This window comes from Phycodurus eques, chromosome 1 (assembly GCF_024500275.1).
Source record: "Phycodurus eques isolate BA_2022a chromosome 1, UOR_Pequ_1.1, whole genome shotgun sequence".
NCBI lineage: Eukaryota > Metazoa > Chordata > Actinopteri > Syngnathiformes > Syngnathidae > Phycodurus > Phycodurus eques.
In genome coordinates this window covers 17290446-17434624 of record NC_084525.1, presented here as the reverse complement: position 1 = coordinate 17434624, position 144179 = coordinate 17290446, and the positions used below count along the sequence as shown (strand labels likewise).

Here is a 144179-nt window from a genome sequence, read left to right as displayed (position 1 = left end):
GTATATGCAGTGTTGAGACGATTACTCTGGAAATGTAGTTTGTTAAAATAAAAAGGTAATAGTCCTGTAACTATTTCAATTACTTTCCCAAAGTAATACAACAAATTATATTTGATTACATTTGGATTACTTTTCATTTTGAAAGAATGCTTCAACAGGACCCCTGGAATTTTCCTCTAAAAAAGTGCATTATTATTGTGAAATTAATCACATATTTTTGTTGTTTACACAAAAATAAACTGATAAAACAAGATAAAATCTGAATACATTATAGAAAATGTGTTTGTTGAGTTATGTGTGTACAGCATATGGAAAACCACCATACCATGTTGACCTCATGACAAATGTGCACAATTTAGACAATATCGCTTCAAATGACAAACCAGATAAGTAACTGTTCCATAAAAAGCCCAAAATTATCAAGATGAAACTGTTCAAAAGTCAATGTTATTTTATGTGTTCACATGTCTAGCTATAGTCTAATCTTTTCTAAAAAATCCCAGAAAAAAACCAATAGATAACAACACAACACAAGTTGGAGCTTTGAGGTCGTATTTGGATATATATTTCATGTTTGAGACTACAGCAAAATGGCACATGACCAGCAAGAGCCAATAGAATAGAAGGAGGAAATGATATGGAAAAAAATCTGTGCTTTGTCTTTTTTCATGGAAATTTGTAAAAGCAACTATGATTCAATAACACATTTTCTCTAAAAAATGTAATGGATTATGATGTCTACATGGGGGTATCCGATAAGTCATAAACCCCTTTCAGACTGAAAGTCATTTTGAGATGATCGAAGAGGCACAACATCGAATGTACTACTACTATCCATCCATCCATTTTCTGAGCCGCTTCTCCTCACTAGGGTCGCGGGCGTGCTGGAGCCTATCCCAACTGTCATCAGGCAGGAGGCGGGGTACACCCTGAACTGGTTGCCAGCCAATCGCAGGGCACATACAAACAAACAACCATTCACACTCACAGTCACGCCTACGGGCAATTTAGAGTCTCCAATTAATGCATGTTTTTGGGATGTGGGAGGAAACCGGAGTGCCCGGAGAAAACCCACACAGGCACGGGGAGAACATGCAAACTCCACACAGGCGGGGCCGGGGATTGAACCCGGGTCCTCAGAACTGTGAGGCTGACGCTCTAACCAGTCGTCCACCGTGCCGCCTGTACTACAACTAGTGTATTTTATTTGAAAACATTAATTTATGCAATAATTGCAGTGGGGTCACATAACATGCTTGATGAGCGGAAAGGCATGCTTTAATGTTTTTCGGTTAGTCATTGGAGTACTTTGAGAGGTTGTAATAGTCACAACAGTGTGCAGTTGGAGGTGTGCTAGGTGACATTCATTTATTTGTTTTTACATCAAAATTATGTCCAGAACTTAATGGTGACCTTTGCCAACTATATATAGGTCACAGCCAGGCTGTTCTCAAATCTTGATTCTCAACCGGCATTCACCTCAGTGCAGGGCAAATGGGTTCAGTTCCCATTCAGTGACAGTGTAAATTTGAACAGTTGTGTCAGGTCTGCTGTCTCAGGAGCCTGAGCTCCACCCCATTGTGTATATATATATGTGTGTATGTGTGTGTGCGTGTGGGTGTGCGTGTGCGTGTGTTTGTGACTCCTTGCAGGTTGAAGTCACTCAGCAGCTGTACTCCATCTCCAATCAGCTGCCAGCTGAAGCTGGCCTTGGACTCCAGCATGCCGCCACATTGTCAACTCTCCATGATGAGTTCGTACATCCCGCCACTGAGTCCATTCGTAAAAGAAATATTTTTTTTGAATACCTAGCCTGATTTAATTTTGCTCTTTTGCTCAGCCTGATGCCTTGTCCAGGCTCCCTACAAGCCTGCTTCCCTTCCACCCGGAATCAGATCTCAGATCTTTTCCCCGACCAGCATCTACTCTTCCACCACCTGTGCAACAAACCTCTGTCATCTTAATTGTACTGTTCGCTATTGTTGAGCTGCTGTATTCCAGCTATCACATATAACATTTACACCAAGTCCTCCAGAAGCTTCTAGAAAACAATCTTTTTGTGAAAGCATAGAAGGGAGAGTTCCATGTTGCAAATACCACCTTTTTGGGTTACGCTGTTGCCGGGGGTCAGCGCCAGATGGACCCAACTAAGGAAACGGCGGTCACAGAATGGCCAAAACCGTACTCTAGAAGAGAGCTGAAACACTTCCTTGGCTTTGCCAACTTTTACAGATGGTTCATTAGGAACTTCAGTCAGGCCACCCTTACGTCAATGTTGAATCCTTCCATTGGTCAGAAAAGGCTGAACGGGCTTTCAGCACACTCAAGAGACTGTTCACCTCAGCTCCCATCCTTGTCCACCCAGACCCACAAAGACAATTTATTGTCGAGGTGGATGGATCTGAGGTGAGAGTTGGCGCAGTGCTTTCCCAGTGGTTCCTGGGGGATGGTAAGGTCCACCCTTGTGCTTCCCCCCCCCACACACACACAAGCTGTCCCAGGCAGAGAGGCATTATAGCATTGGAGACAGAGAACTCCTGGCGGTGAAGATTGCTTTTGAGGAATGGCGGCATTTTCTGGGAGGAGCTGAACACCCATTCGTTGTCTGGACTGATCACAAAAACTTGCAATACATATGCTCTGCCAAGAGAGTAGGCCCACCTAGCTAGACTCCCGTCAATGGACAATTTGTTCCCGGTGGGACCCAGTGCAATTGTTTTGTACCTGACCAGCATCAAACCTTCCACCACCTGTAATGCAATAAACTACCGTCATCTTAATCTTACTGTTTGTTATCGTCTTGGGTCCTTCCTGACACATTGTCTGTCACTATATGTGCCCTGTGTTTTATTATTGACCAATCCGCGGTGGTGTTGGAACACATGAAACCGATCTCGAGGCCAAATTTTGAAGCCCTTGGTCTCTCTCGGACTCGACACTCAAAGGTCTTGGTCTTGTTTCGGCCTCAGACTGGTGGGTCTCAGGATTTTCCATCAAAGACCAGTCAGGATCAGCAATGATCTGTGATTCTTCAACTTCATTAATTGGATAATAAGGACACACAATTGGGTCACAAAATGCACAGCTCATGACAGGAATCTCAGAGATTGAAACTCAGATAAGCAAATACTTTGATGCCATTCAGGATTCTGACATTGACAATGCACTTGTCTTTTGAGAGAAAAACTATGACAGATTCCCACAACTCCACAAGTTGGCACTGACATTACTCTCAGTGGCACTGACATTACCCTCAGTTCCTCGCTCCTCTATACCAATTGAGGGTCTCGATACACAACAGTCTCGGTCTTGTCTTGGTCTCGGTGTGTTCTGGTCTCAGACAGTCTTGGTCTCGAACAGTGTGCTCTTGAGCACAACACTATAGTCCACTCAATATTCTGCCTTGTGCCCAAAGTCAACTGGGATAGACTCCAGCTCCCCGTGACCCTGAACATGATAGGAAATTGATGGCTCTTTTGTATTGCGGCCCATTTTTTTAGACATAAAGACATTGAGAAAAACATTGAGCAATAAAAGGTTGCTAGTAATATGGTAATGCCGGTACATTTTTAGTTTGACAATTGTGCAAAAAGATTCATAGTCCTCTAGAAATTAGAGCGGTTTGAATGACTAATAGAGCAATAGTCCGGCACCATTGTGCAAAGGGCGCCGAGACGTCAAGGAATGTATGCAGTTTAAAGTGACTAATAGTACGATAATCTGGGACAATGTCGATTGTGCAAATGTTGCAGATACTCCTCAGTCAGTGTGTAAGTGGTGCAGATGCTATTCTGGCATGAGTGGCCAGTATTGGTCAACAACATAAATGCAAAAGTGCAGCTTGGTGAGACTACCACAGTGAGTGCACGAGTAATGTATAATTGGCCCGACAGAAATGTGACAACAAACTCAAGACAAAGAATTGGCAGCATGTTGCAATGGAATTGTAGGTTAGCTGTTTAAGAAGTTGATGGCAAGAAGGAAGAAGCTCTTCGAATGTCTGCTAGTTTTAGTTTGCATTGTTCGATAGTGCCTACCTGAGGGAAGGAGCTGAAAGAGGTGGTGACCAAGATGTGGAGGGTCCAAGAGGATTTTGCACGCTCTTGTCTTAGTTCTGGCAGCGTGCAAGTCCTCAAAGGTGGGTAGGGGGGTACTCACAATCTTTTCAGCAGTTTTGATTGTCCGTTGCAGTTTGTCCTTTTTTGTAGCAGCACCAAACCAGACTATGATGGAAGAACACAGGACTGGTTCGATGACTGCTGTGTACAACTGCTGCAACAGCTCCTGTGGCAGGGTGTGTTTCCTCAGAAGCCGCAGGAAGTACATCCTCTGCTGGGCCTTTTTGAGAACGGAGTTGATGTTGATGGCCCACTTCAGGTCCTGAGAGACAGTAATTCCCAATACTCCAAAGCAATCATCCTGACACAAACGACTTATAAATGTAAAAATATTAATTCCATTCGGACACAAAATAAATAAATAAAATAAGGCCCTGATTTACTAAAGGTTTAGGTGGAGTCCATGCAAATTAACGGAATAATTTAGCATGTGCAATGTGAATTATCAAACCTGAGATTTTGTATCCTTAAATAGCATGTCTGAAAGGCTAGTGCAAACGGGACCGCTGTGTGTAATCATGATGAGGGGGTGCAGGTAAAATGGGAGGCACCAAAGAGAATGGGTCTTTTTAATGTAAATGTTTTTGAAATGGCAGAAACAGAACTTATCACAACATATTATCTATTCAGCAATGAAATTCTGAAGGTTCGTAATGAGCTAATGACTCTCTTCGAGCCAGTCACAAGAAGTAGTCATGTCATATCACCTACTGTGTGACTTACAACTCTGAATTTCCTTGGATCTGGGTCATTCGAATGTACTGTGACAATTTGCGCTGGCCTGTCTCAGAGCAGTTTTTCTCACGTTTTTCTCACGTGCTCACATGTCTAGGATGGGCACTTGGGATGAGTTAAAGCAAACAAAACATGGCTTTTATGCAGTTGCTAGCTTTCCCCAAATTATCGGACCAAAACATTTATTTTATGCAACCCATTAATGTTTATTTGTCTTTGACTTGCAATACCAATTCCATCACATCAAAATTCATTTGATGCCTGCAGGTCCTCTCTCAAAATGTCCATGGTGAAAACCATCAGCACTACCTAAAGTGGAAAACAATCTTTCAAATAAGGCCGTCCCCACCATTTTTACACCTAATGCGTGCTGTTGGCAATATCTGTTAGAGTGAGTGAACGCGCAATATAACACCCACTATTGGGGATTTTACTCACAGTCTTAGTAAAACACGCCCACCACCAGCATGTGGTCTGTTAGAGTGAACATGCAATTTATGCCCGCTATTTGGGATCTTAATAAATCAGGCCCAAAGAAGTAGATGATATTTCTAGATTCCTAAATCACCCGGAACAAAGGCAAAATGTCTCTGAGCAATCATCATGTTTTAATGAGCATTGTTCAAGCATTTGTCAGTGATGATTTATGAACACAATCTTGAGTGAGCTATTTTTTCAATGTGTTGCATACAAATGGAATATAAATTTGAAATACTACGTAGTAAATATTATGTATGTATGTAAGTGCCAGCTGTGTGTACTCTTCAAACTGTGTGTCAATGTATTGGAGGAAGAAGCAGACAGTGTACACAAGTTGAAGGTCAGAGTCAAGTTAGACTATTGCAAACTAAACCTGTGTGCTGATTTGACATCTGGGATCAGATGATACAGTAACTGTTACGTAATAACCCTTAGCCTCGAAAATAACTCAGTGGGAGCGCTTCTTTGCGGCTTGGGAGAGAAAAGAATGGCGCTAAAGAAAACACGCAATATCTGGAACAAGTATGATGCAATGGCCAATTCAGGAATTGTATATGTATTCATAGGTTTATTTGAGACCATTAAAGGACGCAAAATAAAGGGTTTTATAATTGTCCAATTCATTACTAAGAATAAACACTAATTGGTAATAGGTAAACTATAACATTGGTACAAATATGAACAAAATATAAAATGAAATAATTAATTTTGTGTTTCTATTTGCCACTTAACCCTGAATCTTTTGTCTTCGGTTTGATTATACTTATACAGTATACAGAATTAAAAACTTAAATGTATAAATAAACTTCTAAAATTATGACTAGCGCATTCCAAAATATTTTTCTTATTTTTGATGAAAAATGTAGCAATGGTCTTGTTTTTTGTTTTGTTTGTTTTTCCACAAATAGTGGCCTCGGCTCAAATAAATAGATTTTTAATTTAATACATTTATTTGGTGTGGATACAGCAGTGCTATTGGAAGTACTCTGCACTACAACATGTTAAGCTATGTAGCGAAAAACAGCTGTCCACAGGAGGCTTTTAAAATCAAATCAATACACATAACACATTAGAAACTGAAACTACAATAATACAAAGTTCACGTGTTGGATGAATGCACTGTTTTCCCATTAGCTATACAGTAGTTACAGTATTGTAGTCCATTCAGTCATTACTTGGCATCTGTCTTAAAAATATACCAGCTTTGTATCTTCAGCTCAGTCAGTAGAGATTTCCATAATTTCCTTCTAAAAGATGTTTTACACATACATACTGTACATGCATACATGCTGTACATGCATACATACTTATATACATACATACACACATACATACACGTACATACAAATCCAATACAAAACTAAAGACAATTAAGCATTACACAATGTGCCTGCGTACATATGCAAGTGATTTGACACTGTTTTACATGCACAAAGACTGACAGAAGTGTCCTGTAATTGATGTGCCCGCACAGCGGGGGCTGAGGACCCCACCCAATCAATCGAGGCGCGGGATCGGGCCCAGGGGTCCATCCGAGAGCCTCCCGGTGGACGGGACACGTCCCACACCGAGGGACCCAGGATGGTCAGCCAGCCCCACCGAGGCGCCCCAACAACTGGCCACTCGGCGGGGGCCGCAGGGACCCAATGCCAGCCCATTCATGCAGGTCTTAGGAGCAGCTCAGTTCCAGATGTGTTGCATTAAATCCTCCTGTTCAAGACTGCACTTTACCATAAATCAACAAGCTCTATAGGAAGAGCAGACATCACAGAGGCGCGCACACAATCTTCTTTTGCAGCTGCTTCTCTTTCAGCTTGACACAATGACTCAGAAAAACAGGCATCATAGCAAAAAAAAAAAAAAAACAAAGAATATTTTCTCCCGTTCTTGCTTCTTTTTTAAAATTAATTTATTTATTTCTAACAACTTCTGCCACACCCACTGTGGATAACCGGCTCAAGGGCGTGAAACCACTTAAGCGGCGTGACTCATTGAAGTCTGAGGCTTGCTGCAATTCTCGGAACGTGGAGTTTTCCTGAGGCGTGAAAATATGTCAAACATCCATAAGAGATGTGGAAGTTATACTAATCGTCGCCAGTGAGACTTATGCGCCGCCCATCTAACAGGTTACTTTGAAGGAACGTGTTTTTGTATTCTGTATTAAATAAACTAAAAAAAAAAGTAATTTCATCACAATATTGTGCTCATGACTAAAAGATTGAAGTTGACGGGAGAATGGGCGCAGCCAGAAAAGCATGCTGATGCACACCTTTTCTGACTTAAGCACATACTGTAGGATAAAATGCCCCTTAACACATGAAAAGAGTGTCAAAGTACCGGTATGTGGAACTTGCTCTCCCAGAATGTAAGATCTTGTTCAAAAACAGTGTACTTGAATTGGTAAAAAATCTTTGGAGAATGCGTCATTTTTGAATGAATGCCACAAGACAAAAAAACAAAAACAAAATGCTTTGAAGTTAAAGCAAAAAATAAGTAGTTTCTGCTTTATGCAGCCCACAAACAGAGAAACAAACATTTAGTTAACGGCGTTTAAGAATGGCAAATTCCACAATTCCACACCATCATCAGATTTGTCAGAAGATGCAGCAATACTATTGTACTGTAGCTTACAAATAGCGGAGCATAATCGCAATAAAGTGCTTCTTTATATTCTTTATACAAAAGGGTGCATGATAATATACTTGTTATGCCTCACAGAACTCAGGAAGAAAGAAAAAGGACATTGGCCCCAAAGTGACACAAACGCACCTTTTAGTCTCTTCATACACACATATGCGCATTTTCCGACAATACTTTATTCTGATCACTGCACATGCAAGCCTAAACAGGGGAAAATGTATTGTAAAGCTTACCGTTCCCCCCTGTTTTCAGACAGAACTGATGTCAAATGGATGTTATACTCCTTGGTCCTTTTTACTGTGTTGCATAATTGTTTTTCAACCATAAATAAGGCATGAGACAATACTGAATACACTTTTGTCAAGATTGGGATAGAATTGCCCTCACAAATGCAGGCAAGCTGCTATTTACCTTCCCACAATTACAGGAAAATGACATGTGCATTTTACACCGCTGCACTGCTGAGTTAACGGCTTATGGTCAGAATATATCTGGCACACATACAGTATTCCCAAGGAAACAACCACTTTTTTGGGTCGTTCTTTTTTCTCTTCTTTTTTTTCTTTTTCTTTTTCTTTTTTTTTTTTTTTTACATCTGCCGCTACTACTTAATCAGAACAGACATTTTACAGATGTGTGACATGCAGATCAATGTAAACCACTTGATTTTATCAAGATGGAGGTCAGTCATCCATTTGGCACAGTAGTTATGATTTATTTATTTATTTTGTACACTGATGGAAGCAACAGCTTGATGAAAAGAAGTTGCAAGCAGTAAAAACCAAGCATTCCATCGCAGACCAGCTCAGTTTGAAAGTCGCCATTCTTTCAAGTGCAAAAACGATGACATCACTAAGCATGTCCATCAAGACAGAGAATGCGCAGACAGAACACAGCCTCCCGCTTGAACCGTTTACAATGACTTTTGATCATTTTTTTAGAAAGAAATAATCTACTCCTGTGAAACCGAATGACTTTCCTTTTGGTTTCAGCCTATTTATTTTGATTATCTAGCCATCCATCCATCCATTTTCTCCACCACTTATCCTCACTCGGGTCGCGGGTGTGCTGGCGCCAATCTTAGCTGACTTTGGCCGAGAGCCGGGGTACACCCTAGACTGGTCGCCCGTCAATTGCAGGGCACAACAAACAAGCATTTGCACTCACCTCCACACCTATTGGCAAATTAGTCTTCAATTAACCAACCATGCATGTTTTGGGGATGTGAGAGGAAACCGAAGTACCTGGACTCACTCAAACCAGTCGGCCACCAGGCTGTCCGTTTGTACCGTATAGATTTTATTGGGGTTTAAGCTTCTAAACGCAGCTAGTGTTACCTTCAAACTGGGAAATTTTATTGAGATTTAAAACAATTTTTTTTTGTCAACTCTTTGTTAGTTGAGTTGATTAATTTAGCACTTTTCAAAGTCAGAATCTTTAAATGGGAATGAATTCGAATTTATGTTCAAAAAATCTATGGTGTGAAAGTTATTGAGAATGGAACTTCATTGTTTTGAAAGTTTAATGGAAACCCCTTTGCAACTCTATTTGATTATTCACATGAAAATACATGTGAAATTCTGTTCTGCAGGAACAAACATATTGGAACATCTCCTAAAGCAGGACACTGAATATGACGCAAACACAGAAAGTGAACCAGAAGTGGAAGATCGCTTTCTTTGCTTCTAAATTCAGACACTGGTAAGTCACGTCTTTGCGTCTTTACCAGCTGTGATCTGCCTATCCTCGTTTGGCTGTTGTTGTGTTAATAAAATACCTACCAGAGATTGACTCCTCCTTGCTGATTGAAAACTGTTCTACGTGTTCACATTGGGGTTGCTTGTGGATAAAGTAGGGTAGACATGTCCTTTTACCCAGTTCCACTATTAGGGATGTATAAAAAGTGTCCAGCTGGGATTTCAAAACATTGCGCTTTGGCTGGCACTTCCATTTCGGTTTATGACGAACCTTTTACAATTACTATTATTAGTATTACTATTACAATTTGCATGTTTACAGTTGTTGTTCTAGCACCAATATATTCAGAGGCGGCAGAACCGGGGGGAATTGCGGGGGGCACATGCCCCCCCACTTTTTACCCTTCTTGTCCCTGATTTACCCTATGTTTGTGGCAAAAAGTGCCGCAAAACTACTGTGTCCCCCCACTTTCAAAATTGTTCTGAAGCCCCTGAATACAAGCTCAACATCAGATAAAGGCTTTATCAGTTTTCTACTAAGCAAAAAATATTATTTGAGACTCCATGTCATTGTCTGATCATCAATTTTTACTTGTCCTTTTTTGACGCAGATATTGCCTGCTTGTGCAAGTACATTTTAGTATTATGGCTTCTTTTTTTCTAAATACTGCTAAAAAAATAAAACACAGTTGGCTTTGCCTTTATTTTATTGTAAATGCAATTTGGGTCGAGGAATGAATGCAAAAATATTACATTTTTACTCTGTAAAATTGTTACAAAGCCTTTTTAATAAAGCCATTTGACATGAGCCGCATGTTATAAGTATGTATTTGAATCTATTACACACTTTCTTTACAGAAAATATTTCATGATCACAGAACATTACAGTTTTCTCCTTTCAAATGTATATACAACATACATTCATGAGTTTACATTATAAAAAACAATTGACAAAAATGACGGTCCATTTTCACATGCTTCACCTCAAACACTAAAAGTTACACAATTTAGAATTCAGCAATCTATAAGCTTAGTCTCAAACCGATGAGAGAATTTGTTGGCCTTCCCACAATACCTTAACTAATACAACACAGACACACACAAAAAAGAAAATAATATGAATGGAAGCAAAAGCTGCTGTTTCCTCAGAATCCAAGAACAAAGGCACATTTTGAGGCAGGAAAATGTCATATTTTCAAGTTTTTCAGTTGACTATAAACCCAAAGATGTGATTTCAGGCCAGGCTGAACCAGGAATTTACTATAAATGACTCAGTGTCATTGCTGATTACCAGACAATAAAGCAAACAGCGCAAAGATAAATAGATCCAGATTTGTAGATAAATGCGCATCGAACGCAGTCAGTTAGCAAGAATCAGTAAATATTTGTAGAAAACTGTTTAAATCATTGCCAAAGTGACCCTAGATTCCCTAATTTAGTGGACTATAGCTATTGCTAGATCAGCCAAGATCCCTCCAATGTTCTGTAGTCAGTGCTAAAGTTCCAGTGCCCGGGTGCATTGTTTTTCGAACAAACTTTATCTGCTCATTTTAGTGTATTTGAAGGTATGATGTTGTTATGTCATACGTTTAATTACCAGCGGCTTTGCGTCTTTAGCTCTTGACCAAATTTTTGTCACTTTTAAATGCATTATTGACCACAGTCCATTCGTATTTACCGCAGTGGCTTAAAAGGAAATCACTCTTCACAGATGTAGGCAGGGCTGAAGTTTTAGGAAATGGCTCACTTCTAACAAAAACAATTACAAAGTGTTTCCTGAATGGTAAAAAGATAAACCAGCACCAGCTTTTGATTTCATTTGCCATGTGACAAAATGTCAGATGCTAGACATTTTGACCAGATGTGGCAAACGAGGGATTGCTGAGATTCTGAGTCAAGATTGACCACAATACAACAACACGGCAACTCTCAAAATATTCAGTGAGGGCAAACAAACAGAAATGTCTTGCATGCCGGTGCAAATTACACAATGTCATGATTTTGGCAGCAAACGTTATTCTTCTACAATGTTCTTTTTTTTTATTTTTTTTTTTGGTTTCCTGCCATTCAACTGAGAAACGTATTCAAAGCTCAAAGGAATGTCGATGCAGCATTTACTCTTCCATGTATGGAAGAAGAAGCAGAAAAGAAGCAGTGCAAAACCTCTGATTAGAAAAGAGCAGAACTGCAGCATCTTGGATCTTATCGGGGTTATTGCCCTGGTGGATGAAGACACAATCTATTGAAAGTGCTAAAACGGAACATGTTTGGAAGTGACTGATTAAGGCACGGTTATTATACCTTGGACAGTTGTCTGATAGATATAATTGAATATCAATAGTGTTCTTTCTCTGATATTGACTAATAATTAGTTCTGGTCAAAAGCTGTGACTAGTACATTGCCGAAAAAGAAATATAGCTTAGCTACCTCTGGCACTTTTTGTAACATATCATTCAAAATCAATTGGTTTCTTGCTATGAAATAGACCAAGGATTCCAGTTGGAGGACAATAGGGTGGACGTTTTGACAGGTACGCTTCCAGAAATCTGAAGACAACTGGTAGGAAGATGAGATTGGTGCATTGCTGAAAACAAACACATTTCAGCAACCTGGGAAGCTGTCTGTCAAATATCTTTGAATAACGTTGGGGTGCTAGCTTTGACACTGACCTAGAATTCCAGTTTGAGGATGATTGGTTGAGAGTTGTGGCTGGTAAAAGTGTAAAAATTATGCAGATTCTGGCTCAAACATAAACACTAATTTCCTAAAGACCCTGTAAAGTCAATTCAGAGATCTGTTTCTGAATACACGACACATGTGTGAAGATAATTGCTGAAAACTTGCAAAGACTGCGAACTATGTAGTACATGCTCAATTGTGGAGCTATCGTGTTAAACTGTTTTTCACCATTGCAGTATTCCTGATATTTTACAGCGGTTATCCGGTGCAATTGTGGCGGTGTGGAAAAAGTCACCACCAACAGCTTTAAGCGGATATATTTTCACAGCTCAAAGATGTAGTTATGTAAAGGCAAGTTGGTATTTGATGGACAGTTGATGGTTTCAGCGCACTGAGTGGACACGCCCACAGTATTTGAGAGCGGCGACAACGACTTGATTCTTTATTACTCTGAAGCTCTATTTTATACGCTTGTCGAATATTTTAATCATTCCAATTTGGATGGGTTGTTAAAGACACTTCTCTGTGGCGTGTCAATGTAGAAAACCTTTTCGTTTTCACTTTACAGGGACTTTAAAGATGACAAGTCAAAAGTTGTATCCGTTTTAATATGTTTTGGGTTCTCGCTTTGATATACACCAGCAATTCCGGTTTGAAGACAATTGGTTCACAGCTGACTCTTTGCAGCAGTGACTTGCAGGAGTAATGGCGGGAAAAAAAAATTATAATTCAAAACCAATTGCGTACTTGTTTGAACTTGAAAGTTAGAAGCTCAGTTAAGAAGCACCGACTCGTAGTCCCTTTACTTGGCAGGGGACTCATTAAACGAAGGCCACAATTATTCACAAAGCGCGTCAATAAAATGTCCGGCATATTAAATTAATATCATAACAAATGTGTTTCTTGATCCTGTGTGGCAACATTTGGCTCCGTAAAGGCAAAAAAAAAAAAGAATCACTTGGGTTTTTTGAGTACCAGAAACCTCAGTGATACAACTTTTATAGAAGGCTTTTTAGACATAAACAATATACACGCCTGCAAGTGTAAAAAATACTCTGAACAGCAAATTGATCTTCAATTATAATTAGTCCCAAGATTGAGCGAGACAAAAATAAAGTTGTTCTGTACAAGAAGCTTATTCCACTTCCACACGAGGGTTGCGTGTCAAGTAATTTTTTTTTTTTTTTTTTTTTTTACCTTATACAGTCATTTCATTGCCACCCATTAAATGATCACAGTACGAACGTCACACGTGCGTTTGAACACTCAAGTCCGGCGCAAACTACTTGAATCCTCCCCATGTCCTCCTCTCTCCTTCGTCACATGCGCCCGCCCCTCGCTTCGCGTCAGTCTTTCAGAGCGGGGGTCGAAGGGGTCAGTTTGCAGAGCGCCCTGTCCTGCTGCTTCGTGGAAAGCGGTGGACTTTGAGGTGTTTTGACAGGTGATCGCTGCGGGCAAACTTCTTCTCACAGACGATGCACTGGTATGGTTTTACTCCGGAGTGAGAGCGCCGGTGTCGGGACAGCTCATCGGATCGAGAGAACCTGCCAGAATGGGATTTAGGACATTTTAGTGCATTTCGTAATGAGCCTTACTGGACACTTTCCACAATATTTAGCCTGCCTCCTTTGGTGCTCAATCATTACATTCATATTTCAATCACGAAGAGGAAATGTTTTACTTCTCTGCTAGCATGACTTTCTGACACACAGGATGAAGTAAACCGAGTAGCCTCTGCTTTAAATTATGGAGTGCTTCCCAACCTTTATTGAGCCAAGGCTCATATTTTGACTTTGAAAAGTCTCACAAAACGCCACCAAACTAAAATGTCACAAAAATACTGAAATAATGATGATCTTGTCTCAATTTACTCCTAAATTTATGCACTCAGTGTAAAATCTGAGCTCGTTTTGTTGAACACAAAGCTATTATTCTTGTATGAATGGCAACTGGGGATTACACAGGTTAATTGTACCCTCTGTCATTTAGTGCAAGAGCATTTCATTGTTACGCCTGTGACTGTACATCGCTGCCATAAATAGATGAACAAAGACACATTATTTGCAGTTATTAAATCATTTTCAGACCAATTAAAGGGGGAATTTTGCTATTTTCATTTTTTTGTCAAATTTTGTTAAAACAATCATTATGACTTGACAGTACATGATTAATATGATTTGTGGAAAAAAAATATCAGCCCTCTCTGGCCCTACCCTGCGCCTCTAATTCGATACACAAGAAACAACAAGAAAAACAATCAATCGGCGACAGAAGGCGTGACTTACGAGATGTCAATCTTCCGCTTCTCTGGGGCGTAAAGGGATTTATTTTTTCAACGTGCAAGTGAAATTTAATAATTTACAGCGACACACCTTTCACAGCACACTAGTGTGGTTAGGAATCACTGAAATATGCTGTAAGGTGCCAAATAACATAAGAGCAAAGCTACTCGAGCTACTTTATACGACGGTAAGCTGAGCAGCGTGATGCTATGCATATGAATTGGCCTGCATCCTTTCTGCGAAGCTGAGGAGATGGCCCATATTTAGCTCCAACACATCAGCGCCGCAAATCCTCGTCTATTCCTGGCCCGCCTGGCCTCTGGTCTCCATGGGCTCGCCACAGCATGGATATCATGACAGGGGAGGTTTAAGTGGATGATAGAGTAGCGTCTGCACATTTCAACACACGATTTCTGTGCGCGTCCCGGTATTAGTAAAGCTGTTAAGATCAGACTAATCTGTAACATTGGGTTGATCCCTGACACGTCCCTATTTTTCTCCCAGGGCGATAATTTGGAGTGATGTGAAGCGGTCACTCTCAGTTATTTCAAGTCATTTCCACTTTCGACACAGATTACATAACCAGTCTATTCATCATTTTAATGGCCCCGCAATAAAGAGTGGATAACTAGCAGTGGACATAATGTGCAACTATTAAAAAGGAAAATGCAAGATCAGAAAGTCAGACAATTTATTGGTGCAATCACTGCAATGATTAATGTTTATTGGTATTGTATTACTACTGATGCATCCAAGTTGAATTTATAGTTGGTGCCAATACGGGTTCCTTTGACAATTTTAAAGCCAGGGAAGTAGTGTAATACAGCAGACCCTCCGGAGTTAAAAGACAGTTTGGATTTCAACCAAAATAGGCCTGCAAAGTCGACTGTCAAGATTTCAGTAAAGCAAGCATTGTTTTTGTTTTACAGTGTTTAACTTCATTTTTCACATAACCCTTAGTTTAGTGGTCCTATACTGGTTGACTGCTTGCCTCAACGCTAAAGTTTCTGTTCAGAGCTGCGGTGCGTGCAAAATGACCAGTTTTGGTCATTGCTTGATTGCTCATTGAGATATCAATGATGCAGTGATCAAAATTGATGCTTGAGAGCGCAATTTTCATCGATGATGATGTCATAGGTAAAATTGCCAATCGGGATTCAGTTTGTGTCATATGAATCAGGCTTTTGTAATAATGCTCTATTTGTATTGTTGTGGCGTGAAAAATGTTCAGTTATGTTTTGGGGAAATGTTATGGTTTAGAATTGTGCAAAAAATGGATATTTGTGAGATTTTTTTTAAGGCAAAAAAAAATTGGAGAACTGACAAATGTTAGGTGAAAAAAAACAAGCTACTGTTGACCTATCAAAGGACTGATTGAAGGTATTTATTTGACTGTGTAATAAATTCTTTTATTGTCATGTCGTAAAGTTTTTATATGATGTTACTTGTTTTAGTGTCAGTATTATATTTATCTTGGTGGCCTAACAACATCACATTTTAACTCTATCTTAATTATAATCTACACTGTACTTTTTACAAATATACATTAATTAAATTGTAATTGTTTTGTAATTACGTGCTATGATATTCATAATCTTAAAAATACAGTATTATTTTTAGAGAGGATTCGCTAGTTTTATCTGGTCTTGCTGCATGTAGTTCTTGAGCATAAAATGAGTATTATTAGGAAATATTATTTCACAGTGGATTGGAGTAGTTGTGACTCATGCATACCAAACTACTTCAGCATTTAGCTTTTAATCATGCCTATTAGTAAACCACATAACCACTAAAAATAACTAGTGAAGCTGTCAGAGTGGAACCTAATCTAAAATCAGGTGATGATCATCGGGTTTCGTGATTACAATCTCAGTCATGCAGCGAAAATATTTTCCCCCATTTTCTCCATTATTGACACAACATTTGTGAATGGAGAAGCTTGGACCTAAAAAAGGGTGAAAAAACCTTTCAGGCTTTCATTTTGTGTTGGTTTGCTTGAAGTGTGACAGCTCCCACTTATGCTCAGTGGATCATATGCCATTCATAATACTCCTCCTCCTCCACCAACTCCTCCTCCTCTTCCTCCTACTACTACTACTGCTACTACTGATGATAATAATATAATAATAATAATTATAATAATAATAATGGCCGGTGTGAATGTGAGTGCAAATGGTTGTTTGTTTCGATCTGCCCTGCGATTGGCTGGCGACTGGTTCAGGGTGTACCCCGCCTCCCGCCCAAAATAGCTGGGATCGGCTCCAGCAGCCTGCGACTCGAGTGAGGATAAGCGATAAAGAAAATGGATGGATGGATAATAAGGTTCTGCGATTGGCTGGCGACCAGTTCAGGGTGTACCCCGCCTCTCGTCCGAAGATAGCTGGGATAGGCTCCAGCAGCCCGCGACCCTAGTGAGGAGAAGCGGTACAGAAAATAGATGGATGGATGGATTTTCACAATGATACCACATATATCAGCTCCATGTACAGTATCTGTGCTTCAAGCTGGGTCATGCCTCAATCATAAAGAACAGATACCCTCCATGACGCGACATGCGTTTGGTAAAAGATAGTCTGATATTCTTAACATTATATGTGCCCTGCCTGCGACTGACTGGCGACCAGTCTGGGTTGTGGTCTGCTTTTTGCAAGTCAGCTAGGATAGACCCCAGCTCCCCATCAACCTGAACAGGCTAAGCAGTATAGAAAATGGATGGATGGATATTCTTAACTCACAATTTTGTTAGGACAGATCATGTGCCCATCTGTCTCCATCCCATCGCTTTTGAACAGCCCCACCACGACTGGTGTGAAGTTTGACCACCTCTAATTGTATGTTGCAGGTGCAGCATGCAAGGTAACAGAGTTCAAAACTGAGGGTTACTGGAGGGCACTTGACTCCATTCGCCCTTGGGCCAGCTTGGCGTAACTGCAGCCGTGCACATACCTGGTAGTATACATATCAGTGTGTGGGGAAACGTGCACACCTCGAGGCATGGATAACAGCCTAGAATGGTGGGACCATCTTTGTACACGCCCACCTTAAAAATGACAGTTAAGCAAATACTGGATTGAGGCGTGTACTACTGCACTGCATGCCTCCATGTACACTCAGGACGCATTCAAAGAAGGACCACATTAATGGATGCGATCCACTAATTAATGATCATAGCGTTTTTCACACTGGCCATGTAAACTGGAATTTTTCCTGGTTCTCTGTCCTGTGTGTAAGGTGCGCATGTGGGATGGGGGTTTGAGGTCGACAGGTGAATTGGCCAGCTTCCGACATGGCGTTATCGGTGGAACAGTTGTGACCATCAATGTGTTTTACATAACAAAGCGCTGTAGAGCTAGTAAGCCTCAGGGCTATGTCATAGCCTACCGTCCACAGTAATACCCATATTATTTTTTTCCACAAAATGTAATGTTGCTAGTATACTGATGTGTTGCAAGTGACAAGTACCGAGCCAATGTAAGTACATGCATTCTCGATTGCACGAAGCATGCTTGTCAACCTCTGCTTATGATGAGCTTGTAACAAAAGGAGAGGAATTAAACAGCCCATGTTGTCCACAAAATTATTTGCAATACATATCGTATAATTACACAAGTGTGGGAAGCTGGAACCACTGCACCGACATAACAAGCTATATGAGTGCATAACTTTGACTTATATTGGGCATAGAAAAACTCTGGTATGGTTGAGATATATCACGTACATCTCTCCTGAGTCTCTTGCGGTGCAGCCAGAGGTGAAAGCAGCTCCGTGTAAGCTTCCCTAGCGAGCACCATAATCACACCCATCCCCTAGTTCGTACCCTGCATGCATAAAACAACACCTCTTGAGAATTTGTCTTTCAACAAGGTTTAGAGGTCAAAGGAAGACTCTCACGTGGATCACTGTCATGTCAACAAAGTTGTTCTCGTTTCTAGTTTGCATTGATCTAAAGGTGAAAAAATCTAAAGGTGTCACAATCTAAAGATAAATCAGATGGCGTGACTGCCTGGCAACAGCGCTGTTCTTTGCCGAAACAAAGAATGTATCAGCTGACAATCTGCTGATTGGGTGACGTGTTGTCAAGTACACGTGTTATGACAGTCAACTGTTTAGGTTTGAGCATTGCTGTCGAACACCGACCTCAAATAAGAGTCTTTATGCAGGTCGGAGCTGAACACACTTGCAGTTATGTATGTATACCCTGCATGTGTTCAGTGTTAACATGTGACTGGTCCTCCCCTACCACAGCTTTGCACGATTATAACTTGTACGTAAAGCATGAAGGAAGCAGAGAGATGAAACGAGAAGAACTATTTGACTCTCTTCAAGTTATATGTACAGCCCTGCCAATGAAATATGACTCTTCCCTACCCCTCACACATGGATCTATTCTGAAGTTACTCTTCCGAGGACGTCCCAGTTCACCTCTAGCTCCTGGCAGGGGGTGAGGCGCAGGAAGGGAGGACTATATATTACGTTGTAATGCTGATGTCATATCAAGGCTCTAAAAGTGAAGTTGTTGCCAGGATTAATACTAAACTGGAAAGTTAGTAAAGCTGGAGCTTTCTGCTTCTTAAAGCATGAATGAAGCTGATCCTAAATTAAAATACAGAATGTCCCTCAATTTGGATTTGAATCAACATTTTTGTGACGAATGGGTCTTTAAAGTCATACAAAACTGCGATGGGTGCCTTGTGGTTTTGACATTTTAAAGTAGTTAACATGTATAAGAGATAATGTTGACCTCTGAAGCCCTTGATGTTGAGTGATTTAGGTCTTAATATTAATGGTGGATTACTTATTTTTACAGTGGCAGTGGTACGTACAAATTGCTGTACAGTTAATGCATCCTTTACGATTGTTCAACTATTGTTTATGATTGTTCTACAGGCATTATTTGCTGGACAAAATGACTTTGACATTCAAACAAATTGGACCAGTGTTCCGGAAATGTTCCACAGTATAATGGATAAATTATCTAATAACCTCCTGTTTGCCTGTCAATGCCACAGAAGACGAGACAAGAAGAGGATGGCTTGGTACAGTACATTCTAATATAAGCAGTAAGAAAATTCAGTTCTTATGAGTATGCACCAGTCATGTGAATGTTCCAAAACGAAAAGTTTACATAGCCTTTACGCATATGTTCAGGCCTCATGAGACCTCAGAAGACCTCATATATTTGCTCCAGATTAACCCTATGTTACATAACGTCTTTTTACATGAGGCAACTAAACATAGTCATATTGGGGGGAAAAAAAACATTTTAATAGCTGAAAGTGCTTGCTAGTCTCAACTCTGGTTAAATCGGGCAAACTTATTGCACACATGCATGACGCTACATGCACTTTGACCATCAAGTGTATGTAGAGGAGGTCTGTTCTGATCTGAAGGTCAAAAGTTGTCATTTGTATCTTGGAACGATAGCTTGCTTTTATTTGATTGCAGTCTAATTGTTAAAGAGAAGATGAACCTTATTGCTGCCTCAAAAACTTCATGGCTGACTAGAAATTGCATATGTACGTCATGAGCAAAAAACTTTGAACTTGATGCCGTAATAACGTGTGTTTGTGTGTGTAAAGTGCTCACAGACAGTGAGCAAACAAGTGCAATAAGGAACGGGGGCAAAGTCTGTATTCAGTCAACTTCAAAAGAAACTCTAATCTAATCTGAAAATTTTACCGTGGTACAAAAACACATAGATAGTGGCGACACCGAGCCAGCAATTGCCCTGCACATATCAAAACAATTTAGAACCTGAGCTTTTAAACTGTGTTTTATGATAGACTTGTCGTATAAATATGAGTTACTATTAGATATACTGTATGTGTATATATATATATATATATATATATATATATATATATATATATATATATAGAGAGAGAGAGAGAGAGAGAGAGAGAGAGAGAGATACACACACACACACATATACTATATGTAATCGTTAATGCATATGATTAATGGCAAAACAAATTGCTTTAACTCAGATTCCTCACAATTTATTTTGATTGCACATACACCTTTACCTTAACAGTGGATGGATATCTGAAAGGCGGTGCATGTTGCTATACAGTCAGTGATGAGGTCAATGCTTATGGCAGTGCAAAGATGAGTGCGGAGACTCCGACTGGTGTGCTTGGCAGCAAGTTTTGCTTCAAGTCACCCCAATGGGACTTAAAAACAATAAAACAAAAGGTAATTTGCATATAGTGCAGTGCTGAACTCTTTTTATCGAAGCACAACAAATTTAAAATACCATCTCAAAGCAAAATGTAGTATTATGTGTGGTATATTTGGCGCCTGTGATTAATTACAATTAATCAAAATTCAAAAGTATGATTAACATGATAAAAAAAAACCATAAATCGATTGACAGCCTTGATATGTGTGTGTGTGTGTGTGTGTGTGGAGATACTGAAAGTATTCAGACCCCCTGAAATTTTTCACTCTTTGTTATATTGCAGCAATTTGCTAAAATCATTTTAGTTCATTTTCTTCCCTCATTAATGCACACACAGCACCCCATATTGACAGAAAAAAACGGAATTGTTATATATCGTAGTAAAATATGACATCACCACACAGCACGGTGTGCTTTGTTATACTTTAGATATACAGTACTTCACTTTTATTTTGTGTATATGAGTGTTTTAAATTCTTCATATTGACTCCAGATTTGTTTCTTAATGAATTATTATCCAGCACGAAACCGATCGCATGGCCGTGTTTTGAGCTATACTGTATACATCCATCCATCCATTTTCTGTACCGCTTCTCCTCACTTGGGTTGCAGGCCTGCTGGCGCCTATCTCACCTGACATCTGGGCAAGACACCTGAACTGGTCGCCAGCCAATCGCAGGGCATACTGTATAGATTTTCTGAAAACACATTAAAATGCTTTCCAATGATATGTAGATTGTTGTAATCAGGTAACATTTGGTGAAGACAGCGTTAGCCTAGCAACAAGAATGTTTTGTTTACACTACGAGGGACTCTATTATGGTCTCTTGTTGGTTCTTCTTGTTGTTCTCTTGTTGCGTGATGACGTACATTTGAATTCCATCCATGGCTACAGAGAACCCCAAGCATTCTGTTGATACCAGACATGATGTGTTTTTTCTTGTATTGAGCAGCAATAGCAGCAGCAGCAGCAGCCAATTAGTGTTGATGTGATTTGCCATTGTCTGAATTTTCTCTACCCTCCCAATAAATGCATGTTTTTTTCAAGGCATAAATGTAAGAAATTCATATCAATTGCAACTGGGAAGTCATCTTTACTTATTTTTCTGGTGTTTGAATCAGATCTGAAAATCAATCTTTTTCAAGTACTCAATGCTTTTTGGGCTCGAGCTCAAAACATAGCCACGTGACAGCGCTTGAAAAGACATATTGTATATATTTTTGATTTCCAGGGATTTTGCTTTGACGTAGCGTATTACTAAATATTTTAAAAAATTGCCTGTACTGTTCATAAACATTTTATGAGGGCAAAGGTTTCACCCTGGAATGAATGACTTGTATAAAGATTATTTCCTAGGGAAAGTACACTTTTATATACACTGAGGTATGTTATGTTATGTTGAATCTTTATTGTAGGTAGTTTGAGTATCCAGACTTAATAAAGACAAAAGAAAAAGTAAATATATGGAAAAATCTATTGTTGTTCATGTTGTATTGCTAAACCGTTTGGGTTAGAATGTTTTTGTACTGTAAACACCAGTTTGGGATCCAATACTCCATCTATCCCTATTCTTGGTCCTGGACCAATGATTAGCCTTATAATGTACCTTGAAGGCCAGAAACTGCAACTACTGTGCCAATATTTAGAACCCCATGTACATGATAATGGCTTTGCTCACCTCCATCCACAACCGGGCCATGTGCATGCGAAAGGCTTTTCTCCAGTGTGCCTCCTCAGATGAGCTTTAAGGTGGCTGCTTTTGGTGTACATCTTATTACAGCCCGGAAAAGAGCACTTGTGCATTTTAATAAGGTCTGCCACTGCGCTCTTCTGGTACCTCTGCCCTCCAGCGAGGACCCCTGTGGTTGCTCCACTACCTTCCCCAAGCCCGGTGGGTTTGGCAGCAATGGGCACTGGCGCAATCCGTACAAATTTAGATGAATTTTTGTTCCCAAATGCAATGTTCGCTGGGGAAAGCAGCTGAGGCACTAGGGCAAAGGTTTGGCCCTGGATGTTGACCAGAAGCTGGGCAATCTTGATATCCAATGGACCCTGCGTCGATTGAGACTTCTGGAATTGAGCTTCTTGGGTCTGAGTGTCTGAGACAGTGCATGGGTAAGGCTCCTGTTTGATCTGGATGGGTTGGATTTGTAAGATGACCGGCACACTGGAAGCACCACTGTTGTTTTTTCCTGAGGCTGATGGAGAACCACAGTCTTCCTGTTTGATTCCATTGACTTCATTGCAAGAGGAACTCAAACTTATACAGCTCACATCGACTGTTGATGAACTCTCCAAGTTAGATGCATTTAGTGTCTGTTTGGTCTCCGTGTGGGCGGACAGTGGCGAATGGGACACAGGTACAGTCTGATCTGTGTTCTGCAAGACCTCTATGGCTATCGTCTTTACGCTTTCAGCCTCTGAGTCCTCTGGTGTTGGTGACATTGCCTCGTCGCTCCCCTCGTCTTCCTTCTCCATCGCCACCACCATGTTCTCCTCCAAGAACTCCTCAATCTCTTCCAGAGTGGGCTGAAAAAGAATCGCCGCAGGATCCTGTAGCTCATCCAGGAGAATCGGGAACTCGGAATAGTCCTCTTTGGCTTGGTGCTGCACGAGGCCCAGCCTCTGGTCCCTCTTGGACTCCCAAGTGAGGCCCATAGGTAAAAGAGGGGCAGTGGAAGATGAGGGAGGTGGTATGGAGAGCAAGCTGCTGCTGCTGATGCTGGAGCTCATTGAGGTGGTCATTCCCTGCGAGAGGAGGAGATCTAGCAGGCTGTCTTGACTCTCACCTCCAGAAGAGCTCCTCGCCTCATAGCCGGAGTTTACGTGGGCGTGGGATTTGGGCGAGAGCGATTCCGGGCTGGAGCAGAGGGAGGATCGAGGACTGGAGGAGAAGCTGAGGTCATCCTCAGAGAGCCCGGGCGAAGAGGACACCCCTTGGTAGGGGTGGTAGATGCACGCGTCGGTCACCATGACACGTCGGGACACCACCTCGCTGGCATTGCGACAGAGGCTGCTGTGGTCACACACCGATGAGCTAGTATAGTACAGGAAGGTCTCCTCACCAAGCGGTAAGTGATCCACCATTCCTGTTAGGGTGAATGGCAGCTGGACTCTGCTCTGCTCTCAAGATGTTTTGATGCAAGTTTGGAGACTTGGCTAAATATTAATGAAAATGTCTCTCATCCTCCTGCGGAAGACAAAACAATTGGAAGCATCTGTTAGAGCAAGAATATCCTGTTTGGAAACACATCTTTGTAAGAAAACAAGTTGAAACCTACTTCAAAGTTGAATCGTAGTTACTCTAAATGATTATTGATTACTTCCAGCGGAGCCAGTCGAGCATCATTCTCTTTGGCAACATGAACATTGAGGTTAATATTCTACAAGGGTCCGTAAGCTTCACAGAAATGTGGAAGCGAGCTGACCGAGCGACTGAACATGACGACTTTTTGGCCTCTGCGCACTGCCTGCTGCACATGTATGAAAGAAGTTCTCTGTGTGTGTGTGCGTGTGTGTAGGTTTGTGTGTGTGTGTGTGTGTGTATAGCAGCTGGTGTGGCGTACATATGGCGTACACTGACCATGTGGAAACAGGAGTTCCCATTTCCCAGCTGCTATAAAGCAGGGGAGCCACATGGCTTGAGGGGGAAAAAATAGCAGATACAGAAGAGATGGCATTTATTCAATATTACTTGCTGCTTTTTTAATGATTCATTCCATAAGACGGTTGCAAATAAGCATGATTTTCTACGTCATAACATTCAAGTGCCCTTTAAAACGAACAATGACTGTTTTGTGAATAGATCACTTAAAGCCATAAAAAGTTGTAAATGTAGGGCAACTTCAAATAAAACGTGAATGCGCCATCTAGTGTTCGGTGAGCAAATCCCGCTTTCCAAAGTGAAGTGTCAGTTCTCTCAAAGTCGGTCTTTTACGCATTTTAATATATTTATCGCTTATAATGCGATATCAAACATACTTGCATTACATAGCTGTCACTCTTTATTAAAGGTGCCATTATTTTGTTTCAAAAAGAAGGCAAAACTTTGACTTATTTGGTTAATTAGTAAAAACGATACAAATGCTTCATCGAGGTAGTTTAAATAAAAAGAGAAGAAAAGAAATAAAGACAAGATCAATACTTGATGCACACTTTGGCTTAGCTGAGTGTGGAGTAATTTGCCCTATAGTAACCTCTGCCTCGCTTCAGCATATGCTGCATCCAAATAACTTCAGATATGCACGACGCAAAACTAAAACTGAACTGTGCATACAGCCACGGCTTTGGCATGTTGACGCAGTGTAAAGAGCCTGCCCGCGTGTGTAAAGTTGTTTTGTGTGCGTGTAATTTGTGCAAGTCGCGAGCGTGCCTTGCACTGCGGCAAATCAACAACAGCGCGTGCACGATGCACTGCACGATGCGCGCGCTTGTGTGTGTGCGTGCGTGTGTGTGTGTGTGTGTTCTCTCACCTGTGCGTGTGAAAAACGAGGTTTTAACTCTCCTGACTGCACCGCGCTCTCCTCGTCCAAGTGTTCCTCCGTGCGTAATGGTGAAAACACTCCGCGGGTGGGTGCATAGCGCATTTCTCTCTCTCTCTTTCTCTCTCTCTCTCTCTCTCTCTCTCAAATGTACACGCAAGCACACACACATCCTCAGTCCCTCTCTTGCTTTCTCATTGGGCTGTGCAGTTCAGTCACATGATCTATTCTGGCCGTGTTGTGGGTTCGGTTTATGAGGGCTCGCCTGCTCCGTGCGTCGCCATTGGTTCTTTGGTTGTAAAAGGAGGCCGGCGTGAGGGAATGCGTCAATGGAGAAAGTGAGAGAGGCTGGATCATGTGCAGAACACAAACAATGAACCTGACCCATTTTGTTGTTGTTTTTGTCCCCATTTTCTTTTAGATGTACGATTCCCGTTATGCAAGTGACAGCCTTATAGAGGAACAGAATAGAAGGAATTGCAATTTTTCTCAAATTGTTAGCCTAAAACACAAAACCCTACTGTCTGAACCAAATGCTCAGTGCACTGAAGCCACTTAGTGGTCACTGTTTTGGTAGAACCTTAAGCACTTTTCATCTACTGTAGTTAGACACAACTTGCAAAAATGTTGACCGACTTTGATGCACTTGTGTTGCATAATGTAAGCACAGGTAGCAAAAGTGAAACTCAATTCAAGCACAAGTGTCTCAACATAAACACAGCAACTCAAAACTGACCACACCACAAACTGGCTAATAATGTGAAGAAACCAATCTTAGCCAGTTCAGTGAGCACTAATTGTTTCACTGGAGAGAGACAAGAAGTTAGGCGGTCGAGGAGGAAGAGAAGATAGAGGAGGAGGACCAAGTGCAATTAAATATTTCAGATGAAATACGGGTAACTTTCGTAACTTTCATGTTCTTGTTCAAGGTTGGACAATGAGGGAAGCGGGAACGCAGCGAGTGCGGCCAAACCTAAGCAGATTCATTGTGTCCACCGTAGTCCGAATAACTTTTCATTATGTACTGTATATGTTTACAGTATGACTCTATACATAGCTGTACACAAACAAAGGTGTTTCATTTTCCATTATACTTTTAGGCCTTGTACTTTTTACATTTTTATTTGTTTTATTACTTGTGCTTAGCAGGATTTAGGGTTTTTCTGTTTTGCAAAATGCATTTCTATTGTGAATTATACAGATGATTTCTACAGCTTTATGTCGCGTATAATGACTGTTCAGTGGGGGGTTTTCATTTCGATTGACTCGAGATCTGTTTTGATGCAATACTTTGGTTTTCCAGGAAGAGTCTGCCGTTTTGTGTCATGTAGTTTTACATTTTTGGATTTGTGTTTAAGGTTTTGGGAAAATGGGAGAGGTTTCAAGAAATGGGTCTGATCAATTGTGAAAATGCCATTTGGCAAGTTGACTGCGGCAAAGAATAACACTGTAATATTCTACTTACAGTTAAGTGTTTTTCGGAAATACTGTAATTTGCCCAGCACTGGATGACAAGCACTCCTTTCACAGGCTTGCTGTTATGTAACCTGAGAAGCACAAGCCGGTTTCCATTCATCATGTTATATGATGAGCCATTGTGTCCTCCTATGAGTTACATTTTTTTAAAAAATAAAATCCCTATAATTGCATCATGTTCATGTCTCTGAATCTTTGGACAATGGCGGCCAGAGTGAATCTACTTAGCACTACACCGCGCTCGCTGCATTTCCGCTTCCCTCATCGTCAAGCCGTGGACAAGAATATTTCATCTGAAATACGTAACTGTTCTTTGACTTTTACTGTACCTCTTCCTCCTCGACCACCTCTTACTCTTACTCTGTCTCTATCCATTGTGAAACTTCAACAACTAGTGCTCCCTGAATTGGCTAATATTGGTTTCTTCACATCATTAGGCACAAGTGATATCAATTTTGAGTTGCTGTGTTTATGTTGAGACCCCTGTGCTTTAAGTGTGTTTCACTTTTGCTACTTATGCTTACTATTATGCAACACAAGTGTGCAAAATGTGCTTTAGCATATTTTCCCATTTTCTGACATTGAATCAAACACTAACCCAGTCATTCCCAAACTTAGAGCGCCGAGGCCCAATTTTAAATCTTAAATCAAATATAGTTTTCATAACCGGAGTGAGTTTATGCGATTGTGATATAAAAATACAAAGTTAAAATATGTTTGCAAGTTCTGTCTACCAATGTGAAAAGTGCTTTAGGTTCTACCAAAAGAGTGACCAATTCAATAAGTGGGTTCAGGGCACTGAGTATTTGTTTCAGACAATAGAGTTTTGTGTTTTAGCAATTGAGAAATACTCTAATTGTCAATGTAAGTGAAAGATGTTTTGTATTGAAAAACCTAAATAAATAAATTCTACCCAAGTTACTGGGTACTGGGACACCTTTAACTGTTTGGAACCAGTAGTCTAATCCCCCAATTTTAAAATAAATATCTTGATCCAGTGCTTTGGTTTGGTGGCTCATGCCCTGGTCTCTGTCATCTCCCAGAGTCTCTCTCTGCTCGTCTCCTCCTTTTATAGGGCCATATTCTCCCGTAGGCTTAAGTCCGAAAAGGCCTGCAGCGCCGCGCTGTTATGACTGCGCCCATTCCGCCGTCCACCTAATTCTATCATTTGCACACCTTCTGGCCATATCTGGGTGGAGTAACCCTGAAGTGTGGGTGCTCCCCCTATTCTCCCAAAGACTTAAGCACATTTCCTTATCTGCACTTCTGAGGCATGTAGGAAGTCTACTGCCCCGGGAAGGTGAAACATCATATTGCATGTTTTGATTCATTTAACTGCTCCGACGGCTGGTGACGGCCCGCTCGGTGCGGCGGCTGACCCGCGCTGATTATACGAGAGACACCCGGCCCACTCACCGACTGCCCAACGGCTGTCATGTGTCCCTACCACAGTAAGCTGACGGTCAAACGGTAAGATAATAATGTATTGTATATCATATTAAATGGTGAAAGAAAATTCTGTCCCAGCTGACTTTTTTTTCACCCACACGAGGAGCATTTCCGCTTCATTGCGCCTGGTGAATAATTTGTTTTATGTTATTTATATCACTGTCGGTCATGAAATCCGTTTAAGTGACGCTTGCATGGTTGCTGTTCAATGCTGATCAACAACTGCTGGTTCACTCGCTTTTCTATTGATGGCTCGGCTCGAAACATTCATTCAGTCATGAGCACAGTAATATGATATCTGATTAAATTACTTTTCTTGGATTTATAAAATATTGAATACAGTAACACTTGCTCCTTTAAAACAGACTCTTACATGAGCGGTGTGCACGTCTCCCTGGCGACGATTAGCTTCTGTATGTGGTACAGAAGTTAATTTCACATTTAAAGTGTGACATATTTCCCAAATGGGCGGCACAGTTGGCAACTGCTTAGCACATCTGCCTCACAGTTCTGAGGACCGGGGTTCAAATCGCGGCCCCGCCTGTGTGGAGTTGGCATGCTCTCCCCGTGCCTGGGTGGGTTTTCTCCGGGTACTCCGGTTTCCTGCCACATCCCCAAAACACGCGGGGTAGGTTAATTGAAGACTCTAAAATGCCCGTAGGTGTGAATGTGAATGCGAATGGTTGTTTGTTTATATGTGCCCTGGGTCTGTACACACATGCACAAGCACACACTCATTCCAATTTAAAAAGGACAGTGGCGTCTGACCACCTGTAACATTTCCTAGCTAGAAAAACGTCAGCTAAGTACCTACCCAACAACATGAGGAGTGACCTCCGGTTAAGGCAGCAAAAATGAGGCCTTGTCATGAGAACAGTGTGTTGGGATTGGTGGGAGGGAGTGTGGATCAAAGCATTATTGAAGCAAAGTGGGGAGGGTAAAATAAAGTTCCCACCAAGTACTGTAAGTATATTTTTATTCATCCAAGTACTGTTGTTTTTTTTTTTTTTTTTAAAGAAAATATACTTTTCTAACTTGTTAAAAAGGACAAACAGTAAAACAACATTCTAAAGATCCGTCAAATTTTGGGGGTTCTTTTAATCACTTTAAGGGTGCTAAGCATTACTCCAGAGTGGTGCCCAATTTGGATTATTAAAAGATAATTACCTTTATGTCACAGACCGCCAAGTTCTACAAATGTTAAGTTTCTCTTGAAGATTGGCTTGGATCCGTCTGAACATGTACAACAAAAGTTAATAAAGTTGGCCAAATAGAACAGCTTGGAAAGATCTAAAGCTTGGCATTTATGGGTTTTAGAATGCTCTTCATCTACTGTGTACAATAAGAAACCTTAGACTAATGTAATTGTTATACCAACATGCTGCAGTTGTTCACAAATTGAGAATAACAATGTTACAATGATGACCAATTTGTACTGTGTACTGTATACTACTGTATAGTCATATTGAGACCCTAACTGGTCTGCACCCAGTTTTATTTTTAATAAACAGGCAAATCATCAGTCTTCCTCTCCCTGTCACCCCAAAAAGGATCTTCTGTATTTAAAAAAGACAAATACAGTCTTTCCGTAAGAGTGGATGGTGTTACAGCGGTCGGTAGCTGCAAACTGTGGGCCGTAAAAAGATTTTAAATGCCTAGCATTAGCAGTAGGACATATAGCCTAAGCACTAAGGTCATCCCATGGTGAACGTGTTGCATATGAACAAGTGACCTATTCACCACATGAGTTAGTTTGTTTACATGTTGCCTAATGACATCACTAATAGAACTTTTGCTTGGACTGCAGGTAAGCAGACCTCATCAAAAACATCTATTCTTAGTTTGATTTGCTGGCACAACTTATGTGACTTTTTTTTTTTTTTTTTTTTTTCTTCAGTGGGCTTGGATAAAAGATCCTCTTTCAGCCTGCTTGTAAATATCAGGAGTGATTTATTGTTTCCGTGTGCACGAAGCGGAGTCAAGGTGGCACATGTGTGCTCACACCATCTCACTTTGACGAGCAGATGCTGCGGTTTGTAAACGTGGCAAAACCTCAGTACCACGGCTACTGTCAGTGGTGGGAAATAACCAAGTCCAACTACTTTGCTACTGTAGTTTTTATTTTTACAAGTATTTATATTGTAATTGAGTACTTATTTTTCTGATGACTTTTTACTTTTCCTCCCCCTATTTATATGTACTTTCTACTCCTTAATGTGTCAAAATAGGTTTAAGAGACGTACTTTGAGAGAGGTAAAGTCAAGAGTAGTTCATGGCCTTATTTCAGAGAGTTGTTTGATGTTGTCGGCTCGAGGAACGAGTCATGGTGTATATGTTGTGTCTTTTGTGAAAACCTGAAAACCCCCAGTTTCTGGCATTCAACAATTATCAGTCTAATCTGAAGAAACACATGCAGAGGTGTCTCTTTTCAGTTGTTATCATTAGCTAGCTTGCCATTTTTTTTTTGTTTTTGTTTTTTTTGTTAGTCACTTCACAACGTCAGCAAAGCTACGGGCAGGATTACAACTACGACAATTAATAAAAGTGGGAAACCTTTGTGTGTGCCACATACTCTTAACTAATTTTGTTATGCGAAATGATCAAAATGGGTATTGAATATTAACAGTAAAAATTCATTTTCACACATTTTTACTTACCGAAGTACATTTCAGAATGTGTACTTTTACTACTTAAGTAAAGGAGTTGAATCAGAACTTCTATTTTTTAGCAGAGTCTTACGTTTAACAAGTATCTGTACTTCTACTTGCGGAGTGTGAGTACTTTTGCTATCGCTGGCTTCTGTTATAAACACTGCACTGTAACTGTTTGTGCCACTGGCTTTGACAGCAAATTTCAAATGGTATACTTTAGTTGGTACCTTTAAAAATCCAGTAGACCATGAGAAGTCAAGTCCAGAAGACAGAAGTCAATTTGTTCAGATTTTCAATCATTTAGGGGCGAATGGAACTAAAATGAATGTGTTTCAGGGGTTGAACTTTTGCCATCTGCAAATCAAAGATAAACAATCGACATTACATGCTGAAGATAGACTCCCTCGGCCTGCATTTGTCTTTACTTTTAAATAGCTTTGTATCATTTATTTGAGATGTGCACAGTGGCTTGTTTAAACACTGCAATGATTGCACCACAGCTGATGTAATCGGTAATACTTCTCCTCTTAATTGAAAAGCGCCAACTTGTCTAAGGCAACCGTGCCAATGACAACATTTGAGGTTCAAATGAGTGTTTATAATTGCTGCTGCAAATCAAACCGACCACGGCTCATTTCTTCTCACATAGAAGCTCTACAAGGAGTTTTTTGCACAAATGCCTCAAAAAGAAGTTGGTGTTTATTAGACCTGAAGCCAACATTTGGTAATAACTTTGTACTTATTACAGTTAATAAGACCTTCTTAATTGTTTGTGGCTTAGTAACACTTCATACTCATTCAGATTTATCTTTTGGTAATCTTATTTTATTCTCAAACTCTAAAGTACTTGCAGCTTGTTTAGAAGTGAGCCTTTTCTGGTTCCTATCACAGAAAAACAACAAAATTGTGGGCAGCTACTTACAAATGCTAACCTCTCTCTACTATTGCATATTTTCCTGTCATCCATGTAGTTTAAAATATTGACTGCTTCTGTCATGAACTCTAAAAACAGGGCACTTTGAGGTGCAGCTCCTGCCATGGTGTTAAAAGCGTCTCCTTTTGGACATTTAATGGCATTCAGTATCCATGTCAAATATAACAGCTGACACTGGAGCTTGCACAGAAAATGTGTTCCAATCGGAGGCCAATCTGAATGTAAAACAAACAAACGAACAAAAAAAACCATCAATTCCTTTGTCCGACTGTTTTTTAAAATTTTTTTATCCATCCATCCACCCAGCCATTTTCTACCGCTTATCCGAGGTCAGGTCGGCAGTAGCTTTAGCAGGGACGCCCAGACTTCCCTCTCCCCAGCCACTTCATCCAGCTCTTCCGGGGGGATCCCGAGGCGTTCACAGACCAGCCGAAGGATGTAGTCTCTCCAGCGTGTCCTGGGTCGTCCCCGGGGTCTCCTCCCGGCGGGACGTGGCCGGAACACCTCACCAGGGAGGCGTCCGGGAGGCATCTGAATCAGATGCCCAAGCCACCTCATCTGGCTCCTCTCGATGTGGAGGAGCAGCGGCTCTAATCTGAGATCCTTCCGAATGACCGAGCTTCTCACTCTATCTCTAAGGGAGAGCCCGGACACCCTGCGGAGGAAACTCATTTCGGCCGGTTGTATCCGGGATCTTGTTCTTTCGGTCACGACCCACAGCGCGTGACCATAGGTGAAGGTAGGAACGTAGATCGACCGGTAAATTGAGAGTTTCGCCTTTCGGCTTAGCTCCTTCTTTACCACAACAGATCGATACAAAGTCCGCATCACTGAAGACGATGCACCGATCCGCCTGTCGATCTCCCGTTCTATTCTTCCCTCACTCGTGAACAAGACCCCAAGATACTTGAACCCTCCACTTGGGGCAGCAACTCATCCCCGAACTGGAGAGGGCATGCCACCCTTTTCCGACTGAGGACCATGGTCTCAGATTTGGAGGTGTTAATTCTCATCCCAGCCGCTTCACACTCAGCTGCAAACTGCTCCAGTGAGACAGAACACCTCTGACAGAACTTTTTATTTTTTTATTTTATTATTAATATTTTTTTTAGAAACTTGTAAGACTTAAGTGGTTACATTTTAAAAGTCCACTTTCAGTTGCACTAATGTCACTAATTATACTGTCAGAAGTCTCACATCAAAATACTGAGTGAGAGACCAGGCATAAGAATGCCTGGACAGACACAAATGTTGAAGAAAAATTAACAAACCAGTCAGAAAGGTCTTATTTTTAAACTGCGTGTTTATTATTTCAGTTGCTGTATGCAGTGTTATAAAACTGCAACTGAACAATTAGCATACTGTTAAATGAATAACTGTCAATAAATCCGCTGGAGATTCAATACAGTGAACTTCCACTATTCATCAGGGACGATTCACAAGTACCGTACTTTCTTGTGTAGAATGCGCATTCCCCCCCCAAATTGTCAAGAGTCAATAGTGCGCATTATAAATGGGTGTATGAGCAAATGGAAAACATTCACATTTTATAAATGTATGCTGCCATCTTATGGTTATGAAAAAGCTGTACACTTTCATTCCAATATGACAGGGGTACGTAGATACGACTGTATATATGTACAGTTGTGCTCATAAGTTTACATACCCTGGCAAAATTTGTGAAATATTGTTTTTTTTAAATATGACTGATGACTGAACAACAACCATCATTAATTTCTTTATGGTTATGTTTTGTTTAAGGATAATGCTTTTCTGAAATGCTTGATCGTTTAATTTGAATCCCATTAAAATAAAATTCAATGTGTTTCACCTGGTCCTTCATGTTTACTTTAAAGAATTGTAACCAGCTTACAAATTCTGCCTGGGTAATCAAACATATGAGCACAACTGTGTGTTTTCTAATTTACTAAATAAAAGTAGGGCTGTGAATTTCGAAATAAGAGCAAGTAAATTAAGGAAAGTATTATCTGTTCAAATAAAGTGCTTATCTTCAGAATAATTCTTTGAAAAAAAACAACAAAATACAGATAATACTTCATGTTTTAATCATATGGGTAGAAGCAAAATCATGCATTGTAAAAATGTAGTATACAGGTACAAGGGTTTCCCAGAATTTTAAGGTCAACTTTGGGAGTGCGTATTATACATGGGTGTGCATTATACACAATAAATTGCGGTAATTGATGCCCCCCCAATAGTGATTGGTATTTGCCTATGGTTGCCACAAAATGGTGGCATAGGACTACTTTTGTCTAAATGAAGCTCCTCAAATCACTTAAAATTGTGTCCTTTGCACCAAGATGCCAGCAGATGACGCCAAAGCAATATAGTTATTGCACAAAAACAGCAATGAGGTGATTTTTTTTTTTTAGCTAAAATTGGCAAATAGGTTTAAAAAAAAAAAAGTCTGTGAATGTGCAAATCTGTGAATGTACAACTGCGAATATCCAAGGTTTACGGTATCTCAGACACCTTATAGCAAATAATGAACCCATTAGTTATTGGTGAGGATATTTAACCATTTTTTTAACCTTTTTTAACATTACAAGGGGGCATTAGTCAACCTAGTTAATCTTATCTTATTTTAATCTTATTTTATGAATATATACTGATACGGATCATAATTTAGAGCCCAATTTAGATACTGATCACAATTTAGACCCCAGTGACGGGTGTGTTCTATTGGATTTCATTACAGATTACAGTCGTAGAACTCTTAATACAACTTTCTTATTGGATCCAATTGGATGGCGTGGATGTATTCAATGAAGTGTCGAGTGAATGCATGTTACTTACTTTCTCAGTAATGTAGTGCCAAGAGGTAAACAAAGGTTCTTGTTCCTGCCCAACAATTGAATTGGTACCAGATGGTGGGTTCACACTCACAAATAGCGACAAATAGGGCATGTTGTGTAAGGCCCACATGGACTTAATGAATCAAAGTGATTTATCCCCTCTGGCGGTGGTTGCAAACTGCCAAATGTTAAATGGGAAAAATGTGGGCAATTTAGATGCATTTTTGTCAAAGCTAAAATTCTGACAAAGAAGTGCTGCGATTAAGGATATTGGCAATGGAAGTATGTGTACAACTTATGACCATAAAAATGACCATAATGACCATAAAAATGAATAATTATAATCTATTAGAGGCAGATGTTTTATTAGACTTGGATTTATTTGAGCCCTGTTTGGCGTCATTTATTGAAACTATAACCAAATACTATACATTCCTGGTTCAGGCAACCTTAAACTTTGTCACATAAACAGTTGACTATGCAATGTTTGGGTTTCTCACTGTATGTTATTGTACTATTACCCCCTGTATGACATGTTTTTCACCTTTCATAAACAATATGTTTTTCATAGCATTGATCAATATACTTTATCTGTGGCACAAGATAATAAATACTAGCACAGCACAGCGATATCTACAGGAATACATTCGAACAATAATTAACCCTGACAAACATTGGCAGGGAACTTTGCCATCGTCAACCAACTACCACTATGTATCCTACCAAACATTTTCAGAATTAAATGGATGAAAACAAGAAAAAAAAGAGATAAAGGTTTTTAATACTCAATTGAGTTGCCCAATGTGATTCCTTGCTATACAGTATAAAATTGCCAATTATTCATTTTAAGGTTTATTATTATTATTATTATTATGTTCTCTTACATCTTCCAAGTGTAAGTAAATTTTGTAATATGAATGAATGAATATAGGTTTATTTCAAACAAGTTAGAATAAAAGTACAAAATATACCAAAATATAAAATAAATAGAATAGCTTAATAATATCACTATTATCAAAAATATTTTAATGCTATAACTGTGCAGGTGCAGGTACGTCAACCTCGGTTTGCACGAGAGCTGAGGTGCGAATGAGTCAGCCTTTTCTACAAACAAGCTAACCCTGTTGTACAAGTGTTGTTTTGACCCCAGGTTGGCAGCAGACTTCAAAATATGAGCAGGTCAGCTGCAGTCCAGTGAAGTAACCAGTAGAGGACGATAGTATTTATGACTCTGGACTTTACGGGGTGGGGGGGGATTGGGGGGGGGGTGGTGGTGGTGGGGGGGGCAAACATCCCATAACACACAAAACCATCATGTGTGAGCGCCTGGGCGTCAACAGCAGCAGGCACCTACAATACACATACAGTACAGTGCATACATGTACAGCAACACTGTGTTTAGTCAGTCTACTATGGCTACTGCTGTAGTACTGAAGAAACCACATAATTATTCCATGAACACATTTCCTTACATCGAGCCAGAGGTGGGCAGAGTAGCCAACATTTTTACTCAAGAAAGAGCACAGTAGTCAGGTGGCTGTTGTCTGACAACGGCATATTGTCACCCAGGTTAATTGCCAAGTCATGGGTGGAGGTCCTCGGTGAGGGAGGTGGTATTATGTACAGTGGGTATGGAAAGTTTTCAAACGCCTTAAATCTTTCTCTCTTTTTTTATATTGCAGCCATTTGTTAAAATCATTTAAGTTAATTTTTTCCTCATTAATGTACACACAGCACTCCATATTGACAGAAAAAAACCGAATTGTTAACATTTTTGCAGATTCATTAAAAAAGAAAACCTGAAATGTCACATTGCCATAACTATTCAGACCCTTTGCTGTGACACTCATATATTTAATTTCTTCTAATCATCCTTAAGATGGTTCTACACCTTCATTGGAGGCCAGATGTGTTTGATTATACTGATTGGACTTGATCAGGAACGCCACACCCCTGGCTATATAAGACCTTACACCTCTCAGTGCATGTCAGCGCAAATGAGAATCATGAGGTCAAAGGAACTGCCTGAAGAGCTTAGAGACTGAATTGTGGCATGGTTCAGATTTGGCCAAGGTTAAAAAAAAATTCTGCTGCACTTAAGGTTCCTAAGAGCACAGTGGCCTCCATAATCCTGAAATGGAAGACGTTTGGGATGATCGGTACTCTTCCGAGAGCTGGCTGCGCGGCCAAACTGAGGAATTGTGGGAGAACAGCCTTGGCGAGAGAGGTAAAGAAGAACCCAAAGATCACTGTGGCTGAGCTCCAGAGATGCAGTCGGTAGATGGGAGAAAGTTCTACAAAGTCAACCACCACTCAGGGCTTTTAAGGTAGAGTGGTGCGACGGAAGCCTCTCCTCAGTGCAAGACACATGAAAGCCCGCATGGAGTTCGCTAAAAAAAACACACCTGAAGGACTCCAAGATGGTGAGAAATAAGATCCTCTGGTCTGATAAGACCAAGATAGAAATTGTTGGCCTTAATTCTAAGTGGCATGTGTGGAAAAAAACAGGCACTGCTCATCACCTGTCCAATACAGTCCCAACAGTGAAGGATCGTGGTGGCAGCTTTGGGGGTGTTTTTCAGCTGCAGGGCCAGGGAGACTGGTTGCAATCGAAGAAAAGATGAATGTGGCCAATTTCAGAGATATCCTGGACGAAAACCTTCTCCAGAGTGCTCAGAACCTCAGACTGGGCCGAAGGTTCACCTTCCAACAAGACAATGACCCTAAGCACACAGCTAAAATACCGAAGGAATGGCTTCAGAACAACTCGGTGACTGTTTTTGAATGCCCCCACCAGAGCCCTGACTTTAACCCAATTGAGCATCTCTGGAAAGACCTGAAAATGGCTGCCCACCAACGTTCACCATCCAACCTGACAGAACTGAAAATGATCTGCAAGGAGGAATGGCAGAGCATCCCCAAATCCAGGTGGGAAAAACCTGTTGCATCATTCCTAAAATGACTCATGGCTGTATTAGCTCAAAAGGGTGCTTCTACTAAATACTGAGCAGAGGGTCTGAATACTTATGAACTTCAATTATTTTCGCAAATGGCTGCAATATAGAAAAGAGTGAACATTTTAAGGGGGCCTGAAAACTTTCCGTACCGACTGTAAATTGTGTAAAAATTCAGAAGCACTATTTCAGACATATTTTTACAAATAGGCAGCTGACATAAGATTTACTTTCATTCCACACTTGATGGGAAGGCACTCCAGAGACTCTACTATTTTAAACAACTAAAGATAAATTTTTCATTATAGAGTATGTCCACTTTTTATTTCTGTTAATGCATGGATTTTATTGACAACATTTAGGCAACTGGGCAGTGGGTGTCTGTGAAGGTCCATTTAAAATGTGGTGCTGATCCAAATTATGATTGTTTGGCCTTGGAAGAGGCGGCACAGTGGGCGACTGGTTAGAGTGTCAACCTCACAGTTCTGAGGACCCAGGTTCAATCCCCAGTTCTGAGGACCCAGGTTCAATCCCCAGCCCCACCTGTGTGGAGTTTGCATGTTCTCCCCATGCCTGCGTGGGTTTTCTCCGGGCACTCCGGTTTCCTCCCACATCTCAAAAACATGCATAAATTGGAGACTCTAAATTGCCCGTAGGTGTGACTGTGAGTGCGACTGGTTGTTTGTTTGTATGTGCCCTGCGATTGGCTGGCAACCAGTTCAGGGTTTACCCCGCCTCCTGCCCGATGACAGCTGGGATAGGCTCCAGCACGCCCGCGACCCTAGTGAGGAGAAGCAGCTCAGAAAATGGATGGATGGATGGATGGCCTTGGAGGAGGTCATTCACTTTTTTAAATAGTGGACTACCCATTCATCCTCCAACTTCAAAACAAAATAGCTCACCCGCCAACACAAACACGCTTGCCTCACTATAGCTTTAAGATCTCAGACAGCTTAGATGGCTTTTACCTACACTCGCACATCTCATCCTATTATATGATTAAGTCTGCTTGCCTTTTGCCTACATACGCAAGCAACTCACTCTCAAGAGTATGTATAGTCATGTAGAGCAGGATCAGGGAAACTTCTGTTCTCAAGAACCATGTTTGATTTTTAAAACACACAAATGGGCTCGGTCATTCTTAGATCAGTTAAAAAAAATTAAAAATGTACAAGTAAAATAAGTAAAATCGTTTATTTTAATATAACAATAATAATTGTGTAATTTTATTAATGACAGTATAATTAATGTAATTATACTTAATTAAACATAATTTAACAAGATGAATACAATATTGCTACATGTCTAAAATTGATTGTACAATTTTTTAAAATGTAATTATTAACAGTAAATCAACTCATCAATTATTTATGTACCCTAATATGTGAAAATGAAATTTACAATTTAAAAATGCATTGAAATTAACCAGTTTTAGGAAAGGAAATTATTATTTTTTTTAATTTAGAATTTTTTGAAAGGTTGAATTCAAGAAAACAACGCCCTCGTCAAGGATCTGCTGGTGTCTTTCAATAGGTTCCCTGTAGAACGTGCAGTATACTGACATACTGCATTCCAGTGTGGTTTAGCAGCTGCACTGCACCAAAAAATACAGCAAACCTGAGGATCATCATCACACAGCACAAAAAAAAAAGAAAAAAAAGAAAATCATCAGTTCTGCCCTCCTCTACTTAGAGGAGCTGTTTAAGTTGCTGCTTTACAAAAGCCGGCAACATCCCGAAGGACTGATCATCACCTTTTTCAACCGCTGCCCTCAGGAAGGCGCACAGGCCTTGTGTGTGGCCCAGAGGCCATACTTTGCCTAAGCCTGATCTAGACTAATAAATACCTATTGATTCTTGCACATTCTTATGCACATTTTATGACACTGGCGAGTAAATAGTTCATGTTTTCACATTTTGGTTTTAAGGGTTTAAAAGAGAGTTGATTCAACTGAAGATCAAAGTAAAGCACAGTATACATACAGTATATTTGTCCTTTCCACAGCTACAGCCGCATGGTGATGTTGTGTTTTAGTATTATGGTCTGGTGCTTGTTGAGAGTTAAAATAACAAATTGAAAAAATAAAGTAAAACACTGAAATACATTCAATGCCAAACACAATCCGCTGACTGACCTCCAATTTGTATTTCCCATTGAAAATACGTGGAATCAATCCATACCGGGGTCAAACTGCCACCTTAATGAAATCTACATGAACTATACATGCATTTTCTTAACACAAATATAAAGACATTTTAACATGCACATGTAAAAATGCAAACGTTAACTAGAGTAAATTTTTAAATGTAAAAAACAAAACAAGTAAAAGGCATACTCACCCTTAACTTCGATGACATAGGACACAAGGAAGGACCTTAGTCTTGTGATTGGGTCTCTTTAATAAAACGTAAACACTGCTCACTCTGGCATACATTCCATGTTTCCTTTTTTTATTTGATTAAATATTTACATGTATATATTTGATCTATTTTTGTTACCAGGGCCATTTTATTGGCGAATTAGCCATATTTCAGTGAGCAACTAAGACAGAGACAGGTGGAATACTTTCTTACGTCACAATTCCATTTCCAGTCTTATAGTCTTTGCCACTTTTTTTCTCTTTGCCATCCTTTTTGTTTTGTATTGATTTACAACTTCAATAACAATAGTGTATTTTAAAAAATTGTACTTTGTTTGTACATAGTCCTGTATTGTACTTATATGCAATGTTAAACCTTCCTAACCTGAGAGTACAGACAGCTTCAAATGTGATCAAACTCATTTACTGATGACGCAGCAGATGGGCCAAGGCCAGAACTGCACCAACCACCTTTCACCTCGCATAACACATGCAACCTAGTTAACCAATGGATTGAACTTGCGCTGTAGTTAGTAGAAAACTAACACGGAAAATTAAAAGTTAATGGTGGCAAATGACCGCTGTGTATCCCACCCGATTTCCACCAATTATTCTTGACATATTATGCACCATAAAACACAAAAGGTTTTATTCAGGCTTCAAAAGTAACTTTACCCAAGGATTGTCTGTCCACAGCAATAATAATAAGAATAAGAAAACAATAAGAAAAAAAAATAAAATTACGAATACGAATAAGAGTAAGAAGAAGAATGAAGGTAAGTATGGAGAATAGTCTTCTGTCATTTTTTTACTTGGAAAATATCATAATTCTTTGCAAGTATGACACAAACATGTATTTTTAATTGACCTAAGCCTCCATACGCTGTGTTTTTAGCACCTTTACGATTCCTCCTTCCCCTGCCTGGTACTTGCGCATGTATGTTGTCATGTGGGTTACAGTAAAAAAAAAATTCTTGGTACATTTTAGCAGCGAAGGAAGAGTGAAGCAACAGTTTTGAAAGTGAATACTGTATAATGAAATGTGGGTGCAGGTTTGTTTCAAGGTTAAAGAGTAAGCGGATGACAGGTTGACGACCCCTGACTACATGACACGATGACGCACATCTTATATGTAACAGAGTCCACTTCTCAACACCATACTCGCTTTGATTTGATTGACAGGATTTTTTTTTTTGTACTGTTATTGTTTTCATTTCAACTGCTTGCCTGTATTCGTCAACAGAAAATAAGACTAATTAACTCACAAATTAAATCATTTAAATCCACCATATATTTTTGGTCTTATTTGCTTTATTCCTGTTCCATTTGTTTAACCTATAAAACCACAGCAAGGGCAAGGTTCAACTGAGCACCTTTCAAAGCTTGCCAATCAAATCTGTTACCAAAAAAAAATCATGTGGTTGTGTGCAAATATTTGCTATGTTCCATGTAGTACACTTGTTTAACCTTTCATTAATATTTACAATTTTTGTTTATTTAATAACACCATCTATAAACACTCCCTCTCATCCATCCATCCATCCATCCATAACCTCAGAACTGTAAGGCAGGTCTGCTTACCACTAGTCTATCGTGCTGTCGAGTGCTGCCAAACAAAAAGCAAAAATTTTTCTAAATTTACAGTAAATATATATCCATCCATTTTCTGAGCCCCTCTCCTCACTAGGGCCACGGGCGTGCTGGAGCCTATCCCAGCTAACATCGGGCAGGAGGCGGGGTACACCCTGAACTGGTTGCCAGCCAATCGCAGGGCACATACAAACAAACAACCATTCACACTCACATTCACACCTACGGGCAATTTAGAGTGTTCAATTAATGCACGTTTTTGGGATGTGGGAGGAAACCGGAGTGCCCGGAGAAAACCCACGCAGGCACGGGGAGAACATGCAAACTCCACACAGGCAAGGCCGGGGATTGAACCCCGCTCCTCAGAATTGTGAGGATGGACTGTCCATCCATCCGTTTTCTACACCTTCACTCTAACCAGTCAGCTACCGTGCCGCATATATCAGAGAAAACCCTAAGAACTATATATATATATATATATATATATATATATATATATATATATATATATATATATATATATATATATATATATATATATATATATATATATATATATATATATATATGTATATATATGTATATATATGTATATATATGTATATATATGTATATATATATATATATATATATATATATATAGGAGATGTATCGCCAAAGCACTTTTGATATATATATATTTGTAGATTTGTATTGTAATTCCTCTTTTCAATAAATTGCATTGTGTGTCGTGAAAAAAAAAAAAGAAAAACTCATCCCAAACAGACATGTTCTACTCGGGAAAATATACAAGTGCTGTTCCCTTAAAAGTATGAGTTGGCTGTTAAATCGGGTTCTTCCACACTTAACTCAGTCAGGCCATCCCATGACTGTTCAAAATCGTCCAAAATGTTGTGGCAGCATGAGGAATGAAATTATTTCATCCACTCTCTTCCTCATTGACCTATCCAAAAGTTGTTTGATACAATACACATGCCATGTGGATGATTTATCATTTAAGTAATGCCTCCTCTTAGAGACACAGTGAGAGCTTACTTGTTAGGCAGGAGATGTATCGCCAAAGCACTTTTGAATTGGGTTGCATCCTCCCTCTGAGATTATAATTTTTTGAGTGGATTTGAGGGCATTGATGTATATGAGGGAAGTAAACAAATCTCATTTATGTATGCTGTTAAAATGATTGTTTTGACACTGGTGGCACAGCATGGCAGCCGTCTGGAGGATGAGTGTATTGGAAAAAAATTACATATATTAAATAAAGCATTTAAAGACACTGTAAAGTCATTTTTTTGTTTTGTTTCTAAATAAATAAGTAAATCAGTTAGAAGATAAGTGCTGAAAAACATGCAAAGACTGAATTGTTAAGCGATAGGATGAAACTCTTATTCATCATCTCAATTTTCAATAATTTTTGGGTGGGGCTAAAACGGGGCCCGGGTACACACTTGGGCTTCTGGCATGAGTTGGTCCTCTCCAACTATATACTGTAAGTGCCGAGCGCCTTCAGTGACTACCCGATGGTTCCGGCGTCGCATGCCAGCCCACCAGTGGCTTGTTAGAAACAGCCCGCCATCCGGCGCAACGCTGTTGGGGCCCGTCCAACTTGCCACAGCTGCGCCACGCGCAGGCCCTCATAAAGGAGACACTTCAAGGAAAGATACATGTTTATGACATACACTAGCTCAGGAGCTAACGAGTTAATTGGCTAGCAAGCTAACGAACCCGGGTGTCAAATCGTCCGCCTCACTTGGTTTCGTGTCACGTGTGAGTCCACATAACAGCGACACATCAAGGAAAGTTAACTTTTCAATAGACACAAAAACAGTAATGGCAACAGACATGTAGCCTACTTGATTGTAAGCTGACAACATTCAGTGGACATGCCCATCTAGTCCTGCAGCTCGATTTTATTTTATTTTATTTTATTTTGGGTTAGGGTTAGGTTTGCCTGTCCTGTTCGGCTGCAAGGTCAAGCAGAATGGAGGATCTGTATCCCTTTCATGCCGGAATAGATTTACTGTACAACAGTGGAGTTTTTTTTTATACTGCCACTGTGTTTTTATTATTATTATGAGAGATATTTATTGAAATTTTCATTCAAACAGAACAAGCTTTTAAAGGGGAATGACAGAAAACAAGAAAGGAGAGGACAGAGAGAAAAAGAAAAAGAAAAGACACTAGCTGTAAGAAAAACAAAAAAGACAGGATTATATGCATACTACTGGTACAATGTCACATTGAATTCCAGTTGTATACAGGACAGTAGTGCTACACCCGGTGAGGAAAGAACAGGACATTGTAGGACAGGACAAGACAGGACAGTAGAAAAGAGCAGGCCGTGCAACTGCAGTGTGGTGGGAGTGGCTACGTACATTCTAAACATCCGTAAAAAAAGGAGTGCAGGTGAAGGGACATCCCAAGAAGTTTCCAAAGTCACAAGAGTTGTTTTGAGCAATTAGGGAGTGGCCCCACACCAAGCAACTGTGTGTGTCTGCGCACATGTGCATGTGTTTGTGTCCTAAAATTGCATGATGGGGACGGATGACCTCAACCCACCCAGCCAAGAGGGGAAGGTGAGCCCAGGGGCCCAACCGAGAATGGCCCAGCTGACAGGACACCACCCACACCAAGAGATCCAGGGCGGTCCATCAGTCCCGCCGAAGCGCCCCAAAACTGGCCACAATTGACAATTTGTTTTGCAATCATTCAAATTTGGCAGACTTATGAACAACACTCTTCTCTATGGTGTGTCACATTTAAAATATTTTTTTTGGTCCTTTTACAGGGTTTTTAATAAATATATTAGGTCACCTGTCTTAGAGACGCCCTCCACCATCATGAAGTGCTTTAATGAGAACTCTTTCAGTTTCAGCAAGCTCTCAACGTTTGCATCATTCTAGCACAACATTCAACCGCTGCATGCAATGCAAGTAAATAACTATAGTTGGAAATCTTAATCAAAGAAAACATACCCTTTACAGTACTGTACATATGAAAAGTCATGGATAACAATAATTATATTTTAGCATTAAAAATAAAATTTTAGTAAAAGTACTTCTACAAGCAATTTTGGAAACAGTTACAGACAATTGTCTAGCAATTATTACATAATAGGAATCATAGCATGTGACCTTTGAGTCCAGCTACATGCATCTCATATTGAAAAGCAACAGGGTATTATGGGTTGGCCAGCCTATAAAATCAAATGTGTTATCACCCTCTTTGAAAACATAGCAACAAGAAATTTCAAAGCTCTACAATGGCATCAATGTGAATGAAACACTTCAAGAATAATGAGCAACAACAACATTATGACCATTTGCGGTTTTGTGCTCCAATACAATGGCTGTATCAAATAATCTGCCTTTATAAAGAAAATAAAGTTCAGTTTTGAGAGATATTAATTAGTAACATGTTTGCAATTGTGGTTGTAGTTTCTGCAATGGTGTAGGACTGTGTCTAATTTTTGGATTCTGCCAGGTAGCAAGATGTATGGTTCTTACAGAAGAAGCAACTTGTACTGCAAAATATCAAACCACTCCTTCATTGAGGTATTCACTCAGGACTCTCAGGAGAGTCTTTTACACAACGTATGTTTGCAGTGAACTTGGCCCGATAACTTTGTCCATAGCGCCTCTCAGCTGTGGCAGCGTAACAACAACAAAAAGCTGTTTTACGAACAACTTGTGAGGTCAGTGGAAAAACAGAGCGCCCAAATTGTTGTTATTGCTAATGCTACTGGTGTTTTTTATTGCATGCTTTTGAACATGACGCCACCTCGATTATTTACTCTGTATTAATGTGCAGCATTGAAAATCTGTCACTTGAAATCAATCAAAATCAGTCTCCCATAGCTTTAACAAATTACTTTATGAACGCTGAGACCAAGCAATTTTTTTTGGTAAATGCTCGCACACAATGTAACGACAGTCTGCCCATGTGTAGTTAAGTTTGTTTGCTCCAAACTTTAAGTCAATCTCTTTTTTTATTCCCTTCCTCTTCCCAAACTTGCAAGCTTCATTGATAGTTGGCCACACTTTCGCTGAGCTAAGCCTCTCTGACCCATTAGCCAAAGTCCCACAAAACCTGTTTTGTCCAAGTTCCCTTTAAAAAACACACCTTTTGGCCAAATGTCGCTCCTCACTCTGCTTTCCAAGCGGCTAGTAATACAGAGTTATGTTCAGAAAATGTGAGTTGTCATGACATCAGAATATGCTTGTTGCTGTGCAGAGCTGTTGCAGAGTAAGTGAGTGATTGATGCGGTAAATCACTTTTGGTAAGTACTTAAGAGGCTATCGTCAAACTGAGCGCACTACATTGCGCTCCTTCACTTTTGGACTCCTCCTGTCTTTTCCTCACTGCTGCACCACTCTGACTTAAGTTGCATGTTTACATCCAGAGGCCTCTTTAGAACGTTCTTTGTCATCGTTTTGAACAGTCTGCCCGTCAGCCAGATTCACCATGCACATGATTCATCACTTTTCCGCATCGCTGCTAGTGTCCACTGCACTTGTATGCAGCATATTATACAATACATACATAATAAACAACCTATACAGTGAGTCCCTGTGCAGATTTCTACTGATCAGAGCTTACACAATGAATATTTCCATACAACAAATAACTTTTTTTTTTTTTTTTAACAACCACTTTCAAGGCATATTAGTGTCACACTTAAAAGAATGAAAAGGGTAAAACAACCAGAAAAAAACCTACTTTTTAAAATACAAACAAGTCAAAATTTTCGGAGAATAAAGTCATAATATTATGGGGAAACAGCCACAATTAGACTGAAGCCGTAAGTTTTGATTTCATGGCAATGAAGTTGCCATATTTTGAGAAATCTGTTGCAATTACTCAACATTTAAAGACCCTGTACAGTAATTTCTGTGTTTTGTTTCTAAATACGAATGTGTATACATTAAATATATTTGAAGATAAGTGCAAAGACTGAGAACAATTTAGTGCTAAATCGTTGCGATGTAGCATTAAATGTTTTTTCAACACCTCAGTAGTCTGGATTTTTTGGGCGGGGCTAAAAACAAGCCCAAGTACGCACTTGGGCTTTCTGGCACGAGTCGACCGTCATTCCATCAGTGGCTATTTGGCGCAATTGCGAGTTGCTTAGTAATAATAATTTGGCCCATTTCTACAAGCTGTGCCTACAACCTGAAAAAATGCATATCCCACACATGGCACACGGAGGGAGGCGACGGTGAATTGGATGGCTTCGCTGCCGGTCTGCGAGCCTGCTAGTGGCTAGCAGCTAGTAGCCAGTAGCCATTAGTGGGCATGCAGAGAGCTGGCGGACCAGCTTTGGGGCCGTCCAACACTCCACAGACTCGCTCCATGTGCTCCATTAGATCCACACGACAGAGACACTTCAGGGAAAGTTAACTGTTAATTACGTTTGCTAGTCTCTGAGCTAAGGAGCTAGGGAGCTAAAGAGGTAGCGAGCTAACAAGCTAGCGAACGCACTAGGGAGATGGTCTTGGAAATAATCACCTGCTAGTGAACACACTAGAGGGATGGTCATGGAAATAATCACCGAAGAGTACATGTCCAACATTTTTAATTACTCAAGGATTAAGGCCCGCTCCACACCAACAGGTGATTGACCCCAACTACACATGTTCCAACCTGCTGCAATGGAAAAACTGTGGCTGCTGGTGTTCTTATATGTTTTGAAGCTCCACATATACTTTATTGTCCATCCATCCGTTTTCTACACCCTCACTAAGGTCTCGGGTATGCTGCAGCCTATCCCAGCTAACTGCGGGTGAGAGGCGAGATCCACCCTGAACTGGTTGCCAGCCAGTTGCAGGGGACATATAAACAAACAATCATTCACACTCATATTCACTCCTACGGGCAATTTAGAGTCTTCAATTAACCTACCATGCATGTTTTTGGGATGTGGGAGGAAACCGGAGTACCTGGAGAAAACCTATGCAGGCACGGGGAGAACATGCAAACCCCACACAGGCGAGGCCGGATTTGAACCACGGTCCTCAGAACTGTGAGGCGGATTGTTGTGAAAGAAGAACAATCACCTTTTATTGTCATGAACATGCATGCATGCACACGAAATTTGTTCTCTGCATTTTATCCATCACAGTGAACACATACACATGTTAGTGGAGCACACTGGAACAGTGGGCAGCCGAAGCCCCAGGGGAGCATTTCGGGGTATCGGTGTCTTGCTCAAGGACACCACAGCCGTGGGTCCGGGGGATGTTAGCGGATGGTCCAGTCGGGGTCTTGAAACTTTTTTGTTGTTGTAGTTTTTGAACAATGCAAAAATATAAAAATAATCTCATTTATTAGATGCCCTTTGTTGTGTTTTCACCAAGGACCTAGGTGCAATACATCACCCCAGTAACAATTAGTGGGTAAAATAAGAGTTTGAGTCACCAGAGATTTCTTGCTGTCATTGCTAAAGGCTTTTTATTTATAAGAGGAGAGGCGACCTTCAGAGAATAATAACTCAAGCTTGCAGTCTTGCCTTGACTTCTCTCATAAGAAGCACCCTTTTCAGAACTTGGCATCTGTTTCCTATGAGAGAACTCCGATAAATCTGTCCTGCATCAAGAGCGAGAGAGCAGTTAGCGAGGGGTTGGAGAACATTCGTGCAGGGGATAGACTTTTCTCTCAGAAGACACTCAAATTGGATAGTCACAACGTTAAAATCTACAGGGTGATAACAATGAGAGCGGAATCACATACATTCACTCTGAACATCCCCAAAACATGCAGCAATTATTTTAAGGAGCTTGACAGTGTTGTGGCAGGGCCATTCTTCTATTCTAAAAATGTAGTGTAATGTAGCTTTACTCGTATTGTACTGAGCAGCCAAGACAGAGCCATGATCCCACTTTCATGATACACAAAACGCGGTCAACCTACACATTAATCCACAGCATCAAATTCAAGGCCAGCGGGCCAGATCCAGCCCTCTGCGTGATTTTATGTAGCCTGCAAAGGTTTGCCACTTGAGTTCTTGACTTCTGTTCAAAACTAGTTATTCATCATAAAAATAATAATGGGGCTTGGGACCAAGCCTTACCGCGAACAGCAAAAATCGACACCCCCGGAAGAGTCTATAATTGACTGTAGGTTGCAAAATCGTGGCAAAGAACTAATTTTGCCTCAATGAAGCGCCTCAACTAATTTTAACAGTTGCTTGGCAACTAGATGGCACTAAAGTACCACTGTGATTGCAAATATGTTTATTAGGGTATGTACACAGAACATAGTAGCTTAGGGACAAGAAGTGTAACTGCCATGAGCTCTAACAGCTTGGTCTCTATTTTCGTGACTGACGTATATCTGCGCAGAGGCGAATTAGACACAGTATTGGTAATTTCGCTGATGAGCCCAAGCCGGCAAATTTCTAAGAATTGGGTCTGAGCCACTGTGCGTGTCTACAGCCGACTTTCTTCGCTGCCAATCAAAGCAGCTCCTCTCATTCCCTTTAAATGTGGTGCAATCATTGTCTCGGATGGAGACATCTCTGTGCGGAACAGGACAATACGTAATTGCAGTGATCCGTGCGTGAATGGAGCATTTGTCACTGCTTTCGGCAAGTGTGGCAACAGACAATGTGAGCGGGTACCCTTATTAAATACAGAATGAGCTGGTGATAACCGCTGACGACTTGAAAAACGTACTCTATGTCCGCGGACTCCAGGTATCTATCCCCGCCCCTGTTCCTTAGCACACGCACACACGCACGCACACACACACACACACACACACACACACACACACAAACGCAACTTCCTGCAGCATTTTATCAGCCTCTATCTCAGGCTCTTCAGATGAAGCTAAAGTAATAACAAACGTCAATGGTGTTTTTATGGCATAATAATTAACACTTATAAAACTGTTACTGTTTTACTTGTCTGCATCCATCCATCCATTTTCTACACCACTTATCCTCACGAGGGTGGCGAGCGTGCTGGAGCCTATCCCAGCTAACTGCAGCAAGGAGGCGGGGTATACCTTGAACTGGTCGCCAGCCAATCGCAGGGCACTTGCCTGCATCCTCCATCCATCCATTTTCTGAGCCGCTTATTGGGTTTTCTTGGGTCGCGGGCATGCTGGAGCCTATCCCAGCTGTCATCGGGCAGGAGGCGGGGTACACCCTGAACTGGTTGCCAGCCAATCGCAGGGCACATACAAACAAACAACCAATCGCACTCACAGTCACGCCTACGGGCAATTTAGAGTCTCTAATTAATGCATGTTTTTGGGATGTGGGAGAAAACCCGCGCAGGCACGGGGAGAACATGCAAACTCCACACAGGCGGGGCCGGGGATTGAACCCGGGTCCTCAGAACTGTGAGGCTGACGCTCTAACCAGTCGTCCACCGTGCTGCCTGCCTGCATCCTTTCATCCTTTATTTCCTAATAAAATGACAAACTATTTGTGCTGCACTTTCCAAAGATGAAAATATTTTATGATTTTTTTATGTTCAATTTTAAATGTCATGAAGTCAAAGTGTAAGCAATTGATTTACCATTTTGTTTCCCTGTACGCAATGTGAACCGAACTGTGACTTTAAAACTACGGTGTGAATTATTATTCTTGGCGTATACCCTGAACGATTATATATTTATAGGGTGCCACTGTTATAACTGCTCCCTTAGGGAAACCATAACTACAACACGACCTCTTGTGTTGAAAGCAAGTTTGACGGCCCCTGCATAAAACCATTGAAAGTCACAATTCAGTGCGCAGCACTTCTTCACACTTCACCATCCATTTGACCAAAAACTTTCATATTTACCACTTTGTGTTTGACCAGCTTAGGCGTTCAAACATTTATTACACCAAAATACAATATAGCCATATAGCCTCACCATTACACAAAATATAAAAGTTGGCTGTATCTCTACCAAGCGTCTACTGTAAAACTAGTGGGGGGTTTTTCAGCGTACCGTATAATGAATTCAAACAAGATTTTCTGCACAGTAAATCTGAGTGCTGTGTATGGACGTTTCTATACATGCATAAACCAATGATGAGAGACAGACAAAAGCATCCTATTGTTAAAGAAGACCACGGGCTTTAACTCTTAGTCAGAATACTTTTGTCAAATGAGCTAGTGCCATTTATTGCTTTACACTACCTACTATTCTATCCATATGACAGGTTTTCTTGGTCTATGCAAGACAATGCACACAGTACATGATCGTCAAGTTAAATTTAAATATTCAGACATACGCCAAAAGCCACAATACTAGGTACACAGGCACTGTTTGTAATATTTTGTTAAATGGGTATCCTAAGCAAAATATTAGAAAGAGTTCTCACTATGATGCGGTGAAGCTCTACACCATTGCAAACCACCATACAACATTATTGTCATTGTAATATATATATTTTTTAAAATCTTATATTGGAGAGCTGTGACGGTGTACCTAATGTCGTGGCTGCTTCGTGTATATCACGAATCTATTCATTCAGACTATTTTGAGCACTTGGACATTTATTCCCCAACATGCAAGGGACTCAAGGACAACGTTATCTAATATTACCATAATAACAAGGTTATAAAATTGATCCACATACTTGCACAAATGTTTACAGCATCCCATTAAGCCACAATCGTCACAATGAAAAACATGTTAAAAAATACACCATATGGATAAATTAGACTCGATTATTAAGTCATTTCATAACTATCATTATAAGTACGGTGTATGAAGATGATAGCTTTTCATGCATAATACAGATAGTTGTCTGTACAAATGACGGTCACAAGAGGGCGACCTTCGATCACAGCTCGGTTTCTCGCAGCCAATGGAGTCGTGGCGGGGGCGCGGGGCATGCATAGGGCAAACATTACACTCAGGATCAAGTCTATTGCTTTTCAAAGAATGTACGCTTATCCATCAGGGAGGGTCCCCTCTCAAAAAATGCATACAATGAGAGAGAGAGAGAGAGAGTAACGTGTGACTTTTGTGATCCTCCTGTATTTACGTCACCCTCCATCCTCCATGTTCATTTCAGGCATCAAGCTAAAGTCTCCGGATCTTCCTTTTGTCCTCTTCACTTCCTTCCTTGCCCTCTTGCACCGGCCTCACTTTTCCTTTCTTCACTCCCTCCTCCTCATCCTCCTCTCCGCAGGGCAGCCAGCGAGGGAGACTGGCATTTCTCAAACAGCAGGAGGGCAAATCTGCACCCTGCATCACTTCATGCTGTGAAAAGATGGGCGGGTGTGGCAAAATGAACCTGTGTGTGTAAAAGTGTTCTCCATTAAGAATGAAGATACAAGTGGATCTTCCTACACGCCCAGCAACAAGTTATTCATTTCTTTTGATTCAACTGAAGTAATATTGCCAAATTAGGAATTGAAATCCCCGCCGAAATTGAATAGACCAAAGAAATAAGTGAATTGAGGACGCTAACATGTTGCAGCATAACATACTAAACCAGAGAAATATGTCCCTCTAGTGGACGGAAGCATCTGGGACCAAGTGCTTTGAGGCAATGCCAAGACGTCATTACCACATCAGTGCTTTTATTGTGTGTCTCGAATTTGACTCATGATTAGGAATCATTACAATGCAAAATTGTAGTTGATTTTAGCTTCGAAATACAAATTTGCAAGTGGAGGGCGGACTTGGCTTCAGTATTTTGCTGATGTTGCACTTGACTGGTGAGAAGAGAGGATGTGTCTTTTCCCTTTTAAAAGCCAAAGTGAATTCACTGTTTGCGGTGAAGATGAGTCAAAAAGGAGGACAGAGTTTTAGGTGGACAGAGGCGGAGACGAGCGAAATCGCTTGGTGCGGTTACGGAAGCGGCGAGGATGAGATGCCCGGCCGTGGTTCAATTCCTCGACTTTTCATGAAGGACAACAGCTGGTCGGGGATCTCGGCGAGGACGTCCTTAGCCAACCGTGCCATACTGAGGACTTGGTTTCCAGATCTGTCCACGTAGTCTCGGAATGGAACAAACTGGAGTGGCAGATGAAGACGAAGTTAGATTACTTGTTTGGACTAATTAAGATGCGACAATGCTGCTGCAGCCATTTGTCTTGACAAGTGGGCCAATTTAAGTGGAAAGAGATTCACTCAATCAATGATATCACAAATTTATAACATTTCATCCAATCGCTTTCATTCTTCGTTTACACAAACAACAGCAAAAAAAAAACAACAAAAAAAAACAACTAACTATAAGATCTACAGATGCATTATTTATCCAACGGTTCAATTGCTTGCTAAGGAATCCTCTTCTCCATGGACTTTCCCATAGAAGCAGGTCTTTTTTTTTTTTTTTTTTTTTAAGTCACCCTCATTGGTCTACCACCAATACCTGAGTTCCAGAGTAAAGTGACACTTGAAAATCTCATCAAAAACTTAAAGCCGGTTCGATTCATGGCTCAAGGCTGCCTTTCGTGATTGCGCATACGAAATCATGATTAAGTGATAATCGGGCCTTTAAATGAACATAAATATGAATTAATTAAGGACTGATTAAATTAAGATCTACCCAGAGGTATCCAGATGCCTATCAAAACTGTCGCACTATTTTTGTCTGGATTGTAATACAAATTCAAATTGAAGCTATTTGATAGACCTATCACTATGTCTTTCATAGTGCAAGTGCAAGTGGATAAAACATTGCTTGTGGATGAAGGATTGTTGTATGCTGGACCCCCTCCAACAGATGGTAATGTGCAATGCAAATGGATTTAAAGGTTACAACCAGTGTAACCGTGGATCTTGGATTGGGTACTATACTAGTCTCAATACAAAGGCATAAGACAAGGTCTACTTTCTGTCAACGTATTTTGCAACCAAACCTACAATGTTTTGTTGTTCCTGTAAACAAAATACTTCCCACTGGTGCCAGGTAGGAGAACACTGGCCACAACATGACTACTCTTCTAATGGCAACCACGTGACTTAAGGTGGGCGGGAAAGTCAGTGTTGCTGCCATGCAAAATAAACAACATTTTGGATCAATAACAAGTAGGCTGCAGTGAAGGTGCAGTGATAGATTGATTTTTGTTGTTGATTTTATTTCCCCCTTCCCTCCACAAAGTGTTTAAACCTCCTTACAGAATGATTGTCATTAAAAGGGCAAAGGTAATCAGAAGCGGTAGAAAATGGATGGATGGAGATAAGCAGAAGTTTACAGCATACATACAAATGTGATTGTTATTGTGAAAGAAATGGCAGGCTGACGCTGAAACATGATGGCAATATCAATACAGCTTAGGCCTAAGAGCAGAACTCATGCAGTGAATAGCAGTTATATATATATATATATATATATATATATATATATATATATATATATATATGACACATAGAGGAGTTAAGTTAAAAAGGAAGAAAGCAACCAATTTAAAAGCCAATTGAAGCCTCCTTTTACTATGCACTTCTGTGTTTCGCTAAAATCTACCCAGCCAAGTTCAATGGAGTGGTGTTGAGTACCTGTACAATGTCTCGTTCAGCGAGGCGCCCTCTGGAGGATACTCTCACCTCATCTCCATCCAGCTCTTCCATTGCTAAAAGCAGCAGAGAGAGAGAGTCAAAGAATGACTCAATAACAGAGTCACCGAGGGGGGAAATGAAAATGATTATTGTAATTACTGAAGTGGAATGACATGGGGAGGAAGGTATCGAGTGAATCTTGGATAGAACATTTTATGCAACAAAAAATGTCATGGCTCAAGCCAAGATGGTACAAATTTAAAAGACAGGTCGGAAAATTGAGAAGCCGAGTAGTTTACAGTGAGCATGTGAAGCTGCCGGAGGGTTACGGATTGCTTGAGAAGGCATTTTTGCTAACAATAAGTAGGCACTTGTCGGGGAAACGTGTTTACAAGTCCTCAATTGCAGCACCTCTTATTCATAGCCAAACCACATCTGGATATGAAACACTGCAATGGAAACCTGTCAAAGGTCATATATGGTCACTGGTCACATTAGGTGTGCCCCAAATAGCCACTTATTGCCTCTTTTTTCATGTTTTGTGTACAGTATGTACACGACCAGTCAAAGGGTTGTACAGGGTTTTGCATTCAATAGCATGAAAAAAAAATTTGGAAAATCTTTTGACTGGTATTGTATACTGTATGTATTAAGTCCAGCTCTCAATAGACACACACACATTGTACGCCTGCACAGTCTAATAAGATCCAATAGTCATTACAGAAGAGTAACGCTCAATTTTGTATACACTGACTTTAACACTACTTTGTATCATAATGATTGTAGTTTGCAGTCATGTAGAAAAAGCATTTTTAACAACATATTAGAAACAACTCTTTTACACCACTGCAAAACTACAACCACAATCATTAGGGTCATTTTCCACATAATTTGATCAATAACGGTAAAGACACTTGTACAAAAGAAAAAGAAAAAAATCAAATTTAGCATTTTTTTGAATGCTTCCTTTTTCTATGGTTAAATATCTGACACGCTGAAAGAGCCACGCTTAAAGTCCTATTTTCAAAAAGTTAGTGATGATTTAAATTTTTAAGCATTCATAGTTAAGGCAATCCTTATTGACAGAGAAAATGGTGGTGGCCCACTGAAATACACTTTTTGCATAACGGTAAAGACGGAAATGCATAATGGTAAAGCTATAAACCACTTCATAAAAATCATGTGAGTTGTGCAATTTACGTGTTGCCCTTCAAACTCTCCGGATATACTTCAAGTGCATGAATGGTCCTAACTACTCATTAAACCTGTTACACACATGATAAAGATATGCAAAAGTTCAGACACTTTTACAAATTCATAAATATGTATTCATATCTTATAAATAACACCATTTATTATGCTATCCGCTATTGTGTGAATGCAAAATGGCTGCCTCAGCCTGCCATTTCAGCTCCCAGAACCCGCTGGTGTGTTGCCAACAACATAATGAGGCCCTCTGAACGTTTGATGGGTAACAACTGCCAATAATTCAAATGCTCATATCGGTGAAGTTAATTGATTTTCAAAAAGGAAATTCAGTGGGTCACTTCTTTACCGTTATTGATCAAACTAAATGAAAATGACCCCGAAACACATTCTCATTTTGGCATTTGTTAGGATTTGTATTCTTGAAGTAGGCATGTTTTTTTTTTTTTTAGTATGACTGTATGTTGTATTTCACTGGAAGGAGTTAACTGTGTGTTAGCAGGACAGAGATGTCTTGTTTCCATCTATTGCCTTGTTCTTGTCAGAACACATGCCACTGGTTGCAGAAACAGCTGCTCGCTTGGATTGCCGAATTGGTAGAAAATAAAGGACAATCCAGGCCAGGGTGAGGTTTAAATCGTCACGCATCACTGAACCACAGCATCAGCTAAAGGTTCAGAGCTGTTGGCAAGTCAGGGTATAACAAAGAACTAAAACAACTCAAGGCTGTTTGGTGGAATAAATTAAGCATGGGTCTATCATATCAGCTGATGCCACCCTTGATTACTTTATAAATGCATTGGCATTGCCTGAAAATAAAACCAACTTGAACCATGGAAAGGAATCTCTGGAGAAGCAAGCGCACCAGAAAGAAGATCACTTTCCTACCTTTCCTCGCTGACGAGATTGCCAATTATATTTTAGCAGCTGTAACTAATCTCGACAGGTCAGTCCAGCCCTGGATTCTATTCTGCTGTTGGAAACTCTGCATGGATCTATAGTGTGAAATGTTATATTTTCAATTCCATCCATTTATTGTATTTTCTCTACTGATTATCCTGCTGAGTGTTGTGGAGATCTGGAGGCTAACCCATCTGATTTTGGATTAAAGGCAGACTACAGCCTGGACTGGTCACCGGTCAATCACAGGGCGCATATAAAGACAGATGACACTTTCACAAAACTGCCAGTGGGAACTAAACTCCTTCTGCCGGGTCAGGCCACGACTCCAACATCTTTTCTTTTGGAAAGCACAATTATAATCCACTAACTCTACTAATCTATTCGTAAGTAGTAGTCATAAGTAGTACAGGGGTGGCCAACCCGCGGCTCGCGAGCCTCATGCGGCTCTTTAACTAGTTTCATGCGGCTCTTCAGGAGCTGTCACATGACATGCGTCAAAAATGAACTGAGAGTTCGTGTGTGTGAGACAGTGCACACAATGTTAACTGTTGAAAATTCCTGATATTATCATGTTGGTGTGGTTATTTTCATTAGATCTGGCTGAGCAGAGGTCTGTGTATGCGTGCATACATGATTAAAAGATGATCTTCATGTGTACCCATGTGTATGATGTGGCTTTTTGCATTAACACAGAAAAAAAAGTGGCTCTTAGTCTCTGACTAGTTGGCCACCCCTGAAGTAGTCGATTAAGTGGAATGATCATGAGATTAAGTGGAATGATCATGGCTGATTTTTTTTGATGACACCCGTACTCTTCAGAATGACATAATTTACTAAAACAAAAAGGTGAAGAAACAATAAATATTGCTAGAAATCCTAATTATGAATTAACATGTAATTGTTACAATGCAAAGAGACAAGCATTCAAAAAAAGATTATGGTGTAAAAAACACCCATTGTGTCTTATCACTTGTTAAAACAATCAGTTTGATTTGACGTCATCCCCTTACTGCACACCAACGACTGCATTTTTGTCTCTGTGGATTATGATGTATTTTCCCCCTCAGTATTCACAAGTAAATTTGAAATAAATTGTCATTTTTAGTTCATTACATTTTCTCCACAATTATATAGCTGTCCCCCCCACCCCCAAGAATGCAATACTCACCATCAAACTCAGCGGGCCCTACACCTACGATGATTATCGACAGTGGAAGTGATGCTGCCTGCACAGGAGACAGCACAAAAGAGAGAAGCCACGGACATTCATAGCTATAATAGTAGAGACATCTACATTGTGGCATCGTGGCAATCACACTTGCATGTCAAAAAGCAAAAGCAAAATTGATTTTATTTCACTACAAGAGGGTAGAGCTATTCATCTGTCACGCCACCATTTACTTATGCAGGCCACGGTCAACTGAAGGATAGGAGATTTATGCTGCCTATAGCCTAAGCAAGAAATGGATGCCGCACGTTTCACTTTTGAGACCGTGGAAACAACGATAATTAAAGCTGAGAGCATTGAGGAATGGGCCCTCGGACTCCTTTGACTTGGCAATTCCTCAAAATTATCATTAAACGTTGACACCATGCATAAGCCACATTAGATAGCGTAAGCCAAAAAGTTCAGAAATTCAGCAGCTGTCTACATAGGATGCCTGCTTTTGATTTGGGGAGATTCTCTAGCAGGAGTACATGAAAATACAATCCCTGGAAATTGAACAAAATGGCTTCTTCAAACCAAAAACTCTTCAATTTCGGACAGAGATTTTTTTGTGTTTCATTATATAATAAACATGTCCACCCAGTATCGTGTCAGTCACTAAAAATCGTATCAGGGGCTGATTAGTGCTTACTTTCCAGGGCATGCTACTGAATGAGCTACGGGAAATTGTGTTCGGGACCCCTAAATACATTCACCAGGATACATAGTTGGTAAATTTTCAGGCATGTTGAGGCCCCCTCAAAAAAGAAAGTTACTAAAAAAGGAACTTCACACTTGTTGCTGCTCGGGCCCTAATAATGATAAATAATCTGCCACACCAGAAAAAAAAATCAAAAAAAAAATCAGTATCTCGTTATAACGTGATAAGGTTCACGTTATAATGTAAAAAGTGATCACGTTAAAACATAATAAATTTGACTTCTGTCATTTGGCTAACCAAAATAAAGGTTATTTCATCAGGTTCAGGTCACTGTGGCGGAGTCCTTTTTCACATTATAATGTGATAAGTTTCACGTTATAATGTGACACTGAACCTTTTTTATTTTTTTTTCTGGTGTGGCAGCAATACGTAATTTATTATTATATAATATATATACAGTATACATATTTTAATTATATAATATAATGTCATATCACTAATAATTATAATAAAGACAATAATTGATTTAATTCATTTTAGTATTTTGAGCACATTGTAGTCCAACAATTAATTCCTTAATGAAATACAAAGCTTTTACAAGTCACCCCAGAAATAAGCCTCTTATCTACTGAGTATTATTTTTAGGGATGAATTTACCTGGATACTCAATTGAAGTTTTAGCAAGAGAAATATTGTGTTTGGGATTGACATTGGTTGAATGATCGTTCACGCGCGATACATCTGATGGAATTTAATGCAAGTCAAGGAAACGTGCTGGAAATATGCCTGGGCAAACGTGTGTGTTTACTCACATTGACCACAGCCTCTTTGGTTTGGACCATGTCAGATATGACTCCATCTGTGATCATCAACAGGACAAAGTACTGCGAGCCATCTGTTATCTCTGATGCACAGCTGGGACGCACACACACACACACACACACACAAACACAAACACACACGTTGCAACATTGCAAACCAACCTAATAATTCCACAATCTTCAACAGTTTTACACATAAATATGACCAGGGGTTTATGAAAGAAGGAGTAAGCGTTCTTTCAATGCATTTAATAAGTAATTTGGTCATGAGGCTACTTGAAATTACCAATAGTATAGAATGATAAAGATCAACAAATGCATTTTCAATTGTATTAAAAATCCATCCATCCATCCATTTTCTGAGCCGCTTCTCCTCATTCGGGTCGCGAGCATGCTGGAGCCTATCCCAGCTTCCATCGGGCAGGAGGCGGGGTACACCCTGAACTGGTTTCCAGCCAATCGCAGGGCACATACAAACAACCAACCATTCGCACTCACATTCACACCTACGGGTAATTTAGAGTTGTCAATTAACGTACCATGCATGTTTTTGGGTGTGGGAGGAAACCGGAGTGCCCGGAGAAAACCCACGCAGGCACGGGGAGAACATGCAAACTCCACACAGGTGGGGCCGGGGATTGAACCCTGGTCCTCAGAACTGTGAGGCAGACGCTCTAACCAGTCGTCCACCGTGCCGCCTGTATTAAAAATGTTACATTTATTTCTTCCCAAACCCTTGCCAAGCACTCACTTTGCCACTTTGTTGATAACAGGTGCAAAGTTGGTAGGTCCATACAGCTGAACAGTTCGTAGGCTCTGGAAGTAGGCCTCCATGACGCCGTCAATGCCCACGCAGTTTGGGTTTTCGCTATCGCCACCCTTCAAAACAAAGCAATGCATTATGATGGATAGTTGGCACTTTTCATGTCAAAATCAATCTCTCATCTTATTTTGCTTTAAATTCATTCTTCAACCCCTCACTGACATTCATGAATGTAAATAGTATACATATTTTCAAGTGTTGCAGTGTTGCTCTCAAAATGACTTAAAAATGCTTTAAAAAGTAAAAATACTTTTAAGCAACTACAGTAAATATAAATGGACAGTGGCAATCGTGTCTGTAGAGCAGCAAAGACAGTCAATTCAATGAACATCCAGAACAAAAGTTGACAGTGCTACTATAGTATCATGAATATATATCAGTTTTTATTTTTATCATCATTTTTAGACTGCCCAGGTTTGTACAACCACTACAAACAACTGAAGTACAGGATTACGAGTTAGTACACCATCCAAATTATTTTCTAAACCTTTACTTTACAGTGCATTACACTAAGGCAGTAAAATTGGGGATTTAACAAACATTTTCAAATGAGAACACAATGGCTTCCGAAAATCCCGATTTGTGAGACATCTGCTCACGCCACCTCATTTTATGCGGCCTGCTCAAGCAACTATAAAGTATGTCCACATTATGTTTCGTGATAAATGGATTTGCTCTTTTCATTTTGGCAGAAAATCTGTACTAAAATTGCATTTATTTCTCCACTTGAACTGGATTTGCAAGCATTAATTATTACCAAAATCCTAAACAACAAATTGCACAATAGTTGTCACTATTTTCCATGACTTCTGATTTCAAACTCATTTTGTTGTTAAAAAAAAAAAATCAAATGTAAGGGCACTCGTGTAGATCTAATAATACAGTGAGGCGATTATACAGTTATATGGTTTACATAGTTGTAAGGGCCCTCTGAAAGAAACAATTAATTATGATGTGGCCTGCGGCAAAAATGAGTTTGACACCCCTGATCTAAAGCATTAACTCCATGTGTGATGATGTTGGGCATCGTGGAATGGATTGTGCAAGCTCAGAGGTTCCCCTTTCTACTTATTGTTGCTTATTTAGTCATACATTCTTCTCTCTATGATTTCCTGTTTATGTTTTCTGTACTTCTACACTCCACCTCAAGGGGTTATTCATTAATCCATCCATCCATCCATTTTCTGAGCCACTTCTCCTCACTAGGGTCGCGGGCGTGCTGGAGCCAATCCCAGCTGTCATCGGGTAGGAGGCGGGGTACACCCTGAACTGGTTGCCAGCCAATCGCAGGGCACATACAAACAAACAACCAGTCTCACTCACATTCACACCTACGGGCAAATTTAGAGTCACCAATTCATGCATGTTTTTGGGATGTGGGAGGAAACCGGAGTGCCCGGAGAAAACCCACACAGGCACAGGGAGAACATGCAAACTCCACAGAGGCGGGGCCGGGGATTGAACCCCACACCTCAGAAGTGTGAGGCTGACGCTCTAACCAGTCAGCCACCGTGCCGCGTTATTCATTAATACATAAGTAAATCATATATGTACAGTAAATGTTATTCTGGTGACAAATTGGGGGTTGTCTGGAGAGCTGAGCGGAAGGACACATGTTGCAAGTTGAAGAGATGCTGGAAGATTCCTGCTGGCATGCAGATGAGCACAACTTCTCAGGCAGCTGTTGTCGCAGCAACGACTCCTGGTCCAAATCACATCTTGCTATGGGTGCGCTAAGTATGCATGTGTGTGTGTGTGTGTGTGTGTGTGACCTCCACAGGTGATATGAAATGTTTGTGTGTTTCTTACCAGTGGGAACGCGTGGGAGATTTTGCCGTCAGGGGGCAGCTTAGCTCCAAAACCATAGGCAGGAAAGAGCTTGTCACTGTCATAGTCCTGTATAATCTCACCCACTGCTTTTAGGGCCATGGCATATGCATTCATCTGGTAGGGGCTCATATAGTGGAGCGAGGTGGGCTGAGATGGATTACCTTGCAGGGAGGCACACAAAATAAAATAAAGAGAAGGAAAAATATACCCGCTGCCTGGTTAATATGATACGATGCTTCTTCTGATGTCATATTTAGGTAATTAGTGGAGGTACATTGGAAACAGCAATAAACACACGTATGCATGACACACTCCAAACCAATAGGGGGCACTACAACGCCCCCACCGCAGAAACATGTACAGATAATAAACAGCTCATATAAAATATTTAAAAAATATAGTGAGGATAAGCGGTACAGAAAATGGATAGATATATATCATCATGCTCTATTTAACCAGTATAACATGGATCCCAGTTTACTAATGGAAGTCCATTCATGAGGGTGATCAGTGATTATCTAACTGAATAATGTGATATGACTTTCAAAGTTCATTAAATATAAATAAACTCTGCAAGTTAATTCATTAAATTAACTTTTGTCAATCCATGCCCTAGTTTTGCTTTTTAAAAAAATCCTGGATTTACATCTTTGTCTGATAACAGAAACACACCAAATATACTGTATGTACTCGTCATGAACGGAACAGAAGATAGGACCCAAAAATGCACGACTCCAAAACAAATGGACAGTTTCAAAAAGAGAGGTTTAATATACGGGCAGAGGTCGGTATACAGGCAGGCAACCAAAAAAAGGCAGCAGTATCCAAAAACGTGAGGAAAAAAGGCAAGGTCGATAATCGGAAGAGGGTCTAGTCCTACTGTGAGTCTGTGACGTGGAAACAAGGAATGCTGGAACGTGACGACAAGGTACAACGAACTGGCGACAAGAAAGAATGAGACATGAGGTTAAATGCAAGGAGTAATTAGGGTGAACGAGGCACAGGTGGGGAAGATGCTCTCAGGAGCAGGTGTGTACGAGAAAGGTGGAAAACAACAACCGGAACACACACTCATGACAGTGCTACTAATTGGATGGAATTAGTCTCTCCTTCGAATATGATTTCCAGGCATTATTACACTTTTTGATGGCTTCTTGGTTCTGTTATACTGTCATCAAACTGCTTATGCTTAAGGACTGAAGGCGCTTACACACTGCACTTGGTTTTTGTGGCACTCAACATGGGGTAGGGCGCAGGACAGTGCAACGACAATGGCAGAATGGTACAAGTTTGAAGTTTGAGATGAGCAGTCATGAAAAAGGAGGGTATTGGTTTATCCGACTCTAATGGTACGGGAGGATCTAGGGGAGTTTAGGCTCATCCATGAGCTACAGCTCCATAAAGACCACTTTGAGGTGCACTTTACGCAGCGCAGGGAGCAGTTTGTTTTTAACCATCTGTTAATACTGTAGGTCATTTGTCCTGAGTCCCAAGTCTCAGGACACTGGCACATCGCAATAATTACTGATTACTCTATTTTCACTTCGATCCTGTTTTGACTGTAAAACTACACCAAAATCTCTTGCTATTTTCACTCTACAATCACTCCACCTCAATCTCTCCTCCCGGATGCACCGGGATGACGTCACAACATGGCACGCCTAAATTAAACACTTTTCAATTCAAGGCCCTTCGTGCTGCCAGCTTCCACAGCATGGCACTACGTCCTTGCGCTGCAGCAGCACATACAGTCAGATCCATAAATATTGCACATTGACACATCTCATCTTTTTGGCTCTAAACACCACCACAATGGTTTGGAAATTAAACAAACGACTTGTAGATGTGCTTTAATTGCTGACTTTCAGCTTTAACTTGAGGTTACATCCAAATCAGGTAAAGGGAGCAGGAAACACAATAATTTGTAAATGTCTCTCTCACTTTTCAATGGACCAAAATCAATGGGACAAACCAACAATCATGAATCAACCTTTAACTTTTTAACACTTGGTTGCAAATCCTTTGCAGTTAATTCCAGCCTGAAGTTTGGAAGACATCACCAAATGTTGGATTTCATCCGTGGTAATGCTCTGCCAGGCCTCTACTGCAATTGTCTTCAGTTCCTGCTGTGTTCCATGGACATTTTCCCTTCAGTGTTGTCTTCAGCAAGTGAAATGCATGCTCAATCAGATTCAGGTCAGCTGATTAATTTGGCCATCACATAACATTATACTTCTTGCTTAAAAAAACATTTGGTTGCTTTTGCAGTACAATATGCTTCGAGTCGTTGTCCATCCACACTGTGGAGCGCCGTCCAATGAGTTTTTAAGCACTTGGCTGACTATGAGCAGATAATATTGCCCGAATCTGTCACGTATGGGGAGTAGCTGGATCCAAGAGCAGGCGGAGGCATATGTAAAATGATGAACAGTTTATTGAGGAAAGGTAATGGCGGTGGTCCAAGGTGGGTAGGGCAGGCGGTGGCGTGGACAGGTGGCAAGCAGTGGTGAGCAGGTGAAGGCAGGCTTGAGCAACGAGACGTGGAAGTTTGGGTGAATCTTTAAGGACTGTGGAAGCTTCAACTGGACAGAAGTGGGATTGATGATTTTGGTAATTGGGAAAGGCCCAATGAAACGGGGAGTGAGTTTACGGGATTCAGTTTGAAGCGGGAGGTTGTGGGAAGAAAGGCAGACAGATTGGCTCACCTTGTATTCGGGCGTCGGGGAGGATTGACGGTCCGCGAGCTGTTTATTGCGTGCAGCGGACCAGGTCGACACCGCACGGACGTCTTTCCACACTGCCTGGATTCTCTGGAGATGATCCTTGACGGCGGGGACTGCAACTGCCTGCTCCTGTTCTTTGAATAATGGCGGTTGGTAACCATAGCAAGCCATGAATGGGGACATACCGGAAGCAGAACTGGTGAGGGAGTTGTGGGTGTACTTAATCCACGGGAGGAATGAGCTCCAGAGGAGGGGTTGCGTGCGGCAACACAACGGAGGGCTGATTCTAGGGATTGGTTTGCCCGCTCCGTCTGGCCGCTGGTCTGCGGATGATATCCCGACGACAAGCTGGCTGCTGCGCCCACCGCTTTATAGAATTCCTTCCATACCAGGGATGAGAACTGAGGAACTCTGTCTGAGACAATATCAATGGGAATACCGTGGAGTCTAAAGACATTCTGGACAAGGAGGTTAGCAGTTTCGAAGGCGGATGGTAGTTTGGGGAGGGGTACGTAATGGACAGATTTGGAAAAGCGTTTGACAAAGAATGGGCGCACTGGTGAACAGGGTCTTGAGTTGACTGAATGCTTGGGATGCTGCTGGGGTCCATTGAAAGAGGAAGCTGGTGGATGTGAGGCTAGTGAGGGGAATAGCGACCTTGCTGTAATTACGGATGAATAGACGGTAGAATGACTTTGCGTACATGGATGCGGTGTTCTTCGGGGGAGCGGGAGAAAATGAGGATGTCATCGAAGTATACAAACACGAACCGGTTGAGCATGTCACGGAGGACGTCAGTAATAAATGTTTGGAAAACTGCAGTGGCGTTGGTTAAACCGAATGGCATGACCAGATACTCGAAGTGCCCGAGAGGGGTATTGAAGGCGGTCTTCCATTCGTCCCCCTCTCGGATACGGATGAGGTGGTAGGCGTTTCGTAGATCCAATTTGATGAATACCTGGGCGTCACAGAGGGGTTCAAACGAGGGGTCGATGAGGGGAAGAGGAGATTTATTCTTCATGGTGATATCATTGAGACCACGGTAGTCGATACATGGGCGGAGAGTGGTATCTTGCTCTTCAACAAAAAAGAAGCCGGCCCCAAACTGGAGAAGAGGAAGGTCGAATGAGGATGCTGACGCTCCTGTGGATCTAAACGTGTCTTTTCAATTTGTATGGGCTCTTCGGTGGCTACGGGGACTGATGGAAGTGCGAAAGATGGTGCGGGAGGTGGGTGTGAAGCTGACGCCGCGGCGCTCCGAGTGGGAGGGCTTTTGCGCGAGCGAACCCCCCTCTCTTGTGTTCGCTCTCGCAGTGTGTCATCCAGACGGATGGAAAGACTGGTGAGATCCTCGAGAGAGGAGGGCTCGTCCCGGACTGCTAGCTCATCCTTGAGCTGCTCGGAAAGGCCATTAGAAAAAAATCCCCCTTAGTGTCGCGTCATCCCACCCACATTCGCCCGCCAATATCCGGAATTCTATGGAATATTCTGCTGCTGATTTAGCGCCCGGTGTGAGCGTGAGGAGATGACGGGTGGCTTCTTTGCGCAGAACGGGGTGATCGAACACTTTATAGAGTTCGTTGGAAAAGGAATCGAATGAGTGACGTACCGGGGAGGGGTTTTGCCATCAGGAAGTGGACCATTTAGCTGCTTTGCCGCGGAGGAGGTTTGTGACATAAGCTACTTTCGATTGTTCGGTGGGATAACTATATGGTTGAAGGGTGAGTAAATTGAGTAAAACTGGCTACATGCACCTAGGTCCCCGCAGTAGGGCTCGTGCGGCGGGACATGAGGTTCTTTGTACAGGAGGCAGGGTGGCACTGAGGCTGCGGGCTCGGAAGGCGTACTTACAGGTGGAAGTTTGGATAGCATTGTCGAGGAAAGGAGGGATACTTATTGTGTGAGGGAGTGTAGGGATTCCATGAGTTCTTGGAGAGTCTTTTCTTGTCTTCCTATGCGGGCTCCTTGGAGAGTGAGTGCGTTCATCAGTGCCTCCGGAGTTGCTGGGTCCATAATGGGCAAAGTATTCTGTCACGTATGGGGTGTAGCTGGATCAAAGAGCAGGCGGAGGCAGATGTAAAATTCTGAACAGTATATTGAGGAAAGGTAATGGCGGTGGGTTGGCAGGTGGTGGCGTGGACAGGTGGCAGGCAGTGGTGAGGACAGGCGGCTGGCTTGGCGGCAGGAATGACGTGGTATCCGGAACACGGGGAAAACACGCTGGAAGTAACTGCAATACTTTGGCGAGGATTTCCTGGAACAGGCAGGCTTATATACCGGTGGTGATGAGGCTGATTGGAGATAGGTGCTGAAAACAGAGAGGGGAGGGGGGATCGAGCACTCCCGGCTCCAATAATGGAACTGAAGGGCAGTATATGACAGAAACACTCATGCTGCTGCTTTTGTCAGCAGTCACATCATCAATAAATACAAGGGAACCAGTTCCATTGGCAGCCATACATCCCCATGCCATGACATTACACCACCATACTTCACTAATGTAGTACATCATGTACTGGTTGGTTGACCGCGCACTGTGCTGCGCTAGATGCAGTGTGAACCGGCATCTGAATTATCTTACCATTTGATGCTGTAAAGTCTATGGCAACAGTGAAGTTCAGCTGTGTCCTAGTGCACAAGAAATTCCCCCCAAAAGAGAATAGACACAACAACAAAAAAACATTAGTCAATGCACTTAGAGTAAATATTATAGTACATTTGAAAATTCATGGATAACAATAAGGATTAAAATATATTTTAGCATTGAAAATATAATTTGGTTAAAGAGCTTCTACCTAATGGTGTATTAAGCATTACAGAAACAAAAAATGATTGTAACAGGTACCAATGTTGTGCATTTAGGCCAGCTGTGGCCTTACATTGGATTTTGGTCCAAATTAAGTGCAGCATATTAAGAAAACAACAACACCACAAACAGTGATGTAATCAGATTTTAGTTCACTAATTAGTATCCTTTGACAATATTCTTTCTGGTTAGGCAAAATAAATAAAATACTCAAAAGTGATCAACTGAATACATACAGGTGTTTACATATGGCATGTTTACATATGGCAAAATTCCACAGGTGTAATTTTTCCAAAGTCAATATGAATTCATACTGATGCGCACAAAGACTTTGGAGTTTAAAAGCGCGCGCACGCACACGCACGCTCACTTACATAAAACAACCAACAGGGTGGCATTGACACAGTGACAGCAGGCTAATCATTATTCGACTCACCCTCCTCGGATGAAATCCACAAAGGTGTACTCGGACTCCACTTTGAAGGACAGCAGAGTTACCTTGTGTTCACACCCACCCACACAAGCACACACACAGACATACACACACACGTACACAAATATAACAAAGGGAAGATGGAAATATAGCAAAGGGAAGATGGAAAGGGAACCACAGTCGTGCCAACGGGAAGGGACAAACATACAGTTTACCCGACGGCATATCAGACATTGGGAGAGAAAGAGATATAAGAGATAGTTGGTACATGTAACATAACAAAATACCAATCATAAGTCAATAATTTTATTTTAATTTATTTCACTCATTATAACCCCTCAAGGGAAAATTCAGACGCTGCTCTATATTTTTGGGTTGCACACCACATGGAGAACTAGCACACACACATGCAGGTTATTTCAATTCAGATTGAAAGAGGTGTGCAAAAAAGTGCTGCAACACTTGAGCGAAGGGTGGGAGGGTGGGTTGTCGAGGGTGCCTTGCTCAAGTCGACCTCGCAAGTAGCCAGCATCTTTCCAACTGCTAGTTGCCGTTATTATATTTTTGTCAATAGCGGGACTCGATCTGTGGCTTCTAAGTCCAAATCATCACACATGAGCTGTTGCCACCCCAAAAACAAGCAAGTGCAGGGTTGGTAGAACGACTCACAGTTCCTGAATTGACATACTTCTTCTTTTTGCCCTTCTTCTTGGGATTTATAACCTGTCAGTAATGGGGGGGAAAAACAACAATGTTATTAAATTATATAACAAAATGATGAAAGTGAATGCAGCAAAGAAAAAAATCACCATGAGATAAGATGCTATCCTTTTAATAAGGTGGGTATCACGCACTGAAAGAGGCTTTAAAATGAAAACGAATGCAACAATAATCATAGTGATTATTGTTGCATTCGTTTAATCTAAACCGATATATCAATACAATTTACTTTTTGGCATGCATTAATAGAATCATTATCCATCATTAGTTATCCACAAATTATTTGCCTAAATGAACATTCTACAAGTTAATGTTTTTTCTAAATAGAACCTATTTTAGAGGGTAACAAAAATAAAATAAAAAAGCATTCATGGTTACTTGAAAACATTGTAATATTTCCACCTTTTAAAGATTGTGCAGAGCACGTTACTGATTAGTCCTACAATGACTACATATTATCTTGCACTGGAAATGCAATAACATATGAATAACATTCTTTTGGGTTTCACCTCATAGACGTTGAACTGGTTTTGTCCCCGAGACAGCTCTCTGTAGCTGGTGGTGAACTCGCCAATGAAGTCATGGCTGCAGACACACACCCACACATGGGCAAGCATGAACCCAAATGCCATCATCCGAGACAAAGTGTCAAGCCTATTCACATCTCCTTCTGTAGGTCTGCCAGATTTACACCCTTGCTGCTTTGTCACTGTGATTTTTATGTTCCAGTTATACGTATACTCACCGACAAGAAAGATGGGATGGTTAAAAAGAAAGGATAGGAATATACAGCTTGTTAATTGTTTGTGCGCATCCATGTATAATGCGCACCCACAAAGTTGACCTCAAAATTCTGGAAAACCCTTCAACCTATGTATAATGCATTTTTACAATCCATGATATTGCTTCTACCCATATGATCAAAACATGAAGTATTATCTGTATTTTGTTAGTTTTTTCAAATAATTATTCTGAAGTTAAGCACTTTATTTGAACACATAATACTTTTTATTTACTTGCTCTTATTTTGAAATTCACAGCCCTCCGTTTTTTTTTTTTTTTTGGAACAAATTTATCGAATCAATGTTAATTTCAGTTTACATTTTCCAGAACATGTATACAGCCCTACTTTTAATTAGTCAATGAGAAAACACACAGTTATGCTCATATGTTTGATTACCCAGGCAGAATTTATAAGATGTGTACAATTCTTTTAAGAAAACATGAAGGACAAGGCGAAACACATTTAATTTTATTTGAATTGGATTCAAATTAAACTGTCAAGCATTTCAGAAAAGAATTATAATTAAACAAAAAATAACCATAAAGAAATTAATGATGGTTGTTGTTCAGTCGGCGGCACGGTGGACGACTGGTTAGAGCGTCAGCCTCACAGTTCTAAGGACCCGGGTTCAATCCCCGGCCCCGCCTGTGTGGAGTTTGCATGTTCTCCCCGTGCCAGCGTGGGTTTTCTCCGGGCACTCCGGTTTCCTCCCACATCCTAAAAAACATGCATGAATTGGAGACTCTAAATTGCCCGTAGGTGTGAATGTGAGTGCGAATGGTTGTTTGTTTGTATGTGCCTTGCGATTGGTTGGCAACCAGTTCAGGGTGTACCCCGCCTCCTGCCCGATGATAGCTGGGATAGGCTACAGCACGCCCGCGACCCTAGTGAGGAGAAGCGGCTCAGAAAATGGATGGATGGAAATAAATAAATAAACACACATATATATATATATATATATATATATATATATATATATTTCACAAATTCTGCCTGGGTTTTTAAACTTATGAGCACAAATGTACATATATGCAGTCATATGTATCCCCGTCATATTGGAATGAAAGTGTAGTCTACACCTTTTTCATAACCTCTAGGTGGCATACTAGAATGAAAGTGTACAACTGTTTGGCGGTCTTTTTCATATAATGCGCACTATTGACTTTTGACAATTTTTGGGGGGTAAAAAATGTGCATTATACACGAGAAATTACAGTACTCTATTTCTACAAATAATGGTCTCTGACCTAAGGGATGTTGTATCCTAGGTAAACACTAGCTTTGCGGTGTGTGACTAAATAAACACGTCACCTTAAATTAATGCCTCCTTTTCCCTCACAGAGGTGGCTGAAATTAGCTTTATTATAAATAATACAACTTCATTACTTCAACTCATATCACCTACACAGCAGAGATTGCATCTGTAAAGGGGAGTTTCAAGAGAAATTGCTGCTGTATGCACTGTGAAGCATTCTGGAACAAACGCGGTTAAACATTTGAACAATGACCCGAAAAGAATTAGGCATTGGAAGGGAAAAAAGTATGGTCAAAACCATATTCTGTACACACTGCAGTGGCAAGGTGGAAAAATTGAAAAGTTCAGATACTAACGAATGGCCTGCCTGCAGTCAGGAATCATTACTTAACACAAAATTAAACATCATATTAACTTTTTGAAAAAATGTAATGCATGAAGTTGTCTGAAGAACAAAATTACTGCAGTGATGTTTCATAACGTCTTTAATGTATGAGGTCTACAAAACTATTCTGCCTGAACTGAGAAGCAGTTAATAAGGTATGTACATGCAGCAATAAATGATACTATCTACACAATATCTCTCAATTTAAAACTGTTATTGCATAGGACAAAGAGGCTTTGTGTATGGCAGAGATGACGTGAACTTAAAATATCAATTACATTGTGCAATCATGAAAAATTACTTATGAGAAAAATATTTATTTTTATGCAGTATCAATGACAATAAGGTAAAAAACTGAGGTATCATGCCTTTACCTTCCATCTCGATCCCAGTCATAGACATCTATTTTTACAGTCCTGAAATACAGAACATATCATTTATGAGTGCGACAGTGCAATTCAATGACTCAACAACGTGTTCTTCTTCCAGCAGAAATAAGGTTAAATTGCAACACTGCTGAATTTTAAAAATGCAGCAACTGCTGGAACTACATAGCAAACTGACTGCATCATTGAAAGCTACTACAGCCCTACTGGCAATGCAGAAATAATGGCTGTAACAAAGCATTGTCATTTCAACACAGTGGATGTTTTTCAGTTTTTTACTTTATATTCATATTTCTTTGATTTGAATCCCCATTAGAAGAACATAGTGGACCCAAGTGCAGGAAGAAAAAAAAGCAGCCTGGCAGGAGGGTGATGATTTATTACAAAGATACAAAAAGGGAATGCACTGCACGCACCAGCAACAGACAGAAGAGAAACCAAGTGGACAAGGCAGGCAGCCATGGATGGTCTTAAAAAGACTGTCACACACTACAGGATGGAAATAAAGATGAAACTTATCAGGAACAAGGATGATGAACGACATGGAGTCAACTGAACTGGAAAGCAGTTAAAAACACAAAAGGCTCTATCAGATGGTCGGTGCGCTTTGAGGTGCAAAGAGAAAGTGACTATGCTCTGCAGTCTGCATTTTACTTATCTTTTACTTATCCTATCTTTGATGATCTAATTCTTGGGATATATTGGCGGGTTCGGTCACAAAGAACTATCACTGCCTCCACAGCTGAATGATATAGCTCCAGTACATGAAGGCAGGAGTCATCTTCTTGATACAACCTGAGTCCAGTATTTATCCTCTGGTGATATTTTTGCTGTTGTTGTGTGCCTTATTCATGCATTGTTTTCCTTTCAGGTTAGAAAAGTTCCCATTCACTCCCTGCTGAAATATAGTGTAAAAAGCCACAGTGGACAGAGGAAGCTTTCCTAGGGACACAAGTTAAAATGTTCTTGTCTCCTCTGATGGGGCTCAGGTGAAACATATGAGTAGTATTTAAATTGCAAAATGAATGCAATATATAATAAACTTTGTAATCCTTATACAGTAGGGTTTGAAGTAATTGGCAGTGTTCCTACGGAATCTCTGCCCTCTCTCTCCTGTGTGGGGCGGTGTACCGCTCTTTTGTAAGTTGCCTAGCAACAAGTGGTGTGAGAAAAAAATCTTGGCACTTTTTTGCTCCGGCTACTTGCTTGATACAATTTTATTTCATCGGTTAAATTTTATATTGAATCGTAACATCTACTTGTTCTTCGTTCTATTTAGTTGTACACGTTTTCCTCTAAAAAGATGATAAATAAGGCTTACTCAGATCACCTATTAACATTTTATTCCAGTCCCAGGTGGAAAGTAGTGGTGTCTCATGAGGACACCAAATGTAAAACATGCCGGTAATAGCCCCCAGTAATTCTGCTATTCACTGCTTTTTCAGTTATACCGGCTAGGGAAAAATAGGGGAGTGTGATAGCTGCACCCGGTTTATACCACATGTTGAAAGATTTGCATCATATGAGCTTTGCTGTTTTATTTTACTGGTGCTGAGAAAAAAAATCAAAATTCATACAGCTTAATCCAATGTTCACACTTTTAGGGGTGTAATACTATAATCGTATTCTCACAAGTTCAAGTGCAGCTAAACAGGAACCGTATAAGGCATTAAGTATATGCAGAGTGCACCTGGCTGCAAAAGTGGCTCTCACATCTGCTCGGCACAGTCAGAATGTCAATGTAATGCAGAGTGTGGTGTGGGAACCAAGGCGATCTCAATAACACCAACGCTGGTCCTCGGGACACCATGACCGATTGCTGGCATTATTCTGACCGCCCCGGCAACAGGTGATGTCATCTACTCCCAAAGTCCACCTCCTATGTATTTAGGGTTCCTCCATTAGTGTATATCGGCAGAACGATGCATGCATAAAATACATGCATGATCAAAACATCCACCGTTATACTATGCAGTTTTCTGCATGCATTTATGTCTTCTGACCTGTCATAATCGCCGTTGCAGAGAGCTCTAACAGGGATGGTGAAGGGCTGCCACACCGGGTTCAATGTGTTCTTGATCACTTCTGTTTTATGACAGATGGTGAACCTGCCAGAAAAACAGCAAACACGGTGAGAAACAAACAGACAGACAAAACAGAGTTTGTTTGCTTTCTTGATGATAATCACACAGCATTTATTTTCCGTATTACGACGTGTCCCCATCAGTGCGTATGTCTGGGGGACATGACCAGATGGAGTTTTGCTCGGACAAAGACATTTGAGATAAGGCTCAATGGTTTATTTGAATCAGAATGCTAAATAAGTGAAACCAGATGGAAGCGATGTGAAAATTGTTTATCCACACTTTATGTATTTTTTTATTTATTTAGTTGACGACAGTGTTTTGTCAGCCTGAAAACGCAAACTTTTAAAACACTTCAACGCCAGAATTTTAACTTCTGTAAATAAACATGTAAATCATTGTGTATGCTTGCAATCAGTGGTTGTTATCAATTGAGTGGTTCTGCAACCTCCTTTTATGAGGAAATAGACTTGCACCACTCAAACAAATGACAGACTGCCAAGCAAGGTTTCTTTTCACTGGAGTTGAGGGTCACTCATTATAAAGATAAAATCATCAGTTTTTTAAAAATGATTTATGAGTTGAAGAAAAATCCTAGCTCAATCGCTATACAAAGTATACTGGTCCAGAATGTGTATTACAGTTTTAATGGTTGCCTCTGTGCACGCACATTGTTCAAAGTTCAACTTTTTGTTCAAAGTTTTTAACACGACTGGAGTCGTGTAAACTTGCTGTGATTCTCGGACATTTCTGAAATAAATCGGTTTGTGTGACTTTGAATCATATACACAGTTATATGGTAATATGCCAAGATCATATACAGTTATATGGTAAGATGCCAAGATTTCACAAAGTTTTCCTGATCATCCAAGCCTGAATTAGAAATTGAGTTCTTCACCCAAACATATTAAAATCTTTTGACATATAAGCACTGCTTGAAAAAAATAATACAAATAATAAAGGGAACACCTGAATCAAACATTCCAGATCTCAATAAATAACATTACGATTAATGTTAACCCAAATATCTTTTTTTTCATTTGCATAGCTAGCTCATGAGGCTTCTCAAACTCACGTTCCATCTTCGTTGCTGCGGTAGAAAACCAGGAAGGGATCTGACTTGCCAAAAAAGTCTTTCTTGTCCAGCTTGTTGGCACACAACTGCATGGTAGCAATATCCTGTGAGCGAAGACAAATAAGAATCGATGAAAATATGCAATTTCATATCAAAGGCAGCAACATGCTGTGTTGCACAATTTATTTTTGAGACTATAGCTTTTTGTGACACAAACACAGTAATCTATAACTCAACACCCAGTCTGAATGCAAAGCAATAGTCACAGTTAAAATTGTATAATGGAGATGCAAATTCCCAAGTAGACAACCAGTCAAGCCCCATCTTCATAATGACTGCATATATTACACTGTGAAATCAATCCAGTGTTTTATTTAAAGTATACATTTTATCAGTGGGAGAAACAAATTTGATCACGGACCATCTCTAATATACTCTCGTCAGGGAGGAATGGGGAATAGCCTCATACATATTTATGGCTGGTTACACCCATTAATGAGACACTGTTTTATTAAGGCTGTTGTTTTCAGATGCTCGGTATGGCTCAGGAGAGTGATAAATGAATAGATTGAAAAAACGGACCACGATATAACTGATACCGGATAAAACGGACCGTCAGGGCTGAACAATGTGTCCAAAAATAGTTTCCATTAGTCACTTAAAATTCCGTTGCCAAAGTCTGTTAGTTCCAGAATTGGCCCTTATTGTTTACTGACGCTCTGGCGCAATGCAGGCAGAGAATGGGACTGGCGTATTTCTGGGTCACAGATATTCAAAAAAAAAAAATAAAAAAAAAAAAAGCGATCCAATTCCAAAAGACATGCCTACATGGTGGCAATATTGAATGTTTGGCATTGATATGGTGGCCATGTGACGATGGTTATACTTACTGTCTATTGTATGTATAGCAGGGAGAGAGAGAGAGAGAGAGAGAGAGAGAGAGAGAGAGAGCTGCATGGCTGCAGTGTTAATTCTGAGGAATACAAAATACAAGTCTCGGGCGTCTGGAAAATGCTACTTTTGGTACAGTAACAGTTTTTATTGTCAAGCCATTCACCTTTGGCAATATATTTGGAACTAGGACGTACACTAATTCCTCATGGCTCATGACAGCGGCTTGCCAATGATGAGTACTGGATGTCAACAGTGTCACCATGACCAAGCACACCGGCGTAGTAAGTTTGGATAAAATGTGAAACTTTCAAAAACTTTCAAGCTTTTTTAAATATTTACAATAACTTTGTATTTTACTGGGCTTTTTAGGCTACAAAAAAACTACAAAACAATAATTTTGTACTGTACTGTAATATAACCCATATATAACCCATATGGCCTGAAAAAAAGTGCTTCTATGTAACAGACAATTGGCTATATCAGACAACCAATTAGTCCATTCTATCGAGGTTCTACTGTACGTACTGTGCCACATAGAATAAAATGGCTAATATATTGTAAATCCAGCCTTTGGTTTTATTGCATTAGACACACAGTACAGTGTCTACAACAGGGGTCACCAACATGGTGCCCACGGGCACCAGGTAGCCCCAAGGACCATATGAGTACCTAGTGGGGCTGTTCTAAAAATAGTTCACCAGTGAAGTAATCAATTGAAAATGCTAATATTTGCATATATAGTTTTATAGAAGTGTTGCATATTGATATTTATCTGTGTCCTACCATGTCAAATCATTGTTGATAATTATTGTGAGAAATCATTAACAGTGTCGTCTTCACATAGATACAGTAAATATGATTATTACCAAATAATTCAAGGTGATTTTAGCAAATGTGTTATTTCAGAAGTGTGTATCAAACTGGTAGCCCTTAGCGTTAATCAGTCTCTAAGAAGTAGCTCTCACTTTCAAAGAGGTTGGTCACCCCCGATCTACAGTAAGCTTGCAATGGTTGAAGATAAGATACAGTACAGGTATTTTATGGATGGAAATGGAAGAAAATAACAAGTAGATGTCAGAAGACCTCAAGAAGTTGTATTAGAGATATTCATATCTCATATTTGCTTTTTAATGTCCAATGTTAATGCAGTTCAATTCTATATAGCACAGCTGTTTTTTTGTTTGTTTGTGTGTTAGTTTTTTGTTTTTTTTAATAATAGTAGTTTCATTAGATCATTCGTATGAATATACGATTGGGGCAAGAGTGGTGGGGATTGAGCATTTATATTCCCATCATAGCCTGAAAAAAATATATACTTGAGCCCTGACTAAGTGATTCACATGTGTAACTCCTGCTCATTTGTCACATTTCACGGTCTCTTATAGAAAGTTGGGCCCATCATTAAAATGTTTCTGCGTTTTTGTGTGTATCCTATTTTAGAGGCACATTTGTCTGTAAGTATGTGTGCACAGATGGGTGTGTGAATGCATGCGTGCTTGCTTGTATACTGACCCTGCAGTTGCTGAGCTCCTCAGCAGTTAAGATAATGACCCCACACTTCTTTCCTGGAATTCCACTGCAAAAATGATGATTGATGCATGAAATTAATCATATAGTTCCATGTTGATATGTGGTACTCTGTTCACAAATACTACCTCCTTATTCCTACCCATAAAACTGTTTTGTTGTGTTAGCCCGTGTGTATGCATCCTCTCCATTTCATCCTTAGGTGAGACTGTGCGTACATGGGCAAACACAATTCCCACTCTGTTAATAAAATGTTGTCATCCACACCAAGTGGCAAAATCTCTGTCCACACAAGCGAGCACAGCTAATTTATAAATAATTATAATCATCATCGATGATAATGATTATTAGTATTATCACACCTTCTAATATTACCAAGTCCTTGCTTTAAATGCAAACCTCACACTATATGAATCCCCAGAAAGCCTCGAAACCTCCCTTCCAATGTAAAAACCTTTTAGAGGTCAAGCGTACAAAGAACGTATTGAAATATCGCAAGGGAGGGCTAAAAAAAGTGAAGAAAAATGAGAGTGTGAATGAGAGAGTTGATGGGTAAATTAGGGACAGAAGATGCACAAAAAGAGGTAAAGCTTCTTTGCTATTTGATTGATCATTTTCAAAATTATGGGATACAGAGCTGAAATTTCAAATGAGAGAAAGGGTGTGTGACAGGCCAATGAGAAAAGCTCAAACCTTTTGCTACTTATGGAAAAGCCAAATGCATTCAATTCAAGATTTGTCACATCGTAAACATTGCACAAATGTTGCATCTACGTATATATTCCTTTACACTACGTCTATGCACATATATATTTCTGACAATTAGTGGAAGTACTTGGGTAGTCGAGGGAAATATGATGTTCTAGCTTCAATACAGATATGTGGCTTAAGTCACAATAATTTCAATAAAGCAAATGGCAATCCATCTGTTCTTAAATTTCCCATCAGAATATCAATGGGACAGCAATTTATAAACACACAGAGTCAATTTTAGGAGGCAACATGCGTGTAATGACAATTGAGCTGAAAGCCTTAGCATTTTGACCATGGAAATGGGAACTATATACTGTGATGTTCTCGCAAGGGAGCTGGACAGTGGAATTGGATCAGAAGGTCATCCAGAAGGTTATCCTATCGGCCCAACCCCTAATGTCCATGTACTCAATTTCTGGATGTGAATGTCCAGCACGACAACATAAAATGCTTTCCAAGCCACAGATATAACAGATTAAATCTATACCTATGGCATATGTTATTAACTATCAATGTATCTTAATGTTCAGTTCTGTAGTGTTAAATACAATGTTTTCTTTACCTGTTCAAAATCCCAATAAGCGATTAACTTTCGGTCTAGTTGGTATCAAAATATTGTTATGCTGTGACAGAATACACAGTATGCAGACCATCAGAGTTTTTACTACAGTCAAAAATCCAGATCCTGTTGACTCTTACTGACATTACTACACTGAAAAAGTACTTAATTTTTGGTTGCACGTGATTAAAATGTGGTAAACTGACAGACCTTTCCCATCTTTTCCTAGAAAATAAATATTAGTTTAACATATTTTACTCATGTGCAAATGATGTACATGTTTAAATTAAGTAAATTCAAAGGAACTTTTTCAGTGTAGATTATGTATTAAACCAGGATTTAATCTGGCGGAGCAATAGATACAATAAAGAAACAATTGCCTGAATCCATAAAACAAAAGAAATGAAGCCATTTTTCGACCAAGTCAGGTGTTCTATCTATTATTTTGTTGCACATCTGAAATCAGGACATGGTGGCAGCAGACAGAGCGGAGTAACGCATGATCCCTTCTCCCTAACAATGCTCTCTCGTACCTCGGGGAACTGTACCAGACTGATTGGAAGGATAATCCCCTCTGTTTCCTATGTATACCTCACGGTCGCCTACTCGTAGTTGGACATGATCAGAAAACCTCTAAAGGAGGATACAAAGAATACTGCAACCCTTAGAGTGCGGGAACACTCCAATTGACTCCTCAATCTCCTTCGAGTGGTCTCTATGGGCCTGTGGCGGAAGCTAATTTCTAGAACCTGCGATCTTGTTCTTTTTAAGAAAAAGAACAATCGTTTTAATTGTGTCTTGAGGGGAAATTCACTTTTTTAGGAGGTTGCGGGTCCTTTCCCATGGCTCATGAGCGTAGGTGAGTGATGGAATATAAATTGACAAGTCAAGTGAGAGCTTTGCCTTTTAGATTCTCTGCACATGAAACTTGTGGTGGTGACAATGTTACAGGATGTGTAAAAAGTAGGGTGCATCAAATTATTTTGGACATAGTCATCATCATAAACAAAAGCAGTCTTTCAGTACAATGCTTGTCATCTACAGTATGTTAAACCCACTGTAGTGTCAGTGTCTGCCATAGAAAAAAAGTTCTACTAAGTCCTATCAGCACAAATAACTGGAAAACATACTGCATTTGCTCCCGATTCTGTATAAAGTAATAACAAAATATGAAGCATAATTCAGACATCTCATTTTATTCATTTATGTGGCCACAGGGTGTAAATTGCTAACAGTTGGGTTTTTTAGACCAAGCACTGTTGTGTAAAACTAGCATTAAAACGTGTGATGATAGTTGTAGATTTAAGGAAAAAACACACAAAACAACTTTTCCACAGTTCACAGCCCCATTGAAAGCAGACTGAGTTGTATTTAATGGTGTGTTTGAGCCTCAGTACCTGGTTTTGCCTTTGAAACTCTGTACTTGGGAATGCATTCAAGTAGTACCAACCTTGGTGAAATGAAGGTTAGTACATATTCCAGTAGAAAAGATACCACCTTTGTAGCTTAGGCGTTTCAAGCGCTGCATAAGTCAAGGCTCTGTGCAACTAAATAATAATGTTCTCGAAATTGTTAATATTTTTTCCTCAACAAAATCTTTAAAAGTCAATAGTGCGTACTATACATAGGTATGTTAAAAGTTTGAAAACTCCTTCACAGTAAAGTGATGTATATGAGTAGATGTGTTTTAGAAAAGCTATCAATTCGTTTTAAATCTTGTGATTTATAAGTTAACATCATATTCATTGATTCCCCTTTACAATGTTATAATTCATCTACTCCTATATTGTAAGTATTGAGGCTGTGATGCACCCTAGTGTTAGTTTTGACACTGCCGTTTAACAGAGGTATTTTTGCACCTCCCACGTACCCATTTGCAAGTCTGCCGGCTTGCACAACGTACTGAAAGCTAGATAGGTCATGTGCCCGGATAACACGTTCACTCATGGTGGAAGATAATAACAAACAAGTTAAGAGATAACAAAAGCTGCAGAGGGCGGATAAACACGCAGAAGCTGTATTAACATTCACATTATTACAACTATTTATGGTTTTAGGGGACTAACTGACATAAAACAGCATTTTAACAGTTATACAACGGCGCGAGGCACGCTGGGAAATCTCATACCGAGCTGACGTCATTGTTGACATCATCTTGGCGTGCTGTTGAAGGTTAATTTTTGGATATCAAGAAGTTTTCAAATCTTTACATTATAAAGCTAGTTGTCAACGGGGGGAGAGGGTGGGTGGTGTGGGGTGTTTAGCTTTTGCCACGGTCGCCGTATCAAAAACCGCCCCTGGGCTCAGCCAGCAGACACAGACACTGTCCACTGACCATTAATGTTTTATTAGAGCTCAGCTGTTCGAGCTTGCATAATAACAATCCGTTCAGACTTTCCAGCTTTGATCAGCAAAAAGGAATAAGAGATCCGACAGAAGATGAAAATAGGTTCCAGGACACCGGGGGTACAGCTTAAGGATAAAGAAAGAATATAAATTGGAATTTGAACATTACGAGAGCTGTAGTGGCCCTTCTTGACTCCTCACATAAATCTACAAACTTGCGGCTTTAACACTGATAGATACATCAATACCAATATTCAGGCCACCACAAGCACTGTAAGAATTTTTGAACTGATCCGATTCCAAAACTGCCAGTTACCTCCATCCCTTCATTTTCATTATCCTCACCAGTGTTGCGGGCTTGCTGGAGCCTATCCCAGGTGACTATGGGCAAGAGATGGTGTACACCCTGGAAACAAACATTCACACCTAGAAGCAATTTAGAATCATCATTCAACCTACCGTGCATGCTTTTGGGATGTGGGAGGGAACCGGAGTACCTGGAGAAAACCCACGCAGGCACACAGAGAACATACAAACTCCACACAGGCGAGGCCGGAATGGAACCCGCATCCTCAAACTGTAAGGCAGATGCGCTAAGCAGTCGTCCACCGTGCCGCTACCCAGTTAGGCCTCTTATGTACAAAATATTATGTCCTGATTCAAACCGAAGACTCACGCCAGGACTGGTCTCCTCAGCATGGTTATTATAGTTAATGAAAGCAAATGAAAAAATGAAAAAATTCAATTAAAGTAAAAATGTCCTTCATTTTCATCTTTGTTGATTAACTACATACATGAGCTTTCAGGCTGGATTTTAAATGTAATAATTTCGACTCGGCCGTTTTTTAAGACAGCTGTACTGCCAGTCGTTTGGTAATTGTATTTCACTTACTGTGTGTCCCCTTAGAAGTCATTGTGCAGCACCAATGAGTTGGCTGCCGCCAAACGCTCGCTGCCACCTGATGAGACGGATATTTTGTCAATCAACTCAGCTCGGTAAGTGTTCTCCTTTTCGGGTCATATATGAAGAAATAGTGCATATTACAACCGGGGTTAGGTTTCAGCCAAATAAACCACGAAAATGTTTTCATCCATCCATCCATCCATATAATCTAATTTGACTACAGTATGACTTGTCACAAGATGAAAGCAGCAGGCAAGTGGCTTGTAGTGGAAGCGGGTGATACAGTACATGTGGAATGCCGTACTTTCTCGTGTATAATGCGCACCCCCAAAGTTGACCTCAAAATTCTGATAATCCCTTCTACGGATGTATAATGCATTTTTACAACGCATGATTTTGCTTCTACCCATATGATCAAAACATGAAGTATTATCTGTATTTTGTTAGTTTTTAAACACCTTATTTGAACATTCTTTTTATTTACTTGCTCTTATTTTGAAATTCACAGCCCTACTTTTATTTAGTAAATGAGAAAACACATTGATTGATTGAACCCCAGTCCTCAGAACTGTGAGGCAGACGCTCTAACCAGTCGGTCACCCTGCTGCCTAAACTAATACTAATACGATTAAAAACTAAACTAAAAGAAACCATTTTTGAAAAAGAAAAAAAAACTAATAAAAACTAATAAACCAACTCTAAAAACTAATTCATACTAACTTGAAAAGCAAAAGTCGAAACGAAATAAAAACTAACTAATGAAAAATCCCAAACTATTATAACCCTGCTCCTTGACGGCTGGATAGGAGCTTCCAAACTTCCATAGGAGGTTTTTACTTTACATATATTTAATGGTCTATTTTCTATTATACGATGAACCGTTCATCATGTCAGGGTTATTTTTATAGTATAACACAATAAAATACTGCAGTGCAAAGATATCCAACTAATGTACTGTATATTGTAAGCAATTTTAAAATGGTGTAGAGAATTCCATGAAAGTGAAGCAGCTATCAGTAAAGCTATAAACTGCAAATTATGTAGTGACGTTAAGTATTCTTTTCAGTCTTTTGACATAATGCTAGTTGCACTTGAAGGTTACTGCTGTCATTTATGGTTAGCCAGTTACAGCTAACTGGGGCTCAAAATTGGCGCAGGTCTCTCAATGTGTAGTGTCTCTGTTGCTATCAAAAGAGATTTTTTTTAATTGTGCCACTCGCTAATCAAACAGCAAAAACTGGGTTGACTAACAATTGCTTGAACACAGAGGACGTAACCAAGAGGCACAAGACGTGTGCAAGTTTCCGCCTGCCAGCAGACATAAAACATGGGTTATAAGAGTATGTTAAGACATCCCTAAAAAATACAACCAGATGTCACCTTGCAAAAGTACCTGTTTAAGCATACACAATAAATTAACGTTAAGATGTTTTCAAACTTTTACAATCTTCATTGGAACACTACTGTTCAGTTTTCATGTTCTGCCTGTGCTAGCATGGGTTTTTTTGCGGGTACTCTGCACTTAGCCAACACACGATACTGTCGTCTGCTCATTTTCATGAGCTCCACCCTACCAGTATCCTTACCACATTTAGTATTGAAGATGTTAAAAGGAAATGTTTTGTACGAAGTATATATTTTATTTTGGAAGTGTAGTGGAGTGAAAGTTGCCAGATATATAACAGATACATAAATAACAAACTACAGCTATGTGAAAATTCTACATAAATATAGTATCAAAGTATTTGTTCTCCATTTACATTGCAAGACTTCCAAAACCATGCTTGTGAGGTTAATTGAAGTTGGTGCACAGGCGTAAACGTGATTGTTTGTCGATATGTGGTATCGAAAATGGATGGAGGGATGTTTAAAATTATATCGACTTCATATTCAACCACTGAACAACCACAATATTTTTTAACGTATTGTTTTTATTTGGACGGTAAAATTAATAAAAGAGAATGTTACGATGCACTAAGTCGACTTGTCTCCTACATTTATAAATGTGCCTACAAAAAAATCCCTCTACAACCATGTAACGCAGTGGTGTCAAACATATGGCCCATGGGCCAGAATCGGCCCACCAGCGGGTCCAATCCAGCTCGCGGGTATTGTTCTGCCCGTCAGGCAAGTTTTAGTTCATTTATACATGGACTCTTATTTTGAAACTCGTGCTTTTATATTGACACACGCACCATAGAATCGGAAGTGCTGTGAATTTCGTGACGTGACATGCACGAAGCTGACAGAGAAAAGATCGGCGCGTTGGAGCACTACTCCAATCCATATACAGTCAGAGAGTCAGACTTTGTGTGAAGCAATGCCTATACATGTATCATATCAGGTATTGTTTCTTAAGTAATTTCATGTGTAAATGCGCACACGTGCAGTTAAAAACAAGTTTGTGAAGTTCATTTGGACATGGGCTTACTAAAGCCCGGATAAAATTGGTTGGGTTACACGTTTACACGTGGATATGTACGTTTTTAATAGACATAGCTATATATATATATTGTTTTTAGTTTCACTCTGTCAATCTCCATGTATACATTTACAAGGCAAGGGGATAACTGCACTTTAATTCTGAAAAGATCCCACTTTAGGTTGGAAGGTGTGATGAGTCACTTGAGCCTTTCAAGATTTCCAGATGGATGTGAAAATGTATGTAAATTTAAAATGATGATGAATGATGTTTTATAAAAGGTACGTATAAAGTTTACAGATCTACTGTGATCTGAAAATTGCAAGTGTGTATGAAAAGACTGATCTATAAAATTGTTGAAATGCACCAATTTTTGTTATTATATTTGAGATTGATCATATGATTTGAAACAAGATTTGCAACAAGATAATAATCAATAAATGTGAATATTTTCCCAAATGTACTTGCATTGCACCCAAAATATGGTGAAAACAACTGAATTGTCGTTATTTATAGTGCATAAGGCTGGTCAGGGCCACTTGAGATCAAATTGGAGTGAATTTGGCCCACCAACTAAAATGAATTTGACACCCCTAATCTAACTGGAACTAAATTTAATGTGTGTTGCTTTAGAAAGAGTAAACAACAAGTAGATTCAATTGAGGTTGAAATCAGTTTTTCTTTCTAAACAGGTTAGATCTGGTAAAACTAGAAAACTGTATCATAATCTATTTTGATGTTCTAGGATTTTAGTGACTTAAATGTATTATTTTGCACCCAGATCTGGAATTGTTTCTTCATCCAAAGGAGCACAATACAACACTTGATGATTTTGCAGGTGAAAAATAAGCCTTGGTGGAGGTATGCTCTGACAGCTCTTAAGGACTTGTTGCAGGTTTGTATTGAAGAAATGTCAAGATGGCATGGAACATGGCATCAAACCTCCGAAACTACTAGTACTTTTGGCCAAGGGATTGATGTACAACCCCATCACCCTGTCTTACCCTGATCAAAAGCGCCACAGTGGATCATATACCCTTATGTGTGGGTGTGGACTTGCTTACATTAAAAAGTAAAGTTAAAAACATCCATACATCCATTTTCTGAGCCGCTTCTCCTCACTAGGGTTGCGGGCGTGCTGGAGCCTATCTCAGCTATCATCGGGCAGGAGGCGGGGTACACCCCGAACTGATTGCCAGCCAATCGCAGGGCACATACAAACAAACAACCATTTGCACACACAGTCACACCTACGGGCAATTTAGAGTCCCCAATTAATGCATGTTTTTGGGATGTGGGAGGAAACCGGAGTGCCCGGAGAAAACCCACGCAGGCACGGGGTGAACATGCAAAATCCACACAGGCGGGGCCAGGGATTGAACCCCGGTCCTCAGAACTGTAAGGCTGACGCTCTAACCAGTCGGTCACCGTGCCGCAAGTTAAAGATAATGCATAAAATTATTAACACAATTTCCCTCAGAAGATCACATTTTTAAAATATGAAGATCGCATCCCACCTAATGCGCTTATTTGGTGGAAAGCAGTAGCACGTGTAGCCATATTGTACTTTTGCCATTTGCAAGTGTTTGTCTAATTTCATCATTATGATCTTGAGGTATTTCATACCAATGACAGAAATACATAATTTGCATTGGTTTGTTAAATTACTTGCAAGGATGAATGATATTGAGCTGGCAAAGAGACTCATTTCCCCCAAATCTTTCATATTAGTGCTTAGAGCCGCAGGGTTTAATTTGCACCTCAAAAAATGCTTCCACTATTTCAACTTTGGGCACATGTTCTCTTCAAAAAGCAATATGTGTTGGAAGAAACCTGGATGGATTGTAAGGCCCATAAAAAAAAATATTTTTTTGCTGTTTGACTGCTGTAGCAGTGACCATGGCTTAAGAGATTCAAGCTCAAGCTACAGTTAAATATGACCTTGATTTGGTCTCGGTGAGTTATTACTTTTCTCAGTCCAAACACATCAGTTCACGAAGATTGGCTTTTTTGCTTCAAGATGAAAAGCGAGATAATTGGCAGAAAATAAATGATCTTGCAATGATATATGGGCTTTGTGCCAGAGCAATTACTAAGCGTCCAATGAGATTACCCTGTGATCCCTGTGCTGCTCACAGCCTCTCTAGGATATGTAGTATTTGTATTGTATTTGGGATACTACAAGGTGCCCCATTTACTTCCAATGCTGTGATGCATCACTTGGAACAGTGGTTCCTCAATTTTTGAGTGCATCGGCTTACTAGTTTTCAAGATACGAGCCATCGCCTGGCTGAATTTTTTGCCTCTAGTGAAGCAATTAAGATGGAACCTGCCCCATTTACTTCCAATGCTGTGATGCATTACTTGGAACAGTGGTTCCTCAATTTCTGAGTGCACCGGCTTACTAGTTTTCAAGATACGAGCCATCGCCTGGCTGAATTTTTTGCCTCTAGTGAAGCAATTAAGATGGAACCTCTCGTGGAATCTCGGTTCATGAACAATTCAGTGTACAAACAAATTCACAAACTATTCTTCCTGGCATCCATGTGGAACACTTATTTGCGTGCTGTCTCTCACACAGCATAAATGTCATTTGCTCCGCATGTCACATATTTCAGGGACATTTTTTTTTTTCTTGCTGTAAATTAACTGTCAGTATGGCTCCCAAGAAAGTGAAACCTAAAAGTGATTGTGCTATTATGAAACTTTGGAAAGTGTGCGTGGCATCCACTGTCAGCGGAAGAGAGCAAGGCACTCCCTAGGCCACACCATAACATAAATAAATACATAACACACTGATGTAGCACAATTTCTGTTTGTGTGTGTGAGAAAGAGAGACTTTCATCTTAATTACACTTCATAAAACCAGTTTATTTCTTAACATGCTCATATATTATATTTTTTAGTTATAGTTTTACAGTTATATTTTCTTTACTAAAACAATTTGATGGGTGCTGGAAAGAATAAATGGCATTTCCATTTAATTCAATGGGGAAAGTTGATTTGAGATACAGTGCACAAGATTTGAGAGATGTGAGTCATAAGTGTTGGTCATGGAACAAATTAAGCTTGTGAGTCACGGGATGAATATTGACATCATTTCTCAAGGAAGTGCAAATTCTGGGCGACGATGAGCTCCTTCTTTGTCTTCATGGACTAGTGCACACACAATACTGACAGTTATTAGAGAAACTGTCTATGGTGGTTTTGTTTTGTTTCTTTTCAGCCTTTGTGATAGAGAACATCAAACTCCTAGGTTCTGCTTCAAAGTAGAGGTCCCCACTGGAGAGCGCAAGGAGGTTCTGTTATTGGCTGTGTTATTATGTTGACCTCATAAATGAAACCATAGCAGGATAACCGCAAACACAATTGCTCAGTTGGCCGCCCAAAGATTGCATTGTCATACCTTTGAAGAAATGTAAGTCTGCCTTTTCAGGATAATTTGTCTTCATGATTCTGAGACTCCCAGTGGGTAATGCAAACACTTGTAGGCTTACAGTTATAACTTCGCAATGCAATTGAATCCAGTTGTGGCTTGCAGCCATTTCACATTAATCAGTAACAGCTCCCATGATCAGGATTAAGTGAATTTCACTGATTTTGCTCCTATTAATCATTCAGACCCTAAGGATGAAAAATAGGTCATAAATCTAAATCAATAGGAATAGAAACATAAATATCCAGCTTATTCTGAGTGCGAAAAAAGCAATGTATTCAACGGGTGATTTACTAAATCATAACAAATGAAAATAAAAATAAATAAAATGTGAGTTGTATTTTACAACAACAACAATAATAATAATAATAATAATATTGTTATGGTCTATGTTTTGGTTTGGGTTGGGGTTAGTTTTGTTTCATGTTTTCCTGTGTTCCATGTTGTTCATGTCTTGTGCTCAATTAGTTGTGTCCACCTGTTCTCGTCAACCTTCTACCTTGTCAACCAATCAGCTCCCTCCAGCCGCTCGTGTCTTGTCCAGGTGTACCTCGTTGTCTCGTCAATCTGTTTATATTTAGTTCCCTGGTTTCTTTCGTTTCTTGTTGGTTCATTGTCATTGTAGTATGTCGTTGTCAGGTGTCATTGTCAGTTGCAATTTTAGTCTGTCTGTGTCACATGTCAAGGTCACCTGTAGTTTCAGTAGTCATGTTTTGTTTCCAGTTTTAGGTTTGTTCAAGTGTTTCTTTGTTACTTTGATTATCAGTTTTGGGACTTAGCTTAGTTTGCTTTTTCCAAGACCCTTGTTTACTTTTGATTTTGAATTAAATATCATTTTTGGAACTTCTACCTTGCCTCCCTGCTTCCCTGCACTTGGGTCCTCCACGTTTTTGCCTTGCCTTCCTCTCCTTCGACAACCAATAGTGACAAATATAGGCCGGCACAGTGACCGACTGTTTAGCACATCTGCCTCACAGTTCTGAGGACCCGAGTTTAAATCCGGCCTCGCCTGTGTGGAGTTTGCATGTTCTCCCTGTGCCTGCGTGGGTTTCCTCTGGGTACTGCGGTTTCTTCCCACATTCCAAAAACATGCATGGTAGGTTAATTGGCAGACTTGCATGTCTTCAAAGGTATGACTGTTCAATCTGTGGGCGTCCAACTGAGCAATTGTGTTTGCGGTTATCTTGCCATGGTTTCATTTGTACCAATGTTAGGTCAACATAATAACACAGTCAATAACAGAACCTACTTGCGCTCTCCAGCAGGGACCTCTACTATGAAGCAGAACTTGGGAGTCAGTGAGGCAACAACTTCAGGTTTGATGTTCTCTATCACAAAGGCTGAAAAGAAGCAAAATAAAACTACCAGAAACAGTTTCTCTAATAACTGTCAGTATTGTGTGTGTACTAATCCATGAAGACAAAGAAGGATCTCATCGTCACCCAGAATTTGCACTTCCTTGAGAAATGATGTCAATATACATCCCAAAGGTGGTGCCCGTCACCCACACACCACACCGGTTGTTGGGCTGTGGAGATGTGGGGATCCGCCTTTTGATTGACAGTTTATAAGCCCAGGGTATACCAATACTCACATGGAAACAATTCTCCGAACCCAACCAGATGTTAGCAAATTATTCCGTAATCAAATTAGCTAGCGTGGGAACACACTTATATAGTGGGGGAGGGCCGACTCGTGCGAGAAAGTCCTATAATTGAATTTCCCCTTGTCTTTTTCCTTGCCTTGATGTCTTGAAATACAACTAATTAATGTATCCTTGAGTAATACCAAAGGAACATACAGAATATCATAGAAGATCCAGCACAATTTTGGAGTTATATAATCCTGTTCCAATAACTCAAAAAGTTGTAAATCTGAAGACAATCAATTTTAATCGGTCGGTTATACTGACTTTACTCAACTCAACTTTATTTATATAGCGCTTTCACAAAGTGCAAAAACAAAACAAAATGCAAAACATTAACAATACAATCACAAATAATCAAATAAAATATCCAATCAAAATACACCATAGCTCTCTTCACATACAGGTGCAGAGTCTTATTCCCCCTTTTTGCACCTTGTTTGGAGCTAGATGCATGAGAGAGAAGAAAGACTGAAGCCTCCATTGACCAGTATGAGGGCACCGGGATCATACAGTACAGTGGGATGAAAAGGTATGTCAACCCTCTGGAATATCTTACATTTCAGTATGTGTTGGTCATAAAATGTGGTCTCATCATCATCTAAATCTTAAGAACAAACAAACAGTCTGCTTCAACTGTCTTGTCAAGAAGCATTGCCTTGTATTGCCCCATTTCTCGCTCAAAAGAGCTCTCAAAAGACCCATGATTAAGAATTGCTGTCTTGTATAAAGCTGTAAAAGGTTACAAAAGTATCTCTAAAACTCTTGATGTTCATCAGTCCACTGTTAGACCAATTTTCTATAAATGGAGAAAGTTCAGCAGTGTTGCTTCTCTTCCAAGGAGTGGCCAGCCTATAAAGATGACTGCAAGAGCACAGTGCAGAATGCTCAATGAGGTTAAAAAAAACCAGTGTCAGCTGAAGACGTACAGAAATCACTGGCACATGCCAGAATCTCTGATGACAAATGGACCATACGTTAAACATTAAACAAGAATGGGGTTCATGCGAAAACAACAAGGAGAAAGACGTTGCTGTCTAAAAAAAAACCAACATTGCTGCACATTGGACATTTGCTGAAGAGCACTTGGATGTTCCACAGCTCTACTGGCAAAATATTCAGTGGATTGATGAAAGTTGAATTGTTAGAGAGGAACACACAACTCCATGTGTGGAGGAAAGAAATGGCACAGCACACCAACATCAAAACATTGTCTCAACTGTGAAGCATGGTGGAGGGAGCATCATGGTATGGGTGTGCTTCACTATCACAGGGCCTGCCGGTTTATCAAGATATTTTGCAGAAGAAATTGAGGCCCTCTGGCTGAGAGTTGAAGCTCAAAAGAGGATGGGTGTTGCAAGAGGACAACGATCTAGAACAAAGAAGAAAATCAACAACAGAATGCCTTCAGGAGAAGAAAATACATGTTCTGGAGTGGCCCAGTCCTGACCTCGACCCGATTGAGATACTGTGTTATGACCTCAAGAGAGTTATTCACACTAGACATCCAAGGAATCTTGCTGAATTGCAACAGTTTTGTAAAGAGGAATGGGCCAAAATTCATCCTGATTGTGGTGCACGTCTCATCTGCGACTACAGGAAACGTTTGGTTGAGGTTATTGCTGCCAAAGGTGTGTCAACCAGTTGTTAAATAAATGAATCCAAGGTTTCACTTACTTTTTAACCTCTGTACTGTAAACATTGACTTATTATGCTCTATAAAAATATAAAAACATACAGTATAATTGTTTGTGTGGCATTAGTCTAAGCAGACTGTTTGTTTATTATTGTGATTTATATGACGATCAGAATACATTTCAGGACCAATGCACGCAGAAATATAAGAAATTATAAAGGATACACATACATTTTCCGCCCACTGTAGATTTCGAGATCACTGCGTGCATGATGTCACTCATGTATTCTACAAGCTGAGTTTGAAAGTAAAAAAGCAAATGTAGTTTTCTAATAGCCTTTTGTTTTTTCGTTGGCAGGTTCCACTTACAGAAAGATTTTCAGCACCAAGCTATCGGCTCCACGTCGGGGAGCGTTACCAGTTGCAGACAGTGCGTCAATATTCTCCTCCCATTCACTTCCCATAAAGCCGCAAAACAACGAACGCCGATACACCAAGACACCAAATTTTATTGAGATCCATTTACAAAATAATGCACAACCACCAAAAAAAAACAACAACAAAAAATACTATAACTTTCTTCATAGGCAGCGGTAAATATCTTCTTGGAGTTAGTTGTATGAACCACATTCAGCAATAGCATAAGATTATCGGGGGTCAAGGGTCAAGATACAGTAAATAAACTGGTTGGATAAAGTATTTTTATGGTACCAAAATACAGAAAAAAAGCACAACAAAAAACCTATTATTGCAAGCACCACTAATGAGTGACACATTTTACTAGATGCAAGGCAACCTATAAAAGTGGGGCAAAGGGGGGCGGGGTTGACCAAAGGGGTGCTAAATCAGCAATGCTGTGTTGCATGCTTGGCCACGAGGAAAAATGAGCTGGAATGAGCAGGGACAGAAAAGCCAAGGGGCGAAACGTCACCTTAACCTGAATCTGAATCTGACTTCTAAGGTCAACATAGTTCCCTCTTACCTTTTGCCTGTCACACTAGTTTCGTGCTCAGGCTGAGAGCGATTCGGTAGCCGAGCAATGAGTTACGATTGTTTATCCTGAAAAAAAAAAAGCTTTTAAAGACTAATTTCACATGGCTCAAGTGAGACAAATCAATGCGGTGGTCAACCCGAGCGAAAAATGGTGTTGCTTGACCAGGATAAAGAATAAGAGCAATTTTGTTCCGTCTGCATGATAGCTAAGACTATATTTCGATTATTACGTTTTATGATGAATCCCAAATGACTTGCATTGTCTGTGTGATGTTTAACACTGCCATTTGAATAGAAAAGGTAGTAATGTCATTTTTCACAAAGGATCCTAAAAATAAGTTGAAGCTCTTGAAGAAAAGTAAATTGACCAATTTATACTGGATTTATACAAGTCATACTGGAGCCTCAATGTGCCTGCCAATCTATGTGCAACTGTGCACACAAATAGAACAATGCAACTGCCCTAAAATAGAAAATCTGATTGCAACACATTTAAAAAACAAGGCAGATGTAGTCATTTAATTTTACAAACATTTTTATCAACATAGAAAAATTATGTAACCTTGTAAATTATTCAATTATTTATTTATAATTAATTCATACAGAATACAAAAAACCCAATTAAGACTGAACAAATATGACAAAAAAATGGGTTTCCCTGAAATGCACAATTAAAGAGAACGGATGAGGGCTTAACTCGATCCTCAGTAGCCCAGTAATTGTAAGTGCCTTTAAATAAGTGAAAACATGATTTTGTATCAACAAACATTAAAATTGGTCTTTGGAGAATCTTCTGAAATTTATAATGGTCTAGAAACTATCAACTTTACACGTTATTAGTAATTAAAATTTGTGCAGAACCAACATTATTTATGTTTTGTGAGAGTGTTTATATTGTGCCTTTTGAGTATAATAACTGAAAACAGTTCAAATGCTTGTTTGGTTATCTATTGGTTTTATATTGAAGAAGTAATTTAGACCACATTTCCAAGCTTTTAGTGGCTGGATAGGCCTTATTAGAGGTTACAGCACCACCTGTTACTTGGCATGCGCTTGTCAAAAAAAGTAAAATGATTTTCAAAGAGGCGGCACGGTGACCGACTGGTTAGAGCGTCTGCCTCACAGTTCTGAGGACTGGGGTTCATCCCCGGCCCCGCCTGCGTGGAGTTTGCATGTTCTCCCCGTGCCTGCATGGGTTTTCTCCGGGCACTCCGGTTTCCTCCCACATCCCAAAAACATGCATGCTAGGTTAATTGACAACTCTAAATTGCCTGTAGGTGTGCATGTGAGTGCGAATGGTTGTTTGTTTATATGTGCCGTGTGATTGGTTGGCAACCAGTTCAGGGTGTACCCTGTCTCCTGCCCGATGATAGCTGGGATAGGCTCCAGCACGTCCGCGACCCTAGTGAGGAGAAGCGGCTCAGAAAATGGATGGATTTTCAAAGAGCAACTTCTGTGGCTTTCTCATGTAGAATGTGATTTATTCCAAATCTCTTGTTGGTCCAACAAGTGGTGTGGCTGACAGATTAAGAGTGTCACAGAACAACACTGTCACATTATTTGCCAAGATGCTTGGAGCTGGCAAGCAGGAATCACTAATTTCCACATTAAAGCATGCCAACTGCTGACAGATCTGTGCTTTGCAAGCTAACAACTAATTATTGCCAGTTGGAAAATACACAAATGCATATTTACTCTGATTCTTCTCTTACGCAATACAAGTTAATTTTTTCTTTGTGCAAAAATGGGATTGAAAGACAGTAGGAAAAGTTTGACCTGGACTATTTATTTTCTTCTTTACAGCGCTGCAAGCTTAAATGGCACCCATTTCAACTTTGGGCTCAACTGGTTTAACAGGCCCCTCAGAAGCAGCAAGTGTTTTGTCTTCTGGCTCGCCTTGGCAGAGCAGGCCAAATGAGACTGGACCAGATGGCAGGTGATGCTTTGCTTGGACGTTGAACACAGGGGAGGAAAGTGTGTGTTTGTGTGTGTGTGTGTGTGTGTGTATGTATGCAGCTAGGTGGGTGGTCATGAGGGGGGAATAGATGGCTGAGTTTGATTGTTCAGAGTGGAACTAAATGGGCAACTGCTGGGATTTCAGTCAATTTTTCATTGGCCCGCTGGAAAATAGCTTTGTTCATTTGGAAACCACTATATCATCAGGATTATAATTAATTAGTATGATTAAGCAATATTTTTGTCCCTTTTGCTTCAAGGATCTTCCCACAAATGACTTTCAACCCATTGTGGAAAAATTTAAATGGCCAACAGAGGGACACATACATTTATTATTCGATGGATTAAAACCATTGGTTTTTAGTTTATTTCAATTATTTAGGAACAAGAAACTGCAATATGTAATACGTATTACAATTAAAAATATTGATATAAGTTGTTTTCAAACAATATAAAGTAAAATCCTATAAAAACTCCACGAATCATAGATTCTGACAAAACCTCTGATAAAGGCATTTAATATATGTTGACAATAATATATGATTCATATAGCAACTGATATCTAGAATGCATAATGTATAAAAAAAAACCTCTACTGGGTTGCCATTCACAGAATTGTCAGAGGCTAAAAAAAGCAAAGCCAATGAATGTACATGTCCAGCCAAAGTCGCAATACCACTAGAAAGTTGCATCTGGGATTGAGGGCCAATATAATAGAAATCAAAATACAGTATGATGTTGTGAGTTTGCCATGGCTAACTTGCATGAAGTTGGTGAGCAATTGCAGGTTAATACCTAATGGGATGGATAGATGACAAGAGGAGGTAGACTTACTCAATATTGTGGCATATAAATTACTTCATTGGCAAGGCTGATAAAATGTGAACTTCACCTTGAATCTCAATGTTATCTTATGGAACCTTTAGCACCCTCTCAGAGATAATGAGCGCTGGTCATATTCCAATCCAGTGACAATTACAATCTTCAAATGTGGGATATTTTTTTTTTTTTTTTTTTTTAGAGCACTCTCGGGCGTTGTGTGATAGCCTTATAATTGAAAAAAGGGTGGATAAAACATGTAAGAAACTACTCAGCAATTGCTGCCGATGGTTAAACAAGTTATTAACTCTAGTGCAAATGTTGTACCATCAAAGCTTTGACTGACCAAAGGGATGGAAAAGAGGAATCTTGAGACAAATTTTGATATACATTACTGTATTTTAAAATTATGGATGTTGTAAATAAACTTTCAACTTTCTTATGAAACAATTTTTGGTAAAAGACCACTTCAAATAACATCAACTTACTCAACTCCAGCCAAAAGTACTTAACAAATGCATTAGCCCACCTGTCAGTAGAGTATATAACTATAATTTGACATCTCAATCAATAAAGAATATTGCAGTTGCTAGGGGTGGACCAGTAATCGGTTTAATGAACATATGGTACTTTTGTATGGCTGACAAAGTTTTATTGCCCAATGCTTTTGGCATTTGTGCATTGGGTCACAGATCTGAAGTCATCCCACCAGCTGCCCACATTTACACACTCTGCCCTCCACCAACACACTTCACCAACAGACTGACCAGCAGCTCATGTGCAGTATCCTGACTGTTATTGTCGCATGACACACTGTTGTTTCTCTGTCACAAACTCACCAGAGGAAGGGAACTTTTAAAAACACGATACATCCAGCCTGCTTCACTTGAACACACACAAGCTTAAAATTTAGATCATAACAAATGGCACACACAATTGTCCTGCTAAAGGGAGTGGAGTGAGTGCCTGATGAATATGTTCTCACAGTAACGTGTCAAAAAAAAAAAAGTACGAGTTATTAGTCAAGAGTTGCTATTCAGCTCCCAACCCATTTTGGAACATGAACAAAATGTATGTATGTTTGTGATTTTTAAAACGTTATTAAAATCCTTGCTTTTCTTAAAATTTTTAACTAAACTATTGTTCCTGCTCTCTTTTATTAAGATGCGTGAACATCGGTTGTAGTTACAATTTAACATACAGTATGCTGAGGTTTTACCTTTACACAGAGAAAAGACTGGCATGACTGGTACCTAATCCGTTGTTTCCCTGCATTTGTGACTTTTATGACTCGTAAAGTGGCTTTTTGATCTTCCCAATAGTCTTTCTCTAAGTGTCTGACATTGGATTCAGACAAAAATGTAGAGGAACTCCATTTTTCAAGGGGACAATACAAGAAGGCAAAACATACATTTTAAACATTGCCACACATTAATCCCAAACACCATCTAACAATCTAAATACAATTTTCATTTTATTGCCCCATGTTGATGTTCAAAGTTGTTCATTAAACTGACAAAATCATTCATCTTTGATCTATTATTTTGCTCTTTATTTCTACCTCGGGGCGGGTTCAGATGAACAGGTCATACTTCAGTAACCTCCAAAGAAGGTTATTAATTTCTAATAAGACAAAGACATGTCTAGTGTGAGAGTCGCAACTCGCTTCTGGGCAAGAAAAAAGAGAGCATTCCTGTCTAATCCCAATCCACACAAGGATGTTTTGGCAGACAGTGGGATTATTAATAGATCAGCCTCATTTTTCCACCCTGACAAACAGGCAATTTCTGTATCTTTTGCTTGCTTTTTCCTCAGCTTTTTTAAAATCTCAATGGTTCATATCATACTCAGCGCTTCTAAATTCTCAAATTGAAAAACCTAAACTGTGTTAGTCTGTGTGTGAGCATGCTCTCAACCAATTTCAGTTTAAAAATAAACTCCAGTATCTCCTGCTCTCACAGCACAGTATGCGTATCCACGCTGTATATCCCACGAACCCCCATATTTATATTTTCAAAGAGTGCATTTTGAATCATTATTACACATTTGCCACCTCATCTGATACCCCATATTTCGGTCGCCATAGCAACACACAGGTAAGTGGAAAGGAGTGCTTAGTTTGCCACGCAGCATGGAGTCCGTTTCTAAAAGTGGTGACCCTTTTAAAAGCAAACACCCACTGACATGAGGAGGCAACCAGAGCCATACACAATTTCGAAGTGCAGGTCTGAAAATGCAAGGGAAAAAAATCCAATACATTTTGTACACTGTGTATTCTACATTTTGGTTATGTGTAGGCACCTGAAGTGCAGTCTTCTAAATCACAGCCCATATAGCGAGGACGAATCTGCTCAATTTGGCCCCTTTCTACTCCTCCCTGCTCTGCCTCTCATCCTCCTCTTCTATCAATTGCTTGTATCTCAGCATCGATATCCTCCCCCTCTCTCTGCTCTACTGGGTTGCCAACTTTCACATGCCTACCTTTACGTGCCTCTCTTCATTCCCACCTTGTTTCTTCCCCCGGGCTTTACTGTGTCTGGTCTACTAGAGACTCCTGGCAGCTGTCTATCCCCGGCAGGTCGCCGTCAAGACACTCCAATCGTACGGAAAGAATAGTAATTGTGCTCATTTGGCCTCCAAAAAGCAAAACAAAACAAAAGGTCTGTTGCTTCAGGCTGCTCTGTTTGCATCATTTCATTTGTTTTCCCCAATGCTCAGATTGTGGTGGTGATGGAAATTTAATATCCAAACCATCAAATTAAGGTGTATTGTGGACTCAGCATCCAGAGAATCATATGACACAATGATATTGTTGGGTTTTCGGCTGCGTGTTAGTCTGTGTGTTTATTAGCAGGATTACGCGCACGCGCGCACCCACACACAGACACACACGCACAAACACACACGCTCAAACATGATCCTGAATAAAAGGTACAGATCCTGCGGTGATTGCATCAACATCAAACATGCTTTGTTGTCCTTGATTTGTTTGGCCATCAGTAAACTGATTGCAATATGCATTACTGCCTCCTACGGGACTGAAGTAGAACAGAATCAAGCAAGGAGTAAATGTGAATGTTGCTTGTTAATATATATATAATTATTGAAATTGCAGTTGAAGTTTCCTGTAAAACACATATATTACAAAAACTAAACACACATATTACAATTACAATTTCACCTATTGAATGTTCAAATACATTACAGGCTTTGTTTTTTTCTTCATTTTTGTTCACAAAAATCGCTAGGTCAAAGCTAACACACAACGAATGAAAAACACCTTTGACGAGCTAACAAAAATTAGCATTGAACTCACAGCACCCATATCTCTCAAAATAATGAATATTGGTACACAAACACTGTATAACCACATACAAACAGGCAATATAACAATACTCTGGCATATATTCTTCAAATTGTGTGAAAGATGTTGTTTTAACAATATTAAATTGTGACTTCTTTTACTTTCTTTGTTACACTGTACACTCTTTGTGTACATACCTCAGTTGCATCAACAAGTTCAAGTGTCTTGCCACACGTGGACAAAGCAAATGATGTTCCCACCATATCCATCCATCCATCCATCCATTTTCTTCTGCTTATCCAAGGGTCGGATCGCGTTGGCAGTAGCTTTAGCAGGGAAGCCCAGACTTCCCTCTCCCCAGCCACTTCATCCAGCTCTTCCGGGGGGAACCCAAGGCATTCCCGGGCCAGCCGGGAGACATAATCTCTCCAGCGTGTCCTGGGGCAGGATCTCATCCCTGACCCGGAGAGGGCGCTCCACCCTTTTCCAACAGAGGACCATGGTCTCAGATTTGGAGGTGGTGATTTTCATCCCAGCCGCTTCACACTCACCTGTGAACCGCTCCAGTGAGAGTTGACGATCATGGCTTGATGAAGCCAACAGAACCACATCATCTGCGAAAAGCAGAGCTGCAATACTGTGGTCAACAAACCGGACCCCCCTCTCGCCTCAGCTGAGTCTAGAAATTCATTCCATAAATGTTACGACCAGAGTCTGTGACAAAGGGCAGCCTTGGCTCACTGGAAACGAGTCTGACTTAACTGCCAGCAATGCGGACCAAACTCCGACACTGGTTGTACAGGGACCGAACAGCCCATATCAGAGGGTTTGGTAACCCATATTCCCAAAGCATCCTGCACAGGACTCCCCAAGAGACACGGTTGAACCTCCTCTCCAAGTCCACAAAACACATGTAGACTGGTTGGATGAACTCCCATGCACCCTCAAGGACCCTACTGATGGTGTAGAGCTGGACGAAACTACAGTGCTCCTCCTGAATCTGAGATTCGACTTCCCCACAGACCCTCCACTCCAGCACCTGAAAATTGTACACCCATCCGTCCATTGTCTATACTGGTTATCCTCTTCTTTTCCAGCTGCATGGTCATCATACTGAATGGTAGATCTGTATGACTCTCGAACTACATCAAATTTGCTTTTGTTTACAGCGGGAACAAGGAAGAGCTCAGGCCACAGTCTGGGACAGGTGGTGAAGTTGTTAGCATTGAATGCAGGAAACCATTGCACCTCAAACAGCATCTATAACCAAATACACAGTACTTTTTACAAAAAACAGATGGACTGCAGCCATGACCCAATGGTTAAGATCATCGCCTGCCACTGTGGGAGACCAAGGTTCAAGACCCTGACTGGAGGACCATCCGCCAACATCCCCTGGCCTCATGGCTGTGGTGTCCTTGAGCAAGACACTGATACCCTGAAATGCTCCCCGGGGGCTTCAGCAGCCCCCTGCTCCAGTGTGTTCCACTAACATGTGTATGCGTTCCCTGTGATGGGTTAAATGCAGAGAACAAATTTCGTGTGCATGCATGCATGTTCATGACAATAAAAGATGGTTCTTCTTCTTCTGAAGCAGTCACAGTCCTCCTCAGTCCTATTGAACACCCATAGCCAAAGCACCGGAAGCGTCATTTTAATTAAATTTTACTATATTTAAGTGTAGTGTTAATGTTCAAACACTGCAAAATTTTACAGTAGCTTAATTTTTTTTTAATCGAGTATGTGGTGGTTCGGCCAGCCTCGTCTTATTTTGGTGGGCTCATTTCCTGCACCACACTGTTTGTAGTTTACATTATTGTTTCAGGCTGGGCTGGGCAGCTTCTGGAGAGACACTCATTCTTGCGCACCTGCAAACAATCCGCAATCAAGTGGGTTTAAAGAGCCTGCCGGATCGACGAGCAGGCGCCAGATGATTTCCACTTCCACAAGTGGTACTTCGGCCTCCACGCCTGTTACCGGTATATCCTTTTGTCTGAAATTCCGGGTTTTGATTCCTTGTTTGTTCCCCACCAGTGCTTTCCAAACTTCTCGCTGTTGTGTCCCTCGCTCAGCCTGGCTCCACATTGTCTCAAGTCTCTCTTCTCCTCAACCGACCCAAGAACCACCTCGGCCTTGGTGATCAGCTTTCTTACCTCGCTCCAGCAACCCACCCAATTGCTGCTTGCCCTGTGACTCTGTACATGTAATCCCCCTGATATATTAAACAAAACATCCACTCTAACCATACGCGTCCTGTTTGTTTTTGGGTCTACATCTGCAGCACTAAAGACACCCGTAACAGAGTAGTCTTTTTTTTTTTTTTTTTTTTTTTTTTGTACTTTTCATGTATAGCACAGTACAATGCAGAAATTTTTTTTTTTAAGGATAGTTCAGTTATATTTAACTTTTTGGACAATGCATTTGCATGTCAACTTTAAAAATGGTTTCCTTTGCAATACATTCTAATCGTACAATTATTTAGGTGCAGCTTTTTAATTTCCTATATTGAAACACTGACTTACAATAATAAATCTAGTTTTTAGGAAGAAAACAATTTTTTTTTTTCATTTTTGACGGACACGTGGTGGATTGCATTTTGTGCAAACGATGTAATTTGAAGGAGGTTACTGACTGTTAACTAGTGGTAGGGGAGAGTGTAGCCAGACAGCATAAGATGGTGGTGTGTAAGATGACTCAGGTGGTGGGGAGGACAAGAAGACAAAGGAAGAGCAGAGAACCAAGTGGTGGAAGCTGAGAAAGGAGGAGTGTTCTGCGGCTTTTCGAGAAGAGGTGAGACAGGCTTTCTCGGTGGACAGGAGGAGCTTAGCCTATGAACATATGCATATCAGATTGTTAAATATAACTACTCATGTTTTCATGTTTAAAGTGCTTTTCAGAGCACCTTATTAAGAAACTGAGGATGACAATAACTGCATAAAATGTAATGACTTGGCACTGATCGCTTCTTTTTAGAAAGTCCAACATCAAGTGTGTCTTCTTTTTAGGAAACTAACAATTTTAACTAGGGACGTTCAACACCACATTTTTCCAGACCAATACCAGTATTCATTCTTGAGTACTCACCGATACTTTTAATAAATACAATTTCAATTAACACGACAGATGAATATGAACAAAGACCTTTCTTCATTTTTCTCTTTTTCTCTTTCCTTCTTTCTGATGCACACGATGACTCGCCAATGTGTAAAACCACTGCAGTGTAGCGTGCCAAATACTGGCGAGGAGGACTTACTCAATGTCAGATTTTTTTTTATTTTTGCCTTAAGTATCAGTGGCTGGTATTGGCAGCCTTCATGAGTTCCCGATACCTTGTAATAAGGCCGGCATCGGCCCAATACAGAGTGTCAGTACTCGCCCATTACTAGTTTTAACAGTCTGAATTATGTTATAAATCTTTTACTACCTGTAGTAAAACCCACCCAAAATCGGGATGGAAAGAGGTGCGGGTTGCGGGCTCCAACAAAAATTTCGCTTGGGCCCCAATTTGGTCAGGGACGGCCCTGGGTATGTGACAGAAGAGTCTATGCTATTGATGAAGGGCAACATTTATAAGACAGTGGTGAGGCCAGCCATGATGTATGGATTAGAGACAGTGGCACTGAAGAGACAACAGGAAGCAGAGCTGGAGGTGGTGGAAATGAAGATGTTGAGGTTCGCTCTCGGAGTGACCAGGTAGGATAAAATTAGAAATGAGCTCATCAGAGGGACAGCCAAGGTTAGACGTTTTGGAGACAAAGTTAGAGAGAGCAGACTTCAATGGTTTGGACACGTCCAGAGGAGAGAGAGTGAGTATATTGGTAGAAGGATGATGTTGAGAATTATTTGGGGTGGTAACTTTGTGTAAAATGTTTGCGACCCAGTGTTATATGACAGCCCTTACACCGCTGTGTAATTTGTAGCCAAGTGTTACTTGAAAGTAGAGTAGACAAGCTGAGACACTGAACAGACTGCTGTCAAGCAAGCAGCACAGGTTTCCACATTTGACAAGGAACAGGGTATTATTCATTGTTCTCCTTTTCATATGGGCTATGGATGTTTGATACACATACTAGGCTGTAGAGGCTGGTCAACAGAGGGTGCTAGGGTGCCGCACCACCTGGCAAAAAAATAAATAGAAATATTGATAATATCATGAAAAAAAAAATATATATATATATATATATATATATATATATATATATATGTTTTTAGGTGAACAGGATAAAAAAACAGAAAATGAGTCTGAAATCATGACGGACCCCTCATCTGGCATCTCGGAGCACAGAAACATTTACCTATTGACTCACGTTAAAAGTTTCACTTGCGCAGTAGCTTATTTTTAATGCAAATGAAAAAGCCTACTTTAAAAAAACATAATTAAGACTAAAATGTTGGGAATGTATTTACGCTGTGTGACTGTTGTTTAGTGTGAAAAATATTTTTTTTTTGCCGCGCTGAAAGCGGACCTCACTCTTCAGATGGCTTAAGAATGGCATTTGGCTGCAGTTTAACCATCATGACTGTATGGTTCAGTGGTTAGTACCTATGGGATTAACAGTGGCTGGTGATGGTTTATGGTAGCGTGCATTTGATCCCTGGTATCCCGCCAGAGTAACATTGGGCCGCATTCGCGTAGATGTTCTTAAAATGTGCAGTTAAGCCTATACACAAAACCACCGTCGGATTTATGACACGTGCGTACCGGCCAATTTCCTTGTCACCACCGTGCGTATGTTATTGAATCAGAATTAATTCTAAATGACAGCCTCGTGCCATCTTGATAAACCAAACCCCTATTTCCTGATAAAAGAGCACCTGTTTGATGCATCTAAGCAGATGTGAAGAGGTTTAAAGTTGAGAGAGATGGCCTCAAATAAAAAAACTTTCTTAATCTTTATCCTATTTTCAAAAGGTTGATAGTATTGGAAAGCTTGTTAAACAGAAACTTACAACATATAATATTGATGTTTATCATTTTTAATTAATTCCCAAATTAAATTAGAGAATGCGGCACAAAACATACAGAAAAAAAAACAAATTAAGAACCGAGAATGAACAAACTCTGCATAAGTTGTTAAAATACACGGTAAGGAAAAAATATAGCACAGCCAAGAGGCATTTGTAGTGGATCAAAATGCATGTACAGGTAATTTCTGTTGGAGGCAACAGAAATATGTGAGCCATATGTTACGTCACAAGGAACCACACCAGCTGCGGGTTCACATCAATACAAATCGATCAATTTACATCACATTTTGCAGAATCACACCAAAATCGAATTCAGATTATTGTAGGGATTTGAAAGAGTAACTAATTTAACAAATCGCTTTCTCACGCAACTTGCTCACTGAAGGACCACTGCCAACAGCCACAGCCAGCAGCGGATACACACATATAGACAGTACATTGACATATAGCACATAGTTCATTAGCACTTGAACAGAACAAGGGTAGACATGATGAGAGGTGTCCTTTTCATGGTTCTTTTAGACATTAGTCAACTCACAAGCAAATTCTCCATTTAATGTACTATCATCAGTTAGTATTATCGTTTTATATAAATGTAGTTTTAATATGTTCTGCATCTTGGGTGAAAGATGTGTGTTTGACATTTTTTCAAAAGCTGATCATTATTCGTGTGAATGAATGGTCTGAAGAGGTTCTAAATTTGTTCATAGAGTACGCACAAATTCAAGTATGAACAACACTGATGAATCACAGTTTTGTACATCAAATGTGCGTAATCACGATTTAAGCACAAATTTGTGCCTCCACACTGTGAGTGAATGAGATCCATTGTGTTTACTTTTGGCTTTTCAAAACATTGAAAAGCCTTTCATGAGTCAAATGTCATGTAATAGTATAGTTAAAATGCAACATTATTTATAAAGTAAATTTTAACAACAACCATCTGCTATTCAACACTACCATCATTCAGTTTCCTCACCTGAGACCTTTATTTTGTTCCTGTGCACCGTGCACTCCAGTATACAGACGTTTTTAGTATGATCTTGCCTCTGACATTGTGATCTAATAAATGAAACCAGTGGAGGCTATACACACTTCAACAGTAAGCTGGGTATTACAGCTTCGATTTCATCAGAGGCCGGCCATAAATATTCATGAGCATGCATTTTATAATCATTCACCACAATAGTAAAAATGGGGAATTAATTGGCCAATTATATTATTAAAAACAAGAGTAGGTTGCACGACTTACGAGAGAGTCCTCTCCAGCCGCCCTCCTGTGGAGCCAATGATTTCCCCAAGGGTGCAAAACGTCTGGCCCAAAAAATCCTGAAAAAAAAAAGAAAAACGTATGATGACTTGCATTGTGGAGTAAAGACATGATGGTGGAGCCTCTGTCAAACACAATCAATTCCGGGACAAGAGATGACTGGATTTTAAAAATAAATAAATAAATCCTTGGCCAAAGTGTTGCCATCATAAAAACCTGGATTAACTGTACAGGCAATGTTTTAAGGCACATCCAGCCATCCATCCATCCATCCATTTTACAAGTGTGCTGGAGCCTATGCCAGCTGACTTCACCAGCCAATTGGGTACATATAGACAAACAACCATCCACACTCACGTTCACACCGAAGGACAATTTAGAGTTTTCAACTAACTTTCAAAAAACTGATCATGCAAATTCTATACAGGAAGGTCAGAGCCCGGATTCTAACCCTACCTTATGAACCGTCTCGCATTTTAAGGAACATTTGAATTGTAATTTGATCTTAAACGTTATACATTTGTCTAAATCAATTGGGGGTTGATAGAGTCTTGGCCAAGGAAGCAAAGTAGCTTGTCTTCACAAAGACACATGGCACCTTTCCTTCCAAAAATGAGTGGTCAACTGGGGTCGAGGGGGCTGCTGCCGTACAGCCAGGGGCCCCACAAATGCCCAGGGCTCCTAGAAAGTTGTCCACTTTTTACACCCTGTTCAACGCCCCTGCAACAAGCAGTCCCGATTTCTATACTTTTGTCAGAAAATGGGAGTTGAATGCTCACTGTATCATCCCTGGCATTTCTTTAAATGATAATTTGAGTAAATTGTGACCACACTACATTTTGAGGGGCTTGTTGCAGCACTTTTACTTTTATCACTGCATGACAAACATGTCAAGTTTACAACCTGCCTCCACATCAGAAGAGAAAAAATGTCGAGAAAAACAACCAAGACAGGATGAAACATTAGACATCTTTTGTTTTGTGTCGTAAACAGGTATGTGTAGATGTGACTGCCACAATAATAGATATGTTTAGCACCAGTAAATGTCCTGACACAAACATGAGGAAGAACACTATGAAGGAGGCAAACTCTCTGGCTTGGAGCGGTTTGTCCTTGATGAGATGAGATGAAAGAATGCGAGAAAAAGCAATGAAGCGGACTATTTCAGAACATAAATCATGAGTTGAGAAGGATGTCCACAACAATGTACTTTAATCATAAACCACTCACTTTCTGCTCTCCGGCATGATTGATAGCATGGAGAATAAAAAAAAAAAAAGGAAGATTTGTCAATAGAAAGGCTCACGTTACATTGAGTTCTGAATGGCACTCTATACCCACTGAGTCACAACATTTCTGTTGTTCACTCCAATACTGTAAATGAGTTTACACTGAGAATGGGACCTATCAGCTGTGAGTTAAAAGTGTCAGTTGACGTTGACATACTGAACTTACGTGTTTGGAAATGTTGCAGCTTCGGGAGTCCACATTGTACCTAGCAGAAACAAAGATGTGATAAGAGTGTGACAAAGCCAGTTGAGGTTAAGATTTAAAAGTATCATTCATAGCTCATTAGCAGTGATACAGTATATTGTTTATTAATAATTTGGGAGAGTTTCTTCTGCATTTTGCAGTATTTTCATGATGCTTCAATAGAGGTGACGTTTGAGAGGAACGCTAAAAAGAACTGTGGCCAGATGTAAGTAAAGTTGTAGCTTTTTGAAAGTGAGAAACACTTCTTGGGTACTGATAATGATCAATGCCAAGGTCTACCAGTTTCACATACACTTCTGCAATAACCAAATCTGCTCAAATTACTTGGGGTGGGGTAAATCATTGCGGCTGCTAGCTTCTCTCTGCCTATGCTGTTGCTTGGCATTTGCTACAAAACTGACCTTTGAACTTGACTCCACCCATTTTCTTTACCGCTTATCATCACTACGGTCGCAGGCTGCTGGAGCCTATCCGAGCTATCTTCGGGCGAGAGGTGGGGTACACCCTGAACTGGTCGCCAGCCAATCGCAGGGCACATAGAATCAAACAACCATTCGCACTCACATTCACACCTACGGGCAATTTAGAGTCATCAATCAACAGAGCACGCATGTTTTTGGGATGTGGGAGGAAACAGAGGAGTGCCCGGAGAAATCCCAGGCAGGCACAGGGAGAACATGTAAACTCCACACAGGCGGTGCCGGGATTTGAACACCGTTCCTCAGAACTGTGAGGCAGATGTGCTAACCAGTCGTCCAACGCGCTTGAACTTGACTTATTTTAAAATATAGATTGTTCCAAATTGTTCCGTTCCAAATTAACAGTAACGCAAGTGAGATTTAAAAAAAGAAGAGACAGAAAAAAAGCTTTTTATTTTTGTTTTAAGAATAGCAACCCAAAAATTGACTCATCTTACTGGTGGGCTATTTTTAGAACACTCAATGGAACTCTGGATAACTACATTATTTCAATGTGACATTTAAAATGTACTGTATTTCTGGAAAACAGTGACAACATCACATGTGTTTTGAGTGCCCAAATCATGCTCAGAATTTGATATAACCTTCATGCTTCATGCTTAAAGAGTCACTGATTGCATGTACATAATTTAGCTCAGTTATTCAGAATTGCATTTTTCACAGTGATGTTGCTTGCATGCAGCTTTATTGAGCTCCAGGCAGTTCCTCATTCAGACAGCTTGTGTATGTTTTACTGCCAGAAAAATCGACACTGCACAAACGTATTTCAAAATCTAAATGAGATATAATGAGAGATACAAATGTCTACTCTTCAATGGGTTTCAATACGAGAAAAGTTTAATAAACAGTTAATTCAGTTTCAGAGCTCTTAGTTCCATGAGGCACATTAGGCCGCAATTGTGGTTTCTGTGATCCGTAGTTTTTTACGGGAGCAGGTGATCGGCCCACTGCCCAACCCCAGCACCTGGTATTCCTAGGTGGTCTCCCATCCAAGTACTAACCAGGATCGGCCCTGCTTAGTAGTACGGGGCAAAAAACAGTTAATAGTGGCCAATAATTTTCAGTTATTCTCATGACAATACAAGGCAACTGAAATGATTTAGTCAAATTCTAGATGACTGCAAAATGCAACCACAATGATAAACATAATAATGAAAAACAAAATTAATATGGCACTTTTTTGACACAGCTTGTGTATTGGATCTCATTAAGCTGTGCAAGAGCGTAATCATAGGTGAGCGTACACTCTCCACACACCAAGAATATGAAAATGTATACAATTTTTTGAGGTACATTTCTTCATTCACTATCTTCAGTTTCATCAAAGCAATTTGAACAATAATTACAAAGTTCGTACCCTACTGATGAGCTAAAGAGGAATTTGAGTGACCTTTGATGGCTATTGATTTTTATTAAGTATAATAAAGTTAATAAAGTTAAGTGGGTATAAAAAGAATGTAATTAAATCAGTGAGGCCACAAGTGACTAACTTTTTTTAATCGAATAACGATTGAATTGAAATTAAGCATTAACAAGCCAATTCATTGCTACCCTACTGAATAAAAATGTATTTTCACTAAACTGAGATGTGATGCAACAGAGTCACTACAGATTTATTTGGGGAATTTGAATAAAACGTCAGATTACTTACACATCAAACCTGAGATTTTGTTTTTCTTCAAAGAAGAAATCCAAGACAAACTTCCTGACAAAATCAGGATTCCGGGTGTTATCAATCACCTCTGTCCGGCCAGACTACAACAATGGAAAAGTCAATACATGTGATTAAACTTACTCCAAAAAGAAAGAAAACAAATTAAAATAAGACAGTCACATTAATATCATTACATTTGTCACAATGGATATACACAAATACATATTTAAAAAAAAAAAAAAAAAAAAAAAAAAAAAAACGTCTCAAAAAAATAACTGAGCTTTGTGGTTAATGTCGTGTCCCATAAGAAGTCAGAGGGCTATTTAGAGCAAGAATCGAGACTCTGTCCCACACAAGTCCAGGTCCCAACCTCCTTTCTGGGCCAAGAGATCTTTTCATCTCCCTCACAATCACCACCACCACTAATTCCCCCAGTGGACTACCGGCCTCGCCTCCAAGTCTGGCCCGAAAGCACCATGTAATGAGCTATTGATTTCGGCACTGCCTCGCCAGAGCTACAATACCTCGACTCGTGTTTTTAGTGCCCTGGACACATAGGCGATGCTATCAACTGTGTCCTCACCCTATTCATTATCAAGGACTCACATGGAAGTGCCCTGGACCTTAGAACCCACCTGCCGTATTGACCCTAAAGCAAATCCCTATTGGTTTCAAATTTCAATCGGTTGTAGTTATTTTTTTAATAGTTGTATTGTAGGTGAAGCAATCTGGGACATTTTATGACAACCAAAATACTTAAGGTTCCACATCGGCAACAGTAAGACTGTCACCTTCATACAATTGTAAACTGTCATCTGGGAGGCTAGGTGATGTATTTTATTTTATTTTTTAATAGACAGTAGATCACGTAGCATGTAGCATTAAATGTTCTGTTTTCTCTCGAAACTCTTCTTTTCTTGGATTCATCAAATATAGCTTGATAAATCTTTGTGCCATGTGTCGCACAACGGTGGCTGTGACGCATATTTTGACCGAACAAAAAAAAAAAAAGCTTAAAGGAAGAAGAAAGATCAAGATATTATTCCATCCATCCATTTTCTGTACCGCTTATCCTCACAAGGGTCACGGGCGTGCTGGAGCCTATCCCAGCTATCTTCAGGGTACACCCTGAACTGGTCGCCAGCCAATCGCAGGGTACATATAAACAAACAACCATTGAACCCCGGTCCTCAGAACTGAGAGGCGGACCTGCTAACCAGTCGTCCACTGTGCCGCCAATATATTATTCATATTTAGAAATACATGTGAAAGAGAAACTAACTCAAATTTGAAAATAAATACAGTAATGAGTATTGTTCCGACGATGAAGCCGCGTAGTTCCCAGAAAGCATTGAGCTGAATCTGAATGCATGAAGCTTTAGTGTCAAACTGCCATCACTACTGACGCCTGATTTAGACTCAGGTTTAAGTGAACAGATATAGCACAATAAAGGGGTACAGTGCATTTTTATTCAATGGGAAAAATTATACATTCACTCGGTCTTAGAATGGAGGGATGTGCTGCTTCTCATGAATCTATATTTGATCTTTTGCATTCTAATTCCAAATGCACAGATACTATACAATACAATATCTGAACAACACAACTATGTCATGGTCAAAGTTTAGTGATGCCATCTGAAGACAACAGCACATTCGCTAAGCTCCACTGGCTTTTCTTCAAATCAAACTGACACACTGACCTTTCAGCTGATCAGTTTTATTCTTGTCAAATTTAAAAGTGTTTTCTCTTCGTCCAATGTCAGCTGTCATACAGGTATTGAGGAAAAATCATCTCACTGCAGATATCCTGCCACCACGTATCCAGTCTGCGGATTGAACTTTCCTGTCATGAAGGTGATGCAACCATCACTAGTTTCCAGGCTGAGGGGAAGAATGTCACACACAGTGTTGCTTTCTCTGTCCCAATTTGTCTCTCGGTCGGAAATGTAATTTCAAAAGCCAACAGGATTTGTCTGGCTTCCATGCATGGTCATTTGCTCCTGACACAAAAAAATTGTGCACCCTATCTGATGACCATATGTTTACTCTGTAGATTACGATTCCAGTCCCTTCATGACTAAATCGTGACAAAAGGAATAAGGAAAATTTCTCATGGCTGCAAGTTCATGCCAACCAGGGATAGTCATTAAACAATGACTTTGATTTGAATAGTCAAACATTCGGATTAATTAAAGGTTATGTTGTTTTGTAAGCCTTCCCTCGAAGCAATGGAGGAAAAAAATACTTCACAATTTGGCAACAAAGAGCAGAGGGTATACTTAAATATGCAAATGTGGAGTATATGCAAATATGGCAAAGTTGGCACCTTAATGCATCTTTTGATATCACGGGAGTTGGTGTTTTCATCCGCTGGACTAGGCCGTTATAGGTTGACAGTACTTGGCTTCTCCTGGGTAGTGCTCCCTAACTATGACTGATAAAACGTGAGGGAAGAAGCAAAATGAACTCGGATTTTTTTAGGCTTTCTTCAGACTGCAGTCAAATCCAATTTTTCTTTTTATCAGATCAGAGCAAATAATTTTCAAGTGACCAGATCGTAGATATTTCATCCACATATCATCTGTCCGTATACTGGCCTGTCTGCTTGGGTTGCTATGGCAACAGTGTAGGTTTCAGTACATACGCTGTCGATGCCATATACAAACATTAAGTATGAACAGCAAAAAATACAAAAATCAATTTAAAAAAAAAAAAAAAATCACCTAATTGTAAAAAGATAAAGATAAGATCTTGTCTTTACAAGTTATTGAAACATTGTTACTTTTGTTGCAACATATGGCCTGTGTTGGACTGTCAGCTTGCTTACACCTTGCACTGACACACTGCCTCGGCACAGCTTTGAGCACCGTCTTCCCTCATATATATAAATGCAACTGAATTCAACTCTACTATATATTGTTGGAAATTACACATAGAATTGTGAGAAAAAGTATGTGAACCCTTTGTATTTACCTGGATTTCTGGATTTATAATAAAATTTTATCAGATTTTCATCCCATCACAAAAGATAAGCACTGTTGTCTTAAACTAATACCACTCAAACAATTGCAGTATATGTTTTCATTCTTTTATTGAACACACCCTGTAAACAGTCACAATGTAGACGAGAAAACGTACGTGGATTGTGAACCATGACGCTAATGACTTCTCCCAAAGCTAATTGGAGTCAGCCAACCGAGAGTCAAATAAATGTAAGAAAACCCACGCAGGCACGGGGAGAAAATGCAAACTTCACACAGGCGGAGCCGGGGATTGAACCCCGGTCCTCAGAACTGTGGGGCAGACGCTCTAACCAGTCGCCCACTGTGCTGCGGCTCAGAACCTATTAAATCCAAATATTCACCCCCGCCCCCCTTCACTGTGACTGCTGTTTTGTTCATTAAAAGCATGAAAACACACAGTAGTTTGTGTGGTATTCATTTGTCTAGTTAATAGAATAGAAACAATAACATAGAAAAAGATCAGATCACATTATATGACAAATTTATGCAGAAATCAAGGTGAATCCAAATGGTTCACAAAAATTTTTTTAACAATTACATATAGTTTTTTTTTCCATATACAGTATGTACTTTTGTGTGAGGTGGCAGCAATTTGACTGATTTACAGCCGCACAGTATTCACCATGCAGTGGGAGGTTTGTGACATCTACAATATAACAACAACAGGCTGTAAAACTGGTGGTTCTTCGTTTTATTTTTCATGTCCATGTCATTAAAATTGTTGTTACTTAGTGTGGATTATCTAAAGGTTTTGTCCTTAATCTCCACATCGGTGTGCAAAGTGAACAAACGACGCTCAACTATGACATTTGAGAGACCAGAGTGTGTACACTCCTCCGCCTGTGATGATCTCAAGGGAGATTTCATATGATTTATGTTGTTCATACTTAATAAAGTCAAGACAGATCCAATGTTGATTTGATAAAAATTGGATTTGGGTTTGCCAGTCTGAACAAGGCCTTTGTTTGCCATTTTAAAGAAATAGCTATGCAAAACAACTGATAGAGAGCTCCTTAATCATGCCACAAGATAATGACCCAAAACACACTGCCAAAACAACAAAATAGTTTATCAGTGGCAAAAAGTGGAAGGTTTTAAACTAGCCAAGGGAGTAACCCACGTCATCAAACAATAACAAAAAGTGACTGCGGTGAAAGCCTTGCAGAAAAAGGATATTGACGTTTGGTGGATTTCAATGGGTCCCATGCTTGATCCAGATTTTGCAAGAGAAAATTATTTTCAACTACATATTAGGTTTCATTTTATTCATATAATCTACAGGTATTTTACATTTTACAATACTTTTGCTCACGTGAAAAATGGGTAGGCTTAAACAATGGGTGGTATCGTCTTAGTTGTATGTCAGAACCAGATGTAAATTCCTGAAAGGTCCCATATTTTGGCTATCTAGACCTCCAAAGAGTGACTCTTTAACATGGACTTAGTATAAAAGTGTCAATTTAATTTAAAAAAACACCTTGGTTTTGTCATAAGTGCGTCCAGAAAAGGCCCCTCTGACACCTACTTCTGTTTGACCAGGTTTTGTATGCTCTTTGTCCATATTGGACCCCCCACTTTGCTCTGATTGGTTGCCTCTGAGTAGAAGACCCACTTGTGAGAGCAAACGTGCTTGTCATGTTGACAGCGCAGGAGCGGAAAGAGAAGGCGGAGATCTTCGCTAGTGAAATAGATAAGCTTGAGAAATTCGAATGAACCTGATTTCAGGCCTCTCGGCGGAAAATCGTCTGGAACTCAGGAATGTGTGGACGATTTTAATTGATATTTCACATGTTTACTGAGGCAACATAGAGCCTATATTACATCCCATCCATCCATCTATTTTCCGTACCGCTTAACCTCACTAGGGTCGCGGGCGTGCCGGAGTTTATCCCAGCTATCTTCGGGAGAGAGGCGGGGTACATCCTGAACTGGTCGGCAAAATACTAGAAAAAGTTGGTCAACACAGGTATGTGATGTGTGTGTGTGTGTGTGTGTGTGGAGGGGGGGTCTGGGAGACATTCGATGCAGGTATGTAATAAAAAGGAAAATGTTTCTTACCTCCCTCCACTCTTTGGTTCCGACAGCCTGCAAATATAGAACAACCACTGAAAAGAAGAGAGTTGGACAAGAATTAATTTAAACACAAACCAGGTACACATTGATTGAAGAAGGAACAAGGAGTGTGCAGGTCTCAAATCGTTCTCAACTGTAAAATAAATGAGTGAATTTCTGACCCAATTACGGAAAGATTATTGTAGTTGAACTCTTTTAATTTTATTTTAAAAAGTGGATCAAAGGTCCTCCTGCTGGCTGCCGCCAGTAGTTATGACACAGTATATCCACAATGAATTCCATGTTTACAATAAAACATTTAAACAAATGAGTGCAGAATATTTGAAAACATTAACCAAGCAAAGCTAAATTTACACAATCATGTGTGATTATTATTATTTAAGGTGAACCATTGTTTTTTTTATTATTTGTGAGTTTGAGATTATTTTTTTTTACATACTTTTTTATTTCATTTGTGAAAACAAAAATGAAAAGAAAGACACGTCAGACATTGAATTTACAATCTGTCAATAAGTAGAAAAGCATTAGTTCCAGTATATACTGTATATACAAAGAATTTTTGTATGGTTTCCTCACAAACCACAGCTTTCGTTTCTGAGCTACATAAATAAACTATAATGGAGCAGCAGCAGCCAAATTATAAACCCACAAATTCATCACTTTGTCATGATAATATTAAACACAAAACACAAATGTGCTTGCCTATGCATTCAAACAACACTCGCTAGAGCCTCTAATTAGATGTTTTAATAATCGGTCAAGTGTTGCTTTTTGTGTTTCGATGGGAACAATCAACCACTGTATGTTTCTCTGAAATTCATTAGCTGGAATGAACTTCAGACAGTTTTGGACCAGCACACGATTAAAACCACATTTTCTCTCCTAATGAGCAATTAACTGAGGAGAGATAACAGAGAAAGAGCAGAAGGCAGGAAGCTTTTGGAGTAATACATCTTTGGCAGAAATTGTTAGATTGTTAGCCATATTTTTTCAATGGGTTTTGTTAATCTAAGTATCATAAATGAATGACTGTGGACAAGAGGAAGAAAACATTGGAAGCAAAGAACATAGGCGATTCAATCCATAAGTCAGCCCCTGATTCTGTCTCTACTCCAACATGTAAAACGTTGTCCAAGCGATCAAAAGCATTTTGTCTGCAATCAAAGTCAGGGGACCTTCGTATCTTTCCAAGGTTGCAAAGTAACAGCACCATAGCACGGCAGCAACATCAGACTAATCCAATGGAGTGTCGGCCAAAGAACCTGACTGATTACCTCTTTTATGGAAAGTGACTGAGAGAGGAAAGTGTCCATCTGGTCAGCCTCAGAGCAGCCAAATCACTAGGCTACTCATTGCCAGCACATGAAGGCCTACTTCTAAATACAACTCTTGACAATAGACTATAGGACAGGACCCAGGCGACTTAGACTGAAGTTGAATGCAACCACAAATCACATTAAGGTCTCGTGTATATGCAGAGCCACAGAGTCCAGCAGTGGCACAGCAGAGGATGTCTGGAGGAATCACCTTTCCAATAATTGTCCCGTTGGCTGGGAATTTCTACTTTCAGCCTCTTGAATTAGCGTAATAAGAGCTGCTTGCAAAGAGGTGGGCTGGATAGGTGTGACGAAATGAGGGGTGGATATTACAAATGATTCACTATACGGGGAGAATAAAAACCAGTTTAACCAGTTAGCATAAGTGCATTTGGATTTTTTAATACAATGATAAGCAGTGATAACGCTGTGATTACGCATCGTCCTCTTTTGCATGGAGAATGGTGCCATGTCTCCATGTGAGACTGTCATTGCGCCACATTTAAAGGTCCCATATTTTGGCTATTTAGACCTCCATAGAGTGACTCTATAACATGGACTTAGTATAAAAGTGTAAATTTCATTTAAAAAAGTACCTTGGGTTTGTCATACAAGTGTCCAGAAAAGACCACTCTGACAGCTACTGTACTTCTGTTTGACCCAGTCTTTAATCCACTTTGTTCATTTTTGGCTAAGACCGGCCCCTTTCCTCTGATTGGTTGCCTCCGTGTAGAAGACCCACTTGTGAGAGCACTCGTGTTTGTTATGTTGACAGCGCTGGCGCTGGCGGGAGCAGAGAGGTAGGCGATCCTCGCTAGTGACGTACTGTAGATAAGCTCGAGAAATTCGAATGACCTGATTTCAGGCTTCTCGGCAGAAAAACGTCTGCGAACCCGGAATGCATCGACAATTTTAATTCATATTTCACATGTTTACTGAGGCACCATAGACCCAATATTACATCCCAAATATTATAAAAAGTAGGTTTGGGGAAATTCGGGATCTTTAAAGGGAATGAGAGGGGCCGCTTCCATTGGCAACGAATGAAGTTGGCTGTAGATACACCAACAGTGGCGGCCCACTTTCCAAACCACGGGGATGTGCTGGTCTACGAAATTACCAGCACCGGTCTAACCTGCCTCGGCGCAGAATTGCGCCACTCACCATGCAGGATTTATGCCGGTCATGAAAATAGAGCCCCTTATTTCATTTTTTGAATTATGTCAGCGTAATTACAGCAGCGGTGGCACGGTGGCCGACTGGTTAGAGCGTCAGCCTCACAGTTCTGAGGACCCGGGTTCAATCCCTGGCCCCGCCTGTGTGGAGTTTGCATGTTCTCCCCCTGCCTGCGTGGGTTTTCTCCGGGCACTCCGGTTTCCTCCCACATCCCAAAAACATGCATTAATTGGGGACTCTAAATTGCCCATAGGTGTGACTGTGAGTGCAAATGGCCGTTTGTTTGTATGTGCCCTGCGATTGGCTGGCAACCAGTTCAGGGTGTACCCCGCCTCCTGCCCGATGACAGCTGGGATAGGCTCCAGCACGCCCGCGACCCTAGTAAGGAGAAGCGGCTCAGAAAATGAATGAATGAATGAATTACAGCAGCTTTTATCCCAGACATATTGCATCATCTCTGAGATACTGTATATAGTCCTGCTATTTTCTGCGCAACCTTTATGAACAGAAATTCAATAAGAATTAAGCATATAGTTAATATTAACCAAATTACAAAGCACTGAGGCAGAAAAATAGGGCAGAAAATAAAATGAAAAAACACAAACTGAGCTCAGTCCCTACAAAACAAATGTACATCATGTTCTTTATGATCATCGAGCACCAATTGGCACTAATGTTTTACATGTGATGTGAAAATTGGCTGGTCCTGCTTATATGTAAATCTTTTGCACAAATTTTAATGGATTTTACTAAGAGAACTGAGATGTTTCAAAAAAGGAATGTGTACTGTGGATAAAAAGAAGAGATTTATTGCATGGGTCTTTTACATAAAAAGTGCAACTGCCCAATGAGAACATGGGACAGCTAATTGCACCTGATATATTTGAAATGTTATCACATCTGTGGATCACGACTTGATTGAGCTTTTTGAGGCACAGCAATCTCATTTTTAGAAATACAGTAGAAGAGCTTGATCACACAACAGAACACACAGTGCTTACGTAACATAAAATAAAATTGTACACTTGAACTATTTTTTTTGTTTTTATTTTACAAAACCTTGAGCTTTGTTTCATTTTCTTTGGCATACTACACAGTGCTACAAAATACTCTCACAAATGTGGGCCATTGATTGCAAATGAGTTTTGTCAGTCTGCCCACACAAACACATAATTTGTCCGAAAAAATTATGTTGCAAAAACACCCACACACCAATGAAAATTTAGCAAAGTGACTTTTTAGAAACATCCACAGGTCAGTGTAATCATCATCAAAATGCTTAAAATCGTTTTTGTGTTCATTGATTAACATGTAAAATTATTACTTTTCAAAGAGGATGCACTCATTTATGTTGAGAGCTATCTATTTAGTTGAGAGTACACTACCTCATCAGGTTTCAAAAAAATATTTCACATAGCATTGTCTCTGAAGAAAATAACAGATTTGTTTCTCTTTTAACTCATAATGTCCTCATCGAGCCACTGCGATTCAAAGGGAAAAGACTTCACTAGCTCGAGGAAACACAAAGCCTTGTGCGACTCCTCAAGGGCAGCGACAAAGTAGTTGAGGTCACACATGCCTGGAATATGTTAAAACCTCAGCGAGATGGGACTGAATATGACCTTGTTACAGGTCAACATGTGTGAACTCATACCAGAAAGACTCATTAAAAAAAGAGAGCATCTTCTTTAAAACACTGATGGCATATATTGCAACAAGCCTTCATGAATAGAAAATGGCTTCATATGTCCTTGCAAAAACTGAGCTGAAAAGCATTTGTGGTTTATCTGAATACCAATACTACTCGCTTTTATTCAGACCAAAACAACTGAGACCAAAACATAATAACATACTACAAAGAGTCAGCTGTCTCTTGGGGCATTCAAATGAAGATAAATAAATGAGCAGCCCAATGATGTTTTCATTTTTGCATAAAATAGATCATTTCTATGAATCTAGAGAAAAAAAAAACACTTTTTTCCCCATTTTGCTTCATTATGTTTAACAGCTGCATGCTAACAGTGTCTATTGGTAAAAAATCCTAAAGGTGCTCATGTAAATACCATAAAACGAATACCGAATACACAAAAGGGAACTGAAAGTGAAAGTGAAACTGTTGTTGAACACTAACAAAATGAACACTAAAAAATTATGCGTTATGTTTTTTGATTATTTAACTAATCCTAATATGATGACTAAATTTTTTATTAATGATTGTAGTTACGTCTTTACAAAAGACAGCAAAGACCCAAGTAGCCTAGAGTCAGTCCCAATGGCATAACCCTTACATATACATCTGCATAATTGTTGTGAATATGTAGTAAGAATTGTACTATGCATAATGTGAAAAGTCTTAATAAAAGTCTGATATTATCTCTAAGAGCATTTGAAGTGGCTAAGAACCCTTTCAAAACAACGAAACAGACCTCCGCCAAAATGTCTACGAGTGAGGTACTGACATTTAGAATAGAATGCCTTTTATTGTCACTATACACATGTACAATGAGATTGAAAGATTTAAATCCCTTGGAACTTGAAAAAATTAAAGAGTGTGCATAAAACATCAGCTACACCAGTGGTGTCAAACTCATTTTTGTCACGGGCCACATCGCAGTTATGACTTCCCTCGGAGGGCCGCTACGACTGTGGACCCATATAAATGAAAGAGTACCTCATATACTGTAATTACAGTATACACAACACATTGATGAATAACCAGTTTTGAAATCAGAAGCCTATAAAAACATGGTTACAACGATTACATTTCTTTTCAAAGGGGGATTGGTAACAAAAAATTGGTTGTAAATATCCATCCATTCATTTTCTGTACCGCTCTATCCTCACAAGGGTCACGGGTGCGTTGGAGCCTATCCCAGCTATCTTTGAGTGAGAGACCCCGGTCCTCAGTACTGTGAGGCAGATGTACTAACCAGTCCACCACCGTGCCGCCGCTTGTAAATATCTCAATGGTATTACACCAGAACACAATTAGCGATTTTGATTTGCTTTCGCGGGCCACATAAATAGATGTGGCGGGCCAGATCTGGCCCCCGGGCCACCAGTTTGACACCTGTGAGCTACACGATCAATCTAAGATGTGATTCCTAAACTTTAGAATTTAAGTTACAATATATCAAACACTGATCACAGGACATATTAACAAATAATGGTAATAACTAGAAATGTATGGCCGTAGAAAATGACAATTGATGCCATGTCAAGGGCAATACTACATATACTTTAGGTATATTAACAGAACAGAATAAAATGAGCATTAGTTATTAGAAAAGTTGTTCAACAAAACTGTACATCTCAATTGGGATTCAAAGGAAAGTCTTTTTTAATAAACCATCGAGGTGCAAACTGAAGAAAGCTCAAATTTGGGGCCCATGATGACATTTCAAGCATGTACTGTTATGAACAAACAAACTTTGAATATGATCTGTACAACAACTGCTATGACCTGTGTTCTGCACACATACAAAAATCTCTGGGTCATGTTCTAAATGTTATATAATATTATAAAATGTAAATAAAAACAGAATAATAATTTGAAAATCCTTTTCAACCTATATTAAATTGAGTACACTACAAAGACAAAATATTTAATCTTCAAACTGATGAACGTTATTGTTTTTGTCTAGTTTTTTTGCAAATATTCTCTCATTTTGAATTTGATGCCTGCAACACCTGCGATTGGATATAAGGAGCATCCCGAAAGGCTCAGTTGTTCACAAACAAGGATGGGGTGAGGTAACTGCATGAGTAACTAGCCCAACAGTTTAAGAACAATGTTTCTCAATGTACAATTGCAAGGGATTTAGGGATTTCATCATCTATGGTCCATAATATCATCAAAAGATTCAGACAATCTGGAGAAATCTCTGCACGTAAGTGGCAAGGCCGAAAACCAACATTGAGGGCTCGTGACCTTCGATTCCTCAGGCGGCACTGCGTTAAAAACGGCATCATTGTGGAAAGGATTTTGCCACATGGGATCAGGAACACTTCAGAAAACCATTGTCAGTTAACACAGTTGGTCACTACAGATACAATTGCAACTTAAAACTCCACCGTGCAAAGCTAAAGCCATATATGAACAACACCTAGAAACGGCGCCGGCTTCTCTGGGGCCGAGCTCATCTGAGATGGACAACAAAAAAACAATAAGTGAGGATAAGCGGTTCAAAAAATGGATGGATGGATGCATTCCGTTTTTATTTGTTTTACACAACGTCCCAACTTTCTTGGAATTGTGGTTTTGTAGAAGAATTACCATTTCAAATTAAACTAAATATAATGTTCATTTGGCTGAGACCACAGATGTGTGATCGTTTGAAAGGACACAAGAACAGAAATAGCAAAGAAAATATGTCTTGGGTAGTGCGAATTGTGAGTGAAGTGTAAATGTATAAAACGTATCAGCCCTGAAATTGAAGAGGTGATAGCTTCCTACTGCGTTCTGTGGTTCGAGTATTGATATATGCCTTACTGTCTAAAGCATCCAAAACATCACTCTTAACTGGCAAGTTTCCTTGATCTTGACTGCAGATGGAGAAATGAAAATTGATCACATAGTTACTCCTCCATGTGTGTGCAAACACATGCAGGCAACAAGTAAATTGCTGGCGAAGAAGCACAAACTCGAATTTAATTTACACAATGACCAGGCAACAACGCAGCACAACATCTCCAAGGACAAATTCTTCGGTCATCAATAAATTAGATAAGCATAGAGGTACTTCACAATAAAGGCTGACATTTTTCGGGAATCCCACCGGGTGTCGCAGGATTCCCACGGGATGGGAGTAAACTTCACTACCAATAACGTGATTGGGCAGGAGCAGGAGCGATGGTCATCAGCAGCGGGAATTGTGATAACAAAGTCACCAGGAATTGACGGGAGTAGAAACCATGCGACGGGAGTAAAAAACATGATGCAGTTATATTTTATTTGAACTTTAATCAAATCAATATTTGAATATTTCCCCTGAGCATTGAGCTAAACTCAGGGTTGAGATAAATTTCCGCTGGAGTGGGAGTGAGCGGGATTGGACGGGATTTTTAAAAAATGTGGTATTGGGTGGGATTTTTTTAAAACGCAGGATTTATTTAAAAGAACACCCGGGATTGGGAGGGAGCGGGAGCAATCTCTGTGGAGGTGTGAGGTAATGTTTTTTTTGTAAACACTTGATCTGGATTGGGAGGGAGTCGGATCATCCTCTGTGGGAGTGGGAGGGAGCGGGAGTCAACATCTACTCCCGTGTCAGCCTCTACTTCACAGTCTTTACCGTCATTGCATTTTGTTCTGCAAAACAACGCTGCTCAAAATGACCTTTTAAAAAGGATATCAACTGTCCAATTACCAATGCATTCAGATTCAAGCATTCACTTATTCTATAATGAAAAGTCCTTAAAATATCTTCTGGTATATCAGTATATCTGGTATATCTTCTGGAGTTTTCAATCAACCTACCACGCATGTTTTTGGGATGTGGGAGGAAACCAGAGTGCCCGGAGAAAACTCACTCAGGCACGGGGAGAACATGCAAACTCCACACGGGCGGGGCCAGGATTTGAACCCCGGTCATCAGAACTGTGAGGCAGATGTGTTAACCAGTCGTCCACCATGCCGCCATAGCATTATTTAGCTCAGGAAATTGTAACTCAACCGTGAACAAATTGTGTCACTCATCTGGGCTGCGGAAACTATACCTTAACTCAATCCGGTTGGGCTTCCTATTCGGCATCATCCCCATTGTTTGGTGTAGTCAGTTATGCCTTGACGTACACTATGTGACAAAGACCATTAGGAAGGCTTGTTGATTCTGTTTAGGCTAAAGAATTGGCAATGACTAGAATAGACAACGTTAGCCAGGCAGCTACGCTGGTAGTCCGCTCAAAATTACAAAGGCATCAAAACAAAAGTTTGATTCACAACTTTTTGAGGGAGACTTCTATCTCTTGGTTTCAACCTTACAGACTAGAAGGCGAGTAGATGGTAATCACAATCACTTTTTCAATGGTGGAAAGACTCACATTACTGCCATGTCCATTCAAATTACTATGTTCCTCTATAGTCTCCTTTGGCAAAGTATCTATCTGGCCTGACTTAAAATGGATGGATGAGTGGTGTGTGACAGCATCTATCAATATTCATCTGAATATGCCACAATTGTGGTCAATCACATCAAGTAATCAAGTAGAAAAGGGTAGACTCCTCTCCTTGATTACTGAGTCTCACACTGCTAGCTAGAAAAGCAGTTTTGAGGTAAAGGCAACTGGGTAAAGAGTTATGTTATGAGTTATAAGTCATGTTTTCCAATTCTGATAAAACTGCTGCTCTTCTCTGTCACTTTCATGACATCTAAACCATCTGGCTCACACTACTCTGTGCCCACCACAATAGTATCCGGCTTGAAGCTTGGCAAGATGGCTTTGTGAAATTGCAACATGTATTCTCGCGAGTCCATCTGCCTCAGAATGCTAGCATCTGACTGTCTTGGGAGGGACAAAATAGTGATTCAATCCTGCATCGAAATGAGAGTGACTTTCTGTGGCTGGATTACTGGGTAGTATCATCTCATATGGAGTGCTTTCAAAGTGCAGAAGCCTTTGAATCTTGGCTCTGATGTTCTCTGCCGTGTGTGTGTGTGCGTGTGCGCACCCCCCGAGGTACTTTACTGAGGTAGAGTCGAGTATGTTATTATCTCTTCCTCCTGTTTTATTTTGTCACATCATTCACTGTCATGCCTCAAACATAAGAATTGTGTGTTTAGTTTACAAAATACTTCTCAGACCTTTAGTGTTGCATTCTGCATTTTAAACTGATATGGAGGTGGATGACAAATTATACAAGCAGAAGGTCTGGTAAAAGTTTACCAGACCTTCTGGGTCTGGTAAAATTCAATAAATTTCTTGAAGTCTCTGCGCCATTTGCACAATTGTCACTGCACCAGACTATTGTTATTTTAGTCATTTCAAACTGCTCTAATTGCTAGAGGACTCGGCATCATTTTACACAATTGTCAAAAAATAAAATAAAAATTGTACCGGCATTACCACATTATAATAATAGTTTAAGTCCTTTTCTTTTAGATCATTTCTCCTTCATTGATTCTACTGTTTTATAATATTTTTCTATTTTGTGTTTCCCCAGAGGGCCCCCTCTGCGCTGGGAGCTGTGGCAGGCCGTGGACGTGGTTTTGTCTCATGGGGTCCCCGGCTGCTGTGTGCACTGGGGGCACCATGCTGGTGGTACGTGTCTGCGACCTATGGTAGTGCCTTAGTGCAGACGGCTCCTTGAGAAGGTGTTTCCCCACCTGGGATCTTCGTGCCCAGCCTCAGGTTTCTTTGGTCATGTAGGTATGGTGTTTTTACTGGTATTTGTGTGAGCGGGTATGTTTTATGTCATTACAAATTATTTTCACTTGTATGTGTGTGCGCGTCTGTGCTTGTCTGTGTCCCTGTGGAAAAGTAGTTAGGGGGGTTGATTTTAAGTTATGTAAAGCACTTTAGGTTGCATTGCATGTATGTAAAGTGCTATGTAAATAAAGATTTATTTATTTATTTATTTATTTTTGGTCCTGAACCTCAGCGTGCAGCATCGGCACTCAGCACATCCAGGCTGTAAACTGTCATCTGTGAGGCTATGTGAGCAATGACTTTAAAATATATATGTATAATTCATGTAGCACGTAGCATTAAACGTTCTGTTTTCTTGGATTTGTCAAATACATAGTGAAACCTCAATTTAACGGACCCCAATCCAACGTACTTTTGATGTAATGGACAGAATGGTAATGTCCAGTTGGAAATCAAACCGCCCCCTTGCAGCAGACAGAGTCCGTTAGTTCCAGAAATGGCCGCTGTTGCTTACTGGCGCAATCAACAGATAAAAACTGGCACGTGTATTTGCGAGACTGGTACCTGTATTTCCGGGAGTAGAAGCTGTTGTTTACTTGGGCGCTCATCGTGAACGTGCTATACTGATTTTGGTGCAGTATACAGTTTTTTTTTTTTTATCAAATCCTTCAATATGGCATCCATTCGTACCGGAGGTGAAAAAAGAAAGCACACTAACTTAGCGGCTCAAGGAAGTGACCCCTACTCGCCACCGTGGCACAACAACTTTCTCCTACCAGCAAAATTATCACATTTCCCAACCACCAGTTATCATGGCACTTAGACCATCAACGCAGCAGAATTTGACCATCACAGCAATGTTGAGAAAAAAAGAGTACACAAGTCAATGCAATACTTCGACATCATACTTTCAAATAGATTTGAGCCACTTTTACAAGACCCTGGCCAAGAATGCTCATCCCCCACACCACCGAAATGTATGAAACTAGAAATCATACAAGAAAAAAATGGCACCCCAAACGTTAATAGTTGGTAATGTGGAGCTGTCAAAGATGTGAAACATTCTTGCAGTGAGAAGAACAACAAAGTACTATGTTTTACAAATGAGATGGTGTCTCATATCTCCAAAATAAAATCCTGGCGATCACTAATGAGCACCCAACTGTGAAATCTGTCATTATACACAGGGGCCCTAGATGTTGTCAAGCGGCAATCAGAAGTACTGAAGAGAGATTTCTTTGATCTCCTAACAAAAGTTAAATGTTTCAATGCTGAGATTTTCATCAGTGAACCTCGCCCAATGGTACCATTTGGAGATGAACGTTTCAGTAGGCTCAGCCAAATAAATAAGTGGCTCAAAAAGGTTTGTGCTGTGCTATCCATGAGCTTCACTGACAATTTCTGGCAGACATCTTTAAAAGGCAGACAGTTTCTGTCTCAATAGACAAGGCGTTATATTATTGGCTTCCAACATTTTTTAACTGTGTATGTCATTCAGTGGCCCGATAGGAAAACATTAGCCTTGTTGATGCGGCTGAAGGACAAAAAGCGTAGAAGGAGTCTCCAGTTGTACCTAAACCATCAGAGGAACAAGAGATAAGATGACATGGGGCGCAGATGGAGTCACCCAATCAATCGGAGGAACAAATGAGGAATGAGATGAGGCAGCACTTGGAATTTCCCCCAGCCCTCCCTGCCCTATTGGAGCAAAGCTCAAAGCAATAATCATGATCATCTAGCCTAAATGCACTCTTAGATGTAATGGACAGGATGAAGGCTATTGTCAGTGTTGGAATCCAACGCACACCATGCCAAGATCTTCCTCCCATCCCCTCTCCCCTGAAACCACGGTCCAGTAAGATGCGAGAGGCCCCTCCTCCACCCATGAAGAATCTTATCTCCGAATCTGACTGATATGTGCGGGTATTTTCCAGAATAAGTCAGAGCTCTATGGAGATTTTTTTATCCCTGTGATTACAAGGGACAGAAAGTTGGTAAAAGAAATATGGCACAAAAAAAGTAGACCTACAAGCAGAGGATAAAATATGAATCTATCAAAATATTGTCTCCAGTTATCTCTGCGAGACTAGCTCTTTTCAATATCAGGTCATTGGGTAATAAATCAATTATGATTAATGACAACTGATGATCTAGACTTGTTGCTACTTAATGAAACCTGGTTAACAGAAAGTAGCTGTAATAGCATTTTAAATGAGGCAACACCAGTAAATTTTATGAACAAGGAGGTGGTATTGCTGCTATTTTTAAGTAAATATTTCAGTGTAAATAAATTATAGATTTTAGCTCTTTAGAATATCTCAGTTTTTTAGTAAAAGGTGAGCCAAAGGTTATTGTTTAATAATTTATAGACCTCCAAGATACAATGGTAAATTTATGGAGGATTTTACAGAACTGCTGTCAGTTATTTGTACTGACTACAACTATGTTGTCATAACAGGGGACTTTAACATTCATGTCAACAATAACGGGGGAAAAAAATCTAAAGAACTCTCTGCTATACTGGACACCTTTGACCTCTCTCAACATACTGTATTAAGAGTCCAACCCACACTCAACGTCATGTCTTAGACCTAGCCATGTCTAAGGATGTTGAAATTCAATCAGTTGACTTTAAGGATATGGTTTGTGTGTTCTTTGAATTACAGATTCTCCCAAAAGTTCAGACAACCTCTATGTCTATTAAGAAAAGGTATGTATATAAGAGTACCGCCACTAAGTTGATGAAGACCATAGCTGTGCCACAAACTGTGAATGCTGAAACACTTGATGAACTTTTGGATAAATTCACTTGGAAAATCTCAAATGTCCTAAATGCTGTCACTCCTATTAAATGTAAGACAATCTTGAGGCAACCTAGAATACCGTGGAGGAGCACAATAACAAAAAAGACCTTGAATCCAAAGTGTAGGAGAGTAGAACGTAATTGGAGAAAAACTAAACTCCAAATTGACTATGACTTCTACCGACAAAGTCTTTGGAATTTGAAACCAAGAGTTAGTCAGGGCTAGACAGCAACACTTTTCTGAAATCATCAACTTCAACAATACTCGCACTCTGTTTGCTGTGGTTGAGAAGCTCACAACTAGGATTGGGCATTGAGAATCGAGAACTGTTTGGAACCGGGACTAACATGCCCGTTCTCCCGGAATCGTTCAAAATAAAAAAATTCTGGTTCCCAGTTTCGATGCCTACAGTCCACTCACCATGAAGAAGAAAGTGACGACAACCAACAAAGAAGCGGCGAAAACCAACGAAGAAGGCACACAAAGACGTGCTTCTGCCCAAGGGCAGCGGCGAACAAAAGTGTTAACTATGTTAAAATAAAAGACCAGTCACCTCAGGGCAACATTTGGATTAAGATTATATTGTGCAAAGGAGGCCTTCACAATATGTAGAAGTCTGACGCGCTCCCTCCCGCGCCGAGCCTCAGCCTACACTGTGCGAAATTTCAGTCAAGTCAATTGGGTAACTGAAATAATAAAATACGTCTATGCCAACACTGAGGCAGCCAACAAGTTAAACAGTGGGTTGAAAACTATTGCACTGATGGTTTTAAGCCTTTATTTTATAAGAGTTGATGACAGACACAAACATAAAATATAAATTACTTTGCCATACTGCAAAGAAAGTAGAGAAAGTTGCATTAAAAGCTTAACATTGAGTTAAAACTTCGCCAAAGGTCAAACTAGCAACTTTCCATCACAATGAATTCGAACAAAATGCACGAAAACATTGTCTCACAGTATCACAAACACTAACCTTTTGTCTCATCGTCATCGGTCTGTAGGTAAAGGAATCAACATTTTACAGAGCATTTGGTTCCATCCATTACTCTTTTTTTTTGCGTTTGTTCTAAATCAGTGGCACGGTGACGACTGGTTAGAGCGTCTGCCTCACAGTTCTGAGGACCGGGGTTCAATCCCCGGCCCCGCCTGTGTGGAGTTTGCATGTTCTCCCCATGCCTGCGTTGGTTATCTCCGGGCACTCCGGTTTCCTCTCACATCCCAAAAATTAACCTACCATGCATGGTAGGTTAATTGACAGCTCTAAATTGCCCGTAGGTGTGAATGTGAGTGCAAATGGTTGTTTGTTTGTATGTGCCCTCTGATAGGCTGGCAACCAGTTCAGGGTGTACACCGCCTCCTGCCCGATGATAGTTGGGATAGGCTCCAGCCAAGAGCCTATTCCAAGCGGCTCAGAAAATGGATGGATGGATGTTTTAAATCAGTTTTTACCGGTGTCGTGTGAAGTTATTTTTCGTGCCAAAATGCTGAGTTCTAGTGTGTACCCTTCAAAATAAAAGGGTCCATGCTTAAAACAGGAAGTCAAGTTAAAATTTGCACATACCTGTATAAACCATTTGACAGTGATAAAAAAACAGCCGCAAATAACTATTTTAGCAATGCCCTATTTAACTTTTAGCTGAAACAATAATTAATCAATATTAAGTCAATTGGGTTAGTGCCGCACACATTGCCTTTTACTTCCTAGGTTTGATATTGATTCTGGTTATAAAGAACGCCGAGTCAAATGTTCATTTTAGTTTATGCTGCAGGCTGCTAAGAAAATGGATGTTTATAATTTGGACACCCTTTATTTAAACCATGCAAACCTTTTTGACCCAGCCCCCTAAAAGAATTGTAATCGAGAATCTTTTGGAACCGGAATTGAAATGAAGAACCGTAATCAGGAAGGGAATCGCTCGAAATCAAACGATACCCAACCCTACTCACAACCACCCTGAATCAGATAGTTCCAGAACTCCTAACAGCAGATATATGCAATGAATTTGCTTGTTATTTTAGTGGGGGGGAAAATACAATCCATCATTTTAAATATCAGCACAAATCAGCAAAATGATACAATGATGCTACAGTACATCTGAAGCCACCCAGGAATAACTATCATCATGTCAGAATTTGATAGTTGACAAAAAAACTGTAGAGAAAACGGTGCAGCAGCTGAAACCATCAATGAGCGGTCTTGATGCAATACCATCTGACTTTTTCAAAACTATTGCGTAGTCTGTGCTAGCTGTTTTGTAGCAAATAATCAATTGCTTACTTCAGTCAGGCGAGTTTCCTAAAGTTCTTAAAGTAGCTGCCATTATGCCTCTTCTAAAAAATACAACGCTGGACGCTTCCATGTTAGCAAGCTATAGAACCATCTCAAATCTCCTTTTCAGAGCCAAGATTGTTATTTTTAATCAACTCAGCAATTTCTTGATCTTAAATGGACGTATGACCAATTTCAAACAGGTTTCCGAACTCAAAGTACAGAATCAGCGCTTAGCAAAGTGCTAAATGGTAAAAGGTTGACGACTGACCTCGGGAAAGGTATCAATTGTGGTCTTGTTTGATCTTGATGCTTTTGACATAATAGATCAAAATATATTGCTGAACAGGTTGGAAACGTGAGTAGGACTAAATGGAACAGTCCTTAAATGGTTCAGGTCCTACCTGGAGAAAAGGAGCTATTTTGTAGCCATCGGAATCGTTCAATCTCATGGAATGGCAATGACCTATGGGGTCCCACAAGCGTCAGTTCTTGGACCACTCCTGTTTAGCCTGTATATGCTATCCTTGGGTCAAATTCTTCAGAACCTTAATGTTGACTATCATAGCTATGAAGATGACACATAGTTATATCTAGCAGTGTCTCCAGATAACTACAGTTCAATTGAGGTGTTGTGTCACAGTCTAAAACATAAGTAACTGGATGAGCCAAAACATTTTTCAATTAAACCGCAATGAAACTGAGATAACTTTTTTTGGGCAATAAAGAAAAGAGGATTGCTGTTCGTAAATACCGGTAGTCACTCTCTTTAAAAACCAATTACCAAGTTCAAAACCTTGATGTACTGATAGATTTCAACCTGACTTTCAATAGTCATATCAAATCAATTTCTAAAACTGCCTTCTACCAGCTGCAGAACATCTCCAGAATGAAGGCTTGCCTGTGCCAAGCAGAGCAGGAGAAGCTCACCCATGCTTTTATCTCAAGTAGACTTCACTATTGTAATGGTCAGTGAACTGGACAGTGAACTGGACTCCCCTAAAAAAGTATGAAACAGCTCCAGCTCATTTAGAATGCTCCAGCTGGGTTTCTGACAAGAACAAAGAGTTCAGAACATATTAGTCCAATTCTAAAGTCTCTACACTGGATCCCAGTCAGTTTTGGAATAGATTTTAAAGTTCTGCTTGTCTTTGCACTGTACGCTGTTTTAATTGTATTTTTCTCTTTGTTTTAAAGGTTAAAAGCTGTTTTTTTCCTTTGTTTTTAATGTGTTTAATCATGTAAAGCACATTGAGTTACCTTGTGTATGAAATGCGGTATGTAAATAAATTTGCTTTGCTTTACTTTAAAGGTTAATTTAGGTCAGCTTTTAAACTTTTGAAACTTCAATCCATCCATTCTATACACCGCTTATTCTATTTAGGGTCACTGGGCACTGGAGCCTCTCCCAGCTTACTTTGAGGGAAAGGCAAACTACACGCTGAACTGGTCCTCAGTCAGTCGCAGGGCAACTTTTCAAATATTTTAAAACTTTTTCACATGAATTTACAATAAGATTGTTCTGTACTGGGTGTTTTTAGGCAACGAAACAAGTGCTTCAAATTAACAGAAAAACGACTCACGGAAATCCCCTCCCCCCATTAGTCCATTAAATTGAGGTTTCACGGTAGCTCAATAAATCTTAAAAAATCCCACACACAGATATAAATAGATTTGCCAATGTACTGTAGCAGCTTGGCTAAGGAACGTGCCTATGTTGAAAATAAATCTTCACTTGCTCATTTCTCAACCGATTTTAATGGTTTACTTTTTTGTCAGAACATTTTAAAAAAAGAGCCCAAAAACATACCCCTACGTATTGTTCGTGTATATGGTTAAACATCGTTGGCTGTCATGCATATTTTGAGCAACAAAAAATAAAAACTATTTATTTTAATAATGGTACAAGATCACTATAATCTTCATGTTTAGAATTCATCCATCCACCCATCCATTTTCTGAGCCGCTTCTCCTCACTAGGGTCGCGGGCGTGCTGGAGCCTATCCCATTTGAAAAATTAATGAACTAAAATAAAAACAAATTGGAAAATAAATCATGAGAACTGTTGCAACGGTGAAGCCATGCGGTTCCCAGAATGCATTGCGCAATGCAATACAATTGAATTTATTATATGTTTGTCTTATTTAACTGTTCAGTTATTAATTATGTGGCACTTAGTTCTCACCTGGCGATATACCAGCACAGGAAGGTACTGTACAAGCAGTGATCTTCCTGGATATTGTTCAATGTATCCTTCCACTTCTATGGAGCAGAAGAACTTGAGTCTTCAAGCACGAATTAACAGTGCCCATGTGTTTAATTTTAAAATCACCAGAGAGACACGGCAGGAGGGTGAAAGACCCAAAGGTGCCTGCAGAGCCACGGTTTGCTTACCCCTTATTTATATGGATCTTGCAAAACACAATGCTGGGTTACATGAGGAAATTATGAAACTGATAGTCATCCATTACTGCACTGCTTGTTGTTGGCACATAAAAAATTACTGCGTGTTTTAATGAGGACTTTAATATGCCTGTCATAGTATTGTATTACATTTTTTAAATTACAATTTCTTTTGATATTAACTCAAAGAACCCTTATGATGACGACAAACGATGGACTTGGTTTTCCCTTGCCCGGACGCGGGTCACCGGGGCCCCCCTCTGGAGCCAGGCCTGGTGGTGGGGCTCGAAGGCGAGCGCCTGGTGGCCAGACCTGCTCCCATGGGGAGCAGGCACAGCCCAAAAGGGTAACGTGGGTCCCCCTTTCCATTGGCTCACCACCTGTGGGAGGGGCCATTGGGGTCGGGTGCAGTGTGAGCTGGGCCGAGGCCGAAGGCGGGGACCTTGGCGAAACGATCCCCGGCTACAGAAGCTGGCTCTCGTGACGTGGAATGTCACCTCTCTGGCAGGGAAGGAGCAGGAGCTGAAGTGTGAGGTCGAGAAGTTCTGACTAGATATAATCGGACTCGCCTCCACACACAGCTTGGGCTCTGGTACCAGTCCTCTGGAGAGGGGTTGGACTCTCTTTCACTCTGGAGTTGCCCACGGTGAGAGGCGCCGAGCAGGTGTGGGTATACTTATTGCCCCCCGGCTTGGCGCCTGTACGTTAGGGTTCACCCCAATGGACGAGAGGGTAGCCTTCCTCTGCCTTCGGGTGGGGGGGACAGGTCCTGACTGTTGTTTGTCCATATGCACCAAACAGCAGTTCAGAGTACCCACCCTTTTTGGAGTCCTTGGAGGGGGTGCTGGAGAGCGCTCCCACTGGGGACTCCATCGTTCTGCTGGGGGACTTCAATGCTCACGTGGGCAATGACAGTGAGACCTGGAAATGCGTGATTGGAAGTAACGACCCCACCGATCAGAACCCGAGTGGTGTTCTGTTATTGGACTTCTGTGCTCATCACGGATTGTCCATAATGAACACCATGTTCAAGCATAAGGGTGTCCACACGTGCACTTGGCACCGGGACACCCAAGGTCGCAGTTCGATGATCATCGGATCATCGGACTTTCCACCGCATGTCTTGGAGACTCGGGTGAAGAGAGTGGTGAGTTGGCGTCGAAGTGGTGAGTTGGCGCTTGGCACCAGGACACCCTAGGTCGCAGTTCGATGATCGACTTTGTGGTCGTGTCATCGGACTTGCGGCCACATGTCTTGGACACTCGGGTGAAGAGAGGGGCGGAGCTGTCAACTGATCACCACCTGGTGGTGAGTTGGCTCCGATGGTGGGGGAAGATGCCGGTCCGACGTGGCAGGCCCAAACGTATTGTGAGGGTCTGCTGGGAACGTATGGCAGAATCCCCTGTCAGAAGGAGTTTCAACTCCCACCACCGACAGAACTTTGCTCATGTTCTGAGGGAGGAGGGGGACATCGAGTCCGAGTGGACCATGTTCCGCGCCTCCATTGCTGAGGCGGCCGACCGGAGCTGTGGCCGTAAGGTGGTCGGTGCCTGTCGTGGCGGAAATACCAACTACAGGGGGATCACACTCCTCAGCCTCCCTGGTAAGGTCTATTCAGCGGTGCTGGAGAGGAGGGTTCGTTGGGAAGTCGAATCTCAGATTCAGGAGGAGCAGTGTGGTTTTCGTCCTGGGCGTGGAACAGTGGACTAGCTCTACACCCTCGGCAGGGTCCTCGAGGGTGCATGGGAATTCGCCCAACCAGTCTACATCTGTTTTGTGGACTTGGAGAAGAACCGTGTCCCTCGGGGCGTCAGAGTTTGGTCCGCATATCCGGCAGTAAGTCGGACTCATTCCCGGTGAGGGTTGGACTCCGCCAAGGCTGCCCTTTGTCACCGATTCTGTTCAGAACTTTTATGGTCAGAATTTCAAGGTACAGCCGAGGCGTAGAGGGGGTCCGGTTTGGTGGTCTCAGTATTGCATCTCTGCTTTTTGCAAATTATGTGGTTCTGTTGGTTTCATCAAGCCGTGAATTCCAACTCTCACTGGAGCGGTTTGCAGCCGAGTGTGAAGTGGCTGGGATGAGAATCAGCACCTCCAAATCTGAGACCATGGTCCTCAGTCGGAAAAGGGTGGGGTGCCCTCTCCAGGTCGGGAATGAGATCCTACCCCAATTGGAGGACTTCAAGCATCTTGCGGTCTTGTTCACGAGTGAGGGAAGAATGGAACGGGAGATCGACAGGCGGATCGGTGCAGCGTCTGCAGTGACGCAGACTTTGTATCGGTCCGTTGTGGTAAAGAAGTAGCTAAGCCGAAAGGCGATGCTCTCAATTTACCGGTCGATCTACGTTCCTACCCTCACCTATGGTCACGAGCTGTGGGTCGTGACCGAAAGAACAAGATCCCGGATACAAGCGGCCGAAATGAGTTTCCTCCACAGGGTGTCCGGGCTCTCCCTTAGAGATAGGGTGAGAAGCTCGGTCATCCGGGAGGATCTCAGAGTAGAGTCGCTGCTCCTCCACATCGAGAGGAGCCAGATGAGGTGGCTGGGGCATCTGATTCGGTTGTCTCCCGGACACCTCCCCGGTGTCCCACCGGGAGGAGACCCCGGGGACGACCCAGGACACGCTGGAGAGACTACGTCCTTCAGCTGGCCTGGGAACGCCTTGGGATCCCCCCGGAATAGCTGGATGAAGTGGCTGGGGAGAGGGAAGTCTGGGCGTCCCTGCTAAAGCTACTACTCCCGCGACCCGACCTCGGATAAGTGGTAGAAAATGGATGGATGGATGGATGTATATTAATGAGTTGGATCAGGGTGGTACGGTGATTAGCACATCTCCCTCACAGTTCTGAGGACCCAGGTTCAAATCCCGGCCCCGCCTGTGAGGAGTTTGCATGTTCTCCCCGTGCCTGCGTGGGTTTTCTCCGGGCACTCCGGTTTCCCCCCACATCCCAAAAACATGTGTGGTAGGTTGATTGAAGACTCTAAATTGCCCGTAGGTATGAATGTGAATGCGAATGGTTGTTTATACAGTATGTGCCCTGCGATTGGCTGGCGACCAGTTCGGGTTGTACACCGCCTCTCACCCAAAGATAGCTGGGATAGGCTCCAGCACACCTGAGACCCTAGTAAGTATAAGCGGTACAGAAAATGGATGGATGGATGAAGTTGGATCACAGAAGGTTTTTATTACTTTGGATGTTTCTCAAAGTATTCCCTATTTACAACAACACTGTCAATGTTTTGACTGTGTAAATTAATAATATGTCAATTCACTGTTAGCGGCATGTATATTGTGCACCTTTATTGTATTGTATTTAAAGTTGATTAAGTGTTGGAAATATATTTTGGTCATTATGGATTTCAATGTTGTCAGGGGTTATGAGTGAAATGATGACGCGGTAGTTTCAGACTTATTATCTCACTGACCCATTTACTAATTGAGGCTGATTAGTTCTGAATAATATGAATGAGCAGAAAAATGTAACCCTATATTTAGCATTTTACACAATCAGCAGTCTACAGGGATTACTTGTATCTCTGATTATGAGTATGTGATTTAATTAAACCATTTACATCACGTCAACCTCCTCTCTCCTGGATGGCGCCCACTCTGTTAATTATGTCTATCCTGTCACCTAGATTGCGGTCATATTAGTGCGATGGCATTTACTCTTCTGCATGATTCCTGCCAAATAACTACCAGATGAGGAGAAAGCAGAGTGTGGCTGTGAATGTAAATGTAGTGGTTAATTACAGGAATAAAAGAGCATTGGAATTATGTTTCATTCTATCATTAAAGTAATGCAATCAAGTTTTGAGTTCAGAGTTATTCTGAATGGCAGTCAGTGCTAACTTGCTTATGTTGACAGAAGTATAAAGAGAAAGCACAGCTCAGTTCGAAGGTGATATTAATGCTATAGTATACCAGATCAACTATGTTGTTCCCACTTTTAGTCTTTTATAGATAAATTGAAGTGGGACATCTTATCTGCATTTGTATTTGATCATTCTATTATTATTGGTGGAAATCTGACACACTGCAGCAATGATTATTCAATTCTGCCACCCATGTTGGGGCCCCACTGTTATTGCATTTCCATGAAACTGGCGAACATTTTGTGATCTAAAAGCAATTTTTCATACAAGCCAGCTTGGATTGGAGTGGATCACCCGCTGAAAAGTGCTTTTTTTAAAAAAAAGGAAAGGGCAATTATGCTGTCGGTAAATGAGGAGAGTCATGTAGTCCTTATGCTTAAAATAGGGTTCATGCTTTGATATATACAGGGTAATGTAAAGGTTTTTGTACCTATTATTTTCTCAAATATTTTCTTGTGTTGTTTGTGCTTTATTGTATGGATTTTTACAATAAATCGATATAAGGTGAAAGCTTTTAGCATGGGGTTTTATTTTAAGATTCGACATGGGCACTAGAATCTCTCCCAGCTTCTCGAACTGCCCAGGAATTGCATCATCCGATTTCACCAGCATCTCTTGTGGGATGTGTTTATTACCATACTGTTATGCCCCCGGTGCTGACTAATAAGAGTAGAGAGCTGTCACGTTTCGTTGTGACACATTTTGATTCACTTAGAATTTTTAGCATGTGAATAGAAACGGACATTCTTCATGTAGTCCGTTTTTTTTTCCCACAGACCAGAACGTCTTACTACGATCAACTTAGAACTCAGCGCCTACACATGTTCGATTGATTAATTTATAAAGGAATGTGTATGTAGGCCACTGCCAATAGTCTCTATAGTGTACTTGTCTGAACCGACGCAAAGACTCATACTTTCTTTACTGGTTGTAGAGATCAGTCTGTTTGCCATCTAGTGGCTAATCATTGGCTTATTACTTGAGCCTCATACAAGCAAGGATTAAAAGAGTCAGACAATCATGCTCCATGTAAAATTTGCACACTTTATTAAGAACCAAATTCTCTGACCTGATGGGGGCTATGACATTGTGTTGAACATATTCAAGCCCATTTTTTAGCCATAAAGGCAAAGCTTTAATGTATTAAAATCCAAATTTGGTAATGCTACAGTTATAACTAGCAGATGCAGCAATGCTGCAATCCCTGTAATTTTCTTTGAAAGGCTCTTTTGTAGTTCTTTTTAGAGACAACAAATGCACCCACTTTAGCTTCTGACTAAAATACTATCCTGTGCACCCTCAACGGCCTTGCCACTTTGATTATGTTCAGACACCATTTTTATTCAGGTTACTTATACTGGAGACTGCGTTGATGAAACAAAACTGTGCTTTAATAGTCACTCTGGTCTTTCAAATTGTCTCACAACTCATATAAAATGACAGCATGTTGGTCTTATTTTTACTTTAAAATGTGTCAATTGGGAGCAGTAACAAACATTAGACATGCACCAGATTTTGTTAACTTGACTCTCCCATTCATCCCGCAATGTGTACAATAACACTATTTGACATCCATCCATCCATTTTCTGAGCCGCTTATCCTCTCTAGGGTCGCGGACGTGCTGGAGCCTATCCCAGCTGTCATCGGGCAGGAGGCGGGGTACACCCTGAACTGGTTGCCAGCCAATCGCAGGGCACATACAAACAGACAACCATTCGCACTCACAGTCACACCTATGGGCAATTTAAATTCTCCAATTAATGCATGTTTTTGGGATGTGGGAGGAAACCGGAGTGCCCGGAGAAAACCCACGCAGGCACGGGGAGAACATGCAAACTCCACACAGGCGGTGCCGGGGATTGAACCCCGGACCTCAGAACTGTGAGGCTGACGCTCTAACCAGTCGGCCAATGCCTTCAAAAACCTAACCATTATTATTTAACTGTTTTGACTAAGGACCTTTCTAATATTGTGAACATTAGCACTTATTCCATAATTCTGGACTTAAAAATGATGTTTATGATGCCGGATTTTAAAGCTCAGCCATATTTTGGCTCGCCCACATTTAGGTCAGAACCTGCATAAGTCTGCTGACGTCAGGGGCGGCGGCACGAGGACGTTTCCTCACTGAACTACTCCTTGTTCTGTGGTGTAATTGATGCCTATATGATAAGTCTGGATGTTTTTTAGACTGTTAGTCAAAATAGTGAATAATTGTTTTTAGATAATGAGTGAAAATAGTGAAAGTAATACAGCAGTAATACATTTAGTAGGGTTGTTTTGTTAAAATCGATCATTGAAATGTCTTGTTGCAGAAGGAAGATGAGGCCACATGAGGTATGTGCTTGCAGATTCATTTCCGCTTAATACATGGGGTTTTGTCAGCTAAACCTTTGAAAAGGAGTTTGGATGGATGATGTGACACAGGTCTTTGCTTTTGAAGGCTTTTTGTACAGTGGTGGTAACAATTTTTCAGCATATTAGATTAGCCATTTTCTGTACCGCTTTATCCTCACAAGGGTTGCGGGCATGCTGGAGCCTATCCCAGCTATCTTCGGGCGAGAAGAATGATGTCGTTACAGTAAAAAGTGTGTCAACGAGGCTTAAGAATGTTTTTTTTAAAAAAAAAATAATAATACTTCCCCCCCGCGGCATGGTGGACGACTGATTAGCACATCTGCCTCACAGTTCTGAGTCCTGTGTGGAGTTTTCATGTTCTCCCCGTGCCTGCATGGCACTCTGGTTTCGTCCCACATCCCTAAAACATGCATGGTAGGTTGATTGAAGACTCTAAATTGCCCATAGGTGTGAATGTGAGTATGAATGGTTGTTTGTTTATGTGTTCCCTGCAATTGGCTGGCGACCAGTTCAGGGTGTACCCCGCCTCAACGCCCGAAGATAGCTAGGGTAGGCTCCAGCACACCCACGACCCTCGTAAGGATAAGTGGTGAAGAAAATGGATGGATGGATATTTTCCCCCAAACATGTCCATCCATCCATTTTCTAAACAGCTTGGCCTCATTAGCGTCACAGATGAGCTGGTCACAAACCAATCTCAGGGCAAGTATAGAAAGAGAAGTATTCACACTCACATTCACACTGAGCATTTAGAGCTTTCAGTTAACCTAATGTGCATGTTTTTAGAGCTTGAGGACCCACAGAAAACCTACACAAGCACAGGGAGAACATGCAAACTTTCCCTCCTATGTGGCGTTTGCATGCTGAGCTGAGACTCGAACCCAGAACCTCTCAACTGTGTTGGCATACACATTCCCCTAAATCACCATGCTGTCCCCAAACACATTAGTTTTCTTTTCCAATTTAACTGTGCAGGTTAAAAGACAATACGCCGGGCTACAATGCACTGTTGGATCCTTTAATTAGGACAATTATTCAACAATATATCCTAACGTACTAACTATGAATGTATGTAACTCTGGATGGCACACATTCTTGTAATAAGGAGAGTAGTAAATTGCATCATTGCCATGGCAACCGTGGATAACCTACTTTAGTGATCTATAATATTGGTGGACCAGCCAGGAAACCCTCTAACGCTGCTTTAGTGCGAGCGTCAGTGCTAACGTGTTCAGTTGTTTGCTGCATTAACTTTGTTGATCATCATGCCTTGAGAAATATTGACATGTTTTAAACATATCTGCTCAGCACTGCTCTTTTGCTCTTGCAAATTCTTTCCTGGGCTAATGAAGTCAAGCAAAATAACTGCCCACAGGTCTTAACATGACTTGCCAAGATGACCTTTTGTGCAATGAATATTTATACTTTCACACATGTACACGATGGATGTCTACAATTACTTTAAGTTTCATTGAGTGAATTTGATATTAATGACTTTTCAGAGAAGACATTAAATTCATCCATCCATCCATCCATTTTCAGTACCGTATCCATATTCAGTATCCTCACTAGGGTCGCAGGCATGCTGGAGCCTATCCCAGCTATCTTCGGGCAGACATTAAATTGCAATGCGAAATTTATGCACATCTAGTCAGAAAGTTATTTTTTTTAATGTATTAATTTTTTAATATATATTATTATATTATGGTCGTCAGTCGGAAAATGGTGGCGTGCCGTCTCTGGGTCGGGTATGAGATCCTGCCCCAAGTCGAGGAGTTCAAATATCTTGGGGTCTTGTTCACGAGTGAGGGAAGAATGGAACGGGAGATCGACAGGCGGATTGGTGCAGCGTCTGCAGTGATGCAGACTTTGTATCGGTCCGTTGTGGCAAAGAAGGAGCTAAGCCAAAAGGTGAAGCTCTCGATTTACCAGTCGATCTACGTTCCTACCCTCACCTATGGTCACGAGCTGTGGGTCGTGACCGAAAGAACAAGATCCCAGATACAAGCGGCCGAAATGAGTTTCCTCCACAGGGTGTCCGGGCTCTCCCTTAGAGATAGGGTGAGAAGCTCGGTCATCCGGGAGGATCTCAGAGTAAAGCTGCTGCTCCTCCACATCGAGAGGAGCCAGATGAGGTGGCTGGGGCATCTGATTCGGATGCCTCCCGGACGCCTCCCTGGAGAGGTGTTCCGGGCACGTCCCACCGTGGACGACCTAGGACACGATGGAGAGACTATGTCTCTCGGATGGCCTGGGAATGCCTCTGAATCCCCTCGGAAGAGCTGGAGGAAGTTGCTGGGTAGAGGGAAGTCTGGGTGTCCCTGCTAAAGCAACTGCCCCCGCAACCCGACCTCAGATAAGCGGTAGAAAATGGATGGATGGATGGATGGATGGATGGATATTATGCTCTACTTGGGTCTATTTGTGTGCTACTTTCTCTCAATGAATGGCCTGATTGAATCAAGCTGTGATGCAGACAATAATTACAGGTATCTTCCAATTCTTGGGCTTCCAAAAGCTCTTGTATATACTCTTCCGGTTGCCCACACACAAATGAGATCTTAGGACGTAAGCATCTCGCTTTGACAAAATTATTTAGCCATTGTCCTTTTTACATGTTCAGGGCACGGTCTCTGCAAGAAAACTGTCAAGTGTGTAAACATCTCTGAGCTAAAACTGCCAAAACACTAAAGGAGCATTAAAAAATTTCTAATATGTTATGCGGGCATCCATACTGCAGCCCAAATACCCAAAATTGTTAAATCTCCCTTGTGTTTTAATTAGAAGGGCCACAGGTTGTTATGGAATTCTTACTCAGGGTTTCCAGGGAACACGTTCTTTCACACCGAGGCTTTTTACCCTTCTCAATATTATCCAAGAATGACATTCATATGGCCATATGTTTTTTTTTCCTTTTCACTTTCGTTTGTCACTCCATAATTCTGCTATAAGGTTTTACTGTCCTCTGGATCAGCAACGTTCACCATTAACACTGACCTTCTTGGGCTTATTTACTAGTGTAGGAATAAAACTTAAAATTTATTAAACTGTTCACTGCCTCTGTGGCTTGCATGTTATGCAATTTTCCTTTCTCATTTTTGTCAGGTGTGAAAGAGATCATACATACCAGGATCAGATTTAGAGAATGTATCCACATCCAGAAGACTCCTGTGAAAACAGTAAAAAATGCAGTCAAAGATCCGACACTATTAAATTATTTTTCATGTCTTACAATGGTTTAAAGTCTATAAAATGTATAAACGAGATTATGCTTTGTTCATTAAGACACTTATTGTAGATGTCAGACAATTTTTATTTTGTCACAAGAACTGGACTTTTGTAGGACGCCCGAGCTAGGTTGTTTGCATACTGCAGTGTCATAGGAGCAGTAAACAGTCAATGTGCTAGGCTTTTTGGAACTCACAAAATTTTCATTTGATGAAGGGTTATTGATGGACTATCAGATAAATAAACAATCAATGAATTGTCTTTGTTTTAATATGAATTCATATTATTTGTTTGTTTGTGCCTAGTGAGGATAAGCGGTACGGAAAATGGATGGATGGATGTTTGTTTGTGTCTATGCATCTCAAATATGTAACCGATGTCGACAGATTTGAGATTGGCCATCGGCTAAAACACTATTAACTAAATTACATTTTGGCACAAATCCAGATCAAAGTGCAGGATTTTCACTTTTGATCACAGTCTAACCTTGGACGGACTTCTTCACTGCATAAATGCTCCGGTTTCTGATTTATCTATAATAACAAGAACAACATTGAACAAATATGGGAACATATGACATACGTTCTGATATAATTCGGATAATTGAACGCTAATTTCTGTTGAAAAACTTCAGCTTGAATTTGAATATAGGTTTAGCTTTGTTAGTGACTTTCTGAGGGGTTTTAGAGACCAGCCTCAACAAGGGGTGTTTAAAGAAGAATGTGAGAGGTTTTGTGGAAGGAAGTGGAGTGTTAAAATGTTGTATCGTTCGCAAAAGATTTGTTCTAACAAACAAATCTTTTAATGAACTGGACCACTTAATGAAGTGATCCGTTCTTTCTGTTTGGGCGTGAGCGAGTCGGCTGGGAGCGGAAACTGAACTGCGGCAGCATTCTGGCACTCACTTTGGCGAATGACCAATGAGCAGCCAGCATCAGGCAGCGCCGTGCAGTCGGGGGAGGGACTGTACTGTGGTGAACTGAACTGAATGTATTGTCAGCCATGAGTGATTTGCTCGAACTTCTTCGTTCGTGATCTGCCAGGCGCAACGTACTAGTACGTATGCAGTGAACTACTAGTACTACGACTAATACGACGAGTGACTCGTTCACACAAGGATCAATATAGAACGCAGGGAACGTACTCATGAATGATTTTAACCGTTCGTCCTCGCAGGAATAGCTTTCACTGGCTTCTGTTTCTCCAAGCTAACGGCTAATATTGAGTCAGTCCAGCGCATGACAACAAGCACACACATGGACAGTGTCTCCATAATCTTAGCAGACTATGAGTAATGACAGATAAAATAATGAGAGGACAGGAGACCGACATGTGAGTTAGAGAGCTAAAGCGTTCTGATACAAATAATAACTGTCTTAGTAATCAATTTTTGCAATTATGTACTGTATTACAAAAGAACCACTGAAGAGCACATTCACTCCCATCTACACAGTGTCCCTGAACACAACCAACATTGAGCCTAACCGGTCTCCACACCGCGCCGGATTTACACCAGTCATGAAAATGAGTCCTGAGTGTTGTGGGGTTTTTTTAATCTTGGAATGGTTTATGTTATTTTTGTATAAAGGCAGTTTTATAGCATTGTTATGGTGGCTGGCAAACAATCCAGGGTGTACCTCCAGACCAAATCTGCTGGCATGGGTCCAGTTCACTTGTGACCCTAATGGGAATAAGCACTGTAGAAAATGGATGGATGGGCGAGTTTTATCCTGGAACTGATTATTTGTATTTCTACTGTTTCCTTTGACAATTTTATTTTTCTTAATATGAGCAAAATCTGAGCTCTATCAGTTTATCAGTGTGGGTTTTGTTAATCCTTAAAAATTCCATCATATCCAGAAATTCTCTTAATTTGAGGCTATATTTAAGACATATTAGAAGCTAAAATCTAATTAAGCAGTGACAAATATATGTGCTTCTTAGGACTGATCCAAAGTGCAAAGTCTGTGTCCCCTGAGATGTGTCACTATCTCAATCAGGGGTGATCAGAGGAGCGACTACACAGGATCACCAACCATTCATTATACATTATTCAGGAGCGGACTGAAGAGACATTTAGCACACCGCAAGGCTGACGGCCGAAATGAGGCTGACTCAGTTTTACAGCTCGATTTAGTCGGCCAACAAGCTGACCCGTCACACATTCAGATGAGCCAAGATGAAACCAAACACGAGGCTAAGAGAAAATCCATCATGGGTATTTTTATTTTTATTTATTTATTTATTTATTTTTTTTAGAAAAAATCACCAAACTAAAACATTTTCTGGCAGTGTGCTTCTATTTCTGTGCCAATGTGCAGCTTAAAATACAAAAAAAGCACGGGGAAGAATTCATCATTGCATCAGTAATGACTGTGAATATCAATGCTAATCTTCAGAGTCGTTGGCGGGACTTCATGCAGGAGCAATATAGACTTTATAGAATGTCTTTAATAGCTCCAATGCAGGCACCTGCTGCTGAGATCAACCATTTGCCTGAGAGCAGGGAAATCAAAAGGTCACTGATTTGGGGGGTGCGGGAATAAAAATAATTATACACACTCAGGGGTCTGCTAGGAGCTTGTCAGTCTTCGTGTTGTTATTGCAACACTATATTTCAATGAGTATCATAGGAGACTACCAGGTGCTCAATTAGGTGTACATTGATAGATAGATAGATAGATAGATAGATAGATAGATAGATAGATAGATAGATAGATAGATAGATAGATAGATAGAGAGAGAGAGAGAGAGAGAGAGAGAGAGAGAGAGCGAGAGAGAGAGCGAGAGAGAGAGAGAGAGAGAGATAGAGATAGAGAGATAGAGAGGTAGATAGATAAGCATAAACTTGACCAGATAGTGATAATGTTACACTTATCTGTTCACTGTTAGGGCTAACAACATGGGCACGTGGATGCGGAAGAGTTTGACCTTACCGGCAGGAGACGGTAACTTCTATTTTAGTTGCGGGGACTCTCGTGTTGAGTGGATCGAATTCCCCGATGGTTGCCATGATGACAATGGGAGGAGGAAAGGAGCTAAACAGCCTCCGAGTAGAAAGACATAAATCTGACCATGTCAACACGATGATGAGCACCGTCCATTGTAGAGAGCCTTCCTCTTCTTCCCCGCCTGAGAGCCTGTGGAGAAATTGAGAGAGGTGCGCACGCGGGGGAAAGAGAGAGACAGAGAGAGAGAGAGACAGAGAGAGAGAGAGAGAGAGAGAGCGAGAGAGAAGGGAGGTTGGGGGGGCAGAGGGAGAGAGGAGAGAGATGGCATGCTTAAACTTTACAGTACAGTAATTATTTATAACGTGTGTGAGTGTGTGTGCGTGCATGTCAAGTTTTGTAAAACTGATCACTGGAGCCTATCCCAGGTGACTTCGGGCAAACTACACCCTGAACTGGTCACCAGCCAGTCACACCAACCACTCGCAGTCACAGGGCAGTCACACCAACCACTCGCACCAACATTCACACCATCACTGAGTGGGAACTGAACCCACACTGTCAGGCAAATGTACCACTCAGTGACATTTATCGTCAGAGGATAATAAATTATAAAACAATTTTTTATAATTACAAAGATAAAAAACATACCAAAAATAATCGGATGTTGTATTTTATTATGTTTGCCATCAAGAAGGTGTTGCAGTACATTAATTCTGACAATGGTATTGTTAATCCCTGATCTCGCTGATTTTGACTGAAGAATTTCCAGGTTTGTTTTACGTAGTTGCTGCTGTGCACTTGAATAAAAGCCCACGTACATGTTCGATAGGTTATGAGCCCAGATCGATTATTGTGGGATTTCATAATGGATGACAACCTGTTTATTGACAAGATGAGCAGACCAGACAACTGGACAATGTGGTTTCAGAAGTAGTACTTGCTGAAAGCTAAAGCACTGTGGCGTGAATAGGTTATTCAATATCCATCCATCCATCCATTTTCTGAGCCGCTTCTCCTCACTAGGGTCGCGGGCGTGCTGGAGCCTATCCCAGCTGTCATCGGGCAAGAGACGGGCTACACCCTGAACTGGTTGCCAGCCAATCGCAGGGCACATACAAACAAACAACCATTCACACTCACAGTCACACCTATGGGCAATTTAGAGTCTCCAAATAATGCATGTTTTTGGGATGTGGGAGGAAACTGGAGTGCCCGGAGAAAACCCACGTAGGCGCGGGAGAACATGCAAACTCCACACAGGCGGGGCCGGGGATTGAACCCGGGTCCTCAGAACTGTGAGGCTGAATTTATTGTAAAATAATGAAAGGGATTGTGTTGCAGACTTTGTATCGGTCCATTGTGGTGAAGAAGGAGCTAAGTGGAAAGGTGAAGCTCTTAATTTTCCGATCGATCTACCCTCACCTACGGTCACGAGCTGTGGGTCATGACCGAAAGAACAAGATGTGTCTGGGCTCTCCCTTAGCGATAGGGTGAGAAGCTCGGTCATCCGGGAGGGGTCAGAGAGGAGACGCTGCTCCTCCGCATTGAGAGGAGCCAGATGAGGTGCCTCAGGCATCTTATTAGGATGCCTCTTGGGCGCCGTCCTGGTGAGGTGTTCTGTGTCTCCTCCCACCAGGAGGAGACACCAGGGACGACCCAGATCATGCTGAAGAGACTATGTCTCCCGGCTGGCCTGGGAATGCCTCGGTATCCCCCCGGAAGACCTGGATGAAGCGGTTGGGGAGAGGGAAGTCTAGGCTTCCCTGCTCAAGCTACTGCCCCTGCAGCACGACCTCGGATAAGCGGTAGAAAATGAATGGATGGATAGGTGTTGATATTATCAAGTATATGATCTTTATCGTTAAATGGGGAACCACGTTGCTTTGTTTGTTATGAACGTCCGAGTAACGACAAAACCTTGATAAATCAGTTATTTCTGAAGGGTTTAGAAGTTAAAATCTTTGATTTAAGAAAGACAAAGAGCACTGTCGACATATTTTGCCAGGTTTAATTTCTAAGTCTACAAATAGAGTAAAATGTAATCAAAGGGAAAAGGCAGGAAATGTTTGATATTCTACTTCAAAGGGAGGTTCTTCACACTTTCCCAGTCACAATATTGATCCCAGTATGTGATGCACCAATTTGAAATAGTTTGGTAAATAGCAAAGTTTGACTCACAGTTTGACGCGGC

The 144179-nt window shown here is 40.6% G+C and overlaps 2 protein-coding genes across 4 annotated transcripts; both read right to left on the bottom strand.

The window, feature by feature from the left end:
• Window positions 1–10419: 10419 nt before the first annotated feature.
• klf15 (Kruppel like factor 15) lies at window positions 10420–25400 on the bottom strand. Its single transcript, XM_061684790.1, has 3 exons — window positions 25287–25400; window positions 22493–24004; window positions 10420–13894 (listed from the first exon to the last, which is right to left on the bottom strand). The coding sequence occupies exons 2-3, from the start codon at window positions 23899–23901 to the stop codon at window positions 13726–13728; spliced, it is 1578 nt and encodes a 525-aa protein (XP_061540774.1). The 5' UTR covers window positions 23902–24004; window positions 25287–25400; the 3' UTR covers window positions 10420–13725.
• Window positions 25401–50362: 24962 nt separating this feature from the next.
• LOC133406673 (copine-9-like) lies at window positions 50363–142171 on the bottom strand. Of its 3 annotated transcripts, XM_061684483.1 has the most exons (20): window positions 141974–142171; window positions 138937–138977; window positions 112223–112269; window positions 107136–107239; window positions 104967–105006; window positions 103494–103570; window positions 76486–76549; window positions 74080–74183; window positions 72924–73028; window positions 70909–70950; window positions 68620–68695; window positions 68060–68113; window positions 67394–67455; window positions 66733–66779; window positions 61408–61589; window positions 59527–59654; window positions 58767–58869; window positions 57255–57312; window positions 53978–54051; window positions 50363–52489 (listed from the first exon to the last, which is right to left on the bottom strand). In XM_061684483.1, exons 1-20 carry the CDS (start codon window positions 142048–142050, stop codon window positions 52325–52327), a joined length of 1650 nt encoding a protein of 549 aa, XP_061540467.1. In that variant the 5' UTR covers window positions 142051–142171; the 3' UTR covers window positions 50363–52324. The 3 variants fall into 3 exon arrangements, with proteins under 3 accessions (XP_061540467.1, XP_061540551.1, XP_061540644.1); XM_061684567.1 differs by lacking the exons at window positions 72924–73028; window positions 74080–74183; window positions 76486–76549; ... (4 more) ...; window positions 138937–138977; window positions 141974–142171 and adding an exon at window positions 72634–72665; XM_061684660.1 differs by lacking the exons at window positions 66733–66779; window positions 67394–67455; window positions 68060–68113; ... (9 more) ...; window positions 138937–138977; window positions 141974–142171 and adding an exon at window positions 64134–64158.
• Window positions 142172–144179: the final 2008 nt, after the last annotated feature.

Excerpts from the sequence above, each read along its gene's own strand:
- LOC133406673 (XM_061684483.1), bottom strand. The coding sequence starts at position 142,050 with ATGGCAACCATCGGGGAATTCGATCCACTCAACACGAGAGTCCCCGCA. Across the intron at positions 112,270-138,936 it reads ATTCTCTAAATCTGATCCTG|TGGTTGTTCTATATTTGCAG; the intron begins GTATGTATGATC and ends TCTTCTTTTCAG. Across the intron at positions 73,029-74,079 it reads CGCAGCAACGAAGATGGAAC|GTTCACCATCTGTCATAAAA; the intron begins GTGAGTTTGAGA and ends TTTTTCTGGCAG.
- klf15 (XM_061684790.1), bottom strand. The coding sequence starts at position 23,901 with ATGGTGGATCACTTACCGCTTGGTGAGGAGACCTTCCTGTACTATACT. Across the intron at positions 13,895-22,492 it reads TGGCCCGGTTGTGGATGGAG|GTTCTCTCGATCCGATGAGC; the intron begins GTGAGCAAAGCC and ends CCATTCTGGCAG.